Source organism: Hyalella azteca, unplaced genomic scaffold (genome assembly GCF_000764305.2).
Source record: "Hyalella azteca isolate HAZT.00-mixed unplaced genomic scaffold, Hazt_2.0.2 contig8774, whole genome shotgun sequence".
Classification (NCBI taxonomy): domain Eukaryota; kingdom Metazoa; phylum Arthropoda; class Malacostraca; order Amphipoda; family Hyalellidae; genus Hyalella; species Hyalella azteca.
The window spans coordinates 60,663-178,647 of NW_025938859.1; the positions used below are offsets into that span (position 1 = coordinate 60,663).

At 37.7% G+C, this 117,985-nt stretch overlaps 1 protein-coding gene across 2 annotated transcripts; it reads left to right on the forward strand.

Moving 5' to 3' along the window:
- Positions 1–10,470: 10,470 nt before the first annotated feature.
- On the forward strand, positions 10,471–112,712 carry LOC108676710 (band 7 protein AGAP004871). Of its 2 annotated transcripts, none has more exons than XM_047881755.1 (9): positions 10,471–10,689; positions 93,301–93,407; positions 94,833–94,905; positions 96,996–97,078; positions 100,597–100,800; positions 103,635–103,690; positions 110,266–110,344; positions 110,749–110,850; positions 111,328–112,712. In XM_047881755.1, exons 1-9 carry the CDS (start codon positions 10,506–10,508, stop codon positions 111,430–111,432), a joined length of 993 nt encoding a protein of 330 aa, XP_047737711.1. In that variant the 5' UTR covers positions 10,471–10,505; the 3' UTR covers positions 111,433–112,712. The 2 variants fall into 2 exon arrangements, with proteins under 2 accessions (XP_047737711.1, XP_047737710.1); XM_047881754.1 differs by lacking the exon at positions 103,635–103,690 and adding an exon at positions 105,424–105,479.
- The last annotated feature ends 5,273 nt before the right edge of the window (positions 112,713–117,985 follow it).

The following is a 117,985-nucleotide window of genomic DNA, read 5'->3' on the forward strand; positions in this document are numbered from 1 at the left end:
ATGTCGGAAAAATAAATCGAATTTTAATCAAGCGTTTCTACATCACAGCAATTATCGATTAAAATTTCAATAATTTGAATAATATTGAACGAAAGAATTGATTTAAACTGAGATATAAACTAAAATTAACAATATAAGATATGGTAGCGTAAAAAACTATTCGTTTTTTATTTATTCGTTCGGTAGCCTAAAAAACTATTCTCACAGAGATGAGAACAAAAGCGTTTTTTAGAAAAGATTTCCATTTGAAAATATCCAAGGAAAACAAAAAAAAACTTTCAGTATACTGGATCATGCAGCTAATATTTTATTAATGCTTTTGTGCGCTGGTATTTCGTTGTGTTCTGCTCACAAACATATTTATGGTCTTACCATGGTCTCCTTCTTTGTCCGACCTTCATGAATATTTTTATGCGTTTTCATGCAGTTCTCTGGATGTTATATGGTCCCGTTGATTTCATGCTCGCATTGTATGCTGGATATTTGAGGATACTTTTTTAATTATGAGGCAATTCGCTCAAGTGGGTCATTCCTTCGAATACCTTAACTTGAAACATTTGTTTCAATATTTATTTTTCAAATTTATTTTTGGAAACAGAAATCTGCAATCGTTAACTTTTCTCGATTGTGAAGTAAATAAATCTAACGGTCACTTTCAGACTTCTGTTTTGTTAAAATTTACTTTCATTGGTTTCGGCGCAAGTTTGTTCTGGCGTTCTGTTTATTGCGTATAATATTGAACGGAATTAAATAATTCACTGAAATTAGCTTTAAATTTCTTGCCATGAATTCTGAATTTGAATTTGTACATTTCTGTGGATGGTTTTCTGTCGAATCTTGTGTTTATTCAAATGAAGAAGTTAATTTCTAGGTGATATTCTGAAGTGGTTCATGAGATTCAAAATTGGTTGCAAAATAATTTGCAACACTTGACCTTACTTTAGCTCCTTTTTTGAAATTACGTTGAAGAATTTAACGTATTAATCATGAAACATTTTTAGAATGTTACTTGAATGTCTTGAGATCAATAATTTTAAAGTCGCTTTTCACTTCAGGTAGATAGCTGTTATTCTTTCCCATTGTTAACGTTCCATTGTAAACCCAGAGGTTAGAGTTCAGAGTACCAAGATTGGAGCAGAAAGGTGCGGATTCGATCCCAACTTTGTGCGACAGTTTCTGGTCAATACCGGCGAGGAGGCCGGGCGGATAATTAAATAAGCAAAGAAAATTTGAAGCAGTGAAAATTTGAAGCGAGTTCAAGCCCGCAACAAGCTGCGGATGTTTGGCAATGTTAAGAATAGGGGACAGGCCTACGGCCTAATAAACGCTGAAACCGCTATATTATTATTAGATATGTATATTATAGATGAGATCCTCTATGCTTTATGATTACAGTTGTGCGCACGATGCAGCGACGCACTTCGGGAAGACGTCGCGTTATTTCTATATCAGATTGACACCGGAGAAGAAATTATCGTTCTAAAATCTCGTTACCAAACTCATTAAGTTCTTTAAACCACCCAGAACGTACGGCGTACCTGTGTCCGGAAGAGATTAAAAAAAATTTGTTTCTAGCAATGGTAAGTCAGGTTTTAGGAATTTAGAATCTTGGCATATTATGGAACGAAAACTTTGTCTGAACAAAGATAGGAAAGGTCTGAACATATTTAGTTGCTTGTTTGATAATAAATGTAATATTCGAGTTTGTAATGATTTTATAGTTGGTCTCCACAATTTTTTAATGAATATTGTGAATTCAAGCCATTCTATATTGTTTAAAATCATTGGTTAATCATCGACTTGAGCTATCAACTCACACAATTAAGTTACTTACACCAGCAATTATTCACATTAATATATTTTTCGTGATTCTTACCTGGTGGTTAATTATACGGAAATCCATTCTTTTCAGATTCTGCGATTTTTCTTAATTCGTAAAGCACCTATCGTAAGGCATAGCCTTACAATTTATAAAGCACCTGTCGTAAGCCCTAGCCTTACACTTTGTCTGGTGTGTCCATGTGAGGCTGAATGAGCGATTAGGCTGTACTGTGCTACTCTCGGGTACAAATGCATTTAGTTAGGTATCGTGTCATTTAATTTATGTTATATAGATTATTTTATTATTATCTTCTGGTATTGTTCATTTTAGGTATATTTATTGGTATTATTTCTTAATCTTTAATGGCTGAGCGATGTCCCTCTCTCCAAATCCTCTTGTTACGTTTAGGATTTCAAGCTGCTGGCATGACTAGCCTTATTATGAATAGGTGTAAATGCTAATTGAATTATAACTGAACCAGAAATCATTACATTCTCAGCACCTTAAAAAAATCTGTATCTGTATTGTTTTTGTGTATGGATCTGTATTGACTTCTTTATATTGCCATGAATGCAGTAGCCTGACATGCAGCGCGAATTACGTTCACGCAATCAGATGATAACCTCTCAAGTGATGTTTTCNGCCTTATACTTCGTACCCATGCTAGCTCTTTACGCCGTATGCTTCCTACCCGGTAGATGATAGGAAGATTATAATAGGGGATATGCGTAAATTGCTTCATTTACTTTAAATATTCTTTGTTTTCGTTCCTTGGAAAGTGCGAGAAAATTTGAAAACATTCATGTTGGCGCTGCGACTTCGTTTTCTGTCACAGAATCAACAGCGGACCTCAGAAAATGGTTGCTTAGCTACCGTAGACCAGCGTAGATTTTCTTTCTCATATACATCAAGAGATTTTCAATAAACTTTTTTTTCTTTGCAGGTACGCGTATGTTGTCTTCCTGAGTGAATGTATCGATGGGCAAGAACTGAGGTGCGTAAACTAATTCTTGATCGGCATCAACTCTACGGATTTGACTACTAGTATTTAATTTACTTTTTCTATGCTAATTTGTATTCGTAATTGAAATTATTTGTTGTTTGATACTAATTGGAATGTGATTGATTTTACATCCACGGAAGAATAATTATTATTCTAGTCTCATAACAAGAAGCTTATGTTTACCTTGTCGATAGAACTGTTATAATTTTGTACCGTACGTAAATTGATCAATTTTTATTACTAAACGTCTGAATTTGTAAACTTGGTTACGTGTTGTTCCTTGTTTGAGCATTAACAGGTAAGTATGATACACATCGCCTGATTATTCCTTTAAATCCTGCCGGTATTTGCTTGCTGTTCGCCATGCTTTTGATATGCAAATTTTTGGTTTGAGCCAGAAAATTTTGACCATGCGTCAGGACGCCGGGTTAGGTTTATAGCTTAAATTTGTCGCGCATACATTTTTATAAACAATAAATATGATGAGGTTCAACACACGTTCATTTTTCTTTTTGTTTTATTGCGTCTATTATTTTTATCAATGCATAATTCTTGTCCCTAAATCGAGAATTATTTATTCATTCACCGTCATTCGTTTCGACATAAAAGAGTGAAAAATTACCGGTATACATCCAGCCATCTCTCTTAATATTATTCTTGCCTATATAATGGAATGGTAAATTACTTTAATACATACTTGTTGATTGAAGTTGGAGCTGAAGCATTCAATGAAAGACTAGACTTGACCAGCCATTTCTGCAAGCGTTTGAGCTCTCTGAGCACAAAAAGGATTAAATGGGCATTTTAGTTCGCTAAACGTCTTGATTATTTCAACGTGAAAACGATTAAATGAGCATATTCGTTCGCTAAAAGGCTTGATCACTTCAGCGTTGGATGCAAGCTTTAGATTGATGGGTCCCAGCCCTAGGCTCAAGCTGCCCGGCCTTACCCTGGCCCGGCAATTGCACGAGGTTGATTCGAGCGCTGGCATCTAGACGCCGAAATGCCGTATTTTTTCGAGGAATCGACTGGAGGATGCAGGGAGGAACGCCCGCCATTTCAAGAATGGCGTCCAGTCTGCTGGTTGGCAATTAGGGAACCCGCACTTCACTTGGCTATTTCCAATTAGGCTCAACTGCTGAACCTGAGCACCAAGCCCCGGGCTTGAGATATTCAGTGCTACGTGCAATCTAGTTAGAGCGCTCAAACTAAATACTGGAGATAATTATTATGTATTACGGCGTATAGTCTAGACATATATAGGCCGTTTAGAGATCCAGGCTCTCATTGCAGGTCAACATTGCCGACCTCACTTGTACTGGCTGTTATGTGCTCGTTCCCAGAAAAAGTTCAATTCTCAGCTTAATGTCTTTGCCTTTTATCGTTTTATTCATACGTTATTTTCGAATCCATGGGAAATTTTAAATTTATCAATAATCTTTCGTACTTATAGCCAAGGAATTTTTTATAGGGAAAATACAGATTGCTTTCTTCGTCAAGATGGTTCAAATGAAATCATTTTAAACCACGAAACAATCGTGGATCAGCGTGTCTCGTCCTGTTTTGTATTTAGGTCGTTCGAATATATTAGAAAAATAAAGTACCGCATTGCTTATTCATCCTAATCAATAAGATACTAAGTTGCAGCTTAGTTGCATTCCGCAATAAATTCTGTAGCCTAATTCTGTGTACTTAAGGAGTTTTTAGTTATTTACTTTTGTATTGCCACATGTAAACTTTTGTTATGCGTTCTAATTATGGGATTATTTAATATTTTAATTCGTTACGATGGGTTTTCATTTAAAATTGATCTAAAATTTTAGCTCTACATTACACGTGTGGTAGAAATCTTTCTATGCTCAGAAGTAATTTAGTTGACATTGATTGTTCTCAATACCAAATGTATCAATAAAATCCTCCGTAGGACAAACATTATCGCGCATCGTCGGATGCCCTCAGCGTCCTCTCGCCCCTACTGTGATGCCCTCACTCCTGCTGACCAACAAAGGTCGCTGTCAGTGTCCCTCGGGCTGCGGCTGAGTGAGCATGTGCGTGTCTCCGCCAATGTTTAGTCCGATTTGAAATTTTTTCGCTTCTAGCTTGATGGCGTGGAAGTGTAGACCAAAAAATCTGATGATGAACTGGCTTCCTCTTTTGGGTTTCCCTGCCGAACTCGTGAGGACTGAATGTTTTTAGTGGGGCTGTCGCATATTTGAAATAGTATAGCATTATGTGATGTTTAAGATGTTTTTACATATTACTTCATCGTTGCGGTTTGTAATTATTTACATAGAAATAACGTGAATGTGCTCATGTTAAACATTGTTGGTAAAAGAATGAACTCAATTTATATGAGGTTATGGTAAGTTCCCAATATCAGGAACCCAATTTATATCAGGTTATGGCAAGCTCGTTAAACTCGAGCATCATTGATTTTCTCTAAAACTCTTAGTTAAATTCATGGAATTTTGTACTTTATACTTTTTTTGTATCATTGTATTTACCTATTCCACTACCGGTATTATATTTGTTTGTATCAATTTTTTTCCAAATAATTTTTGTGCCCATTTTTGGAACAGGGAAGTTTTAAGTTAGTTGAGTTTTTGAAATAATGGATTCGCCAACACCCACAACACCGAAAACAAAAGTTCCATTTAACTAACTTATCAATAACGAAGAATTCAATATTAATGAGGTCCCTCATGATGAAAAAAGTTCATTGGCTTGTTGCCGACATATGGGAATTTAAACGATGAACTTAGTAATAAAACCGTCCACTGATATGTAGTAAAATGATAGACTCTTGCCGCTAACATGTGGGCCATAATATGTTGTTATATACGAGACAATAATTTGTTATATATGAGACTATAAGAGGAGGATTGTGTGGCTAAATACCGCCTTTGTTATCGTGATGAGCAGCACGACGGCCTTAGCGATATAAAGTTGCGGGCGATGCTTCATTGCGGCGCGGTGATGAGGGCTGGCTGGTGATGAGGGCTGCTGGCTGGTGATGAGGGCCGCTGGCTGGTGATGAGGGCTGCTGGCTGGTGATGAGGGCTGCTGGCTGGTGATGAGGGCTGCTGCTGGCTGGTGATGAGGGCTGCTGGCTGGTCAACACAATCCCACATCGCCGCTGCCTTATAATACATCCCCCGAGGAAAAAAAATCCTTGAAAATTATTTCTCAGTGTAAATCATGAAAAAAATTTATTAGTCCTGAAAGCAATTATATTTTCCTACTTTTCGTTGTATCAAGCATGCTGAAGTTTCTCATTATATTTTACTTGAAAAAAATTGAAGTAATTCAACTGAAATGTGAAGGTCAGTGAAACTGAAGGTCAGTGAAAATTCAACTGACCAAATAATTGCCAAAATTTTTCGACTGCCTGAAGATTTTAAGATCGATCCATATCATTATCTATTAAACCCCGCAGTTTAAACGATTCTTCATTCATGTAATTTAATTTCAATAATGCTAGAATAAATTTGTACTATTTATTAAACAATAATTATTAAAACGCAATCCTGCAAAATTTATCAAGACGGTCTTTGCTGTAAATAGCGAAATCGTTTCCGCGATCTATGCTTATAACTTCTACTGTTATCTTTGTTATCTCGCTTAGTGAAGTTCGCAGGAAATGGTGAACGTTTTATGTTCGAGTTTCGTTCTCGTTCTTTGCTTAATTTTCAGCCAATTAGTTTAGTTCTAAGGTACTGTCTTGTTGCACGAGGAGGATTAGCTGAAACAAAATGTTTAGGATTAGTATTCGTATGAAACAGTTCTCTTTAACGTTAAATTATTCAATGCTATATTTTCTCTCCACCGCGTGTTATTTGTCATTCAAACAATTATACTCATTTTATGCCGATAAATTAATTCAGCAAAAAATTTTTTCATATTTAGGTCACTAAAATTTAATTTTTGCATCATCTCAGACAAAATCCACATCATGTCTCATGACGACGTCATTATGATGCAGCTGCATGGAGCGCTGTTATGGTGCCTGATGCAGCTGCATGAGGCGCTGTTATGGTGCCTGATGCAGCTGCATGAGGCGCTGTTATGGCGCCTGATGCTATTACCGTAAGGAGCAGAAACGTAGGTATCGCAACTGCTTATTTTTGACCCATCATTTTGCCCTCATAGGTCGTCTTAAAGAAGTTGCCTAATCAAATCACAACAAAAGCCTCTTAATTTTATTCAATAATGTTTTTGTATTTTGCCGTCTCTGAGGATTCGACTTGTAACATCGTGATATCAAATGACGTGTTCCTGACCTAAAATGCAGAGTCATTGCACATATTCGGCCACACTGACTTCAAATTTGCGCTCAACAGAGCAGCAGCGTTTACGTGAGATTTCACTTTCCTTTGGTCGCTTAATTAGCTCTTTGCGGACCAGGCCTATAAAATCAGCACACATCCTGAACCGTTTGCTGCTTTTGAGTTGTTGTAGCAAAGCCGAGCCGCGCGTGCCAGTTGTGTGGCGACAAACGATGCCATTCGAGCACCGCTCGGACGCCCCCAGTCCTGTCTCGTCGACTCGAGCTGCAGTTTTGTCTTCGTGGGACATACGAGAAAAAAATATCCGCCGAATGCTATGCGGGTGCCAAAGAAACGAGCTATTTGAATCTCTGGACAGAGTTCAAAGCACGTTCGAATGATGGGAATTTCTCTTGAAAAATTACTGCTTCTACTGTTGGTCGTTACAAGGTCCAGTTTGCATTTTGATGACTAGTGAGGCTAGTGAATTAGGTAATATCATATTAACACTATTTCGCAAAAAGTTATAAGTTTCAGTTAATGAGCACTCGCGTTTTGAACCGCTATATTAGCTTTGAGCTCAAGATTGCAAACGATCTTTCAGTGGCTCGGGAAATAAATTGGTACGTAAAAAAATAGATGATTCAATAACATTGAAACCATTATATTTATTTAAAAACTAAAGAATGAAGCATATTTTAAGACAATTTTATTACTGCGCCTGAAAGTTAGTTGCGTTGAAGTCAGTGTGAACTTCAAAGAATGTTTGAACTTCGCTGCAATTCAATCTGACAGCCTAAAATTTAAATTGCCACATAGGAAGAGTGATGTTCCGTGTCGCGGTGAGACCATTGGGCGAGAGAACTTGTGCTCTGCACTCGGCAGTGGTTTTTTGGCTCTGCTTTGAAAAAAAAAACAGATTCTTGTTTCTTGACGGCCTAAATTTGTTGTGCTTGTCAGACATCCGAGAAAACTCGCTTCATCTTAGCAGACTGTTTACAGGGAAGAAACGACCATTTAGTTTGATGTCCAAAAAACGCTGAAGTGTGGTGAATTCAAGTTGAGTCAACCTCTCATTCAAAACAAATTATTGCAAAAGTGTTACTAGATTCTTTAATAATTAATTCGCTGAATAATTCTCATCTTTAGATATTTCTTTACATGTAAGTGTTCGAGACCGCAACAAACTGTGAATGTTCTGCAATGTTGAGAATCGGCAACAGGCCTATAGTCTAATTTCTCTAAATTATGCTGTAATAGCTCTTACTATTAGACTTGACGTGAGTCGATCTTTGTTATCCATGGTCCTCCTTAACGAGTCATTGATCGTCGTCGTTGCTCGTTCTCGCGCAATTCCTGACCGTCAATAAACAATCCCTTTCTATCGTTTCCGCGAAGAAAATGTATCGTTGGCTTACTAAAATATTGACAAACCCAAATGAGAGCGAGCCATCGCATTGCAGTCCACATCTCTGATCTATTTGCCTCAGTTCTCTGATTCTAGATTTGTTTGACTATAATCCAAGTGCGGCTGTAATAAATTCTCTGCAATAGAGCGGCGCTCGTGGGAGAGCGTGTCAGAATCTGTTGGACGATGATGATGGATGGACCCATCAATAACTCCGTTTTGCTTCATCGCTCTTGATTTATGACCGAAATACTTCGATTAGTACAGGTTTTATTTTCTGGTTCTGAGTAGCGGCAATATTCTGTCTGTTAGTTCTCACTATGATTACGCACTTTAAATCGTTTCGCCCGGAATGCAGTTCCGCATTGTTGGATTGAAAGATAGTTTCTCAATCGTTTTAGTTGGCGCCGACTGAAGACTAAGAGAAAGTTGTCGGCTCCGTAATGCAGTGAAAGTTTGACTAAAGTAGCACGCACGAGCGTGTCGATTTACTCCCTGCTTGGCCTATACTTTCGGCTTACGGTCAATTTTCAAATAAAGATGGAGCAAGAGTGTCGACGGCTTCTACAGCTAAGATTTTCGTCTTTTACCTGACCTGCCACCAAGAGCTTCACGTCAAGTCAATCTTTCCAAACGATTTTTTATTATTGAAGAAATATAAGGCTATCGTCTAACTCCCTAGGATTTCTAGGACAAAATATTTTGCCTGAACCAAATTTGTTCGACTTGATGTATGGTTTTTGGACGGGCCGCACCATTAGTTTCAATACTTGTGGCCAATATTTTCGAACCCAGGACTAGAGCCCAAAAGCTTCCTAAGCTCTGCACCGTTTGCCAGGCAATGGAAGACTCTCCCTGTCTTGCAGATTCTAACACTTCCCTATCTACAGAAATTTTCTTCTGAAATCATATATGCTAAGCTAATTCCTTAACTCTAGCAAGCATGATTCGGAACCAATTACCCTAGAACTACCGTGAAATGTGTACGGTTGCAGCTGTTTGCGATTCGAAAAATCATCAGTGTATGGCTTGAAACGATGAATGTTTGTTAGAATTGAATTAACCGAATAGGTTCTAGCATACTTACGAAACGTACGAAAAATGAAACGAAAAAAGTACTAAATGAAAGTAGAGGACAATAGAAAAATTTCGAACGATGGGAACAATTTCCCACATGTGATTGTTAATGTTAAGGAGTTGATGCTTCATTTCCAGTTTAACTTCTTCTAATTTTTATTTTTTCACGTAAAGGTGTCACAATTATTTTTTCCGTATTTTTTGTTAACATTAGATTTAAGAAGGGTCGATTTGCTGCTCTAGAATCTCCCTCAAAACAGTTACTTAACTTTATATCGGGGCTAAAATATGCTTGTATTTTTCAGTGATGTGTTTCCTGCTGCTTCATGTGCTTATCAAATTGTATGTAAATAGCTATTGATTTCTGAAGCCTTCGTTGTTTTTTTTCCATGTATTGAGAGTGCTTCCTGTTAGAAATTCCTTCCATCCACATTAATAAGCTCTCGAGATAATTTAAAAAAATCCATTTAGTCTCCCTTGATTGCTGGGGACATAAACTTCTATGAAGTTGAATCTTAATGGGATATTAAAAATTATATGTAATACAGATTTGGTATGGAATCCTCTTTGGAGTCGACTTTAAATCAGACATTGTGAAGTTTGGATTACGGAGGACCGTTTGTGTACGTGCTATTTGGTGGAGCCAAAATTTGTTTATTATGGAAAAATTAGGCGCTTTGTCGCGTGAATGAAGATTCAATGGGAGCACAATATCAAGCTTGTGCTTACTGCAAGGCATTTATGAAAATTTTGCTGTCGAAGTGCAGCATTTTTTTCTGAAAGGAAGTTAGGATCAAGTAGTTCGGGTTGGCGGTCAAACTGGTTAAACAGGGCGGTGGAGGTGGTGGTGGAAGAGGTGGAGGTGGTAGGGAAGGTGGTAGTGGTGGTGGTGGTAGTGCATGCGAAGGAACTGCGCCTGAAAAAGTAGTGATGGAAACGGCAAACAACCGTCGCAATGCCCGCGGCCCTCCACCAGAGAAGCGCGGCAGCGGCATGATGCCCACGATCACAGATATCGAGGACCCGAGCGCCCTGTACTCCCTGGACTCGTGTCAGAAAATTGTCCAAGAAGTCGGAGTGCCTCCCCGACGAGCCTGGCAAGGCGGCTACCAACGTGAGTATAAAAATTGGTATTATTCTAGAAAGTTTAAATTTATATCATTTCATTGATATTGTATACAATTAGCGCAAAAGTTTGTGACAATGTCGAGTGTAATATTTACGATCAAGCTTATTATGAACGGAAATGAGAAAAACTTTGAAAACTTGTCGGGCTGTTGAAATGATGATGTTGTGTATTGGTCAAGTGTGGAACCTAGGATTAGGCTAGAATTTGTGTCAGCTTCTAAACGTGAGTTTCAATTCAAATCGACGCTTTGGCCACCGAGATGGAAGATATAGTCTTTATTATCTTTGGTTGATTTGACTATGCTCCAGATTTGGTAAAAATATTGAGTTTTCTTAATAGACATATGGGTTAGATGTTGTAAAATTTCTCAGTAACGTTATCACAGGTTTACAGCAAAAACTGACTTGAACTCGGTCGTTCACAATGGAGGGGGAGGGGGGTCTGGGTCAGACGCTGGGGGGTCTTTCATTCTTGAATGATACTTGAACGCCTGCAAATTCACGAGCATTTTATGACTTGACTTATGGGTGTTTCAAAGTTTTAACTGCACTACTCACTGCTTAGTCAGCATGTTTGTGCCATTAAATTTTGTTATAATGACATAACACCGATGCTAAGGAGGGCAGAATCTTGTTAAGCAAAGTTTTTCTTCACCAGAATCTTAGAAAAATTTTCTCAGAGAGATTAAATTTGTGATACAGTGCCCTAAGGATCAGTGAGGTGCGAAGTGAAACTATCGGAAAAAATTAGGATAAATTCTCAATGTCCACTCGTGACTCTGCTTACTTGGATGATGGCGGTGTTGACTCTAAGTGTTGAATTACATGTTGCATCTGCGTGGTCTGTTTCTCATTAGCTTGAGAGTAACGCTAGGTATTTGGTGATTGTATATGGTCGAAATCCTGCTAGGAAAGTGAGACTGNGTCCTTGCCCTGTAATTAAAATTGTCCTGCACTATGATTTGTTCGTTACATTTACACAATATGGCCTATAAGTGTTTGTTGGCGGAAAAATATGTACTCGCAACTGCTTTTTTCCAATCAAAAATTTCTTCGTTGTTCCTGTCAGCTGTTGTCTGGCAGTAAATTGTCGGTGTGCAGTAAATTGTCGGTGTATTGTTTCGAATGATGTTTGAACTTTTGAATTAAGTTAAATTCAAGTAATTTCTAACCCATTATTCTTTGAGCTGACATTTTTTGCTCGAGTTGCCTGGCGCGAGCTGCCGCGGCCGTTCCCTATTATATGCTGTCACGACCACTTCCTTGGTACCCGACGAACAGGAACCATTCAAAAGACGGCCTTAGGCTCACTTTATTCCTTCTTATGCCACTCAAGCAGCTCAAGTTATGCCCAGCCTTTTAGTCTCTTGCATGATTTCAAGAACATTCAATTTGAATTCTGAATGAATAATTTATTCTCAGCTCTGGTGTAAATGAAGAGACTTTTTTCTGTGGCGTGTCAAAAAATCGGAATTAACGTTATACAATAAGATATTTGAGTCAAGATTCGGTAATCTTTCGTATCAGAGCTCGTTTGAGAGCTGCCGATCGAGTGTGTATTGTTTTTAATTTTATTTTACGGTGTCTGTATTGCACTCTGTATGCTACAAGAGTGAAGCTTCTGGATCTGTTAATTCACTGTTTTAGGATCTTGTGTGTTATGGAGTCGAAGCGGATCCGAGAACTCGAGTTGAAAACTTTCGGTTTGGCTAAAGTTTGATGTCAATTCTTGAAGAGTTGTGCGCTGCCGCAGATGAAGGAATGAAGCCAAGAATTTAAGAAATTCTATCTTTTCAAACTCTCAAGTCATTTCTTCTGTGCAAATGTTGATGGAACCCTTTTGTCGATTGATGGTGGAGTTCACGTCAAGTTTTGCACTACAATTCTATTATTTAAAAAAAAGGGGTTTTTCAATGCGTCTTAGACACTTCGATTTAATTTTATTTATACTCTAATGGCATGTCAGTAAAGGCAAGTTGTGGTTTGCGTTTACTGCGCTAAAAGTGAATTTCCTTCAGTGAGATCCTTATTTCTAACTTTTTTATTACACATTTTATTTGCGGGCTTGTGTGAAATGACGCATGTGATGGAGCGCTTTCCCAAAGAAAGGATCAGAGCTGCGAAACCAGTGACAGCTAGCTTTTAAATAGCTAGTTTCACTTCTTGGCAAGCGAATAATTTCTCGCAGACCAGCCGTCTTCTGATGAATTGTCGACCATTATCGAAGTGAATAGGGCGGTGTAATTTGCCGAGTTACAGGCATAAAACTAGTCTAAAAGTTGCATGTATGTTAATAACTTATCAGGTCAGTACTCGCTCTAGTACAATTTTGTTTGTATGGTATACTATTGAAATGAAATGATTAGCATTAAGCAATGTCCGAGCGTTTCATTAGAACCATCAGCAAAACTCTTGGTGAATTTACTGAGTTACTCGTATGTAATAATGACAATAACACGTGCTAGATTCATTTTGCAGGGATTCGTTGCTACTTAAGTTTGTTCCTTAGAGTTTTTACTGCTATTTAAATCTAATTTGCGATATATAGTCTCGAGTTCTTCTTTCGTAAGTTGAACCATATTTTTTTGTGGATAGTATTCTCTGTCATTTTTACTAACCCTTAATTATTCGCCGAAATAATGTAGAAAATTATCACCTCCGTAAGTTGAATGAGCCTCGTCCCGTCATGATCGCTCCTAACAAAAGCACGTGAGCATTAAGTTAGTTAACGATAACTTAATTATAAATAAAAATACGGGATATAAACCCAATTATTATTGCACCTGCATGCCGGCGCTGTGTTCATGTTTTCCATGATAAGTTCTTCTAGCAGCGCTTCGTACCGCCAGACGCTCGGCGCGGCGTCCGCGTGTTGCCACACAACAGCGAAATCTCTCGCAGAATATTGGACTGTCAGACGGAAAATTCGATTTCCTCGTCATTGCTCCGCTAGATGGCGCTACTTGGGCCCCGTCGCTTCGCTTGTGCAGGCGAATAACTTGTAACGAACGAATGCACGGTTTTATATGTCAGCAATATTTCATGATTTGAGATTAAAATTATTTTATTGTGCATATGTATTTTAATCTTGATTTTTTATAAGCGTGAAAAGTGGACTAATCTACCGTACAAGAACTGTGAATTTTACAGAGTTCTATTAATTACTACAGTATTGCAAGCTAACATACCTCAACCATTCCACATACCTCAACCATGCTCCACACCTCAACCATCCCTCTAACCCCAACCCTGCCACACACCTCAACCATGTTCATAATTTTAAGCATGCCCCAGGCACTTCACACCGTAGACCGCAGTTCTGTCCTCCGCAGAGTTCCCAGGCTGTCGATGGTTGTTAGCCAAGCTGTCGTAAATCTCGGCACGATATTTAGCAGAAATTCCTCTAGTTTTTTCACTCGAAGATATGGTAGTTTGTTCCTGAAGAAGCGCACAGCGCTGCTGACGCTGATACGCCTACTTTGCTTGCGGGCTTACTAATGGGCGTTTGGTATATATAGTTGTCGGCTTGAATGTATAACTCCAAAATTATACAAATTTTGATGTTGATTTGCATCTATGCTTACGTTATTCACTGAGTTATTCAGTTATCTTGAACTATGATATGTATAGGAAAAATGTTACAATTGTAAATGTCGATTCCACGGTTGGTTTTCCTGCCTTTGAGCTGGCAGTGCTTTATTAATTTGCCTGCGCAAAATATTGTTTTCCGACCGCATCTAATGGAAGGATCTCTGTCGATTTTTTTGCAATTAATATCACTGTAGCCTGCGTAATCTGCATTGACTTTTAATCCAGAAGCGTCACAAAATTTACGATTTCCCCTGAGGCCGCGAACTTTGCAGCTTTGATCCATGAAATTGTTTTCTTTTATTTTTTTATGCTCATTTCGATTTATCCAATGAGTTTGGTGACACTTGAATTGCTTAGATGATTTTTACTGCGCTAATCCTTTTTAGTGTGTCAGCGATTGCTGTAGTGCGCCAGTCTGCTTTTGAGAGCATATATAAATTCCCTCCTTTTTCCCCTGAAAATTTCTGCTTCTCAAAGCGCCAGCTCACTAATGGCAGAGCGTTTCAAACACCGCTGGTTCGTTCGTCGACATGACAGATCTTAGATTATTTATGAATAAATCATTTATTCGAACAAGAAATTTTAAGAAATTATAAAGGAATTGTAAATTTTATTGTGCGCAGAATTATCAAATTTAGGTTTAAGTTTTATTTTAAAGGATTTAGGTGCAGTACAATTATTACTTTATATCGGAAATTTAAGAACGACAATTAGCCTCATCAAAATTTCACTTACATAAATCTAAAACTGTCAACCGATGGAAATTCATTTGCATACGTATGTTTATTATCGTGCGTGCATTGTGATATTTATTAATTCGGAACAAACTAAAGTTTTCACTTTTCCTGCTTAAATTAATCAATTAATTCATTCATGTGACGTTTCAACTTAGTTTCAAGCCAAGATCTTCCTCACGATCGTTTATTTTAGTACAAAATATGTCCATGGGAACGAAGATTAATTCATGCAAATCGTATGTACAAATTTTGAGGCACGCTTCAACCAACGCTATTCTCCGTCGGTTATAAATTACTTTTCCTATCATTGAATTTCTTAAAGAATCTGCATCACTAATGAGGCCAGGCACAATTAAAAGAAATGACGAATCAGTTTCTGATTAATTATTAAAGTCGTGTCATCCCCCCTTTCGGCGGTAGATCTGCTGCTCGCTTTTGGCAGAAAATTTCAACTGATCCATAGGCAAATTACCACTTTCTCTATGTTAATTACATCTAATGAACTCAAATCTTTAAACTTACCTTGAACTCCGCCAATTCAGCAGAATTTTTATTTTTACGAGTGTAGAGGTTGTGTGGTATGAGAATATATTTTTACTGTGAATCTCTTTTAAATTATAAATTTTAAATTTATTGTACACTTTTCAATCTTTTAAATTGTTACCTTTCATTGCAAATGATTGAACAGAATTTGTATATCATGCCATTGTTATGTTAAAGTAATTGTTAAGAAATTCAATAGTAAAATTTAACTGCCATATTATCATGACACAGAATTAGAACCATCCTCAGACCACTTAAGTCTATGCAAAATGTGGAGAATGAAAACAAGAATGTTTTTACGAGATGTTTATTTTTCCACTAAAGAAAAACGGTTTGTGGGATCGAGGGTGCGTTCTTTTGTGAGACTCTGCCCCTGCGCTGCAAAGCGTATGTTATGGTTGGTAATTTGAATTGTCACATTGTTGATAAATGTGATATAGTAGTTTGAGATTGAATAGTGTAAGGTCTACGTTATTTTTATGATGGTAGCACACATTTATCACAAATAAAGTATTTCACGAACTTTCTAATCCGTATTTTCTTCTTCCGAGTGGCTTGAAATAATTTCATTACCAAGTTGCATTAGATAATAGCCATAATAAGTTGTTTCCTTTGCCTTCCGGCACTTGAAATCATCAGGCTGCTTCAGAATTGTACCGTGCCGATTTAATTGTGCGGCCTTTACGTAAAAGGTGTCTCAAGATTCTTGGATTTTAATTTTCTTATTTGTATGGAAAAATTGTAAATTCTACAGAAACCGATTGGTGGATAAATTGATTGTAAAGTTTATTATAATTTCTTCTTACTTAGTACGACACAAGCTTGTCTTATGGATGAGGTTAATTGTAGGAGTAATGCGAATTATATTGTTTGAAATATATATCAAAAAGTTTCGATCACATTCCGATCAAAATTATGTTCGTGAAATTACCATATTAAATATTTTGACAAGCGCTTGCCATTGAAATTATTTGAAAAGCTGCGATGCTCTATCCGTTCATAGAACTAGATTTGCATTTATCGTGATTCATCAAACTGATTTATAACCACATTCAATGAAATTTATTTGAATAACTCTACATATTTTATATTTTACCGCCGAATATGACTAATTATTAATTTATTCTCATTCAACTTCTCCCTGAAGTTTGGCGCTAGAGGTTCTGGTGCCAGTAGAGTGTTTCAGCCGAGCTATGGAAGCGCAGGCATTATACTTGCTTCAAAAATCGAGATTGCCAAGAAAAACGAATTTTTTGTGTCATTTCCCCATGGGCGTGATGAATGCGAGCTTTCTGCCGCACTTCCCGCTAAATTGCCCGTCGTATTTCTAAGGACCTTACGAGCTGGGAACGTGAACCCCTCTAGAAATTATGCACACATTTTAATTTACTTTCGTTAAGGTGGATTTCATGTCGTGGTTTCTGCATTTTATTGCCTGCATAAATGTGCAGTATTTCGGGCTCGGATATTGTCTCCGCTTCAATTAGATATATTTGAAGAGGAAAAGGTCAAATGAACTTTTATATTCCCTTAACTCAAATATTATTCTCACTCGGGAAAAACATCCCCTCGGGATACTTCATTCTGGTTTAAAGGGAGTAGACATCGGGAGTAATTTAAATGACTGACATTCTATACAACTCGCTTCAATTACGCTTTTTATATCTGAGGAGTGGATTGCTGGATAACGATTCGATAAATTTCTCCCAATTCACGATTTGAATTGGTCTATAAGTAGACTTTGTTCATCAAGTGGGTCTATAAGTAGATATTGTTCATCAAGTGGGTCAATAAGTAGATATTGTTCATCAAGTGGGTCTATAAGTAGACTCTGTTCATCAAGTGGGTCTATAAGTAGATATTGTTCATCAAGTGGGTCTATAAGTAGATATTGTTCATCAAGAGGGTCTATAAGTAGACATTGTTCATCAAGTGGGTCTATAAGTAGACATTGTTCATCAAGTGGGTCTATAAGTAGACAATGCTTTAATAATGATAATGGGTATTTTTTAGGTGCTCTATAAGGTCGCCATTCTTCTTCGTACTCAAGGCATACATACACAAGGCAATTCTTCATACTGAAGCCATACATACACAAGGCAATTCTTCATACTGAAGCCATACATACACAAGGCAATTCTTCATACTGAAGCCATACATACACAAGGCGATTCTTTATACTGAAGCACAGTGTAGAAGTGGAACAGAAACCCCCTCAGCAGCGCCCGCCAGGCCGCAGATTGCATTGTCCTGCCTCAGTGATTGAATCTTGCGCCTCCGCCTCCACACTGAGACCGGACAAAATGTCTGCGTCGTAAAATTGTCTTGCAGATTTTACTGCACTTTACGAGATATGAGCGTATTTTCACCGAATCATTCATTTTTTAGCTTGTTCTGTATATATTCGAGCATCAAATGTTACAGATTCTTGCGTTATTAAACGTTGTAGGAGTAGACTAAATTTTTACTATGATCATAATATTCCATCTATTTTGACGTTTATGCGTATAACTGAACTAAGTAAAGTATCTTTTTAGTTTTTATTATCATGTTATTAATTCGTTAAATTTTTTTAATTACTTTATAAACAAACACCGACAATTCATGCCTATCATTTTCGAAGTTTTTAAGGCGAGAAACCATTTGTGCGCGCGGTAAATTAAATATTGCCTTATTTTGTGGCTACGCGGTGTCGCCGTCTGAGGGTCGTTCCTCAGTTAGACACTCCAAGGACTGTGGCCTCGATCGTTCCTGCTTCTGAGATGTTCATTGTTGTAGGCTGAGTACACATACATTGCTGATTGTGCTTATAATTAAATACTTGAATTTTTCTCATGCGCGACCAGTTCTTCTTTACAGTGCACAGTGTGCCCTTTACTTGTGTGCGTCGTGCACTGGACAATTTCTATTTACTATCTAGAGTGTCCTATTTCTTATGTGCTTCAATCCCAGGACAATTTCATCCTCATTACAGTGTACAGTGTACCCTTCCCTTCGTACATCGATCGCAGTACCACTTCCTCCCACTGTGTAGAGTGCCCTATTTCTTATGTGCTTCAATCATAGGACAATTTCATCCTCATTACAGTGTACAGTGTACCATTGCCTTCGCACATCGATCGCAGTACCACTTCCTCCCACTGTGTAGAGTGCCCTATTTCTTATGTGCATCGAGCACAGCACTGTCTCCTTCACTCCGGCGTGAGAGGGGAGGGGGAAATTTTTTCTCTCTGTAGATGACATAAAAAGTTTTCTTTTATGCTTCGGATTCCAGGGGCGCGATCGGAAGACCTGGGGACCTGAAAGTCAATCTATCGGAACCGCGGAACGTCGCGCCTCATCTACTGAGCCTCCTCGGCCGGGGCTGCCTCTGCCATTTGTATATTTCTCTATTTCCTCACTTCCAGCAGGCGCCTTCTATTGATTTAGCAATTTAGGGATAGTATTTTCAGCTCGCATCGAAATATGTTGTTGATGATTATTGTTCGAATGTTATTACTGTGTTTATATCTCAATCGTTGACAAAGGTATCGAATCTTTTAAACACGCTCATTAATATATAAATATATATTTCGATGTCGCACTATTTAGAGGACACTGCTCCTCAATATCCTCAGAATTCATTTAAATGCAGAAGAATGTTGACGAGCCTGTGATTTAGAACTGCTTGATAAAGCAGTGCTACCGTCTGAGGCTTTTTTGATGTCATCGCCCAATGCGCATAAGACATTGATTTTATTAACCAGTCATGTGATGTTTTCGTGCTTCCGAGTTGCCGGATTCAAAGCACAGGCCCAAAAACTGACGCTCAATCAGCCTCACAAAAGACGCCTCAATTGAAGGAGTCAATCTCAGACTCGGAAGCTTGTCCCATAGATACTTGCTGGCTCAGCCCTCGTCCTTTAGCGCGCCGTCCAACCTCGTCGTCACTTGACTTCCCGGATGCGCCTCCCGACGATTGGATTCATTTATTTTTGCGAGCTGAAAATCTTGTTTATTTCTGTGCGTAGTCGCTATTTTTTCACATATCGACGTTCCGTCTCTAAAATTTTGAGATTTTATTTATTAGGACTTTTTGATTGCGATCAATGTATCGTGTGTTTTTCTATATTATACGAGTTCTTTGAACTTTTTGGAGGGCACCAACAAGAATTTTGTTTATAGTTCTTGAGGGAGAAAAATAAACTGTACCACATATTCCGGGTTTAACGGTGAAAGTTCTGTACTCTCAAGAAATTCATACCCTTTTTTTAGTGTTGCTTGCTTCAATTGAGTGTTATTTGTCGAGGTTTTTTTTGAAGGCACTCGTATAATAATGTTGGAAAAGAGGTCAATTATCCGTGTCATAAGTTTATGAATGTTTAAATTTTTATCAAGTTTTCAGCAAACATTTGGAAATATATTTTAATGTACTTTTTATACCTAATTTGAAATAAAAATTTTGCACTTTCCTCTGAGTGTAGCTCAACTATTTATTTTGAAAGAGAAGAGACTTCATTGTAGAGAATTTCTTTCAATTTATTAATAAACTTGTATTACTTATAGATTTATAAAACTTATTATAAATCTAATAATCTTAGACTTATTAACCCATTATTTATAGTCATTTTCTCAGTAAAGAGGGAATTTCTCATTCAGAATCGGCCAAATGACAGACAAAGAAGGGGCAAGTAGCTCGTCTTGTCCCGTCTCATGGAGTGGGGATCCATGCAGTCCAGTCAAGATCGAAGAGAAGCAGCGAGGCTTCGATGGTCTCTGCCTCCGTGATTGAGTTTGCCCAAGTCGCTTCCCATGGCCAATCTGTTGACCAATCAAGTGCGGCTCTCGAAAATCTTCATTTTATTTTGACAACGAAGTCGTCTCGGAGGAGAGCAATAAACGCTCTGGGAGCGACGATGAAGGCTTGGAAAACTCGGCCCTTCATTGCTATTCTACTCAAGTGGCTCTAGTGTGCGGTGCTTGCTTGCTCTGGGACGAGCCTCGGCGACTACAAAGTGTCCTCAGTTATGACCGGGGCTGTAGTGCGGACCCGTGATATAAGCAAGATAGTGAAACAGAAAATTGAGAGGAAGGGCTGAGCAGAGGGCAAAATACGAACTAAAATAGAACGGGATTAATGAAAACTAGGTAAGTAGCTCTCATGAAAAGCCATTAATAATAAAAAGTGATGACGTCCTTTACTGGAAGGAATTTCCTTTAATTGGGAGGATCCTTAGTGTCAGATGAGTTCGAGAGTAGGAGAAAATATGCAAAACTGAAGATGAAAATTCCAGATGTAAGTGAAGAAGTTTACTCAGAAATGGGTTATTTTCTTAATTTTTTTGTCTTAAATCCATTACTCTGACTCACCGTCTTCTGTCAAGGGCATCCGAGCGGACGAGCGGCGATCGCGCGTTCGTCGTATTTTTTTTCGGAAGGGGGCGGGTGAACGTCCGTGTCTACTGTGTAGTGATTGATAGCAGACTCGCTACCGAGAGAGAAACAAATATTCTGCCTTCGCTAGTGTACAAAGATTGCTCCATCATAATTCCTGACGGAGGAAAAATAAATTGGTTATTCTGTAAAGCGTATTCTTCCAAGACTCTTCATTGGGATTCCTTTTATGCCTTATTTTTCCGGATTGATTATGAGCGTTCAAGTCAGATCATTTCAGAGTTTTTTTTTGCCTTGAGCTATCGTGTTGATGGGGGAACCATTGTGCCAAATTTTCCTAAATTTCACTTTTAATGAATATTTTTAACAATACACGATATTCTGTGACCGTGATATATAAGGCGTGCAGAGCGAGAGATCAAATTTAATTGGTGCCAACCTAGTTTGCTCTCCGTATTCATGTGCTTTCATTAAACGGATGATGAATTATTGGCAAAGTTCAAATTTGTGTGCAAATTTTGGAAACTTTGCAAGATCCTTACACAGTTACCGTTAGTTTTTAGGTATGCAGGAACTACCTCGATGACAGCGGCGAGGCACTTCAGAAAATTAACAAACTCTGTGGTCTCAAGACGGCCATTTTTACCTATTAAAATGAGAGCTGCATTTTTCCTTCTTTGTTCATGCTTCGGCCTCATCTGGCCCTCAGGTTAGGCTCAAAAATGAGCGCCGTAGGTGCAGCCGGCACTTCCCTCGGAAGTTTAATCAGTAGGTTTTTCTTAGACTCACCGTCTCCTGAAGCGTTTCTTATTTGGATAAGCCGCGTGCAAAAATTCCTTCTCAATGCACAGGCCGCAATCCATTGTAGTATTCTTTCTGGTCTAAAATTTCCTGATTCCCTCCTTTCAATTTATATCATATCAATAATATTGTTAATGGTCACGATTTACCCTAATACCACACGGGTACCATTTACGAGAACTTAAATTATTCAGTTTTGTGACAGTGGAGGAACGTGAATGGAGTTCAAGCTATTTCCGCGCTAATTAAATCTTGTCATCATAGTAGGCCATGCAGGAGAATGTTGAAAAAATTGCACGTTTTAATACTGCATTCTGCTCAATTCAAAATTTAGCAACAATTATTGTTGATCATTGCTGCGTTAATTGTACATTGATACCATTCATAAGAACCATCGTGCATCGTGACCAGTTTCGGACGAGAAAAAGATTGTACGGAAGATAATGAAGATGATGACACTATCTCACAGAGCACAACATCCGAGATGAAGTCCAATAACTCGGCGCGAACAGTACAAATGATATTGCAGCCATAACACCTGGCAAAGCAGATGATGCGATAGGAAATGGCTGGAGCCCGCGGCGAAAAACAATCACACGAATCATAATTCCTGAGAACGCTGTGAATTGGTTCGCGTTAATGGACAATATTACTGACCTGGTGGAATTGTCTTGTTCAAACTTGAGGTGCGTTACTCGAATCGTCCGTCTTTACCATTGACAAATAATTAAAAATAATTCTAAACAAATTAAATAAAGTCCTATCTGATCTTTTATCTTTTTCCTGAAGAAATATATAAGCTGATGGCTGTGAATTGCTCGATGGCCTTCTTGATCCCGCGTTGACGTGGGAAATGAACAACACCGCACACCTCTTTGGTCCCGCTGGGCCCTAACGTGTTTGCCTGACCAACGATTGACCTGCGACTGCGTTTCTTGTTTTTTTTAGAGATAAATTATTTCCTGAGTCATTAACTCATTTTATTCATTCATCTGCTTAGTTTTTATGATAAATAATATTTTTCAAATACATTTTTTTATGTTCAATTTTGTCTACGTAAATCTGACATGCGTTCATTTGTATTTTCCTTTTCTTTACGCGAATACATACTAGGTAATTCATCTGTAATTACTCATTTACTCATCGTTGTAATAATTTTGTCCGTTAAGCAACATCGAGGCATGCTGAATATGTGCCCAGAAGTTTTCTCATAGAAAGTTCTCCATGCTGGTGATTTTCGGCCATTTCAAGCTGACTTATTCATCACTTGGCTAATTTGGGGCGGGCAACTTTGATGCAAAACAGTCCGTACGCTTTTCCGATGCATGACCTAGCTTCGCATGCGTTTTACTTCTTGTTTTCTGTTTAAACGAATGTTTTAAGAATTTAATGAAATTGGAACGTCGATAGATGAAGCCATGTTGTAAATGTTACGCGTAAATCTGAATTTGTAATTATTTTTACTTTTTTAATTGAGTAGTCAAGTAATTCTGTTTCATAGATTAAGGTGTCCGTATTTTCAATTCCACTAATGATACCGTTGACAAAATCCCTATTGTGTTTACTACCTTATATTTTCGAACAGTATTAAACGTAACCGTCCAAAAATATCGTCAATTTTGAACAATCAAGGTGGATTTTTCGGAGCCCACTCGGCATTTGTAGAATAAATTCTGGCCAGTCACATTTTTCACGCGCGTCTAAAAATTGCCGTTTGTTTTCGTCTGCTTGTCAACTTCAGGCGCAGCGAAACTTTAAATTCTCTTCATATTTTTTAACTCGTCAGCGCCCTGAGTGATGAGTGTTTCTGTCTTTAGCTATTATTGCAGAGAAACTTTTTGCGTTGGGTTTCGTACTTGCAAGACGGCGTTCAAATGAGGACGGCGTGTGTGTGTGTGTGTGTTGGATCGTGTGGATTGATTGTAACACTTGGTAAGTTTGTTGTGTCGTGCTCATTGTTGGTTTGAGGTGTTATTATGGTTTGCTATTGTGTTAACGTATGTCCTCTGAATATACTTCATTATTTATTATCGTTTCTTATTTAACTTGGAAAATTCCTCTAGTTTAGTAATCGCAAGTTCGGGCATTACATTGATACCGTTGCTGGTGGAAATTTGTGTTGTGATAGCTTCCTTTAGTAATTGAAAATGTGGAAGGGTTTTCTCATGGCAAATGTTGAAAACAAGCCACCTTCAAAAATATTTGAACTGGCTATAGCTATCAGAAATATCGAGTTTAAATAATCAAAACAACGGCAAATTCAAATGTTTCAATTTAGCTTCCGCAAGGAAGTTCAATTTTGAGGCTTGATTGGGACGTGTTTTTTTAAGGGTTGGTATCTTCAACGCAGCTGGACCATGAGTGAAAAATTTCAATATTTCACTTCAATTGAGTGAAACAGAGTAAGTTAAATACAATAAGACATCTTATAAAGAGCAGCGGGAAATTAATAACGAAATTCTGTATTATAAAGCATGAAATACGTTTATTGTACCGACGTTAGCGAAGTTTGTATTGTAGTAGAAAGGATTTTTGGGGTCCTATAGCGAAAGATTTGGTCCTAAACGCTACTTTATCTCAAGGCACTGATTTCTTATTGGAACGATGCCCTGTTACATCGTAATAAATTAATCTGATTGCTTCTCACAGAAAGTATTCTCGTTTTTTTAATATTTCAATCCTTTGGTTACATCAGAGGTGTGTTGGATTAAGCGTTTTTTTTAGCCTTATTTGGTATTTTACCACGCATTTTCTTTGTTCCGTGAAAATTTTTTACCATCTCTTTTAAGGAACTTTAATTGTGACAAATTTAAAAAAATTTCCCTCATATTAATTAATTATAATGAGAGAAGCCGTCGCCTTATCCCAGCTTTTCCAAGGACTCCATTCATCTACAGCGAAAATTTAATGAGTGGCTTTTGTGCGCTAAGTTGAGTTGAGCTGCGTCTGAATAAATCGACTTCCTTGAGGGTTAATCAAGATGACCTCATGACTCTTAGTTTAAATGAGAAGCCGGCACTTAAGGGACTTGAGCTATGTTTGTATTTTTTATTGAGTTATGTTCCCTGTCGAGTTTGACTTCTTTGAATTATTTTATAATGAATCTGTTTTCAAGGGTGGTTTCTTTGGAGCATTTCACTTATCGAGGTGACCATGCGTGTGTTGTTCTATGTGCCACTAATTACATTGTTTTCGTGAGCTTTAGTGCCGTGGTTGCCTGTTAGACGACAGCGCTCCCAAATTAGTACGCTGTTTACTACTGTTCTCGAAGTTGTTTCAAGAAATGTTTACGGCTCTTAATTGAGTTGGTTGCGGAGTGTTTTTAAAAAGAGTTTTTGTGTTGTTTTAATCTCGAGTGTTATTGAAACTCAATCTATTCTTGACTGCAATTTACTAACGTTTTCTCTGGTGTTTTTTAGCTCGTGCTGAACATCTCAAACTTGCTCACGACAATGTAAGTAAATAATTTTTTATAATGACGATCGCGTAAAATTGTTTATCGCGTTGTGTTAAAGATATTAAACACCATTTTAATTATTTTATGCTTCTACTTTCAAATTATATTGATGCGGTAGGGTTTACCAGGCCAAGTGTTCGTGTTCAGATTCAAGGTTACAGTTTATTACATACTAAAGTGAAAACAGCGTCTTGAGAATTGCGTTCTCTCAAATGTTTGAGATCCTCAATCGCCGGGACTATTTTCGCTGGACTGGGATGTACCAGGCTCATGGGCTCGCAGAGGGAGAAATGAATTACGTCGTGTTAGTTGGACATAAGGACGTTTCTGGTGCGTGGAACAGCGTGGAAAAGAGGGTGTGTGGTGTTTGTTGAGCGTATCTTGTGAATGAAATGGTGATTTAATGAATGATTCGTGTTAATTGGCCACAGGATCGAAAAGCTATTTACTGATAAAGTTTGTAAAAAAGTATGTACTAATAAAGAAAGATAATGTCCAGGCCAGTGTTGAGATGAATGAAGTTGAAGTCGCAGTCAAATTTTCTAACAGGTGATGTATGATAAACTCTGCTCACATCAATAAACAGTTGCTCAACTCATGAAAATTTTTGATCATTACTAATTTTCAAGGAATGTATGCGCGTGGTGAGCAATGTGTTGAATGTTGGACATGAAAACTGTTTCTAATTTTAGTGCTTATCATGAATTTCTAAAAAGATTCAGTGCAACCTTCTTGTGGTAGTCTCAGACTACAGTTCTAATAATCAACTTTCACATTAAAATAACAAGTAATAAACGTTCACTAGGTCGTGTTCAAATCTAGCTTGTAAATACTCGCGTACATCGTTCGATCTATCCTATGGGAAGGCTGTCTTCCTTGGTAAATGAATACAAATATCAACATTGATGACCTGCCACTTGTCTGTCTGCGTTAATCCTATTTTATGCCGCTTATACAGTGGGAACCCTCTGCTGTTGTGGCCGTATTAATCGTCTGGAACCGTATTAATCGTCAAGAGAAATGAAATGGCACCTGATATACCTTGTTAACGTGAATATTAGTGCCACTTCTAGCTATGAAATGGTGCACCCACACTCTATTTCTGAGACCACTTCTTGTGAATGGTGGGTATTCTTGATCCTAAAACTTGGATCAGGCTTTTAATAAGAGACAATTATTCTTATCAATGGTCTAAGACCAGATGCTCGGCACACCCTCGATTGACCAGACTCAATGGTGTATTTCTTTATGGCTGTTATAAAGGTTTTATTTAAAGGCATAAAGCTGTTGAGACGAGGTAGTGTGAGAGAGGATAAGGAGGCTTGCTGCCAGTGTCGTTAATCTCATTTATGGCTTTGTGGCCTCGGGGACCAATAATAATGGCACCTTTATAGTGCCCATTGCGTGGTAATATAAAGAAGTGCTTCCACAGCACCTACTGCAGAGCACCTGTCATTCTGCTGCTGCTTGTCACTGTACGTCCCGTGCTGGAGCTGCCGTCACTAGGCCCGTCCGCTCTACGTCCCGTGCTGGAGCTGTCAGGTGGACTTTATCAGGTGGACTTTTTCAACCCTGATCCAAGTGTAAGGGACGTCTAAACCATTAATTTATTGAATAAATATTTAATGTTCGTAAAATAATTCTAATCGAGAACTGATTTTTGCTGAAGAGTGTTTCGAATAAAAGCAATGCAATAATAATAAACAAAAATAATAGTAACCCGTTGCGCTTGCTGGGCCAAACAAAATCACTTCATTCATTTTGGAGTCGTGGGTTTTTAAAAGCTATTGTACCTCTATGTTCAAAGAAAAGTGAATCTCAAAAGTGATAAAAATTTTCCTTCGAGTATCGATAGAAACTTAATTTTCTACGATCTACATTCATCTTCCTAGTTTCAATTGTGATGGTTATAACTGATATTCAGCGAACAAACTAACCGTTCAAATAATCCGGAGCTCCACGCGACACAAGACCAAATTATCCGCAGGTAGAGCTTCGTCTTTATAAAATCCAGTGAGCCGAGCGCCCGGCCAACGTTGGCTGGGTTGTTCTTGTTCAGATCGCATTGTTCTTGCCCGGGAACACTACTTGGTTTTGCTCTGTGGTAATTTCGTGTTTTTTTTTCTGTGACGGAAATATATAAAAGATATAACAAGCCCAAAATTTTCACTTTTTCTTATATTTTCAATGTTTCTAATGTTTTTGATATGACCCAGCACTACCTCTCAGAGTAGAATAAATTTCCTATTTCAATACTTTTCATCTTGCCTGGAACGTACGCCACCGTGATTTGTAATGCGCAAATTTACTGTATTTTTTGTGATAGAAGAAATTTTATTGCATCGACATTTAATTTATCACATATAAATTCGATTGAAAATATTTTGTTTAATGTGCGTTAGTGCTGGTTTGAATTGCGACTAAAATATTTAATTTATTTACCGTTTATTTATGCTATAAGTTTAATGAGGTTGGTGCTAATATTTGCTGTAATTAGCAGTTTGGTTTCCTCTGATGTTGACGTTCTAATCAGTAATGAAATATGATAACATGTTGAGATTGAAAGCTCCAAACATTATTATTAAAATTTAAATTAATCTAAATATGCCGAAAGTCATGAATTTGTTTGCGCTAATAGAAGTGTTCCTGAACCATGATAAACATTAACAAGTTTTGCCGGTGCTGATATCGGAAGCAACAATCATTTATTTTACTCGCACTTCTCTAATTTTTCCGCGAATTCCAGCATGGAATGTTTATCTATTATATTGTGAAGTCGCTGAAGCGTAAAATTGTCTGCGTGAGTCACGCCTTATTTGCATAACTTAATGGAATATACTCGGCTTCCACTATTCTGCACGCTCATATTTTTTTCCCCCGCTCTTTAATTTAAATGGAACAATTGCCTTCCAAGATAAGAAAAAAACATTTATGAGTCATTTTGTCGATATTTTTTCTAAGTGGAAGCTTTGATTGTGGATCTTGAAAATGAAAGACAACAGACAACGGTCTTCCATGATTTTAACTCAAAGCTGTCGGCTTTTCAGTTCAAAATATTCGAAGTTGAATTAGATTTCTCTGTAAAATCATCATTAAAAAAGGCGCATTTTTCGCTTGATGTTTCTCATCAATGCCTGATATAACGAAGAAAAATTTTAAATTCTAACTTTTTGCATCCATGTTAATCAAGTGATTGATTAAACTCTTGTACACAATAGAACTTACTAAAATCCTGTTGCGTATTTTTGACGAATCTCGTCCTAAGCGATTCTCTTCTAATTTATATCTTGCGCAAACAAGACAAACTTTATAACATCTGTGTATGTTGGTGAGTCATGCGCTAAAGTTGCATAGTTCACCTGACGACTGACCATAATCATACCAATTTATTCATTATTTGATGTTGAAGATAATAAAAATTAGATGCATATGGTGATAATAGAAAAAGAAATGGGACAAAAAAATAAATTCAGCCTACCATAGACAACCTTGGACACGGAGGCTGTCACTTGCGATTCGCTACAATATACCGATGAGGTTGAGGCCTTAAAGAACCGCTAATCGGTAATCGATTTGTGTAAATTTTGCTAAATTAATTCAATTTTGATTAATTAGTAAAATTAATTAACATTCGTAATTTAAAACCATTGTCAAATTTACGCTAGAAATCACTTTTTTCTACGTGTGAAGAAACTTTGGTTGTGCGAGGTTTTATTGTAAAATAAATTTTAGCGTATGCACAAATGAAGAAAAACAAGGGAAGATAGAAAAGGAAATTCAAAAATACATGAATCATATTTGTAGCGCATTTTCTCATTAATGGAAAAAAATGCACTATTGTGCTCGCCATGTCCGTCTGTCTGTCTGTCTGTCCGTCCGTCCGTCTAGCTGTCCGTGACCGCAAGTTTTCGTCGACGAGAAAATGCGCTCTCTGTCACTCACTGCAGTGAGTACTGAGTTATATTTTTTTGATTCGCCTTAGTAAAATATTTTAACTGAAATACAAAAGACCAAGAGAATGAAAGCAAACAGAGATAAGTAGCTGCCGAAAAATTATTTCCTACTTTTGAGTCCACATGAAAAACGTGGTCATTAAAAATTTTTTTTATACATTTTATTTATGTTTTTCCAAGTGCAACCAACCGATTCTGATATAACTTATTTATATTTATACAATTACTGCTTGGTTTATAACTGTCTCTCCCCATGCGCCAGTATCACGGTTACTGGTCATGTCTTCAGCGTGGCTGCCGCCATGGCATGTGTGGCGTTTGTTTTTGTGTTGTTTCTTTATTTGTTCTGTCTTTATTTTAATATTTAATTTTTTACACTCTGTATGTGACTTTCGTTCCAAATCAAATGAATCATTGCGGCACAAAACTGGAAGCGAAGGCCAAATTTTACTCTTTTCAATGAGCGGTCACAGCACCTCGGAGGGAAGTTTTCAAAAAGATTTTCGTCTTTAACAAAAGCAGAGCTATTAGGCAATGGAACGGGAGTCGAAACACCGTTAAAATATTTAACAGGCGTTTAAAGGTAACGGCGACGCTGCCGCTCTAGACAGTTAGAGCTGTACAGGGATATTTCAGTTGGAGAATTTGTAAATGAAAACGTATTAGGTTTTCTGGCAATATCGTAATGTAGCACAATAATTGTTAAAGCATGGCGTACCATAGAACCTGCTACTAAATGACTTTGCATACGACTGATCATGGGAAATTATGCGTGCGAATAACGTTCCAGGGGCCATACTTTCAAAATTCGCTAAGTGAACGTAAGTAGTTACGCTCTATTTTCTTGTCTATTATTGGTGGATTTTGCTTGAAATACCGTCAATGATTGGCTGATAAACTTACGATCTCTTAACTTTTTTATTTTTTTGAAAGTATGGCCCAGATGTCTGCACCACTTTACAAATTTCGGAACCGTAAAGTGACGACTCACGCTTGCGATAGCTTAAAACGCAAACGTCAACGTAATATGCCAACAGATCGGTTGAACAAACGTTATCATCTAAAAGAATATGAGACGTCGACCTAAACAAATGCTGTTTGCAAATGTAAGATTAACTTCTTGTATAAGTGGAAATCTGCCAGCGACCTCTGGCAAAAGTGTTGATCCGCAAGCGTGAAATGAACCTCACGAAAAAAGTGGACTTGAGTGAGAAATAAATTTAGCTAACGCAATATTGGATATATGCAGGCGTAAGACGAACAAGATCCTGCCAAAGTAGGGTGAAAGTGGAAATAAGAGAGTGCATGGGGATCAAACGGACATACCAGACTGCCTCTGGTCTTTCCGACCAAGTTGAAGTTGAAGGAAATTAGAGTTGAGGTTAAAGTTCAGTGGGTTGGCCGAGCAGCAAATCAGGCATTAGGTGCGTGGGGCACTACTTGGCACAGATGCCGGATTTTCTTGCTCCTTATGTACTCTTTCAGCATAAAAAGCTGGCTTGTGTCAGCGTCTTCCAACGTCTACGGTTATGTTGCTTTACGCAAAGTCATCTCACGGTCGTTTCTTGGCATGGTATTGCACTTAAAACTACCATATTTCAGTTACAACGCTGGCATACCAATATACTAATTACTTATATCTAGATACGTGACTAAGATATACAGATACATAATCGAAATATGTGGCGGGCATCTCGCCGCTGTGGTGTCCTAAAGTCACCTAAAACACGGCCTCTGAATAAAGTGACCTAAAACCCGGCCTAAGGTCTCAAGACGCCGAGGTCAGGCTTGTCTAGATCAACAGGATTTTCTTATTACATTAACCGCCGCCTCGCCCTCACACTTTCACTATACGACAGCTTTGTTACTTGAAACCTCAAAATTTAATTCCGAATTGAATTTTAAATTTAATCTATCCATTAAACATATATTTTGAATTTTCTAAGCATTACAAAATAAGAGTGCCGTAACTGATCTGCATTATCCGCGCTATAAGATGAACATCGAAAGTGATACGATAATTCTAATGAAACGGAGTTTGAAATAAATAGATTAAATAGAAACCAAGTGTATTGGCAGATTCAACGATGGCTGTGGAATAGGGTTTAATCCCTGAACTTGACGTATAGTTTGTAGAGGCATGCAATTGACGCTTCTCTTAGTATTTTTACTGATTCTTAGATAGATCTATGTCCATAATTTTGCTTACTTTATTAGGGCATGATTTAATTTTGAGCTTCTTGCCTATGCCACTACGGACAGAGCCATACTTTCACTATTATAGTAAAGGTAGTATGAGTTGTAATGGGAACGAAATGTATAGCGGTTGCCTTACGCGACATCATTTCATAATCTTCGAAATGTGAGGACCTCATAGATGGGAGATGACATGATGACATAGATGATAGACCATCATGAGATCACAGATCTCATCATGAAGAATATTGTTGCGTCGATATTCCCTTGCTCATCCATCCTGAATTTCAACGAACTTAATATGACAGAAAACTGATAGTAATTATTTTGAAATTAAAAAAATAATTTATCGCTCGCTTGAAACTGGCGACGAAGTTTTGGCTCTTCTATCTACCAGCCACAACAAATAGCTCGCCGAACGGAAAAGCCCATTTACTGTGATGCGGAAATTAAGCAGCGTGGATTATGTCATTAGAATTAACAACGCAGAAAAGAAGTTTCACGTATATATGCTGAAGTAATTTTACAGAAGGGAAAAACGGAAAGATAACGCGGAAGAAATTTCTCATGTCGTGAGCCAGTTGCAGTATAGGAGTCACAGATGAACATGAGCTTTGTATTAACGCCATCCCACAAAAAACGCGATCGAGGGCATTTCCTCTAACAGCATAGAGGATGCTTCAGTGGAGAGCCGTGGACGATAAATGGATTTAAGTACCAGATTGTGGTTGATGATGTTGAACCTATCTCACGCCTGCCCTACATAGTTCCTTTTCATATGAAGGACCAAGTCAAGGATGAGCTGGAGAAATGGCTCGGACTCGGCATCATCCGCAAGTCAACCAACGCGTGGGCATCATCGATGGTAGTCGTGAGAAACTCTAATGGTACGATGCGCTTAATGTTAGCGGATTAATTCTCGTGATTAATTTCAGGAGGTTGAATCCGCATGTAAAAGTAGACAATTACTCTATGCCAGATATAGATTCTATAATAGAAAAACTTTAGAAAGCAAAATTCATGTTGAAATTATACCTTACTACAGCCTACTTCCAGATAAGTCTTGATGAAATTCTGAGCAATTCACTTCTTTCGTAAGAGAGTTCGGTCAGTATGAATTCAATAATTGTGTTCCATTCGGAATACGTTTTGCTAGGGGTTTGTGCAATAGGATATTGAAATAAATTTTAGGAGAGCATATCTCATTTGCTAAAAGCATTGTGGACGATTTAGTAATATTTAGTGACGATTTTGACACCATGTGACTCATGTGCAGACTATTTCGAACAGATTGCGGGAGGAAGGAATAACTTTGAACCTTTGAACAGAAGAAATGTACTTACGGCGATGCTAGTGTGAAATTTTTAAGTTTCATAGTAGGCCAGGGTGAAGTAATATCCGATCCTGAAAAGATCCTGAAAGAGGCCATTCGAAACGTTCCAAAGGCCGCTACCAAGTAGGGCTTGCGCTCACTTTTTGGATTGCTAAACTAATATAGAAAATTTGTTCATCACCTACCTGAACATGTTGAATGTTTAACCGATATGCTAAGGAAGGGACAAAACAATGTATTGTTTTGGAACAATGTATTGTTTTGACTCCAATCCAGAGTCAATCTTTCAGAGAAGCGGTGGAAGTAATTGCCGCAGACGTGTCACTGATCATTCATCGATCGTCCTGATAAGCAATTTATACTTCAGACGGACGCCAGCAACCAAGGCATTGCAGCAGATCTTGGACAGGAAATAAACGGTTGCTTCCGCCCAGTAGCATTTATTAGTAGGAAGGTCAATAAAGCGGAGCTTATAACTATTCTGTAATAGAATTGGAATGCTTGGCAATTAAATGGAGCGTTAATTAATTACTTCTATAAGTATCTCTATGGCAAGAGCTTCATAATCAGAACTGAGCACGCTCCTTTGCAGTGGTTGCGACAGAACAAAGACAAAAATTCGCGTTGTCAAGGTGGTTACTTAGTTTACAAGGATACAATTTTGTTATCGAATGTATATCAAAGAAAGCGCTAATTTTCTAGCGGATTTGTTCTCAATAAATCATCAGTAATGTAAGTTTCTTATTATCTCTGTCGTGTTTGTTTTGAGATTGTTGTTCTATTCTCATGCGTATTTTGTCTTTGTGTGAGGTTATGTGAGGAATTGTTACGAAAAAATAGCGGGTATAACGACATTACAGTAGCAACTGTATTGCGGATCTGACCTTACTTTTAACTACTTATGACATGCATTAGGTTGTTGATTCTAAGCTCCCATCCTCGTCGGATGTCTCCCTCTGATCTATATCTTACGTGTACATACGGATTACTGCTTCTTTAATAAAGTACTTCATGACAACGCGTGATCTTTAACTTGTAGATATGTTATAGCTAACGTGGAGAATCAACCGGAAAGTATTTCAATAGTGGCCAGTATGAGGATGGCGCTGTAATGCTTTTTGCTTGATTCTCCGTCAGTTATAACATATTCTCCGTCAGTTCTAACATATCTATAACTTAAAGATCACACGCTATCATAAAGTACTTTATTAAAGAAGCAGTAATCCATATGCACACGTGAAGTATAGATCAGAGGAAGACATCCGACGAGGATGGGAGCTCAGAATCAACAACCTAATGCATGTAATGTCTAGTTCCTAGCAAGCTCATGTCCGCAATACATTTGCTGCCCTAATGTCGGGATACCCAATATGTTGTCCTAACAAATTCCTTGCATTCGTGTACACCTCAATCTAGCCTCAAATTATTTGCCGAGCATTTAATTTTTTGCTCACATTTAGCTCATCAGCGGCAAAAATCGTCCATTTTGAACAACATCTCTGTTAGCTTTCCGGTATTTTAAGTTCATATATTAAAAAAAGGCGATTTTTATTAATTAATGCCACATTATTCTACCTAACGTAGGAATTAAATAAATTATTTATATTTACTTTTATATAAAACTTTGTTTACTCCGTCGTTTACAAAACATTATGTTTATGTGGAATTCGTCTCTGCATGATCTACGTTCCAATTAAGTACATTCCGCTCTTTCTTGGTTTTGGTAACTTTTCGGGAGTCAACGCGAGAGGGAAGCAGCTTCCTGTGGACATTTGCAATTTATAATAATATTATTGTCTTTGAAAATCGGACTCCAACACACACCGGTGTAATAATTTCGTATGCATGCACAACATATTGGAGTGAGAGAATGCGGTTATTCTTCTATTTGGTTATTGTTACGTATCGCCTGTCTCGTGCTGCCCTCTAAACATTCAGTATTGCGTTCCTGTTCGCTATTGTGTATTGTTGGCTAGCAATATCCCTACTCGCGTGTTGGTGGATTTTCCGTTTTAACGCCCTGGCTTGCCTGGATCGATTTTCAGATATTGCCGGGATTTTAAAATTTGGTAATAAAGTAATCTTCCTATTAGTAGTGCTTCATTGACCGCACAAATATGCAACAGGAACGAAGCTACACTGAAAACAAATTATCCTGTATTGTTAATTATAATGCTTCCTGAACATTAGAAGTTAAAGTCTTCAGAATTTATTGTTCTTCAAGCTTTTACAAGTATGACGTGTGAATAAATATTGTTCAAACTTGCTCACCGTATCGACCAGAACCAAACAGCCACGGTCTATTAACACTAAACTCATTGAATAAACAAAAATATAGGCTGCATGAGATTCGATCAAGAAAAACTTACAAATAAAACACGAATTTTCAAAACGCATTAGTTGAAATTTCCTGGTCTCTTGGTTGAAAAGTCCTCTAATATTGGAATAGTTTGTTAATATATACGTTTGTGCTAAATATAGGACATGTAAAGGAATAAATTAGTTTGTTCAACCACTGTGATATTTAATTTAAATATCACGTTCTCCTGCAACTAGCAATAAAAGATAAGTATCGATGTAATCATTTAAGTGAACATTTGCCTAGAATTGAATAAACGATAAAATATTATAACGATATTCCCAAGCTCCAGTAATTTTAATTAAGGTACAAAACAAACTTAATGCCGAAAAACTCCGAGCACAGTTGGGCTCTGGAACGGTTATGCTTGTAATAATGACGGCAACTTTAGAACATTGTTCAACACTTTGAAATGGGAAATGTAAAAATACGAGTAATTTTTCCAAAATCACTTATTTATTAACGTTATTAACTTAATCTCAACGTTTTACTAAACGGTTCATCAACTCATGATTTCTTAGATTATTTCGTATGTTATTTAACGCTTAATTTTACCTCATATTATTATTTATTTTAACGCTCATTTAATTATGAAGAACTATCGTTGTCGCAAGGATTGCGCGACTCGACTCGGTTCGCTTCTTTCCATCGACTCCTGTATCCTACCGTTCTCCTGTACGGTAAATTTCCACCATGGTTTTCATTGGAACTTTTGTCGCTATTAGATTCCTGCTGAGCCATAAATTCAGGGCGTGTCTCATGGCCGAGAATTCCATTCAGGCGCAAACGGCGGCGCTCATTGCGTATTTTGCCGGTGATTTGTGCTCTAATATTCCTGGCTTTAGCTGCTGTTCATAAGGCGACCGATCTCAACAGAGTGGCATGCGAGGAAAGTTACACGCGACGCTCGTGTAGTTGCAGCAACGCAACAGCGACACTCTTACAAAATGCTCGTGCAGGGAATAGAAAGGCTTTTGCCGGTGTTTATTTAATGGTATCAACTTGATGTTATTCGTGCTGAGGGACGAGTGGTGTTGTTCCGCAATTAACGAAACGGTCTTGGGTCTCTTATAACTTTGTCCGATCTCTGTTTAACGCATCGATGATGTGCTCGATGCAAGGATTAATTGTGCATAATTTCTCCAATTATTGTTTCACTGATCTGTAATGAGCTGTACAGAAGGATTTCGTTTTTAGTCAACTAAAAATATTTTCATTTCAATGAAAATATTTATCTCTTCAGTTCAGCAATGAAAACTAAAAACTAGAGCACTTCGGCTGTTGTGCCGCATAGGATTGGTTTCATTGTAATTACATTTATCATCACTTATTGAGATTGATTCAATCCCGATGAGAAAACTATGGCTGAATTAAGCGGTTTGCTCTCAGATTGGATATCGAGATACCGTAACTGATAATTAATCCGGTTCAATCATTTTGATTGATTCCTGAGCTTTCGTCAACTTTTTAATTTGTTTTCAACATTAGTGTAAGTGGACGAGTTAAAATCTAATCCTAATGATATTCTATTATGTTTATAAATCAGTAATTTTATACAAGTTATATTGAAGGCCAGTGATGGATTTTATTATTACTTTTTTGTCCTTTTTAAAAAAGAATGTTGGACAATAATTTGGGACGACGTTGGTAGATTTTGTTATCTTAACAAAGTTTCGAATATACCCATGCACATTAATTTTTAAGTTCGGAGACTCGTCGAATAATGATATTTTGATTAACATAAGTACAAAAGACAAGCACAAACATAAGTACGTGAGTAAAATACGAAAATAGGATACTACTCTAAAATTGAAACCCGGAATCACTCAAAAACGATTTCAAAGTGTGAAAAATAGAGTAATATTGAGATATATATAGCTGGAGTCCTATCTTTAATGATAAGGGTTTCAGCTATCACCAGACGGCTGGTGCATTATTACAGGACAAAGCGAGTGATATGCTCTCATTGTGGGCCTCTTTAACCCTCTACCGCCGTATGTCACTCTTTAGGAACATAACTTCCAACATAAATTATCCATAAGATATTGAGTGGAGCAACCTGAGGACGTTTGAAAGCACCAGAGAACATTTTAAAGTTGTCGTACGTGGCGGCAACCATGCATCAATGCAAGGCATTTTGCGTTTTGCGCTCACTATAACCTACCCTTTTGGGAAGTAGGCTTGTGACAATATTGCTCCGGTTACTCGAGTCTGGCGTTAGAGGGTAAGGGTGGTCCCTTAGTCAAGACTGAAGGTTGCAGGTGACTCTGCAGCTTAGTTAATGTTGTAGTTTTCATCCCGATGTAGTCCATATTAAGAAGAAGTCAACAGCCTCCTTTATTACAGGAAAATTCATATACTAAATTGAATCTATAAATAAAAATTTCATAAACTATTTAATTGGACATAGCCATGGTTAATGTATCATTTTCCAGAGGGTCAAGTTTTAAGAGAATTTAAATCTTAAGTGAAATAAAGCAATTCTAGGCATATCTTCACGCAATAATACTCGTTTGGCTTTGAGCTATGAAATTGAGGCAATTAACTCAGCTCTCTGATCTGAATTAGAAATTGAGTGGACTATTCTGATAAAAAGTTAGATACTCTACGTAAAACTTTTGTGCGGTCATCGTCTTTTGTTAATTTTTGTTCGATTATTTTGTGTGTTTTGTTTGCATGAGACTCACAGAATATGATACAAAGCCAATAAATATATGTTTTTGGCAAAATGATTGTTACTTACTTTTTATGGATTAGTAACGGAAAATAGGACCAAAATTCAGTGGCCCTATTTGGGTTGAATGAATCTCACGAAGTTTGATGTATTGCGCTCATAACATGGCTGTTAATTGCGCTCAGTTAGCGCCCTGACATGATGGTCAGGCTCGTTGCTGCGCCACATTTGTTAAATATGTCGCCACCGCTGGAATGTGTCGCGTCCTGCTTTTGAAAAATTAGTTACTAAGCTAAAAATTCTTGTACAATTTTTTTTATTGTTTTGCCACATTTGCTATTTTTTGTTATATATTTTTTCTAGGCTAGTAAATTTAGCAGGCAATTTGTATCCACAAAATTTTTTTTTATTTACCCGATTTAAATTTTTTGTGTGCATGCAAATTCTTCGCGGTTTTCCGTGCCTAGATATGCACGTAGATTCATGTGTTTAGAATTTTCTTCTATGTCGATCATTTCTGGCGAATTTCACTCTCAACAGGTAATACTGCGAATATTTGCGTACTGGCAAATATTAGGAAATTGGTGCTGTTTGTTGACAAACAGAAAAATTAGACTTGATGAAACTTCATATGCTACCTTACATCTGGCACCGATGATTCAAAGGCTTGGTATTTGGCCTAGTGTTGGGAAATACTTGAACATGTGATTCTCATATCTATCTGCTCTCAGTGAATATCAACTATTAACTATTGCCAGTATATTCCTGTTCGAGTTGCACGTAAGCGAACTGTGAAGCATAGACCGCTCCAAATAGATAAGATTTATATTCAAACGAGGCCCCCAAACGGACGCTTGATCAGTTCTCATTTCGGTTTCATGTGAAATGCTTTCCAGTGCGGACGATAATACTAGAAAAAGCTCGCTGCGGCTCATCACATCAGTCGAGCTTGTGTCGTTTGAAGCCGGCGCTGAACGAAGTCATTTTCGCTGATGCGCCGATGCGACGCGCGCTTTGAAGGAACTTGCCTCAAAAGCCCATACGTGTGTCTTTGATGCAGTAACCCATGCCTGCTTTTCTTAGCCTAAAACATCCATTTTTATTACTGTCAAACGTGTGTCGTGGTATTCTGGAATGCGTGTTTCAAATTCATTCTCGTTACTCATATATTAATTGATCAATGATTCCTTTGGAATTGACGCAAAGCTTTTGAAAGTTGAAGAAGGCAACGACGCGGTCTAAGTTATGTCACAGGTTGTAAATTAACTACAAACTATGATATTGAGCTCTTGTTCTATTAAGCTCTACCTGAGGATCGGGTTACGTTGACTAAGGTAGTGAGGGATAAGTAAGACACATAAGTCCAGATAACGTATCTTGTATACGGGGTGGTAATACAGAGTTGCGATACAGAGTTATGAGCTACGGCATCGACCGTAAGGTCGGAGACTCAAACTACACGCTACATCGCGGAGTGCTTATCAGCTACTGGGGGGCTTTGCTTAAGAGCGTCTACGCTCTCGTAGCGTCTACGCAAAGAGCGTAGACGCTCTTTGCTAAGAGCGTCTACGCTCTCGTAGACGCTCTTGGCTCTGCATGTTGTACTGGATTCAGAGAACGCAAAAAAATGCGTGGACGCTTCAAATTACTCTGCGTCAGTTGTAGGCTTGAAAGTCTTGACGTTGCAGGTTAACTAAGACGCGCCAGACAAAACATGAATACTCTCATAGTTTTCGGCTGCAGAAATTAGTAGATGAAGGTCTTTTTGGTCTCTTCTTCAGACGTTTAAATGAGTTAAACATTGCAGAAACAATCCGTTGAAAGGCTTGGTCGCACGAAAATCACTATGCGACAGTGTTGCTTTAATCACAAACACTTAAAAGTCTTTCACTTCACCACCGTATTTAAAGTCTCACAATTATAGTCAAGCAGTCGAGTTTCACTTTTTAAGAAAACACGATTGTTATCACTTAGTTCGGGCGCCAATTTGTCCGAAGACTCTATACGTGATGTGACCGGAGAGAAACTATCTCAATATACGGGGTGGTATTATGCGAGAGTTATAACAGATATAAGCGAGTGACGGCCGGTTAGGCTGGAGCGACTCAAGCTACACGCTACATCGCGGAGTGCTCATCAGCTACTGGGGGGCTTTGCTTAAGGTTGCTAGCCCTTTTATAACGTTCGCTTCCGCCCACTACTGAGGTCTTGATCGCGTGATCCATCACGTGTCTATCAGGTGTTGACTCGTGGACTCAATAGCTAACTAGGTCTGTTGGTAAACACATTAGGACTTGTTTCCGCGACCTACTCTCGGACAGTTATCTTCGTACATTTTCTATTAATACGGTTAATTATCTTTTAAATTTCGAGATAAAATATTACTTTGTTTCATCGACAAATCGTTTATGAAACTGATTTATCTGGTTAAAATAAGAGCAAGCTCACTGTTGTTCAGTTAAAGGATGATTTTCTGCAGGCGCTTTAGCTGCAGTGATTTTCACCGCGCACTGTAGCTGCTAGGATTTTCAGTAGCCGCTGTAGCTGCTATAATTTTCTGCAGGCGCTGTAGCTGCTATAATTTTCTGCAGGCGCTGTAGCTGCTATAATTTTCAGTAGCTGCTATGATTTTCAGCAGGCGCTGTAGCTGCTATGATTTTCATTAGCCGCTGTAGCTGCTATGATTTTCATCAGGCGCTGTAGCTTCTTTGATTTTCAGTTGCCTCTGTAGCTGCTATTATTTTCAGTAGCCACTGTAGTTGCTATAATTTCCAGCAGGCGCTGTAGCTGCTATGATTTTCGGCAGGCGCTGTAGTTGCTATGATTTTCATCAGGCAGAAAATCGACGAAAGAGACAAAATTTGCGATGCCATTGCGTCATCATTTCGCGCGGAGTGACGCTTCTCTTGACGCCATGCAGGCGATATGAGGCTTACACTCAGGCAGCTGCTCCAACGACCCATCACTGCAAGAGGCAACTATTAATCATATTTATTGGCATTTAAAGGCGTACGCTGGTCTGGCATCAGTTACTGCCATGCATTGCTCTCGAGTTCTTGTCGCATGAAGATTATTGCGCCCGGTAAATTGACCATCACCGACGACATTCCGAACCACACATTCGCTTCGTAAACGAGAACGTGTCCTAGTTGCGGTTTCCAAAGTTCTTCAATTGTGACCATTCCTTGATCATAATTTGTAAAGGCATTGCAGCAGATCTTGGACAGGAAATTAACGGTTGCTTCCGCCCAGTAGCATTTATTAGTAGGAAGGTCAATAAAGTGTAGCTGGAGGTCAATAAAGTGGAGGGATGCTTGAAAATAAGAGGAGAGTTAATTAATTACTTCTATAAGTACAGGGTCGTCAATATTTACCGTTACAACTTTGAGTGGTTAGACCTATGAAATGAAACACAATTGTGAATGTTTGAAAATGTATTTATGTAGGCAGAGGTTCAGAGATACAATTCCCACAATTTCATTCAATATGTCCACCATCTGCATCAATAACGAGTTGTAGACGCTTAGAGAAAGCCTTACACGAGTCACGAATGACACTCTGCGGAATTTTGGCCCATTCCTTCAGCAGTTTGACCTCTAGGGCGTCCAAACTGCTATGGTGAACGGTCGAGACCTTGCTCTCAAGGTATACCAGATCCCAAAATCCAGAGGATTCAGATCGGGTGACGATGGGGCCATTCATCTTTGGTAATGAAGTGGGGAACATTATCGGACAGCTACTCCTGAGTCGATTTGGCCTCATGGGATGGTGCAGAGTCATGCTGGAACGACCAGGGGCGTTTTTTGAAGTGCTTTCGTGCCCAGGGCAACAATGCACCAACAAGGATGGCATCTCTATAGTTTTTCTGATTCAATTTCACCCCTTTGTCAACAAAAAAGAGAGGACTCCTTGAGGACTCTGTTTACGGCTGCCCAGACCATCACTGAGGTCGGGCATTGCTTCCTAGTCACCACACGGGATCCTTCGTCCCATTCTTCGACCAAATTCGTTCATTTTGGGAGTTGAAGTGGTGTTCAACATTGAATATCTTCTCATCACTGAAAACGAGGTTTGGCAGCGTGCCATCGTGAATGCGGGAAAGAAGAATCTTGGATCTTTGGAGGCGTTTGTCAACAACTTGAGCAGACAGTTGGTGTTTTTTTTTACAAGCTTGAATGGGGACAACTTTAGGTCCTTCCGGAGAACAGTCGACATGGTTCCATACGACACATTTGACTGTTTTGCGAGTGTATTGATTTTGAAAAAACAACGTAACGCTAAATATTGTTGACTCTGTATTTCTATGGCAAGAGCTTCATAATCAGAACTGAGCACGCTCCTTTGCAGTGGTTGCGACAGAACAAAGACAAAAATTCGCGTTTGTCAAGGTGGTTACTTTGTTTGCAAGGATACGATTTTTTTATCGAATATATCAAAGGAATCGAGCATTTTCTAGCTGATTTGTTCTCAATAAATAATCTCAATAAGTACTGAGTCTCAATTTGTTCTCAATAAGTAATGTACATTTCTTATTATCTGTGTCGTGTTTGTTTTGAGATTGTTGTTCTATATGTTCATGCGTATTTTGTCTTTGTGTGGGGTTATGTAAGGAATTTGTTACGACAAAATAGCGGGAATCCCTACATTAGGGCAGCAACTGTATTGCGGACATGAGTTTACTAGGAACTAGTTATTAAACGCACTAGGTTGTTGATTCTGAGCTCCCATCCTCTTCGGATGTCTCTTTCTGATCTATACCTTACGTGTACATATGGATTACTGCTTCTTTAATGAGGTACTTCATGACAGCGCGTGATCTTTAACTTGTAGATTTGTTATAGCTGACGTGGGGAATCAACCGTGAATTATTACAATGGTGCCCAGTATGAGGATGGTGCCATTGTAATCCTTTTTGCTTGATTCTCCGTAGTTATAACATATCTATAACTTAAAGATCACACGCTATCATAAAGTACTTTATTAAAGAAGCAGTAATCCATATGCACAGGTAAGGTATAGATCAGAGGGAGACATCCGACGAGGATGGGAGCTCAGAATCAACAACCTAGTGCGTTTGATATCTAGTTCCTAGTAAGCTCATGTCCGCAATACAGTTGCTGCCGTAATGTCGGGATACCCAATATGTTGTCCTAACAAATTCCTTGCATTCGTGTACGCCGCAATCTAGCCTTATTTAAATTATTTGCCGAGCATTTAGCTCGTCAGCGGCAAAAATCGTCCATTTTGAACAACATCTCTGTTAGCTTTCCGGTATATTAAGTTCATATATTAAAAAAATTGCAATTTTTATTAATTAATTCCTCATTTTTCTACCAAACGTAGAAATTAAATAAATTATTTATATTTATATATATATAAAACTTNATTCCTGGCTTTAGCTGCTGTTCATAAGGCGACCGATCTCAACAGAGTGGCACGCGAGGAAAGTTACACGCGACGCTCGTGTAGTTGCAGCAACACAACAGCGACACTCATACAAAATGCTCGTGCAGGGAATAGAAAGGCTTTTGCCGGTGTTTATTTAATGGTATCAACTTGATGTTATTCTTGCTAAGGGACGAGTGGTGTTGTTCCGCAATTAACGAAACGGTCTTGGGTCTCTTATAACTTTGTCCGATCTCTGTTTAACGCATCCGTGATGTGCTCGATGGAAGGATTAATTGTGCATAATTTCTTCAATTATTGTTTAACTGATCCATAATGAGCTGCACAGAAAGATTTCGTTTTTAGTCAAGTAAAAATATTTTCATTGCAATGAAAATATTTATCTCCTCAGTTCAGCAATGAATACTGACAACTGGAGCACTTCAGCTGTTGTGCCGCAGAGGATTGGTTTCATTGTAATTACATTTATCATCACTTATTGAGATTGATTCAATCCCGATGAGAAGACCGGGACTGAATTAAGCGGTTAGCTCTCAGATTGAATATCTAGATAACTTATAATCCTGTTCAATCATTTTGATGGATTTCTGAGCTCCCATGTCATTTTAATTCATTTTTAGCGCAGTTTCTCATTTATGGGAAAATGCACTATTGTGCTCGCCATGTCCGTCCGTCCGTCCGTTTGTCTGTCTGTCCGTCTGTCTGTCCGTCTGTTTTCGTCGACGAGACCTCAAGTTTTCGTCGACGAGAAAATGCGCTCTCTGTCACTCACTGCAGTGAGTACTGAACTAAATTTTTAACTTTAGTGTAAGTAGACGAGTTAATATCTAATCCTAATGATAATATATTATATTTATAAATCAGTAATTATATAGGTACAAGTTTTATTGAAAGCCAGTAATGGATTTTATTATTACTTTTTTGTCCTTTGTAAAAAATATGTTGGACAGTAATTTGCGTTGACGTTGGTAGATTTTGTTATCTTAACAAATATTCGAATTTACCAACATTAATTTTTAAGTTAGGAGACTCTTCGAATAATGATATTTTGATTGACATAAGTACAAAAAACAAGTACAAACATAAGGACGTAATATATTACTCAAAAATTGAATCCCGAAAATCACTCCAAAAACGATTTCAAAGTTATGAAAAATCCTGTTTTGAGATAGATAGCTGGAGTTTATATCTTTATCTTTAATGAAAAGGGTTTCAGCTATCACCAGATGGCTGGTGCATTATTACAGGACTAAGCGAGCGGTACGGTCTCGTTATGGGCCGCCTTAACCCTCTACCGCCGTATGTCACTCTCCGGGAACATAACTTTCAACTTAAATTTAATTATTGAACTTAAATTTGAACTATTGAGTGTAGCAATCTGAGGACGTTTGCTCGCAACAGAGAACATTTCAAAGTTGTCGTACGTGGCGGCAACCATCAGTGCAAGTCACAAACTCGGTTAATTGCATTAGGCAAAAATATTTTTTAGAGATATATTGTTTAAGTTTTCTTTAACAGCGCAGCTTTTTACGCGTCTTCACAATTCCGAACTTATAATTGAGGCTTGATTTGTCCATTTAAACAAATTAATTGCATTGGTATCATACATTTCAATGTCGGATAAATGATTGTTGAACCTATTTTCTTGTTTTATAGAGTGCCTAATGTAGTGTGAAATTTCTTTTTAAATAAATGAGTGAATCTTTAAGTTTCTATTTGAATCATTTATTTCTCAATTTTCAAGTTCTACTACGAGTCATGCATGTATGGGATGCCACTAATCTCTTTTTATTATTAATTTAAATTCAGAGCTGACCTCCATCATTGATTAAGGGGACCGGCTACCCCTATATTTTCAAATATGACGTTTTCCGGTTTTTGTGCTCATCTTAAAGCTTACTTTCTGACGCATAGAACGGTACCAGAATCATCTATCTACGTCGAAAAATGATTTCGTGACAGCTCCCTGAAAGGGGGCGGTTTTGAGGGCCCTTCAGTAAAGTCTATGGGATTGATTCGAAGGCTGGACACACTAAAAAGGAATATCTGACGTAAAGCGGCCAATTATGGCATTATCCAGTGCTTATACTCATCTTAAAGCTTACTTTCTGACGCGTCGAACGGTACCAGAACCATCTTTCTAGCTGCATTTTGACGTACACGACGCGCCGTGGAACGGGGGGCGGTATTGGCCTGCCTTCACAATTACTAAGGGCGTAATTCGAGAGCAGAACTACAAATACCGCCTGCTGCCGCCAAAGCAGTCAGTGCCCATCATGACAGCGAGGTGAGAGGTATGCAGCCAGTCGCTCTATGCCTCCCTGACTTGGTTTGAGGCTTAGTTACGGTATCTAGGCTAGGTTACGACTCATTGCGGTTTCCAAAGTTCTTCAATTGTGACCATTCCTTGATCATAATTTGTTATTATTCGAAATCATGCCTAATTATCGCTTTATGCAAACTATTAGCTCGAAAAATGGTAAAATTTTTGTTAAATATGCGAATAATCGTCAACACGCATTTGGTAGTGGGCCACACCTGTTCTTTATTAGCAATTCTATTGGAAAGTTAATTGATAATAACAACTAGCAGCTACAAATGATGTGCCAGTTAACTTACCCTGTTGCAAAACTGGTTCATAGTATGCAATTTCGAGATTAGTTCATCAGTCTTCAGAGTTTCATTATCTCGCAAGATGAAGACTAATTTGCATGTCACCCTAAGCAACCGTATAAGCTTGACTTACATCTCTCCATTTCTCCTCCCGTCTTGTTTATTTAGCGACTTTATGCTACCGACTAGACAATGCAGCGGGGGCTAGCATTTCACAGGGCCTAAATTTGTTTATGTTTCCGTCAAATACATTCAAATAGTACGAATCAATTCGTTTCTTCCCACCGATCATTTCAATAGTAGCAGCTTTGAATGTTCTTCCGTAGCGTGCAAATCTTAAACGTTTCCCCAAATAGTCATGATGTTGCTAGAACTAAGAGAACTTGAGGACTATACAAAGGATGTTTGAGGTACATTTGTATATTGCGAGGATCGGACATTCGAGCCGACGACTGTCCTGGAGAAGTCATCGCTTGATACGATAAGTCAATTAATCCATTTGAGGCGCCACTGCCTCCTTTGAAGGCGGACGAGCGTCCTGGTTCTCCTCCAAGCTGGACAGCTTTCGATGCTTGCACAGGCTCGCATGTCGCTCTTGTGCACTGTATATATAGTGACCTATTAATATACTTGTTAACCTGGGGCTAAACTGAACATACTTCTACTATGAACGGTTGCAAATCTACCAGATTGTGCCAAATTTAAAATTTTTCTATGCTATTCCGTGTGATTGCAGGTAATATACGTTTGTTTTATGACACTGAAGACATGAAAATTGACAATATTCGATAATATTTAACAAATTATTTGTTTCTCACTGTATAAACAACCTCAATGCATGAACACTAATTTTTATCAAAACCAATAGCAATGGAAACTAATGATTAATGATTTTATCTTGTTGATGTTATGGAGCCCTTCAGCCCGCTTGTTGTGTGCTGAAATTTATTGTGAATAGGAAATTTACTTAATTAAGAACAGTTTATTGAGTGTCGACGCCTTCGTAGCATACTTACCGTGCTCCCCTGTCGCTTGGTACGAGTCAGGCGCCCGTGCGTGTGCGGGATGAGAGACATTAGTTATGTTTTTTTTCCACCGGTGTGCTGCTGGATAGAAAAATCTTCGTGATTTGCGAGCAATGCTGCTTGTTTCGCCTCATCTATGATTTATGACGCGTGCCTGGGGTCTGTAACGACGAAAAAGAAATGAAAACAATTAGAACATACGTCCATTTCTTGTGTAGATCACGAAGAATATCATTCAATAGCTGCTGTAAGGTCTATTATCATTCGCTTTGGAAAAGGAAACCCATAACCCAACTCCATTCGTTTGTAATTAAACCTCAAATTTATGCACCTCATGTCTTGCAAGTATCACGGAGGAGCGTTGCCACATGCGCGCTGTTAAGTTTGAAAAATGCTTAAAAAAGTCTTTATGTTTGCCGTTTAAATTAACACTGCAGAATTTCAACGAATAACCCGGTTTTTATTGTGAGAATAGCTGAGTATTTTAGCTGAAAATTTTAGAAAACTATTGAGGCGAGATAGTGGAGTTTTGCGCAGAGGACTGGACTGGAGCGATGTGCTCTTCAACAAAAATCATGTTGTTTGGAATAAAAAAGTAGAAGTGAAGGTAATTTTCTATTTTGAAGTAGAGTTACATTGCCGTTTATTTTATTTTATTTATTTTCGAAAAAAGGCCCAAACTTACAGCCTTCTAGAACTAGCCGTGAAATTTTACCTTAAAGCTACAGTTCTTTAAAATCTAACCTTAAAAAATGTAGGCTCAAAATATTCAATCTTAGAAGTAGGTATTTAGTTTCTGGATTCAGTGTGAATATCCTTTTAATGTGAAGATTTACCATGAAATGGATATGTTAATTTTCCGGATTGCACAAGATTATATCCTGTTCCCATAACTTGATTTTGTTTAGCGAGTGAAAAAAAAAATCGTTTAAATTTACGATTGTTTTGATCCTACATCCTCGAAGTTACGGAAACACAGAATTAGTGCCGCTATTCATCAATTTAACAACTCCATTGGTTCCTGCGAACTACGCTGCATATAAGATGCTAATATCACCCGTTATGAAGCTAACTCGACTACTCCCTGTGATAACGCCGGCCTCCCAGCATCACGACACGTCTCAACCCGCGACAACGCCTGCCTAATCAGCCGCCTCGCCGCTCAGCCGGCCGCGCATCGGCCATCACTCAGTCCAATTTAAAGCCACTCCTCTGACACAATTAATGGCTGCAAATTTCATTGATAGCGAGAGTTCCTGACCTCGATTGCCCTCAACTTCGTAATGGGCTGAGGCTACTCCTGCACTCCATCTCTGTCTTTGTTTCATCTCATTCACTTGAACCTGAACGTCACTGATATAAGACTTCTCATAAGATAGCCACACAAACACAGATGGCCGCCTCTATTCCGGCTGTAATTTTCCCTTGTTTCGTGCTCTGTCGTCTTCAGGCCAGCTCTTCCTCCTCTCCTCCAGTGACCTGGATTTTGTCCCCCTCACCCCTCCAAAAATTGAAGTTCTTGCTCATCCTTACATTGATTGCAGACGCGATTTGCGGAATGACATCCGCTCGCTCATTAGAGCCAACAGTCTGCGGTGTCGTTCTTCGTTTCATACTCAGGGTTTATACTTGAACCGCGCTCAAATTCACGAGATTTTTAAGTACAGTGCATTCTTCTCTCAAAATTTGAGGTTCGCAGACATATTTTTTTTCATAGTTAGATTTTGTTGCTTATGCATAATTACTAAATAATAAGTATGTTATCCCAACAACTCGAAACAATGATTAATTCTATCTATACTTAATTAATTCTATCAACATTTCTTTATTTCTCCAACGAAAATGTCAGTTTTATCTATCTTCGCAAATTATATTAGAACTTGGCGTCACCCACATGACATTAAATTGTACATATACATCAAGAGATCTGCTGCATAGCTCCTGTCTAGAACGCTGCTCACCGATGTATAGGCAAGAGATGATGGTAGCGCTCGGCGATAACGCGTCCGCTTGATGAAGACTTACTCGCTGGAACGAGCCTCACGCTGCGAGCTAAACGCACTCCCACAGGCTTGTAGGAGGCCATCAAGGATCTCTCCTTAAGCTTCCTGGTATTATCTTGTACCAATTTTGAGGGTTTAAGCTTCATTTAGCTAGCGGGGAATTTTCCCTTATCAGAATTAACTGTGAAGGGAATGAAGCGTTATGGCCTCCAGGCAAGCAAGCGACTCAGATTTTGGCCTTGAGTGGACGTAATTTGTTAATTATTTTATTGATTTAAAGGAAAATATGGAGCCTGTTCTAGAAACCGTGGATGTTATCCGCAAGGTTACCATGGAGAGCTACGTCATCGATTTGAGAGAGAATAATTGTTTTTACACTCTTCGTTCATTGTTTGTTTATTGTATTTCCTGTGAGGGTAGAGCATAAAAATTTATTAAGATTTGTTATTTATTAAGTTCGTATATTAGTATGCATATATTCATATCATAATTAGTGTAATAACAAATTTACCTTGTATTAGATTCATTAAAGTAACGCCCCTAAATTTGTTTCTAACTGTGAGCTACACATTTCCTGGAATCCCTTGTACATAATAAGTAATTCACAAACGACGGTTCATTATAAGCATTGCAGTGGAGATGCTGAACTTGACCTCTGGAATGGCGTGTGAGGAGTGAAGCGCATAAATGCAAATTGTAACCAGAGCTATGACGAGCCAGGAGGACCTACAGCGTTCACACACACGGCCGTCATCTGCGCTGGAACTGCTCTGTGAAATTACTGGATGTTGCTGCCTCGCAGCTGAGGCCCTCTAGCAGCTGCTTTCTTACTGCTGACTTCTTGCCGCACTCCTTGCAATGCTATTCTCTCTGCATCTGCGTCAAAATTGTGATAGAATTTAATGCTGCTGCTCTCTTACAGCTGACTATATGCTGCCAACAATAACGTATTACAAGAAAGAAAATTCCGGCTAACAGTATACGCAGAAATTTGGTTAAAATTTTCGGTCCTGGACGTGATTTCTTTCAGTCAAAAATTCTGCATGTTGCTGTCTCAATTTATTTCAGTGGCCGTGATAAAATATGTATTTTTTTGATTGCTTGGTTATGTTAGATTGTTGGGGGTTTGTTTCCTGTTTTTCATATGGCTTTCATTAAATGTACAAATGCTTTGTGTACATTGCTCACTGATTTCGTTAAAAGGGGGACCATAAATAGCCATATCTGATTTTTTTAATCGTGCAACGATTAATGTATGCTTTTGGAAAAGATTTTCCATATCTATGATGTCAGTCTATCTCACTATACTCTTCATAAGTTTTTTTTCCTTTCAATAACTATTTTAGCTTTCACGTCATTGCTCAATGGATATTTTGCAATAACATTTTCTACGTTTTTAAATGGTATCAGGAGTTTTTGAAGAATTGAGAAAGGTTTTCATTTGTTTTACTCAATTAGTAATCATACCTATAGTTAAATTTCAACCCCAACACAAGAAATTGATTTATACGTTGTTTTAATACATTTCTTGCACTTGTCAGTTATTTATATGTGCGTTTATGAGCGCTTCAAATCTTATAAATTGAATGAAGCGACAAGCGAGGGAAATGAGTCACCCCGCTTGCCATGGCTGTACCAGTGATATTATTAATTGTACTCAGAACATCCTTATTTTTAGTGCATTTTCTCATTTATGGAAAAAGGCACTATTGTGCTCGCCATGTCCGTCTGTCCGTCCGTTTGTCTGTCTGTCCGTGACTTCGCGTTTTCGTCGACGAGAAAATGCGCTCTCTGTCACTTACTGCAGTGAGTACTTAGTTATATTTTTTAGCGCTTGCTGCGAGAGTTCACATCAAGCTCAAATAATGGGCACCTACATTAGTGGACTTTGTTCTCCGAGTGAAACTTCCGTGAACCTTGAGTTCATAGTTGACGACGCATTTTTTTGTGTCAAAATAAGATAGAATTCATAGAACGCTAGAATATTTAGTAGTTATGCTATTAAGACATAATACTTACCGTAAATATTATATTACTATACTATACTTAAGAGATGGTCTTGGTTTAATTATTTGTTCCAAAAATATGTTATATTATTTCAGGATCTTAATGATTGTTTAAATTTTCCTGTATAAATTACAGCGCCAAATGAGATAGAAATTTTAGAAAGTATACAACATTCTTCCGTTTCAAATTTAACAATTTACGATTCTCCTCCTTGAATTTCGGTAATTTTATCTCATAATAATTCTGAGTTGAGAACGTCAAAATTAGTTCTCATTTCTTAATAACATTTTCTGGGCATTTCTCAATTGGTCATTTTAAAGTAATTAAAAAACGGACAGCCTCACAAACTCGGTTAATTGCATTAGGCAAAAATATTTTTTAGAGATATATTGTTTAAGTTTTCTTTAACAGCGCAGCTTTTTACGCGTCTTCACAATTATCTCGATGTTGTAGGATGATATTAGTAGGAGGAGATGGATTTTCTAAAGTACCCCTTTTTAGCCGTTTTCTATGAATTTCACGTTTTCTATCACTTTTTCGAAAAATTCATATGAGCAAAATGTTATTGTTTTTACATTTTACGTATGTATGCGAAGTTTCATGATGATCGTATAATGATGAGCGGAAAATTACGACAATTTCGTATGTCAATCAGGTTTATTCAGTTGGTTTATTCAATGATTGTGAGCGCCATTTCTCTAATTGCATTAGCCACTCTTTATTAATCAGCGTGATCATTGCTCTACCCAGTTCGTATCCTTTATTTTTTGTTTCATTTTTCCATAAATTATATTATATTAACATCTGAGTCAAACTAAAACTTCCATACTGGAAGACGTTTCAACCTGCGACTAAGTTTATTTAATAGTTTTGGTGCAAAATTCATTTCGTTCCTGGTGACAATGGGGAGAAATTATATATATGTTGACTTTTTGTAGTATGAAAGATTTCTTAAATGTATGCAAATTTTCTTGATATTGTCAATGTGTTTTGTATTACTTTATATCAATTAATTACGTATATAATTTCTGAATTAATAATTCAGAGAACGATTTTTGGAATCGTATGAATATTGTCGCTAATTCTGCCTTTAGAGAACGATTTATTAGTGCCATATTTTGCCGTATAATAGTCCCACAAGATATAGGATAGTCCTAACGATGGTCCGAACATCATAATTATAAAGGATGGTCCTAATGTAGGAGAGGCCTGGTCTTAGGTGGGATGTGGTGCGTGTGTAGGAGAGAGGCTTTATGGTTGGTGGGATGTGGTGCGTGTGTGGGGGAGAGGCCTAATGTTGGTGGGGATGTGGTGCGTGTGTGGGGGAGAGGCCTAATGTTGGTGGGGATGTGGTGCGTGTGTGGAGGAGAGGCCTAATGTTGGTGGGGATGTGGTGCGTGTGTGGGGGAGAGGCTTTATGGTTGGTGGGATGTGGTGCGTGTGTGGGATGGAGCCCCAAAGTTTGTGGGATGTGGTGCGTGCATTATGTGCACTTTGTAAGGATATCCTTAAGCTCAGGGTTGTGCAAGTGCTAATTGTGAGGTGCTAAAGCATCAAGCTAGGGTTGTGCAAGTGCTAATTGTGAGGTGCTAAAGAATCAAGCTCGGGTTGTGCAAGTGCTAATTGTGAGATGCTAAAGCATCAAGCTAGGGTTGTGCCAGAATTAATTGTGAGATTCTGAAGCAATTTGTTAGGTAGATGTTGTTAGGAGACTTCTCTTCTGCCACGCCGATTTTTGTATTATATATTCATATAAACATGATGGACTGTTCAAATGACTGCACAACAAGCATCTCGACCAAATTATTATTTTAATTATACTTACATTTTTGCTCCCTAAAACGTNTTGAAATGCAGAATATGTGTTAAAATTATTGTGAGCTTGTTCCTTGAAACCATATAAAATTTGAAGAAATAAATCGTAAAATCTCATTTGCAAGACTTCATAAATTCTCATGAATATATCTGAGACGGTGATTCTATTCTTAATGCTTTTTTCGGACCCATTTCTTTTTTAATCTCAGTATGATTCATAAAGTTTACGTCCTCTCTAGGCTAAATTAATGCGTCGCTAAAACGCAGGATATTCTTTTCTGTTGAAGGTTGGCATTTTTTTATTCAGTATTTTTGAGTTTTGTCGTATTTATTATGAAGTAATGGTTCAGCAGTTCATCTCAAGAGCGCTGATTCGCTCGTAAATTTGTTGTCCGAGTTCCAGACGCGTCCTTCATCAAGTCGTGCATAATTACAGGGAATCAAGAAATTCTGTAAGACGTGAAGACGTTTGAGCTCGGCTTTGCTGGAGAGTCCGTGGCAAGATGGTAGTGCTTATTATTAACGTAAATATACTTCTTTTAGTTAAAGTGGTTTAACTAGGATTAGGGAAAGTTGAATAATTAGAAAAAAAAATAGAAAATTTAACTGCAAAGAAAGGCACCGAAAAGCAATTAGTAGTCATGTTCATCCTCTTTACTTTCAAAATTAATTGGAACATAATGTTGAAAGAAGTGATTCGAAAACGACTAAGCTAACCGTGGACTCGAATTACCAGTGCTCACATCAATCATTATTTTTTCTCTTCAAGTTCCGTAATATTATATTTGATTCATTTACTCTGATTTTTTTTTGGGGGGGGGGACTTTTGAAAAGTGTGAAGACACTATTCTGTTTTATTATCCTTGATCGGAATTGAATATACCTTTGATTTTTACCCATTGTAAATTCTAAGACCACTATTTTTTGCAACTTTTATTATGCAATCCACAGAAAAAAGCTGCATCTCCAACTAATGCCCACCACGGAAGCCTCCTGCAACTCTTCTATATCCAGGGTAGCAGAAAATTGAGCTGTGACTCGTTCCGTAATGAGCGCTGCGGCGTCGAGATTACGCACGGCAGGAACACGGCAGGGGCAGGGCCGGGGCACGGCAGGGACACGGCTGGGACACGGCCGGGGCACGGCAGGGACATGGCAGGTGCACGGCAGGGGCACGGCCGGCACTGATGAGCTGCTGCTCTCTGCCTTCACGACCCTCGAGACCTCAGCGAGACTCAGGCTCGAGTTATTAAGGCCTATTAGCCTCTAATTATTCAGCCGTACTAATATGAGGGTCGGCTCAGGCTTTCGTTTTTTTCCAACTGCCAAGTTAAGATTGTTTAATTCAGTTGCTGGCGTAAGCTGATAATGCCCGTGTTCGTTTTCATACCAGTAAAATTTTTTATCATATATATTTTTTAATTAATGTTAGATAAGTTGTTAGGGACCGCCTTTATATATAATAATTTCATCTATAACTAGGTTACGTGTTTTGTCATTTTAGTTTTTGAGTTAACTATTACGTGACCTCGTGTAGACCCGCCTTGTATATTGTCATTGCTATGTTATCCACCACAGAGGTTAGTACTTGCATTGTTTTTCGTGTTCATCTTCAGTGTTAATATAGTGGTGGCCTTTCTCTTTCTCAATATTGTGTATTGTTATTTATATTAGTTTCATTATTTATGTGTGCGATATTTATTTGTTAGGTTGCGTTAATTCAAGTCCTTAATTTGTATTTATTTGTGTTCTTTTCAGCGGGGCTCCGAACTTAGGACATTCTTAAGAGTTGAAAGGCAAGGGCTAGAAAGATACACGGTTTATATTTTTGCAATTTGTTTTCTTGTATTTATCGTTATTTTGTTATTATAGTTCTTAACTTATCAGTTTTTATTCATCCGTTTTATCAGTTTTTATTCATCCGATCATTGGCCAAGTGTTCGGGATCAGAGAATGCCAATATATTGATTAATCCCCAACAAAGTTGTGAATACTTGTGTTAATACTATTTTTTAATTAATGGTAGATCGGTTGTGAATACTTGTGTTAATACTATTTTTTAAGTAATGGTAGATCGGTTGTGAATACTTTTGTTCTCATTCAGATTCTTCTTTTGTGCGCTCTGCGTTGATCAACAGGTTATTCTAAATGATGGGCCTAATCTAATGAATTCGTATTTATTGAATGTTCCTCTTTACATTAGTACTATAAAATTTATTCGTTTTGAATTTATACCTCAATTAATACGTGTTTAAGGAACTGGATCATTCATTCAGAATAACCCTGTATTTTTATAAACACAAAATGTTAATAATACAAAAAATGCTCTGTGGGATGATTGTTACAATAAACTACAGCAATTATCTGCTGTCGTGAGTTGGATTGAATGCATCATTTTGGCTTGAATGCGTTCAGCTCGAATTGGTTTGAAAAAAGTTCATTTTTCAATCCATACTCCCAATGAAATTAAATTTCATTTTAGAATATACCGCCATCTTTTTTTCAAGCATCGTGGTGCCAAAATACACAATTATTCGTGGACGATATTTTTTCACGATTCATCGTAACTGGAATTTCACGAATACTTGATATTAATCCAGCATTAATGATTGCGCTGCACAATGTCTCTTGTATAATTATTTTCTCATGACTCGTTTCATTTACATTATTTTCTTCGGATATAATCCTTCAACTGAGTTTTTATTGAAACGTACAATTGTATGCTAAATTGTTTAGCTACGGTATATATACAATTGCAGCGTAGACTGCAACGATATTTGATATTAGTTTCTCATTCATATTCCCACGAAAGGAAATAGAATGGTTTTGCTCGTGATGTCGAGAACCTAATGCCATTGTGTTTTAGCTGTCACCCTGGGTTTCGTCGATTGCTTCGTCTCTGTGAAACGCTGCTGCTTTATTAGTACTGACGTGCTATTGAACGAGGCAATGGGAATCCTGGCTGCGTTGGGAGACGAGGGACAAAGAAATTTCCGACGTGTTGTAATATGAGAAAATTAAACTTGCGAATGATTGTTCGCAGTGAACAATTTCGGGGAAAGTTCTTGATGGGTTTCAAAGTAAAATGTTGTATAGGAATGTATACATGTCGTGCCGAAATCGCGGAATTGCCTATATATGTCGTGCAGAATTGTTCACATGGAATAATTTCGGAGAAAGTTGTTGATGGGTTTCAAAATGAAATGTTATATAGGAATGTATATATGTCGTGCCGAAATTGCAGAATTGCCGATTCTATGGAATCGGCAGCAAGTTTGCTTAATCTGCAGAAACAGCATTTCTATTCTATAGGGATCTGGGGTTAGGTCAGTCAGCCAAAAAAAATTTTTTTAATTTTAAATAAAAAGGAACTTGACCGAACTTGAACTAACCTTTTCTAACTCTAACTGTCAATTTACTGTAACTCTAACTCTAACGTCCGCTTTGCTGCGTCAGCAACGAAATGATGACTACATATTTGGCAAACTGGCTGCCGATTCCATAGAATCGGCAATTCTGCGATTTGAGCACGACATATTTGTTTTTTAAAGATCTACATCAGTATCAGGATAGTAAGTATTAAAGACCATTTTTCCTAAGAAAAACACATAATTTTTCTTCAGAAAACAATGGATAATGGCCACAGTAAAAATCACAGTGGCTGTATATAGAGCGATGCATTTTGTGGACGCAGAGTAGCGGCGAGCGCGTCCGGCCATAATGAAAATGTGGTTCGTCCTGCACAGATTTTAATTGCAACGGCGGGCCAGCCTTTTGCCATGCCTAGGCTAATGTTTTGCTCTTGAATTATTTGCATTAAATGTGGGCTCGAGTTTTGATTGATTTTTGTTGTTTAGAGTTTTTCTGTTAATTACGGTTCCCGCATCGACATTTTTATACCACCATCAGCGTTTGCTGTATGTTTTGATCGAGGGTTTCAAAAAATGATATAGCACTATAATAGCAGTTATGTCATCACTATTTGTTGTATATTATTGCACTATTGATAAAAAACTTTCTCTAGCTCTTGAAACCTAATTTAACTTTCTAACTATTTAGCTGTTTTGCCAGTAGAGTATTTTGTCTGCACTTTAATTTAACAAACAACAAAACTACCTGGGATGTCCAGCAATTGTCGGGGCTAATGTCCGGCAGATTTGTGTACAGTTTATTGGTTAAGTGATTGAATAAATCGTGAGTAGATGGGAGAAAAATTTAAAAAATCAAATATTTTCTCCTACTGTGATAGACTAATGCTTCAGTTACTTCTATTGTTGATAATTTCGTTAGACACTTCGCTTCTAATATATCATATATTTGTTTTATATATGTTTTTAATAACTTAAGTCCTTTTCTTTAGGCCGATTCACAATTACGTCAAATTTGGCTCTTTCCGAGTGACCTTAATTAGTGGCGTGTTGTAATACCTCTAACATATGGGCAGTGAGCGGTTAACAGCAGGTTAGGGTAACAACAAAAAAGATAAATGGACATACTTATTTGAAAGCTCGGAAGGTGGAGACAGACCCGTTTAAGTCACCCGTTATGATGATGCCTCCCTGGAGCGACGATAGCAAGACCTACAGTTGACCAAACCCTTGTACATTTATATCACCGTTTCGCTAAGAAGAGCGCTGTTATAAAGCCATCAGATGGCTGATGCATGTACAGGACGTTATTCGTTGCGTGGTACAGCTTCCTGGTGGTATTCCTGCAGCACCGACGAGGACTAACTTAGATTTGTATCCGATCGTTAAATCTGCTAGTCCTTTATCTTTTCTGGCGTCACGGGTCTCGTTGTACGGTCGGCTTGTGGGATCATACCCGCGTTCGATGAATCGATCTCGATCTTTGATGTTTTTTTTCGTGCTCGATGTAACGTTCTCGGCCTTTGATGGATTGTACTTTTGTCCGATGAATCTTTCTTGTTATTTAATGGATTTTATTCGTGTTCCCTAAAACATTGTCTTAATCTTTGATGGATGTTACTCGCGTTTGTTGAATCTTCCTTAGTCTTTTTAGTTTAATGAATAGGACGCAGCTCGCAGAATAAGCTCCTCACTGATCGTCACACTGCCTCATACTCGACCAACTATCTTCTATACCGTACACCTCCAAGTTCGAAACCCCGAACCCTTGTCTTTTAAATCCTTCGTTCCTGGACCCCCGTCTTATACAGTATATCCTCCTTGCGAGCACCGCCGGCAGTCGTCAGCTCTCGCTATCTCCATTCATATAACCTAAAATGAAATTGGAACGAATTACTTACTTTCTTCTAACAAATGTTGTAATATTTTGGTTTAACAAGGAAATGATTTCCACACGCAGCCCCGTATTGTATTTTTTACTTCAGCTTATTCGACATACACATAGCAAAGTCCTACTTTTATACTTAACTCGAGTTATTTTGTATTTTTGTAAGTCGAGTATTGTGCTGAAATTCAAGTTCATTGTCGGTACGTTCAAAGAGCCTGGAATTTGGCAGCGGAGCGGAAGGAGGCGCAAGACCGGATAAGTTCACCGAGTAAGTAAGCTCTTCAAAGCCAGGACAACTCGCGCCGATCTCTTTGTGTTCGATGGGCTTGATAAAACTCTCGACAAGACTTGGTTTGTTTGCCCTATGGCAATAAATTTCTTCTAAATTCTTCTCTGACGCACGGTCAAAGTATGGCTGAGTTATGGGCTACGCAATTTATCGTCTTCTGCATCATGGCTTTGCTTTGACTGCAAAATAGCGACCTTTACATGCACGGCAATGCGTTCAAAACCGCAATAAAGTTACTGTAAAGAAATCCCTATGTTCAACTAAGTTAAAAATGTTCTTTTTCTGGTTTTGACGTACTTTTAATATCAATGTCGAAAAATTCTTTTCATGATATTTAAACTTGAGCTAATTCGATAACAATACACCCTCAGTAGGAAGAAACTTATCGGTGCATTGCTCGCGGAATAACCGCGCCATATACACTAATCTTCATGATCTACGTATTTTTTCTCGTCTATACACAAATGACTATCACGAGTTGTTTTTGCACAGATCCACCGCCGACGTTGTGATGAGATAAGTGCTCGTCGATATGGTTATTTCCCGGCAGGCGCGTGAGTGTTCTCGTCCAGACGCTGGGCCCGCCATCAGGGCTGCTTTTATGCTTCTCTTGAGCTACCAGTGAAGCTCCCTGCAGGCAGCGCCCTCAAAAAGATTTCTTTATTATTTTATTTATTACTAACAACCCGTAAAATGTAATTTAATATGGTATAATATAATAAAATAACATATAATATAATATAAAATAATATAATATAATATAATATAATATAATATAATATAATATAAATGAATATAATATAATATAATATAATATAATGTAATGTAATATAATATAATNCCAGGTCCAGGTGAGCGGACAACGGAAAGACGCCGGTCTCATGGTGAAGATGGGTGATCGGAACCATTTTGAGGCAGCCGGTGGCTAGTCTCGGGGCTAGACTTTTTAAGGCTAGGTATTGCAGTTCGTGAGGCGACAGGGTACCAGATGGGGGCCGCGTAGTTGAGGATTGGGCGCGTGATAGTTCGGTAGGTGGCAATTATGTCCTCCTTGGAGAAGCCCCAGTTGCTACCAGCAAGGGCCTTTAAGATGCGAAGAGAACCGTCGCTTATTTGGCAACGGCTCTTGCATGAGGGGAGAATATGAAGTGCGTATCCCAGGTGACGCCTAGCCTAGGATTTTGGGGGTTTTATCCAGGGGGATGATGCCCAGGGATCCAGGGGTGCCAACCTATCCAGGGATAGGTTGGAGATAGGGCGGTATGAGGAACCCTGGTTTCCAGGTTTGCCCGGTTTGAGGATTGGAATATTGAATTTTTCCAAATGGATGGGATAGAGGCCATGGAGATGGAGATTTTAAATAAACGGGTAAAGAACTGGAGGCCACCTTCTTTCTTATCGCCTTGGTTGCAAGGCCTGCTGAAGAACAGCATGGGGGCGAGTGTGGGCTGACTTCCTGGTGAACAGCTCCCATGAAGTTGCAACCAAATCTGTAAGCAAACGATATGTGTGAGAACGATTTAACTCATCATAAGAAGTTAGCATTTTAGTTGGTTATGATGGTGCCAACTTATGGTTTTCTAGTTTGTCGTAACGTTTAAAGTTGTGAAGCAAAACAACTTAACCACCAATAGTCACCTCCTACCATCGAATACGTTTGTGCTATGCATCTACAGCTGGGATAATTTAAATTTTTTTGCGACCATAGCACTATGTGTTTAACGTAAGCAGTTGCACGAAATATTATCAATCCACTATGTGTTCTCCAGCATTGGACTCGGAGTTCAATCAAGTCGTTACTCCAAATATTTCCTGTCTATTTTTATAATAAATGCAATAGGATATTGAATACATATTATGTAGAACCGGCCCTTAAAAGAACTTGTGATTTGCTTGTTTGTAATTAATTGAGTTAGATCTATTCCATTTTATTCCTGAGCTTCAAAGGAATCATTAATTGATTAGAATTGAAAATGGCATTTTGCTTCCCTTTTATTTTCAAATGACGGAGCGACAAAGGGTTTTTGGGGCGCCGCTTGCGATGCAGCAATAATATATTTCACTAGATGAAAGTCTGATCGCATGCCTACACACACGCACAAGTGTTTCCATCACACGCACAAGTGTTTCCATCACGCGCGTGATGGCGCCAAGTCAGCATTCGTGTGGCGGTATTGGATGTCGTTGGTGCTACATTTGACGGAATAAATTTCTTGGCAGCAATGCTTACGCTCTGCTTTTTTATGGAAGCTACAGCGGCAGTTGGTGGCTGCTGTTACAGCGCTTGTGCCTGGCAAGTCCACGAGGGTCACAGCATTTTTGGTCTTATACGGCGCCAAGAATTGTTTTTAAGAGCCGCAATAGCGCAGTGACTTTAACACAAGTAAGGGAAATTATCGGCGACTGTACCGTAGACTCGAATTATTTTATGAGATCTGTTGGGATGGCTTGGCTTGGGCATTAATTGAAAACAAAAGGAAGTTAAACAATGGGCCTAACTGGAATTTCATTTGAATAAAATTATACTTACATGCAATTGAATTGAGTACAAACCTTATTGACCTGTAGGCGTTGAATAGAAAAGTAGAAGTTGTCAGGTAGCGTTGAATTGGATTCTTTTGTTTCAACGTATCGATTGAGATTATTTTCATAGATAAATTAATCGAGAATAAAAAAATTTGCGTATAAAGATTCAGATAAAAATTCAATGGCAAATTCTGCATTAAAATTTTGTGTAATTCCGGTAATAATTTATTTTATGCAACCGAATACCAATCTTAAATTTGTTCTATTGATGAAGTAGAAACTAGGATGTGATTTTTAAAAGAACAGAATTGCAATATTTGCTTATCTCAGTATAAGATCAAGTTCTAATGGATCTGACTGAACGTTTTCTACGTAGTTCACGGCCGACACTGCAGCGAAGTTAACTGGAATTGGATGTCCTTGTACAGGAGTGAGAGCATCGAAGGCGCCTCGCCAAGTTTATTGAAGTGCTTTAGAAGCAAAGTTCTTGATGCTTTCTAAGCCCCTGAGTGCTGAGAAGAAATTATTTTTGTTTCTAGATAAAACTGATTGTTATAATGACAGTTGCGTGGTACAAAGATTCTAGTTGTGGTTTTCAACAATATTCGAGCTACGTCACGCGAATTTTTTTTTAAATCGTGATGAAAACTTGGGTGCAAAACCTGGTAGAAAAAAAGTGGCTTGCATTCAAGTGACGAATGATGTTGTGAGGCTTATTAATGCATGTCATTCATGAGGTTCATTAATGTTTAGCGTTAGATTAATTTGCGGCTAATCGCTTTATCCAAAAATTTTCGTAGTGGAAGAGTTCCATGAAAATTTGGCAGGAAAGTTTAGAATCTTTAATTAATCTTTGACTAAAAATGTATGCAGGAATTAGGGTACAAGAATAAATTGTTTTTTGAGGTTTTAGGGAAAATATTATCGGTCAAAGTTCACTTTTAATGCAAAAAATTTGATCAGAACTCGCTGCAGGGAGTGACAGAGAGCGCATTTTCTCGTGCATAAATCAGTTTGAACACATGAAATCGACGAAAACGCGAAGACACGGACGGACGGATGGACGGACATGACGAGCACAATAGCGCTTTTTTTCTATAAATGAGAAAATGCGCTAAAAACGCTAAACCGCGTTAGTTAAAATGTTATAAATTGAGTATAAATTAAAAATTTAGTCTAGTCATAATTTAGTATAGTCATAAATTGAGTTTAGTCATAATTGAGTATAATTTTCAAACACCTCGAGCATTTCGAGAGCCTTGGCTTTCCTATTATCGACTGAATTTATCTATTCTTCTTACGAAACTTTTTCTTATATCAATTCTTAAACAAAGTTTTTATAACTTCCATATTGTATCTGAGATGCTGCTGATCTTCTGTCCGATAAATTATCCAAAGCTACTTAATACGCGGCGATGTGTCTTCAGTCGAGCAAGTTTCGAAAGACCGGAGCTATTTGTCTTGCCGAAGATCTCAAACTGCCATTGCCACCCCTTCATATAGGCTGATGGCACTTCTCGCGAACGCTTATGCAAGATTTGAAAGGCCTCGATTTTCGCCCTGACCAGGACGGTGTTTTATGCTGCTTTTATTTCGCTACCTCTATTTTTCTCTCTGTACTATACCTTCTTCATGCTACCTCTATTTTCACCTTAAATGTTTTTTTCGTATCATTGGCTGGTCTTCTTGCAGAAATAAACATTCCTCAGACTGAAAATGAATAAAGGTTTTGTAACATGTTTGTTCAGATTTTTTTAACTGTAATATTCGTAGTAATATTCGTAGTAATATTCGTAGAGGGTTTCCTTTCCCCAACACAAATAAAAAAAATTTAAAGCATGCCATCAGTCAGTGTCTCCACTTTGGTGCTTAGCTCTGATGAATCACCTACTCAGTGTTCGCTTCTACGTGCTTGACTACAATGAATCATTTAAGGCTATAATGAATCAGAATCATCTTCACAATACGCGCTTGTTCTATGCAATAAAACGGCAGGTGGCCGTTTTACGCGCATTACGATTTACATGTTTTTAAACATCCTGCTATTGATAGGTTACACAGCGTCACTCCGGTCGAAACTAATAGGCGGCATGGGGACAATTAGGCAGGGGTTTCGGTTTCGAGAATTTTGGATTAATTTGGTAATTAATTAATTTGGATTAATTAACTGTCGGTGAATTAATGAATGCAGAAACGACTGGACACAAACAACTGGAAGTATTACAGCCACTGCGCAGGTAGAAACTAAACACATTTCTCGATTTTGGTGGAGAAACAGCCTCATTTACCACGGTTATTGGCTGATTAATTAACTAATTTCGAAGGGACCAAACACAGACACCTTTATATTGTTACAGACACTGCGCCGGTATAAAATAAACATAAATCTCGAGTTTGGTGGATATGCTACTGAATTTATGACGTTTACCGTTCATTTAGCCAATTCAGAAATTAATATTCCCACGTACATGAAATTATCACAGCCATTACAACGGTGTGGCATGAACACATTTCTCGAGTTCGGTAAAGATTCAAGTTTATGTGTGACGGTTATCTTTTAATTAGCCGCTTCAGGAAACAACTAATTTACATGCCTTAATTATTGCTTCTACTGCTCTGGTGTAAAATGAATAGTTATAGATTAATTTTATAATTCAGGAACGACCAAGCGTTAACACCTGAAATGTTTACAGCCACTGCTTCGGTGTAAAGTAAATATATTTCTCGAGGTTGGTGGAGACCCAACTTCAAAATTCAGAAACGGCTAAAGGCATGTACCACAAATAATTATAGCCATTGCAGTTTTAATTATAGTTATAATAGCAGTTATCATTTAAATAACGAATTCGAAAACCACTGACTACGAATACCTGAAATTATTGCAGCTGCACTGCAATTATTATTTCAGTAAAATGAACATAGTTTTTAAGTTTGATGGAAATCCATCTCCCATTTGTGACAGTTATCATTTCAATCAGATATCCAGAGACGACTAAACACGCATACCTGAAATATTACAGCCACTGCACAGGTGTGAAATTAATATCTCGTGAATGATTCCAACTTCATTTACGGTATTTATTGGTTAATGTTTTAATTAGTAAACGTCTGAAGCCCACACGCCTGAAATCAAGCCACGGCATTCGGCATTGCCATTCTATGTTCAAGAAATGCAATTTTTGTGCTCTGTTGTTTTTGAGTTTTTTCGTGACTACAAATAATCTTGAAACTTTACGTTACCGTTTATGGTGAAATGAAGTTTTCTTCGAGGATAGCCCTATGCCTTCAAGTTCGATGTTTATTTGTGTGAGGCTGCGTTATCATGCCTCTGATGATCAAAAATGTCTATCGCCAATTTCATTTTGCATAACTTTACTCCTTATAACGCTCCAGAATTTAACACATTGACTACGAAGTGGTACATATGCGTACCACGAAAAGTATTTCTCCAGCACGTAGTGGTGCATAATGCAGGGTTGCCAGATGGCCTAAAAAACTGCCAAGTCCGCGAACAAAAAAGACCTATAACTAAATATATATATCAGTATAATTGTAGGTTGCGGTGCAAAAATTCCAGTTATTTCTTTAGTTGTAGTTTTTAAATTTAATTAGGAAGTACCCCTATCATAAATTTTAGCCAGGCAACGCAATTGAAAAAAAAAACTAAATTGCGAAATTTGTCCGGTAAAAGACCGTCTGGAAACCCTGTTTCATAATAGTACAAAAAAAATGAAATAACTGTACTACATGAAGCAATCGGAGTCAGCGTGTTTAATAAGAGCATCGGAAAAGTCCTAAAGTTTACTTTCTGCAATTTTTAACGACGCGGAAATGGCAAATTAGCCTCTAAATTTTAAGCGAAATTATCATCCTTAATATTTAAGCTAAATAGTCTCCCTTCGCATGTAAGCCCTAAATATTTAGTCCGTAATGACCGCATGTAATAAATTCAGCAGCTGCTTTATGCGACTTCAACATAAAAAATTTCGAACACTTCCATTAGCAAATGCTTCTGTGAATTGGCCATGCCTAATTCTAGCGGCATACACAACTCTCCTTATATCTATGTCCGAGCTGGTATAGGAGTCAATAATTTGGTTTTTGTCCTGTTGTGCGCAGCAGTTGATGAGCTACTTTCTGTTTGGGTATCTGCCTTATTGGGATTCTTTCTCAGCACTTTGGCAACCCGTAAAATTAAACGGCGTGGCAGGCCTGAAAGAGCAACGTGCACTTTTAAGTTGCATGAAATTTACTTCTGTGGAAAAAACAATAAATTCACGAAATTTATTTGCGATGAATTAAATTTTTTATTTAGCTATCATCTGTTTGATCTATTGCAGCTGGCCAAATTTCTCCAACCCAAAACCTCTAGTAAATCTTGACTCTAAAAGTGTCCAACTATTATACTACCATCACATATTTTTCTCGTGCCACTTCATCACTCTGGTGCACGAATTTTTGTATTTCAATGTTCGCCTGACAATTCTGTCGTAATTATTATATAACTACCTATACACCATTTGACACAGGCGCCTATACACCATTTGACACAGGCACCTATAAACCATTTGGCACGGGCGCCTATACACCAGTTGACACAGGCACCTATACACCATTTGACACAGGCGCCTGTAACATTACTGGACAAAGGCGCAGGCGCCTATTCATTATTGAAAAAAGACGTTCTGATTTTAGTCGTACTGATACGTTCATATTTTAGTGTATTATGCAGGACTGCGAAAGTTCTCAGTTAATGAACGTTTATATATGAATAAAGCAACTCAGTTACAACTCTAGTTTTACACATGACGCCAAACTTATTTGTGACTCTCTGCATCGACAAAAAAGTCAACTGAGGTGATAAAATCCATTCCTAATTGTCGCAATACTTACTGAATTATCGTTGATGAGTCGTCCTTGGGCTCGGTTTGGCTGCCAGAAAAAAAAGCTCAGCGTCGGCGAAGATTTTTCTTTATAATGTTTCTTGGGATTAAAAGGAGCCCAAAAGTTGCTGAGAGAAGGTTAGTGTTGGTGCCGAATCTCGGCGATAGATCACATGGACGTGAAGAAGTTTTGAGAAACTCATTCAAAGTTGATATCGCTCATTATAGGAGCTGCACACTCCTGACCTCGTTGAGCAATTAATCTTCCGTTTTTTATTTGGTTTTTGGGAATTTTCATTTTAAAAAATTGCTAACGGTTTCTTAAAGCGGCCGATGGTTTTTCAAACATGACGTTGACTTTAAACTTATTCTGTTGAAGAGATCCGATAATCTTAAAATAATTGCTATTAATTTTTCATTATTTTATTAAACAGAAAAATGGTGCGGCTAATAATGATAAAACTGCGGCTCCAATTCCCCGAATGAAAGCTTTTTATGACCAAATAATTGTAAAATATAACCCTAACTCGCCCAGAAGAGTAACTTAATTCACCACAATAATAGCTAAGAACAACGTGTTTAATTCTTGCCCAGCCAAAAATCTACGGCCTGAAGCGCCTTGCCTCATTAGGCGGCGCGCCCATCAAGGACAGGGAGAAGGGAGCCTCTTTATTTACTGGCTCCTCATGTTAATTTCATTACCAAGTGCCTAGCCTCGGACTCCGGTAAAACCAACATTTAAAGCAACAAATCATGAGTTAAATATTGTTTAATTTCTGCGGAATGTTTTGGTAATTGTCGGGCTATTTCTTGTTGCTGCTTGATGGTATATACTACAATTTGCTGCAGGCTTTGTGAAAATTATTGTACTGCATTATCGTATTACTGCAGACACGAATCTAAATAGAAATTCTTATTGATAATTCTGCACAAAGTCTTCATTTGTCAGACAATTCGATGTCAGGAGCAAGTTAATCAAATTAAAAGCTTCTTAAAAAATTCAAAATTTTTTGTAAAGATTCTGACATTAGCTTGGAATTGGATTTATTTCGAGGTTTTGGCTTGGTGCAATCGGGGTTAACCATGGAACTTTTTTCTTCTCGTGTTTTTGCTCGATATTTTCTCAAGATATTTTTGTATCTTATACCAGTTGGGCTTCCAGCTCATGTTTTTTTCCTGGTAAATTTTTTCTTTATTTCAAATGTATCGTTCTTTATAATAATAACTGTTTGTCCCTTAACCATCTGATTACAAAAAGTTATCACTCCAACTTACCAAAAAATTTTTAGTTTCTCACAACACAGCACGAGTCTACCGAAAACATAAGAAAGTTGGTTCATAGAATTTTTTTCCTTTAGTCACAACTTTTTTAATTAGGAAAATTTCCGCACGATTTTTCTTCTAAATCTTGCCCAAGGCACGTGTTGGCAACCGCTAAAAAATGGAGCAACTTCAGTGATAATTTCCTTGGAATTATAACGTCTTAAGTGGCTCAGGAGTCTTTAAGTCTGATTTATTATGGTCCAAATGGTGGCTTACGTTGTTCGATTGCGGGACGCCTTACTGTATTATTATCGGTCCCGCAGGACAACGTCCTCTCCAACTTTTGTGCTCGTCAATTTCTCGACTTTATTCGATGGTCTTAAGAAGTCCTGCAAGTCCTTGAGATTTATGATGGACCCTCGAATTTGTCATTGACTGCGGCAGAATTTAATCCACAAAGTAAACTCTCTGCAGGTCTGAAAAAAACTCCAAATTTGTTATTCTTTCTGCGTGAAATATGCGTGAAGCTGATATTGAAAAGTAGAGAAGTTACCCTACGTAACTTGTAAACTTTCTTTTCATCTGAAGTATTGACAGCTAACTTTAACGAGTACGAATTTTCATTGTTCCTCATTCCAGTAATTAATTTTTGACTGTTGAAACTCTGGTGGACTTAAAAATAAGCAATTCGATGCATATTTTGTGAAGTCTCACTTCTTAATAATTAAATAATTAATAATTAAATTACAAAATTAAATTAAAATTAATTATTAATAAATAATTAATAAATGAATAAATAAATAAATAATTAATTAAATAATTTTTAAACTTGAAACAATGAGTTATTTTTCTCATGTGAATGGATTACAACTTTGTTTCGCGTAAGTCTGGTGACGCAGGGACTCAATAAAACAGTTTTTTTAATGGCAGCCTGTGTCTGTCGCAGTTCTTCTGTATTTATGACGAACGATATTCTTATAATAGTTTAGACAATGCTCCTTTGAAACACATGTGTTGATGTCTGAAACTTTCTATCATACTTTCGAGTAGAACCTTGTGACTGAAATAAACTTGACAGCACTGGAACTACGATTTGTTGTGTAGCTGGCCTGGCATGCGGAGGTCCTACGGAGAAAATCTAACAACATTTATTCTTATTTTAGCGTTAATCTCGAGTTGTTTGTGACCGCGTGAGCCGCTGGCATCGAAAGCATCCATTCGTTTGCAGCCAAACAAAGCCCATGTGTTAGAGTATCTCAGACCGCGAGTATCTAGGATATGGTAACATGGGGCGGGCGCAGGTTGTTTGTGGTCGGCGTTACGGACGAGGGCCGGTCTTTGTGCGGCCTCGACGTGAAGCTGTTTACGGCCACACGGCCGTCGTCTGTGGCTTTTAACGACTGCATAACAAGCCTGCGCTTGTGTCTGGTCTGGCATCCGACGACTATACAATCTGCGAATTATTGAGACGCTTGCAATGTGGTATGAGTTATGGAGGGTGTAGCATGAGTCTCGAGGAGCTTCGTATTGGACTTACGGGCTTCGCTTCCTGCTTTTGCGGTAAGTTTTAAATCCACGAGGGTAGTAAGTGGATTTGGGATTGGGCTTTGTGTTGGCTATACGCTCTCTAAAGACGGCATTTGCCACCGTACGGAGTTTGGTCGGGCAAAGGCCACTAAGCGCCTGCTTGAATGACTGGGAAAACGAGTTTGAAATTCTCATATTCATAGTGTGAGAAAAGTAGGAATTATAATACGGAGGAGTGAGGAAAAGACTGAAGATGAAAATTCGTTTGTAAATGACATTTGTTGATTTGATTTAGAAGATATTGTAAACGTGTTTTCACAATTTGTAACGAAAGTCAGTAAGAAGTTTTATGTAAAATGCGAGTTTGAACTGGTCTATCATATTAATGGCATATAATAGTTTTCTTTCATAGATCGCGGCCACGCCGGTCTAATTGCTGGCAACAAATTTATATTAATTTTCGTGGGTTGATCTTTTATCAGGTTTAGAGTTCTTTTTCACATCGCATATCACGAAACGGCTGTTCATTTCTGTTTTCTTCCTGAGAACATCTCGTTGTATATGTGTGTTGCATTTTTAAATATTTTTTTCATGAAAAATCGACTGCTGATGTGCATCGGATAAAATGTTTTGTTCTATAGCACCCTGACGCTGATGCCTCGCTGACGTCACTCAAACCAAATTCGCAATCCGGTTTAGCGGACGGCGTCGCTCCCGACCCGCGCTTAGCCGTGACAATCGCTTTAGCAGGACGCGATCTCGGCTCCGCCTCCAAAATGCTGGATAAATTCATATTTTTTCTGGGATTGATTGTAAGATCAGCTTGGAAAACGTGCTAACAATCACAAACAATCGCATCTTGAATGATTTTGTATTGGGAAGGCGTCCGTCCATGTTTTTTCCTATTTCAGGCAGCCTGAAAATAGATTGGTTGTAACGAGATTCACGATTCTCGAATTGGCACGGTCCGATATTAAAGAAAACGAACAGCCATGTATGCTTTTTTTGTTGGTACTTTAATTAACCATGAAAGAAATTCCGCGAGTTGAAATTCCATGTGAATAAGCTCATTTTGGATACCTAGAGGAAGCTCGAAAAACAATGTATAACAAACATGATACCAGTTTGAATATTTTTCTAAAAATGTATCAGTTCAGAATAACTATGGATGTTTTTTTTATGAAATTCAGATTCACAAAATTCAATCCCGTGCTATCCAATCCTGGGAACATCGTCTCTTGATGACCCTAGAAGCAATTGCAGCGGTCGAGGTTGCCGAGATCGCGAGGCGCTGATGGCATCGTCTGGAAAGCCCAGCCAAGTCTGCATGTATTTGACCTGCGCGCTCAAAATCATTGAGCATCTCAGGGTGCTCAGTGGCGCTATTTTGGGCTTATGGCCATACCTTTCCGAGGTATTTGTATCGCATGTATATGAATTATTTGGAATCGTGGGCATGGTATTTTTAGAGATAATTCTGAAAAAGAATATCAACAATGCCACTGTAAATTATAAAGAAATTTAGAAGTCGCGGTTCAAATTCACTGACAATACTGGAGAAATTATTTTAGTAACACATTGATTCAATAGATACATACTTTTTTTGAATTTACAAAACATCGAAGATTGTTTTGCTTTGGATTCGTGCAGAAAGACGCTGCTCAGGCATGGTTCTTTAATCAGCGTATGAAATATTCAAGTCGTCACGTATGAGGCTAATTTGATACGAAATGTCCATTTTTTCTGGAAAATGCATCGATTTATCCTCACAAATGAGTGATACTCAACGAAATTCATCAATTTACTTTAATTTTTGTCGTTAATCGACGTAGCCTAATGAATTAGTTTCGAGAACTTGATTTTGCCTTTAATTACTGCCAATATATCCCCCCTGAAATTTTTGCTAGGAAATATTTTTGAGCTTTAGGCTTTTAGAGATGGCTTAGAGAAGGTCTGGGGCTCGCTGGTCGTTTGGTAGGTCATTAAAGGATCTAAGCCCTCCTTGCAATGGAATTGTTGCCGAGGTTACGGCGTCTGCCTTGCCTTCCTAGACCTTCGATGCTCGCCATAAATGCCTTGATTTTGCTTACTTGTTTCCTAAGCGATCGGATCCTTTTCTTCTGAGTCCTAACAATGGTTATTAGCCGAGACCCTCTCAATAGTTCTCGTGCTAAAAATGTTGCGACCCATTGTAGACCTGCAGAGGCTATTTTGGCAACAGCACCCACCATTGTCAGGTTCTTGGTAAAGGCTCATGAGGCCAAAAATTTTTAGCAGTTGTGTATAAATCTAATTTCTTTTCATGATGGGAAATTTTAAAAGTATGTCACGCAGCGATCTTGAATTCATTTAACTGTGATTACTGTATACACCGTCTGCAGACTGGTGGATTTATTACGGGGCTAAACATGGATTACTCTAGAGTACACAGTCCTGTCATCTGTGATAATGATATCACAGCTTTCCCGATACCCTCTTTATTTTAATCGACGCTTGCCTTGGAGTTTTGTCGTATTTTTAAGTGAGAAATTGTCAAAGTTGCTACCTTAGGCAAATTTAATGGCAGTGGATTTACTGCAAAATCAAGACTTTATGAGCTTATAGGCAGGCCGCCTCCAATAAAACGTTTCCGTATCGACGAGCTTCGGACCAGACGCAAGAGCGGAGACTAAAATAAACTCTTGCCAATTAATGGCATATCGATGGCCTCAGGACTCCGTCTGTAATGACACGGTTAAAAATTCGTTTAACTGGAGAGCATACCGGTATTTATTATTGTTTATTCATTTTCAGGTAATGCAAAATACAAGTAGTGGCTTTTGTAGATTTTGTTGTTTACGGTTTTCAAGTTTTCAACACATTGCGGTAAATTTGTAACCCACCATTTGATTGACGAGTTCTTTTTTTACGCGAGATATTAAAGCATTGCATTAAGTAGTGCTTAATATTTCTCAGCTCAATATTATTCAGGCAGTGTTCCGTTTTTCCCTTGACTAATAGATTGTTTATGAGTAAAAATTATGATGCCGCCCTCAAAACGCTGAACAAATAATCATTATTATTGTTATTAGAGAATGTGATCATGCAAGTACATTTATTCGGGAGTAGCTGCATATTAATTAGGAGCGGGTTTAACCTCGGCCATATTCGCTTGGTGGTTGCTGCTATCAGCGTCTATCCTGTAATTGTCCTTAAATGTTGTTATTAAGCAAATTATCAACTTATATAACCATGTCTCATTGTTGCCGGATTTGTAACTTTCGCCCAAGTTGCGGTATGAGTGCACGCAACGTACGTAAGGTGTTACTACAAACTCTTGTGTAATTAAATATTTTTTTGTGCCCTCTGTAATTTTTGAAATTCGTTTGATTTCAGCCTTGTGACGCGTAAACAGTGGAGGAAGCAAGATCTTAAATGTTAATGAAGCTAGACAGCCGCTACAATAAATATATAATTTACTTGTTGTTTCAGGATAAGTTATGATTTTTTTAATTTTATTAATTCCGTTATATTTCTTATTACGATGTGAGCAGTTCTTGTTGAATGATACGCCACCTTTACGTTTGACGTCAGCAAGGCAGTACTGGTCCATCGTTGATATATAAATAATAAAATGATATTAACAGCCCTTCAGGAGCTGTTAGATTCTATATTTAATTCTGTCTATCACTTAGCTTTCGTTGCTGAAAATTTCTCCTAAGAAGTCATTAGAAAGTCTTTAAAATTGTATAACAAGTTTTGACGATAAATTATATTCAATTGAAATTTATACTTCATTCGTCAGAGCGTGCCTCTAGTAAATGATTTAATAATTTTACGTAAATTTGATTGCGTTTCACTTCATAATGCAATTTTTACTCGCTTATAAGTGTTTTTAATTCTTTTTGTATAATCTAGTAATTCTAGTTGTTAGAACAATAGGAGAAATCACATTTTTTTTAAATTTTGATTGAAAATTTTTTCTCGCTATGAGGCATCTCAATTTAATCTTCTTATTTACTTCTATAATGTGCTGTAAATTACGTCTGATAATATAAAATTTCAGGGAATACACCTTCAATATTTATTCATCCCGCGAAACAATCTAGTGTATTCCATCCATTATTCTTGACATGAATACATATCACTCGAGAATGATTGGGCTTTTCCGTTGAACTTCTTTGTTTTTCTTTACAATTAATTTTACAGAACGTCTATGTATTTCCAAAATTTGATTGACCAAGTTAAAATGGCGAATTCATTCGAAATTCTGTAATTTCAGAAAAAACGTTATAAAAAAGGATCGTTATCTAAACAAATCGCCGAAAATCTTGTTAACTAAAACGACAAGTTCGTAAAAATTTCTCTACAACACGTCAAAAATTACGACACACTCGTAAAGAAATGACCGCACAGTCGTTGTCATACGATTCCGCAACGCGTTAACAAATGATCGTTCAAATTGGCCACGAATGTGCAGACAAAAATTTCCAAATGACAACGCTAAACGAACGCTATTAAGCATTACGACTCGACATTTGGTTCTCACTTTATCGACGCCACGCAAACATCGTCAGACTAAGAGCCGTCGCCAAACTGAAGAAGGAAAAACGCGCCAAAGTTTGTCTTGTGGAAGCTTTGGGATTTTGTTTAGTCTCCTTTGGAAGATTTCTTAGCCGTGGACTTGGAAAAGAGGCCCCTCCTGGAGTGAGGGTACATGGATGCCATGCTTCTGACAAGAAGATTAATTTGGGGCCTTGATATGCGACGTGTGGCATGTGATGTGGTCCGTGCGTGCTTGGTACAGCCTTTTGTTCGTCTGCTACTGGAATTTCATCATGAGTTGCTCTAAGAATTTGTAAGAACACTACCAGTTTCTCGCAGCAATAATTCCAACAAGGACATGAGGATTGATAAGTTAGAAACAGCGGAATTGAAGGTTTGATGAGAACATGATATATTGTCGTAGATTCCTTTTAACATATTGACAATATCCATTTCACGGGGTCTTCGGACAGTGTATTTGCTCGTCTGAAGTCCTAAGGAATTCGCATTCCCAAGCGCATTGTTCCTGAGCACCTTAACTAAGCGCTCGCAGTCTCGGACAGCAGTCCAGTTGTTGGGTTACGTTGTAATGTAGGTAGGATTCCTTGAAATCCTTGTTTCCTTGAATTCGCTGTATCCCATAGTAGGATTCCTATAGAGCTCCCTGTCTTTGTATGCCCGATTGGTGGCTGAGGTTGATTGTCCGAGTGTCTTCGTTCTAGTTGCTGTTCACCAATATCTTCATCGTTCATAGACTTCTGAAAACCTAACGCTACTAACATTTAAAATTACGTCTGCGTAACCATCGTAGCTTTGTGGCCATTTGAGTTTTTCTGCTCTTTGTGCGTGACGAGGTTATAATGATTTAGGAAATTTGTGATGTTGAGACCTTTTCCATCAGGCAAATAACGTTGCAAGTTCATTTAACTAACGTTAGTTAAACAAGGAAATGTTTAATTCAACGCCAGGTGTCTGATGGTTGACCAAAATTTACTGCCATTATATACTTCTGGCATTCCTGATTACTTAATTAAATAATAAATTGTCAGCATATTAAAAGAGCCTCAAAATTGAAATTTACGCAGGCATTGTAATTGTAACAGTAGTTGCTTTTTTAAAAGCGACATTATTGAAGTTGAAGCTTATATAGGTTATAGTTGACTGACGTGCAAACTATATTTTGTTAATGCAGCAGCAAATAACTCTTTATATTATGTGAAAAATTACTAGAATCAGTAAGTACCTATTACCTATGAAGGTGATAAAGCATGGAAAAATCACTCTCGATAAGAAGTGGCTTTGCGAAACGCTTTTTTAACATTAAAATCACGAATATTTTGTTACCATCATTGTTAGAACTTGTGCATGTCCAACATCATTTTATTGCATCGATTCTCAATTTGGCTCCAGCAACCCAAATGTTAAATATTATATCTATAAAGACACGTTTTATAGGTAGAATCAATACCAGAAACAGTGAGTATTCCCACAACTAACGTGCCAGACACACTGTAACGAGAGCTACGGTATTACATTATTTTTTTAGTCTTATTTTCGTCTCGATTTACTATAGTTTGTCGTAACTTACATTTATCCCAATTTACATTTAAACTGCATTCATTCATTTAATTTTGTACCTACATTCACGCTGTGCCATACATGGAGGGCAATTTAATGTGGGCAGAAATATAATTGTAATCCAGTATCCCAAAGAATATTCATTACGGGCACTTTTCTCCGGTGTTTATCGCTCTCAAGTTTAGACTTTGCCAAGGAAGCTTTGCAAAGCTGCCGGCACTGTCATTGCCCTCGGTTTTATTGCCTCTATAAATCTATGCTCCTGCAAAACATTCTTACTTTTCCTCTATTAAGTCGCGATCAAGGCAATGAGCGCCGACAATGTTGGCAGGATTTGAAGCCTCTTGGAACTCTAGCAGCGAGATCCCAGAGCTCAATCTGACTTGGAGGCTTTAAAGTCTCGACTTTTTTCCTTGCCTGAGAAATCGTGCACAACGGAATTCTGCACTTGGAAACAATTGATGTGGGAAACGGGAAACTTGTTCTACTCTAAACATTTTAACGGACTAAGCTTATCATGATAAGCGTGAAATTTAAAATATCGATTTTTACCTACACAGTTAAGCCAGTTGGAAATTAAAAAATGCGCGCACCAAAATATCGGAGGGTCCTAAACTGCTGGAAATCGTACAAAAGTAGCTCAAGAATCAATTAACTCGGCACGTAAGGAGGTTCATATTTTCTGATATTTTAACTACTTTATATCGAAATTACTTTGATTTAAAAATATATCCATTTACCACATTTACTAACAGTTTATGAAATTTCCTGCAATATTGCAGTTACTGAAATATATTTACAGCTCTAATTCATATTCAAGTTGAACAAGAACCATTTCAAACGCACCAGAAACCGAGTTACTTTGCATAGTGATAAAGTTTGGATTTGGGTTGCGGGAGCCAAATTGAGAATCGATGCAATAAAATGATGCTGGACATGCACAAGTTCCAACAATGATGGTAACAAGATGTTCGTGATTTTAATGTTAGAAAAGCGTTTCGCAAAGTCACTTCTTATCGAGAGTGATTTTTTCTCTGCTTTATCACCCTTCATCGGTGGAAGTTGTGAAGTACCGTATTTAGTTATCAGAAGCAAATTAGAATTATTTCAGGGATTTGAATTGACTAATAACTTGACTTTGTAAAGACATGATCGTTCTATCTATATTGAAACGTACAAATTTTTCATGACTGCTCGCACTTTAACGGATATTCATGTGCGGTAAATGTTTATATTGAATTGTTCTTCTTGTTTTTTTTAACAAATTGTCAATGCACAAACCTTACCTTTTCAATTAGGTTGGATTGGTAATATTAATTCCAAATTTCCTCAATTGCTGCTTGGCTTCAGGTTTTTATTTTTTCCATTCCTGTCAACACGGAGCCAGCTCATTCCTTCTCATCTTTCACACATTATTATCAAGGAAGGTTGAATGAATGTTGAATAATTCAGTTCTATTTCATGCTTTTTGAGTTTGTTACATAATATTCCCAGACATAAGGTGAAAGTATATTAATAATTTATTGAAATATAATATCAAGGTATATTATAAGAAATTATATCATTATAACCGGGTAGATGTGACTTTAATGTGCACTACAACGTAGCCATGCCTTGAACGCATATTAATGTCGGCGCTGTGCATAATAAGGCAGTCATGTCTGATGCCGTTCTCTTTCGTTGCAACTAACTAACTCCAAGCATGGTTCAATGGGAGGAGAGAAGCGACATGGGGATTGAGATGAGAAATGTGATCAGAGTGAACGAACGAAATGTGCGAGGTAAATTACATATAATAGGCCAGCGTGGTTAGATGAGAAAAGTTAATTGTGGTGAGTAATGAAAAAGAGACTCATGCCTTCAGAAAATAACAAAAATCAGTTCAACAGTAGAGAGGAGTGAATAATCTAAATTATTGCGAGTCTCAAGGTGAATGATGAGCTAGGAGGAAAATGAGACCGAAGTGCTAAAAGGCAGAAAAGGACTCGTCAAGGGAGAGAATGAAAAGAAAGTGTAATGAGAGAAGAACAGAAATTAGGGCGTTGCGGGAATTCAAAGGACTGATGTGGCAGTATCGAGATTCGAGACAGGTGCGTTTTGATAGGAAACAGTTCACCAATAGTGAATTATCATCCGACTGGTGCGAAGTACCGAAAGTGGTGCGTTGGGAAATAAAAGCGGACGTATCATGAATTGTAATACTGGTAGAACTATCGCTTTATATATTGACGAGATCGTAACTCTGTCAGCCAATTGCTGACGGCTTTTCTAGCTAAACTCACGAATTAAAGACGAGAAATCGGCGCAATGGCCGCTACGTGTACCTAAGCGAGTTTTGATTGTACGACCGCTGGTGTGCGAAGCAGGTTTGTGATATTTATTTTGAAGCGATGCCAAGATGCGGTATAAAACATCAAGGTTTTAGTTAAGAATGAAGCAGCATTTCTGCAGCTTGCATCAAGCAGTTGGGAGCGCATACTGTATGACCCTAGTAAGTTAGCGTCATTTTTTATATTTAGTAATTTTTCGAAGTTTACTTCACTTTTACATCGATCTGTAACAGCTGTCACTAAATAAATGACATAAATGAATGAATAAATAAATAAATTTCTTTTCAGTTATATTAGAATCTCGGAGGCTAGGTTTTAAAATGTCCTCATCTTTAACTAAGGCCGAGCTACAAAAGGAAAGGTACGACAACAAAACACACCATCCCAAGACATAAAAAAGCCTTCAATTGATAGCGACGACTTTGGTATCATAGAAAATTGGAACGATACAGAAGCGGTAATAGCGTATTTAATTTAAAAATCAATATATATATATATGAATTATACCAGTGAAGAGCACCGGCGCAAGCAGCGAGCCATATAATTATACCAGTGAAGACCGCTTCCAACGAAAGAGGCCCGCTGAGTCAGCTATTTCAACAGTCAACAGGAAGCATTCAACAAGATTTTCCCATCGTCACTACTTAATTGGTCTGGTACTGCCTACGGTGCAGTCATATTTAACTTTTAACAAGATATATGATTTGTACATTACACTAACATGGTTAAAGAATATAGTTTTTGGTAGTCAAAGTAAATCACTGCTTAGAATTTAGAGCAAAGTATGATTATAGTTGAATGGCCGTTAATTAAATCAGTTGGCCCTTCAGAAGCAATCATAAGTAGCCAGGCATGAACATTTTATTTTTAATACTTTGTTTAATCTTCGTTTTGCTAAACTAAGAAACAGAAATGATTGGCCCGTCTCAGTGTTTTCACTCGCATTACATCAATCAATAGAAGTAAATTTTAGATTCTCAACTTGAGTTTTTAGCAATATTCGAATAAACGTTCTCCATGAACATTTTCAGAATGAAACTGCATTTTTTATTTGAAAATATGTCGGTTGATGTATCATGCAATATTTTTGCAATAATACAACCATATCAGAACCTGATGTAATAATTATGTTTAATTTGTATTTAACATCTTCAGAAATTGCCGTTAATTGCACTCAAGGTCTATTTGCATGTAATCCCTTGAAAATGCAGCGATTGAGAGCTGCTGATTGGAGCTGGGTATTCGTGAGCGCATAATTCTTTGCCTTCCTTTAATTGAGAGAGATCAGTTTTTGGCTGACTGAATGGGGCTTCGGACGGGAGGGCACTAAATGTTTTTTTTTTCTTCAAATAAATTAAAGGCATCTACTCGCAGAAAACTGTCCATTTGGCGAAACCAGAAACAAACGCTTAGAAATGAATAATAAATGCGAGCAGTTTTCGTGCGGATTTTGGCTTTACAAATCAGTTGTGCGTATAGTTATCATAAGAATTGTCGGCTACGAATGACGGTCAGTAGAGGAATGAAGGCGGCGGTCTATCAGAAATGTTTGCAGCAGTTGTAACTAGTAAGAAATTATTGCAATTTTGTTGCCTTGTACATCATTCGCGATTTATTACTATAGATACATGAGGTACGAGTGCTCCTATTTTTACGATTACTGTGTGTTCGCCAAATGAACTTCAGAATGTGAACTTGTCGCTTCAGCAGGGCTAGAAAAAATAGGCGATCCGAAAAACTGTGACTTCAGGTGTGATTCAGAATTTAAAAATGAATTTTTCGAATGAAAACTTTTTTCTCCGAAAGTCATAATTATATTAAGTATTAGCTAACTCGCCTGTTGATCCGTTATAAAATATATTGATTGATAATTCTTGATCGTTTTCTTCACTTATTTGGTGTTTTACCACTCTATTATATCGCCTTTTGTTTTAACGAATACCTCGATGCGACCTCGAATCGCGGCGTAGCGTGACCATACAACAATGTCTAAATGGCTGCGATCAAGTTAATGTTGGTGGCCACACTTTTTAGAAATGAAGTTGAAGAAACGTTTTACAGCCCGAAACACATTTCTGAAGTGGATGATGATACCCGACTCCACATATTGTTCGTCTTGTTCATGATAACCTCTTGGAAACCATTGAAACTACACAGCTACAAATTTATCTACAATGTGTACTTATTTGGTGACGAATCTCGAATCTCTTAACATTCGGTCGTCTTTAATGTTTCCACTAGTTAATTAGCACCCGTACGATCGAACACAGATGCGATCATGCTCTTTACCGATGTTCTATGACGTAAACAATGCTTACTATTGTTTCTTTTATCAATATTTTATTTGATTTATTTGAGAAAAATTACTTGATAAACGTATTCAAGCAGAATACAATTTTCAACAATTGAGCAGGGGTATTCTTTTTTCTAATTTAATTTTCACCTCTTGAAATTATTAGTTTTTCAGTGACCACATGTAGAAACAAAAATAATTAACCTACACAAATACTTAAGCCAATAACCTAATCAATAAACAATAATGATAATATTAGAAGCTTAAATGTGTAAGCTATGTCTGCTTGTGACGCGATGAAAGAACATTGCCTGGATGTTCCTGCTCATTGTTGATGCGGCGTTCAAGTGGAGGCGATAGCTCAACTTTTGCCATGTTTGGAATTTTCGAAGTTTGAGGTCGTTTGTAAGGGATGCGTCTCACTAAACTCCCTTCAGCCAAGGTGTGGACCACGCGTAGGGCCTGTAGTCCCCATCATGATCACGATACGAGGCCTGGGAGTTTTCAAGAGAATTCTCAAATATTAATTCCAATCTTTCAACCTGTGAAGTCATGAATTAATCGGAAATATTTCAATCCTACATCAGATAATTACTTTTGTAATTAGCAGCTTGTAAAATTTTATATCATCGGGATAAAAAATGATATTCCCGATATTCTGAGACTGGTTTCTACAAATATAGCGAATATATTATATTACAGGCGTTTTGATGCTGCGCCGCCCAATTGAAGCATATGCAACTGTTCTCTCACATGCGCGGGGTGAGATTTCCCTTGCAATAATTATTCGTGAAGCACCGATAGTTTATTGGTAGTGATTGGCGTATGGAGCTAGATGCGTATTGGATTGAAGCATCGAAGGCTCATCGATATGCCATCGATTGGCATTCCATACAATAAATCAAATAACGTGCTCCTGATAACATAACATCAAGATTGCTGTCGTAATATTTCGCACAACTGCCCTGAGCCCTAAATCGTCGCGGCTGCATAGATATGGGCAAGGAAAGACTCCCACGACCATTTAACGTTTGAATAACGGTAATTAAACGTTATTTCAACAAAATCAGCTTATAATTGACATTGTTTTGACGTCATTTGCATACGGCGTGGGTTCATCTCATGTCTCGAGGGAGACATAAGAGCGCATTGACTCATGTACGACATGAAGTTTTGACGTTTACAACTTGCAGGGCTTGAGGTTTTCGGGTCGTGACTCCTGCCTCGACCGTCATTGACGACTTGGCATCATGTGCGAGCAAGTGTTTAGGGTTAATATTCTAGCAACAATAATGCCCGACCTCAATTAAAGACTCCGTACAATCAGTTGAAAGTACTTTGCAGAAAAATTTGCATTATTAACGAAATTATTACAAACGGATTGCATAGGTATATAGTATCGGTACTTTCGGATCATAAAAGTAAACATGAAACAAATTATAGTAAAGGGATTGAAATTAGCCCAGATTTTTTTACTGATATTTTTGTATTCTGTCTATTGCACAATCCATATTTATTTCTGAAATTTCAGAATTTATTACCTGCTGCCTAATTTACTAATAGCTCCGGAAACACTCTTTCCATCGTCATGAGCAGCATTTGTAAGAATTTGGCTGAATAGCTTATGTTTAATGACCAGCCATGAAGAATAGCTCATATGACCAATCAGCGTCATAGATATGACCAACCACCGGCAGTTCCCTTGCCATAGGACAGAATTTTAGAAGTTTTATTTGAGAAGGTAACACTTAAAATTAACGATTTCGCTCTGAAGTTTGTGAAAAAGGTATGGTATGTAGTATCATTTTTCCTATAGGGTTTTAAGAGGCAGCAGTAATCTTCATGATAATTCAGTCCAATAACGATATTTTAGATTTTTCATTTGTGTTTAATCAAAACATTTTATTCTGAATTTTACTGTCAGTATCTCTTGCCAACAAAAAATTAGTCGACTTAAAAAATTACTTTCCACAAATTATACGGCATTAGTGCTTAATTTGATTCAGTATTTTTACTCCATTAGCATTCATTGCGGTTTAAAATTGCAATTCAAACTTCTCAACAAGTTCAATAACTTTCATTCAATAACGTCCATTAATAGCAAGGTTTTCTGCCGAATGGGTGCTGCTGGCAGCACGCCAAATGTAAGGCATGTTTGAGAGAAGGATTAAAACAAACGATACTGTTCATAAGTAGGTAGAACAACTTATATTTTTGTATATGCCTATAATCAACATTGCCCACTCATTGCTTGTTGATAATGGATTCATGAATATATATATTCGAAGTATTGCGGGTCTCTCACAATTGAAAGATACATCATTCAATCGGCATTCATAATTGCTTCACTCATTCATTGTTGATAACGTAATCGTGAATGATGCCGCAAGTGTTGTGGGCCTCACCCAAGTAAAATTTAAGCGAAATTGCTTCCCATGCAATTTCAATTGCTTCTCATGTTTTCACGTAAAACTGAAAAAATTATTGAACGATACCCAGATTCCATCAATTGAAGCAGCAAAAAGAGCTGCCAAAACAGGTTTCAAATCTCATGGCTCAATTATACACAGATGGACGTGATGTCAGGTATCACAGTTCACAGAAATATATCGACCTATGTTGATAGAGCGCATTTATGAAAAGAAACCCTATGACTTGCGTAGTTTTTTCAAACTGTGGTTTTTCCACAAACTTTTCGAAACCCCTTGTATATGAATCGTCTTTCACACATTGCGCAATCACATCTCTGTTCAAAAACTGAATTGAGTACATCTAGAAGGAAGGAAATTGATGGATTAACAAAACGAGCGTTTATCTGACTTTCTTTCTTATAGGGCCAGCTTATGAGGTCGTGGTTGTTCAGCACCAGCCGGCCGTACCGAGGGACATTAATTTAAAGACTGGATAATTATTACCCAACTTCCGGTACTGCTTTAATTGATTTCGGATATTGCTCGAGTGTGCCGCAGGCTGCCGCTAGATTACCGCCAGTGCCAATTAACGCTTTCTTATTAATGTAACTTACAGCTATATAGTATTGCTGTATGTTTCATTTGTTCGAAGTTTTCGTTCCATATTCATTGCTGTAAACAACTTATGTTATTTGAGACATTTTTCTAACATTACTTATTCAAGGCTAGAACTTTCATCCAAGCTTAATTATTTAGAAATAACTTAACTAGAACTTAATTTTTCATTTTATACCGAAACGAAACTGCGATTGCGAGACGATTCTATTAGTACAGCTCCGAGAACTGTAAAAAGTTAATTCTCGGCGAGATGTGAGCTCGTCGCTCAAGACACAAAAACTGTAGACGGAGTGAATGAGAATTAGTCGCCCTGAAGCTTGGTTGGATATGCACCCCTCGAAAAACAATCATACCAGAGAAGTCTGTTGTTTGACGACACAAAGCATGTCTATTGGAAAACGAATGATTGATGGTCATTGTTCTAGCCTGGAGGGTGCCACTAGTTTTTGTGTTGGGGGGACATGTCATGCTTGATCGAAAAAAAATTGATTAGTAAATCCAACTGATTTTTGACATTTCCAAAATATTATTTTGGCATTGCTAATATAAACATTTAATGAACTCAGATAATAGATACTAATAGGTTACGACAATAATTTCAGATGTACTTAATATACCGCGCAACAATCTATTTTAATTCCATAGCAGCAACGCTTCGTACCCAGCAGGCTGTCAGGTTGAGTCATTGTTGAAACAAAACTCACTACGTTGAAATAACGCTAAATATTAGTTTAGAATGTAAATTGAATCAACGTCATTTTTTCAACATCGTACATTTCGACGTTGTTGCAACGTTAGAATTGCATTATATCCTGACTTTGTGACTTTGAAATCGCATACGTATATATATTTGCGATTTTACCATCAGATGGCAACGCGATTTCAACGTTGAAACAACGTTCAAATGTACGAAGTTTAAAAAATGAAGTTGCGTCAATTTTCGTTCTAAACTATTATTCGACGTTATTTAAACGTCGCGAGTTCTGTTGTTTCGAGATCGATTCAACCTGCCATTACCTGCTGGGGCAAGCGCTGCTGCTGCCCCATAATAAAGTAACCTAAAAGTTGAATTAGCTATAGCCTTGCACAAATAGCCTTGCTATGGCCTTGCACAAATAGCCTTGCTATAGCCTTGCACAAATAGCCTTGCACAAATAGCCTTGCTATAGCCTTGCACAAATAGCCTTGCTATAGCCTTGCTCAAACTCTTGCACAAATCTCAACAGGAGGCAAGGTAGATGAGGCAGTTTGTGATCAAGTCTTGAGATCTCCCCAGTAATGAAATGCTTTTACCCTAAAAAACTATCTTGAAGTAATACATTTCCATATAGAAGCAGACATAGACAATGTAATCCTAAAACAACTTTTTACAACACTAAACATACGTACCTAAAGGTAGGTTGACAGTATGGGTTCTGGCACGTTATTGACTAGAACGAATAAGCGTCCGAATAAAGTCACGCGTTCCAAAATGAAGCATACTTAAAATACAAAAAATATTCTCTACTATTTGAGAAGAAATAGTTATATTACATTTTTTTCCTAAACCACGCAATGTTTAAAGGTTACAAAAATTAAACTCCGCTCGAGAAACTTGCTTCCCTGCCCAGCTAATATGATGCTGCATAACTCTGAGTACTTTTACTTACATAAGTTGCTGCTTACTTCGAGCTACTCAATTTTTTTGTATGACACCTAAGTATAACTTAGAGACGGTCACTCGTTAAACTGCCTTATACAATTAATGAATGGTACAATAAAAATAATTAACGGCCGCACCAGTGCAGTGGCTCTGCGCTCATCTCTCTCTGAAATGTATTTATTTCCTGCTTCTGAGTAATGGCTTCTCGAGACTTACCATAGCCGCCAAGGGTCATCGTTAACCATTAATGCACCACTTGCAATTTTTGTTTAGGTTTGCAGGCAGTTGGCAAGTGAATTAGGACAATTAGTAAAGCCTTCATTCAGAAATGATTATTCTGCTTAATTAACGATTTGAAGCCAACTCCATGCAGACCATGTCTCTACGATAACACTTCAGTTGGACTCTAGCACGGCTCATAATTATGAAACAGCCATAGTTTCAAATCGGCATTAGGTTTCTTTTCCAGCGGTCGTTACGATATACGGTATTTATAAATTGCATATAAGTGATAAATTTCAAATTTTGTTTAGATATTTACTCAGAATCTTCATTTTCTATCCAAAGGGAATCATAAGTCCGGAGTTGGGGAAAAAGCTACCCTACATATGGGATTTGATTTAGGGTTATCTTTAGATGAGATCGATTGATATGTGATGAAAAAGAATGTAGTCTCGGCTCCCAATGAATGCATGGCATGGAACTCCTTAATTAGCATTTACTGCAAATCAGTAGCACCAAAGAATGAGAAAGGAGATAAAAGAACGCTTCAGCTGCAAATATTTCTTCAATTACTCCGAACACAAAGTTTTCCTGCAAGAGCGACGAGCTGTCGACATCGACCTGACGGGGGCAGTCAATTATTACTCGCTTGCCTACTTCTTTACTTCGGAAACTTTGCAGATTCAAACTAAGTTCTCGAGTTTCAGGCGATAAAATTGTCGTGCTTCGTTTACTTCGAGTTCAAGTTTTGTAGATGGAAGAAACACTGAAGTTATGAATGTTCTTATACTCGAGTATTTTTCACAGTAATTTTTTATTGTAAATTATGCCTAGTATTAAGCTACTCCCACTGCCTGGCCAGGATTGATAATATTTGTGAAGCTCAATTCGTTAAATTAATGATAAAATCAAAAATAAGTCTCATAAAGTCTACAAATGTATTCATATGTTAAAAAAATTTATTGTAGTGTTGATTTTTTACTTTAGGAAATGAATTGAATTAAATCGCTTACTCTGTCTCTGAATACTCGTGAGCCTCATAGTAAAGAAAAAAATTATCATTGGCTCGATGAGAAATATTATAGTTACTCATACTAACCACAAAATACTTCATATTGAGTATAGACGTACAATTTATCTCTGGCTGTCCTGCAACACTTGTAAAGAAATATATGAAAGTGCAAGCAAAACGCAAGGCGACGTGTATCGAGATGTGCTGGCCCTGATGTGACACTTCATGCTTCGTTATAGTGGACAAGACAGAGTTGTACTGTACCAGCACATGGACGGGAGAGTTGTACTGTACCAGCACATGGACGGTAGAGTTGTACTGTACCAGCACATGGACGGGAGAGTTGTACTGTACCAGCACATGGACGGGAGAGTTGTACTGTACCAGCACATTCAATCGAGTAGTATAATAATTATTATAACACGTTATATACATTCTAGTGAAAAGCTCGGGTCTTTTTCTCAACGCAGGTTTTTGCTCTTTAAGGTAATTTTTTGCCTAAAAGTGTTCGTAAAAAGTTTGTTTGTGTTATCATATATTTCTCAAAATTTTTGGCTAGTAAATTTTGCTTTGAATAGTTTGTTATTTCATGTAATTTTCTTAGCTTATCCCTGACTTGAATTTCGTGGTGGGTTCAGGTTTACTGCTTAATTTTTTCCAACTTTAGTTGTGTGTCATTGACTAAAATTCCAACATTTAATTCTAACTTTCTCTAAACATACCAAAGAATTTTCTTTTTTTTTATAGGCTCTAGGACATTTCTTTCAAAATTCTACTTGAAAAATTACTTCGTATAATGCAAGATGCATGCATGGTCTTTGAATTGCCGAGATTGCGGCAGTTCCATCGTGAGTCGGTCGCCCGCCGGTGGTTTCCTAATTCCTATGAAGAGAAGACGGAAACACAAGCGCAGCGATGAGCCAACAAAAGTCTAATCTCTGGTGCGGCGTCTAGATTAAATTCTTCATTAGATCGTGTTAGTCCCCTCATTTTCCGCCAGTGTGAGATGGATGACATCTCAGGAAAGATGAAAGACCTCTGAGCCCTCGTCTTCCACATGGCATGCAACTCAATGAACGTGGAGCTGATTTTCGCTGCAGTCCAATGGTCTCTGGATATTATCTAACTTTGTGCCTTGCTTTAGTTTGAAGAGGTTTTTTCCTCTGTTAGAGTGCATGCAACGTCACAGTTTTAGCAAATGAAATTTGTTTGGCTGGTTTATCTGAACTTCGGCGAGCTGTCAGTCTATAAACTAGTTTTTTTATTCAAGTCTAGGACCTACAAAAAGAAATACTGTGAGATAAATGTAGGCCTAAATATTTAGTAAAATTTATTTTCGTTACAAACCAATTTCATGTATATATATACCATTTATTTGCATAGTAAAAAAAAATTAATTAAAAAATCTTTGACCGTACAACGAATCATCTTTGGGAACGCTGGTTCTTATTTGGTTTAGCAAATTTTCTTCGAAGTACGATTTTTATTGTTTTGCGTGATTGCGGTACTCAATTTTGGTTTGATTATAAGATTTACTATAGATAGTAGATCATCTAGCTCATATTTTGTATTTCATCTTTGTACGTTTCTCTTTGCAGTATTTTCTCTCGTTCGCAGTACCTCGCAAAAGTTATATTTATTCACTCAGCTCCCTCTTTTTTGACTTACGCAGACTTCATGCTATGGTTTTTAATGAACTGCTCTCTCTTTTTCTCTCTTTCTCTCTGCAGTGAAATTTTCAAAAAACCTTTTCCCAACTTCGGTAAAATTTGCCTGACGGCACCGAATCCCCGAAAGGCAGCTGGATTTTGTGCCTTTCCATGGCAGTTGCTCTCCGCGTACCAAAAAGTAGACAAACTTTTACGCTGCGAATTCATTCATGAGGAGCGCGCAGAACTTCCACTAACAAAGCAATGCGCAGTAATTTGTTAGGCCGTCAAAAGTCGTGTGGCTCCTGCTGGCTCACGATGCTGTGGTAGTAAAGAATAGTCACAGCTGTAGTTATCGGACCATGCTTCTAGGCGAGCTTGACAATAGTCAAAATAAATGGATAATCATTGTTGATTTTGGAGCGTATGAAAATTGAAGTTTGAGTACTCGAGTTAACAGCATTGCTATAGTCATTACCAAAATATGTAACAGGTTTATGAGTAATGTGCGGGCTCATTGAGAAAACGTATATTTCAACTGATAAGCAATGAACGAAGCAATGAAGTCAAGTTAAACAATGAACGACTAATATGACCTTGAAATTTTCTGAACACGCTTTAAAAGTTCACACACGACAGGCTTGAAAATCAGACTTAGAGGAAAGTTATAACTACTACGAAAAAATCGAATTTTCCTTTGTGACTTAAATCCACTAATAAAACAACGGCCTACTTTGCCATTGAGAACTATTACGTCAAGCAATGAGTCTCGACACGCATAATCCTGTTTGTAAATAGAGCTATCAACACCAAAACTCGATACTGAAATAAATTCTTTGAGATAATTACTAATATATTCTTGGAGATAGTTGATTGTGCGATAAAGTCTTTCGTACGAAAAAGTGTTATTGCCATTCCTGTATATACACGATTACGCCTTTTATGGTGCCTACCAAAAAGCCCAGCTACTTTTTCCGTCGATCATTATGTCCACACAGCAATTGATTTTTCACAATAAAAAGGTCGAGAAATTCGTTCGTCCAAAGTGCTCTGCTGACTCGGATTAAAAGCTGGAACGATTTTAATTTTAAAAATATCTATTACAGGTAAGCGACGCTCGCCGCGAAACAAAGAGCCATTTTGTCTCCGACAAATTTACGTTGAAGACTCGCAGCATAAATGGAAAATGCTTGACCGTGCGAGATATCGACAGGTATTATTACGTTAGGATAGCTCAGTCGCTCGTGGCCATCCAGATATTGCGCTCAGAGCCGCTGCCGGGCGAGAGCGACGAGCTGCTGCTACGACTCTGGCGAATGTGATATTCTGCAACAAGATATAACGGACCTGGTGAATGTGATATTCTGCAGCAAGATATAACGGACCTGGTGAATATGATATTCTCCAGTTCACTCAGTCTGGTGAACTCGCAATTAAATTGAAGGTTACTGGAAAAATAGTCTCGTGCTATAATTGGATGAAAAAATCATATAAAGTATATGTATGAAAGTTGAATTTTACGTGCTCAATAATGTCTATTGCATTTTACGTGCTCAAAAAATATAGGACGAGAATGCAATTCATTGTCAATAAGCAATTGGACCAGGCGGCGCTGTGCTACATTGAAATTGCCCTAAAGATCCAGAAAGCTTGTATTGATGCAACTAACAGGCAGTCAGTAATGAGATGTGGAATTAAACAAACATTTAGGAGTAGGCTAGTTTGATTTTGGTGGGTTTTATTAGAAATCATTCAGGAAAGTTACTCCAGAAACTATTCTAGATTAAAAAGTGGCGTGTTTTCAGTCTGAAATGAGTCGTTCATAGGATAGGTACTATTCTAATTATTAGTTGTTTATAAAAATATATAATAGTGTCGTGCAGTCCGTATTCAGCCCTTATGTGGTTCTGTACAATTTTAACAAAGGCAATTTTATCAAAATTCGGTAGTACGCAAACGAAATATTTATATAAGCTTGTTTGTCCAAGTTTCAATTTTCGGTCGAAATATGTAGTGCAGTAATCATTTTATCTTTTAAAACTTTTAAATAACGTCGCGTTACTGATGGCAACATTGGCAAAGCTGGTCAGTGTGATGCTAACAATTTCGAGGCATCTATGGCTTTCAATGTGAAGAAACTCGTTTACTGCGGCAAATTGGGACCTTTTATACCGGGAAATTAATTGGGTGCTTTTACCGCATTACGTGCAGCGGTCGTTAATGTTTTTGTGCTAGGGGAGCTTGTAGCTTCGGTTCGTCCCGGTTCTGAAATAACTTTTATAAAAGTTTTATAGAATTTGAACTAATGCATTTGCTCAAAATTTTTCCCGTTCAGCCTGCTCAGTAATTGTATATACGAATAAATTTTCGATTGTGTGAATTCAATTATTTGAAGCTCAAATTCGCCTATATTTCTTTACCTGTATTTCAAATTCTAGCAGACCTCATTATTTTACTCAAATATAATGTACCATTGCAAAGAAAACTCTACTGGAATTTTGCTACTAAAAATTTAATTATTTTGAACCTCATTCTCTCTTCAAAGTCGTGCATAGCTCTTTAGTCTGCTTGGTGTTTTTTATTTTAGATTTTTATTCTACGCGAGGCGTAGGCCTGTGTTTGCTCGGGCACAACATAGCACGATTTCTTTTCGCATTTTGAGGAGCAAAATTTGCTCCAAGAGGCAAATATTCTAACACCATTCTCTTCATGCTTTATCATGGAGATAGTATGTATGAGCTGATTGTGTGTAACAATCAGACCTGGTTCTGCATGGGAATGTATTACATTGCTTGTGTCTTGCAGTGTCGGGAATGATGATTGTCTGCTCTCATAAATTAACTTGAAACATTTTTGAAGAGAATTCCACTAATTTTCTTATACATTTTTAACTGTTTAAACATTTAAATTTGTACATTTCTACGAATAATGTAAAAACGTGACTGGCTATATGCGCACCCGGCTTCCAGTGATGCACACCGTCGTTGAATTAATTTCTGTCCATATAATAGATCAGGTTGCAAATTTCGAAGTTATTCTGCGACAAAAAAGTTTTATAAGCAATTGTTCTTCTCATAAATAGCCTTTAATAATTGTTAATTCGTACCATGCATCACAACTCATGCGACCATAATTGTACAACTCGTAGTTCATTAGATATCACAATCGCGTGTGCGATTGATACTGCAGGGAACAGTGCTGGAAAAGCTCTGTTTGATAGCCGCAAACGAAGCTACCGATCTTCGTTTGCACGAACACGCTTGGATCTCCTTTGATTTGGCCGACACTCGCTTGAATTACGTGAGATACGCGACACCCGTCGAGGTGCTGGCGAGACGGCCTTTGTTTCGAGCTGCTTCACTCGCGCAGACTGAGATTTGTTAACATTTGCGTCTATTTTTTCATGAACTCAATGATGAAATCCAAGCCTTTACTCGTTCCAGTATAGCTGCGACAGAAGTATAAATAATTTTAGAGCATTTTTAACATAAAAACAATGCAAATTTTTATATATACGATGCTGATTGCTCAATTTTTTATTGAGATGTCCGGAAATAACTCAAATTCATTAACTTATAATGTGCTCGACATTCAACTGCATTCAAAAGATTACCTCTATAGAGGCTGTGCTGTTACTGGCATTTCAACAACATTCAACCTAGAAGTGCTGGAGGCTGTCAGTTTGACCTTTTAACGGTATTCAACACAGCAGAGGCTGTGTGATATCTGAATATTTCACGCAGATAAAAATATTACACGTGTCTAATTAGAGCTACAGCTTCGCTCCGCTATATGTTTAATGCAAACAACGATAGACGAGGCCGAAGATCTGCGCTTAATATTTACCAGCTGTACAATTCACGAAAACCGTAAAAACGAATTCTGGCATATGTCGGCATTAAGTCGCTCTTGACATATCTTGGAATAGACTTGCTAGTAAATAAGTTTCTCAACTTTTTTCAACGATTTTTCTGTCAATGGCAAGAAATCATTATTAATAAAAAAATACTAAAAACCATGAGAAAAGCAGTGCAAATTGAAGAGATCGTATAATCAGATTTTGTTGTGCGGGATTGCGTGGTCTGAGGCCCCTGGTCGGATTACTGCTGGGCTGGTCAAGTCTCCTGGCAATTAAAATTGTGTTATGAAGCTCAGATGAGAGAATTTAATGATGGTTCCTGCGCTAGAGAGTCTAAACTAAATCATTTCTTAGGAACACTTGTTATGTTTAGATGAAAGGGCTGGTGAATTGAATTTTCTTGGCAGACAAATTGAATTGAATTGTTCATGACAGACAAATTGAAAGTAAAATCGCAGACTGTACTTGCCGAAATTTTCTTTCCAACAAACTTCGTTTCAACAGTGCCGCTCAAAATAAAAGTGGTCGAACCTCATAAACAAGCACCGTGATCAAGAATGGTGGGTGTCGATGGTTTGTGTTATATTTAAGTTCAAACGATGATTAAGAAGTTTAATCAACCAACGCTGGCGCCGTTGATCAGTGAATTACATATTTATTCCTCAGGAGCTATCTGACATAGATGTACATCGATTTATTGACGCATGCCTCGTTGACTTGAATACCAGCCTTGCCGCAGTGTAGGCTAGCACTCTACGACGAACGCGCGGATGTCGCGTCGCACCTTCTAACTTATATGCTAACTATGCCGCATAACGCCGTCCAATATAATTTTCAAACAAATTTCACGTTTGGCTTATGATTAAATTCTTATTTCTTAATTTCGTTTTGTTTGACGAAGCTCTCGTGTAACTTTTGCGCGAATTTATGCTATTGAGAGGAAATCTAATTCTTGATAATTATCGCTCTATGACATTGTATTTTCGAGTGTGAATTGTTAATGCACATCCTGGATATTGATTATATTCAGATTTTATTCTATTTTCTTAATACTGAAGACTGAAAGGGTGTGTGGTTTTCATAAATCAATCCTATTTTCCGCGTAAATGCGTCATTCTAAACGAAGCATCATAAAGCCAATTATTTTGCATTTGTAACTGTTTGCAATTTGATCATCTAATTGTATTCAATGTATTGTAATTTCATATACTTCACTAGAATTGTTTTCATTTAATGAGATGTAAATGAACGTAAATTGTATGCGAATAAAAACGTTTGAAGATTGAATTCCGCCTAGCTTGCTATTTGGTTTAGCCTCCCTATACAATCTAATTTTATTTTCGTGTTCACCAAAGTCATCTGATTTTAAGCATAAACTTTTATATTTGTGTAAGGATATTAATTGTGAACAATGTCACTCTCGACCATGCCGAGTGTCAAGCGAGGAAGTTGGGTGCAGTCTTTTGAACTGCAAGAAGCTCCCGACTGTGAGTCTAATTATTACGTGGCAATTTCCATATAAATTTGTGTGACGTTATAAAAGAATACACCTGCTAAAAATATTACATTCGAAATAATTAATACAATCGGCACAAGATTTTCTTGCACATAATTCTCCTGGATAATTCACGTAGAGCGCACCAACGAAAAAGTTCATGATAAATTCAATATTTTTTACTTGATATTGGATTTTTGGAAACTAATATCCGTTGAAGAATAATTATATAAACATGAAACACACCAATTGTGCCATGTCTTCCACCAAGTCAATCTCTGACGTGACGGTAGTCGAACTTTCTACTGAACCCGAAAAATTGACAACATTTTATACGAACATTTTATACGAAACAATATGTACGCAAAGTTGGCGAGAAATGCCATCGCATATATATGGGCAGCTTTTAAATACGAATCAATATATTCATACGGTTGGCGGGTACGGCCATAGCATACATATGGGCGGTATTTAAATACGAAACGGTATATACGTACATCCGATGGGCTAGAAAGGCCATAGTATATGAACAGATTTTATATACGTTTTCAACGGCTGTTAAATAGATACGTTTTCAACACAGTTTCTTTCAACTGCTCTGATCTGTTAATTTTGATCGATTAAATTTCACTTCATTATGGTATTTCACAGTAAAGAGTCAAATGGGACTAAATTTCAAAAACAAAACGATGATACACGGACAATATTCGATATTTTTATTACTTTTAAAGAACTAACCATTTCAATGTACATCATGCCAGAAAATACATCGCAAGACCCGGGAATTTGTTTAAGTTTGTATCCGTCATACGAGCTTGTGCATTTTTTTAGCGCGCATCCACTAATGGACAACGTTTCTTGTGCTCTGAGAGCCAACTCAAGCCAAACGCGTCTTGTAATTCCCGTTTTCAAGTTAAATTTTTTGGCCTCGGGCTCCATTATTTGCTGAGACTTCGTCATGTTCGTTCAATTTGTGGTGATGCTCTGTGTAGTGAAGCAGCAACCGATGCCTTGCTAGTTCTTTGGCTGCTATATAAGAGACCAGCATTAAGTTGTTGAAAAACTTCTTCGTGCGTCTTACTTAAGTCTAAAAATCAATTATAGATCCAAAATTTTCACGTGATGATGCTTTTCATATCATTTGAAATGATTTTCTGTCATCATGCAATTTCTTTATTTCAAGAAGTCTGTTAAAAACTTTTAACTTATCGAGCTATATTTCATACAACTTATGCACAATGTTTTTCTTGGATATATAGATTTTAATTTTTTTCACTCGACATGTGTAACTTTATAACAATGCAACGATAATTTAATTGGCTGATTTGTTGCAGCTGACGACAGCGACACAGGCATCGGAGCGTGTGGGTGGATACTGACGCTGCTGTCGTGGATCATCGTGCTCGCCACGATGCCATTTTCATTCTTCGTGTGCTTCAAGGTGAGCTTTACTGCAACATTTTACAATGTTGTGTTATTGATAAGTTAAAGTAATCTTTATTTTTTTATAGAAGAAAAGTGGTTACCCCGATGGCTCGAGGAAAAGCTCCAAATCTTGAATTATTACTCACATATCACCTCATTTTTTGAGATGACGGCAATGCTGAGCTCCTATAGGCCATTCATTCTTGATAACTTCTATGCTTCACCGCCGGAGTTGCTATCGATCATGTCAGGATGACGCTTGGTTTCTAAAGAAAACTGGTATGTCTGTTGGATTTAAAACTGCCCGTGAACTCCAATTATTTATTTCTATAAAAATTAGGTTCAAAGTTAAATATCAAGCGTTTGTTAAGTGTGGGAAATATTTCGAAGTAATGTCTGCTTATATATGGAAACGTTAAACGGGTTTCTCCTCGGACGAATTTGCTCCACTAACCCTTGCATCAAGTGCACTTTTTCAAGAAAAAACGTACGAAATAGCTCTAATTCTGATAACTCATCCGTATAAATTTCTTTCTGCCTATGCTTCTTCTATTTCTTCATAGTTTGTGTTCTCATGCTCGCTGCAGAGCCTATATTGGTTTCACTGCATGCCCATATTCCGAAGCTCAGATCGCCCTGGTGTGGACTTCATAACTCTTTACCACAGATTTTAGGGCTTCTAAACATCCTGCCTCCTGAAGGTGCATATCGTACACACTTATTAACTGGCTTCAGTTCAGGATTTTTTGGCCCACTCATCCTTGCAGTATGCAGTTTTGCCAAGCGCTGCCGGTAAAAACTGAAGAATAAGAGAGATCTTTCAGATATGAGAACGGACGTCGGGAAGAAATGGTCGTGTAAATTTTTGTTATATTTCTGCTGCTTCATATGTTAGTGCAGACGTGGTAGATGGTGCAGGAGATTCATCATTGCATCATAAGTCACTGCGTTATCGTGCAGATGGTGCAGGAGATTCATCAGTACATCATAAGTCACTGCGTTATCGTGCAGATGGTGCAGGAGATTCATGCATATCGTACACACTTATTAACTGGCTTCAGTTCAGGATTTTTTGGCCCACTCATCCTTGAAATATGCAGTCTTTGCCAAGCGCTGCCTTCAAAAACTGAGAATAAGAGAGCTCTTTCAGATATGAGAACAGACGTCGGGAAAAAATGGTCGTATATATTTTTGTTAAATTTCTGTTACTTCATATGTTAGTGCAGGCGTGGCAGATGGTGCAGGAGATTCATCATTGCATCATAACAGTCACTACGTTTTCGTGCAGATGGCGCAGGAGATTCACCAGTTCATCATAAGTCACTGCGTTAACGTGCAGGTGGTGCAAGAGATTCACCAGTACATCATAAGTCACTGCGTTATAGTGCAGATGGTGCAGGAGATTCATCATTACATCATAAGTCACTACGTTTTCGTGCAGGTGGTGCAGGAGTACGAAAGAGCTGTTATATTCCGGTTGGGAAGATTGCTGCACGGCGGCTCCAAAGGACCAGGTGATTTGTTAAAATTTTCTTCATTCATAATATGATTTTATATTTAACATCCTCAACGCGTTTTGGGTAAAGCACTATTTTTAAATGGCTCTGACGATGGTGATGCCTCGCTGATATCTCATCTCATTATATTTGTTAACTTGTTAAATATATTGGCTTCGTTTATCTTGCATTACTCCTGGCATTATTATTCAAAATGGAGGAACCGTAGAAAAATCTGTAAAAATCATAATATTGAAATGTTTCCGTAACTACAAAATGTATAGAAATAGTAAAGGTTTTTCGATTGTCTGTCATCTACATAAATTCATATTTATTGGGTCGCAGAGAATGAATAAAATTTTTAAACTTTGTTGTGCATTGGGCCGAGGTTCTCGAAGTTTGGCAGGAATGTCGACAGAAAATCTTGGAAAATATGTCAACTCACATTTTTTATGGTGATCAGGAAATTTTTCTCATTGTTTACAGCTTTCTAATCTCACCAAGTGCTTTGTTTCTAAATTTAAATCGAACTTTGCAGATTAAATCTAACTCTGCAACATATGAAGCATGATCAGTCACTTGTTAATAGCAACTTCTACACCTCAGTATTTCCTCAGGTTCATATCCCCACTTATTCATTGACTGAAACAAGCGATGTTTTGCTGTTCTTCAATGCCTCTCCTTGTTGAAAATAATACGAGTCACTAATCCCCGTGAGATTCTGACTGCAACGAATGTCTCCAGAGTCGGTGTGACAGTCAGGACGTCTGATTAATGTCGTCTCTTTATTTCTGTCGCATAGACCATTTCTCAGATTCATATTCTGCAATGTTCGGAATAATAGCCAAAGTTGAGGAATATTTTTTGTCATCTATGCTGAAGTTTTAGCTTGTCTTCAAGTTTATTCACTCAGAGAAAAAAGCCCCTGGATCGGAACTCGGTCATAGCCTATAATTTTCAAGTGTCTGGTAAAAGAGCCTCCAGCACATGTGATCAAATTTAGAGCTTCCAAGGCTTGTTTAGCTCTGTGCCAAAGTTTTACATACCAATTCGTACTAAATAAGGTCTCATGGTTCTGAAGAATTATATTTAAAAATACATATACATCCCGTTATGATTAAGTTTTCATTAAAAAATATTCGCTTTCAAAATGATTTATTTATGAACACTTTATCAATTTGAATTATTTGTATAAAAAGTATTTTGTTTTTACTGCCCTGTGTGCAGTTTTCAGCTTGCAAGAATGTCTCGCCACGTAAGACTGTCTCAAGCCTCTATCGAAATGGTGAGATGCAAATCGATGTTCATTAGGTTTTAACTGCTGCGATCAGTATATGCTTCCGCTTCGTTGCTGTTGCATTCCTTTCAAGCGGCTTAAAGTAACACATTTAGGCACATTTAGTAACATCAAATGTGCTCGAGTGACGCCAGCCCTTCACTGACCGAATTTTTTGTGTTATAATTTGTGCTGTACATCGCATCAATGGCTGTTTTCGAATGACTACTGGGATTTACGAGAAGTTATTATAGGTACATGGATCATGAATCCACAATACGAACAAAATTACCTTTAAATAAAATAAACTGGTTATTTTATTCCAATAACATGAAGCATTTAGCAGCTGGACCAGGCAATAACGAGACAGCCCCTCCTGCCAGCTGTACGACGTACAGCTCCAACATTCCCACTATTCCTGCTCCATGCAGCGACTTGAACGCGGAATGCGGAACTCGGCCGTGACGACCACCGCGGACGACCGCTGTCGTCCGGTGCTGACAGTTGCATGGCATGCAGACTATCACGTGTCTCATGCAGACCATCATGCGCGTGCTTCTCATGCAGACTATCACGTGTCTCATGCAGACCATCATGCGCGTGCTTCTCATGCAGACCATCATCTCGTACACGCGCGTCTCGTACACGCACGACTCGTACACGCGCGCCTCGTACACGCGCGTCTCGTACACGCGCGTCTCGTTCACGCGCGTCTTGTACTCGCGCGTCTCGTACACGCGCGCATAAGTTTAGAAGCGTTCACAATGTGCTGTAGAACTTTAATTAGATTCCCAGCCAAATAACCTAACTTAACTGTAGTCTATGCTTGCAGGGATCTTCTTCATATTGCCTTGTATTGAGACATACTCCAAAGTGGACCTCCGCACGAGCGTGTTCGACGTTCCTCCTCAAGAGGTAAGTTAAACAAGCTCGTTTATTGCAACACGTGTACAAACTAGCTGCCTTGCTTGTAGCTGCCGGTCTTAATTAATTCTTATTTTTCAGAGCTGATCAATTTTGCTTTGAACCTCACCCCACTCGCTCATGCTTGTGCCTTTTGTAGCTAGATATTTGTGTTGGGACTCTAATAAAGCGCAGCATAATTGCTTCTTATGAGTGCTCCACGTTTGCTACATCAAAGAACAACGGTCTTAGCTCCAATTAATAAGTGAAATTAGGCTGAGAAAAAGGCTGAAAATCTGTAATTACTTCCCGCATAACTGGAGACGTAAGTAATGGCAGCATCATGTTAAGTCTACAAATTTTAAATCTTATTTTAATTATAAATTGATAATAACAATTTTCTTCAAATAGAGGGACTGAATTTTATATTTCTTAGGCTGTTTCTTCGATGTATTTTGAACTGAAAATTTCTAGTAGGGAATAGCGGCTCGACGTGACGCTTTTGCTCATGCATTTTTAGAAAGATCCGAAGGGAAATTGTCGAAAGCAGATGATTTGGGACAAAAAAGTTTCGAATTCAGCCTGGACTGTGTTTGTGACAATTTTAGTACATGCAAATTCTTACGTTTTTCGCAATTTAGAATACCTCCGGCAAAAGCAAGAATGTTTGTAAGCATCACACTTGAAAGTTGTTAACATTACTTATGCAGCCCTTAAACTTTTGACGAATGCAACATTTTTTATGAATTTCCCATTTCTGGATGGCGGACTAATGCATCCATCAAAGAGTTCATTAAAAAGTATCAAGTTTATATTCATTGCCAATATCACCGCACTGATTTTTTCCCTCAATAACAAAATAATTTGAATGAAGGCTAGCAAGCACGGCCTATTATGGCTTATCGCTCACGGCCCACCCTTTAATACGGTTTATCGCTCACGGCCCTCCCTTTAATACGGCTTACAGCTCACGGCCTACCCTTTAATACGGCTTATAGCTCATGGCCTGCCCTTTAGTTCGGCCCGCTCACGGTCAACCATTTACTACGGCCTATCGCTCAGCATTCGAGAATTAAAGCCCAGGCGAAATTACCATACTTGAACGGCTTTTTGTGTGAACTTTTTTTCCTAATCGTTTCAATATGCTACAGGCTTTTCAAGATATATTTTCATATGATTGAGCTTATTTTCGCTAGTTTCGTTATATTTTGCGTCTGACGTTAACATTGATGGACGAATATTTGTGTTGAGGGCCGTTGTGTGCTCTTTGGTCGGTAAAGCTGGAGTTTGAACAGCTCTCCAAGCCTTCAAATCTCTTCTTTTGAAAGCACACTGTTAGGATTTAGGCAGATCTTTCTGCTGGCACATTGGATAGGCAACATTCACTTTGATTTGAAAGCCTTATGGTTGGTTCTCTTCAGAAAACATAGAACTTTAGATTTCTATGGCAACCTGGCAGATGATAATTTTATGATTTACTTACACTATTTGAAAATATTCCACTAGATTTTTGAGCGTGATTATTGAATTAAGAACATTATTTTATTCATTCGTTCTTTCAAAATAACCTTCCTATAAAACAATCACAAACTTTTCCATCAAACTCAATAACAATCGCATCATAAATTGAACGCGCCACCTCAAGAAGTGCGTTGATCCTGTCGCACGATAATCACGCCCCATGTATAATCTCAAGGCTATACGAGGTCATACACAGAACCACCATCATAAGGAAAGGATTAATCGTCGATATTTAATGCATCTACTTCTGAAGATGCGTGCTCTTCGAGAGCAGCCAGATCAGCTCTTGCAGCATAACACAGCAGTACACTAGATCAGGCCTTCACTTCCTATGTAAAAAATAATCTCCGACACTTTAGCGAGGGCAATGACTTGTCGCTCGAACAGTTTCACAGAAAACTTTATACGTTTTTTTTTCATTATAAAGAATCTAGTGTATTCTTTAATTCAATATGGCTTGCCCCAATGCGCGAGTTGCTCGAAATCATATCACTACGAGTATGTGTTAATGATTAAATCCATGTGTCATCAGTGTAAACTATCGATTCGAAATTGCGAATTTGTTTACGCTCGTTTTTTTAGGTCAAGTCAATCTCATTCATGAATTCTTACATCGTTATTGGAAGATCAATTGGTGTTCTTATAAAACAAAGTATCGTTTAACATTTGGTTTTTTCTATAGCAATTTCACGCTTTTTTTACCTGTTAACAATCATAGTTACTTTTGAAACTTTCGTGATTATGAAACTTCACAGAGATCTGAAGAGAAGGCATCTGAGGAGAGATGTTCACCTGCAAAACGTTCTTACTGTAAATGTGCATGTTGCAAAGGGGTTTTCTTTGAATATAAAATACTGTTATGTCCCATCCGGTAACGTCCCATCCGGCTTTATTTTCCGTAATAGATGCATGAAATTATTGTAATTTTTAATAGTTATAACAATGATGCTCGCCACTATGCTATACATTTGCATTATTAATTACTGATGGTTTCTCTTCTGCCAAATGGACATTTTTGAGTCCACTTTGCATTAGAGGAATTTCGATCTCGCATGAATGTTTGTGTTGCCATAAGTACAAATGTGGCCTCGTTGTTTTGATTCATTCCGTTTGTTGTTAATATGCACGTCCATATACATGGACAAATATCAAAAGTTTCATTGGTTTATCCTATGTTTGATATAGTCATTGCAGTGTTGAATAGACTAAGGTTCTCGCAGGCAGATTTGTCGTGAACGAGTGTATGGCCTGTCGCGCAGCTGCGACCTCAGCCAGCAATGCAGCTGCTCTCTCCTTTGTTTGCTCGTGCCTTGCAATTTGCTGAGACTAATGCACGTTTAATGCCTGGCTTCTCTGTTGCGTCGTGCCAAGCTTGTATGCCTGCACGTCACTTGCTATTGGAAGCGATCGACAACTCCCGATGTAGAAACAAATCTCGGTTTACTCATGAGGATAACGCATTAGCTTGTAACGTAACGCTTACCCGTATTGAGTTTTTGCCTACCGTCTAGCTAAAATCACTCGGTTTACTCAAGGGAATAACGCATTAGCTTGTACCGTATAGAGTTTTTGTCTACCGTCTCGCTAAAATCATTATTTGGATTATTTTGCAGTTATTGGGATACTTTATCCTCCTAGCCACGATCATATATGTTTTATGGGATAATTGTGTCTCGCTGTGATTTATAAACGCTGTTATCGCTTTGAAAGTCTACGGTTTTGACAACCAGCATTCAAGTATCTCCAGCTGTTTCCATGTAATGAACATTTTTAAATTCCCTTGAAGCGACGAATTTCTCTTATTGAACGTGATTATTAATTCTGAAATATTTTCCGAATTTCCATTAATATTTGTAGTATTGGAAACAATGCATTTTAAATAATCGTTTATTCGTGATATATTGTCTTTTGTCATTTGTCATTTATTTCATGGATTAGTTAAAAACTCTTTGACATTCCCTAATTAGTTTTGTAATTTGTATTAATATAATATATTCATTTAATTGCAGGTCCTGACCAAAGACTCAGTGACGGTGAGCGTGGACGCCGTTGTTTATTACCGCGTTAACAACGCGACGGTTAGCGTGGCTAACGTTGAGAACGCTCACCACTCGACGCGGCTGCTGGCACAGACAACGCTCAGGAACATGCTCGGCACCAAGGCCTTGCATGAGATCCTTGGCGACAGAGAGTCTATCTCCAACGACATGCAGGTTCGTCACAAAACTTGTGATACTTCAAAACATGCAATACATCCTAAATTATTTCATAACACAGAATTATGTTTTCAGAGAATAAATTTCATATATTTGCTAAAAAACAATTGCTCAGACTTGAATCTTTTACGTCAATTCCACCGTTATATGAACCCTGTTTGAATCATTTTGAAGTTTCGCGTATTCATGCGTTTCTTCTATTTAATTAGCGTCATCGAATTTGACTTATGCTGCCCTATTAACAATAAAACTTCCCTCCTTTTATCGAGCTATGAGTTTACTCAGTCTCTATGGAAATATCTGTTTGATTAGCTATATTTTAACAATGCCTCTTAGCGATGAATTTCTTTTGCTTGAATTTTGCTCGATGTAGGGAATCTTGGTCGTGATAATTATGCATTTATTTTGGTGATGTAAGACACGTCATGATGTTCTATGCCCAGAAATAGGGCTTTTATCACATTCGTTTTTGTTTTTAATGTATCATCTTGGGGAAATTATCTTGCAATTATAATTAGTATCCAAAGCTAGTTTTGCGCGGAGTTACAGACTAATCACCGCTCTACGACTGAACTTTTTTAATGAGCCAAGTTTGTGCTCGTTCAGGGAGTTCGTTTAGTTTCACTTAGACTTGCTCGAAGACTTGCTACGAGCCTTTCATGTTCTCATATTAATTGCATAGAACAGAGAAACAATTTTAATGGTGAAAATTTTTATCTTTGAAATCCTTTTCTTGTAAACGAGAGTTAGAAAATATCTAGCATCGCAACCACAATAATATTCCTCCTGTTAAAATGATAACGTCCGAAGAAGCGTTAAACTTTTTCACTATACATTCAATTGTCAATTAAATGTAGTCACCGTGTGAAAAAAAACACGTTTTGTAACGCTCAATTTTTTTACTATTATTCGTTATTACTGATTATGCTGTCACTCCGGCTAATATAACGTTCGCTAGATAACCCTGATACGGTTTCATTATACGGCATGCAGTAGAAAATATTGATTTAATACGCAAAATATTTTATCATGACAGTAACTTCAGTGACGTCGGCCTTGTCCAAGTAATTCTAATGTCTGAAATGTGACAAGCTTCGTCCAAGTAATTCTAATGTGACAAGCTTCTAATGTCTGAAAGCGAAATTGGGCACCACAATTAATTTAACCGCATTATGATATGATTATAGATGAACTCGCAACTATCTAGCTACATGCCATGCTAAATTAATTCTTATCCTACTTAATTTGACCTTTCACAAAAATTCCACCATGTAACTTGCTTCCTTTTTAAATTCTTTCGAACCTCTACACAGGCACCTCGAGATAAATTCGTGCGCGTATAAATATGTTAGCGTCACGTTACCTTGACGAGCGTCGCTATGTACTGCGTGCGCAAGCGCGTGTTGGAGCCATGCATCACAGCGGCTCTAGCGCGAGGACCTAAGACCTCCATCAATTGCAGTCCCGGCTAATGGCCTCATGCGTTACCGTTTCTTCAGATCTAATGTTAGGGCAGACTGCGATAACTTGCTATCCTGCCATACGCGTCGAGCGCGTCCTAATGTTGGGGCAGACTGCGATAACTTGCTATCCTGCCATACGCGTCGAGCGCGTCCTGCTGCTAAACGAATGCGTTCCTTCGCCCGTTGATCTCCTCACATTACAAGTCAATGGCAAATATTCGTGGCAGCTGCTCGAATAATATCGAAATGCGGGACGGATGGGAACAAACGATCCTCATAAATACTAATTAAGAGGAATACGAATTAAAGTTTTGTCGAGTTCAATTAACGGAAAACATACAAATAGAATTGTTTACGTTGTTTGTGGACAAATAGAATGTGTTGGCCATTGATAAGATATTTTAATGTATTTCATGTAATTTATGTAACCAAGATCCTTGACATTTTTCCTTATTATATTTCTTTTCAGCTTATGTAAACTATGCAGTGATTTATTGAAACGGATGCAATAACATAAATCTTTTTTGGGGGCCTTGAAGAATTATCAGATGGTTACAGTACATGTTAGTTCTAATAATTATTGAATAGCCATCATTAGAGATGATGTTTATCAACTTTTGAAGTGGCTCTTGTATTTTTAACGAATCTTTGGGCAATTTTGAGTTACACGTAAACTTTCAAATCATTTTCAACTAACGTGTAACTCTTAATATGCCAAATTCTTAATTTTTACCGAAATTATTTCACTGGCGATCAACATTGATCATCTATTCAGAAATGTCAGCAATTGTTGAACCATGTTTGTTTGATGCCTTTTTCAATTACTCTAGATTTTTATAGTCGTTACCTTGTTATTACTGTCATTTTCACCAACGATTTGTGTTCTTTGCAATACAATTAAAATTTACTGCTTGTATAGTATTTAAACAGTCTATACAGCAGTAAATATTACGATAAGGGAATGAGAAGATTTTGCAAGCGTAGACTGTGATGTTGCGACCAAGCGACCACATAAGTAGCTGATCAAGAGGTGAACGTCTAAAAAAGCTCCCATAAAATATCAAACTCTGTGTCACGAGTTTAATTTTATTCGTGCATTGAATCATTCAAACTGGTTGACAAAATGAGCGAATAATAGTTAATAATTTACGTGCCATCAATTTCGATTAATTCACGTCAAATTGCTGTCAATGATCCAAGTTATGTGTTTCTTATGATGAATTTAATCTAATGCCGATTGACTAGATTGTTAAATAAATTATACGGTAAAATGTAAATAAATTATACGGTAAAAAATCGCACCTGCGTGTCGTGAGACGAGCCATTGGCCACCTTGTGCATTTAGTGAAGAGCTGAGCTGTTTTACAGAATATCCTGGACGAGCCTACGGACCATTGGGGCATCAAGGTTGAGAGAGTCGAGCTGTGAGTATCATTTCCCAGCTGACAAACGAGCTCTGCCTTGTGTGTAGCAGCTCGTATTTACAAATTGTACTCACATCCTCTTCAGGTGAACAACTTACATGTCAGCTGTGCCTTACACCCGCTCTGTTGCTCACTCTTACATTCTAGCTAAGTCTCTGAAACACATAAATCAGATGAACCATTGCCACTAATCAGCTACGTATATCTCTGTTCTTTTATCCTATACTTACACAATCAACAGCTGTTCCTCAGACCCGCTCCCACAAAAACGTACACTTAATAGCTGTGCCTAGTACAAAACTGCTAGGTACTCCCACAAAACTTATTAGCTTCACTTCACGCATATCTACCTTGCTAGCTTTTTCAGTTCATCCCTCAAGCGATAGAGTTAGTATAATTATAAGTCGACTCAAATTACGTCATAGTATTTTGCAAGCCTTTCGGTGCTTTGTTTAGAGAAACTTCAAACTTATTTGTTTTTACATATCGTCTGTTTTCAACTTATTCAAATCCTCGCACACACCACCTTGTGTGTTTCCTCAAGTTTTCATCCTTTAACTGTCAACGTTTCAAAATGTTTTATTATGAACGTTCATGACACAACTGTTAACTGCGTTACCACTCGCATTGGTCTTCATTTCTACACATTTTGCTTTGTAACTCGAATAGATGAGTAACTCCCAACACTTTTACTAATGCCACGGATGATACGTCTTGACATATTAATCTTCTCTTGTATTTTATGTAAAAATTTATGAGAATAGCTTTTCCGGCTTATTTATCTGTGGCAGGTTTTTATCATAACCAGGCACTGCGATCAATAATATAATTTTCTGTAACGTTGACCACGCCTATGTTCCATGATGGAAGACTCCATTTATTGAGAGCAATTTTACCAACACACTTGCCAAAGTTTTGTTACAAGTTATGCATTACTCTCATGTTTTCCTTTCGACCCTCTTCTCTCAGCTGCTCGTCCCTTTTTTAATGGCTTTCGCTAATTTATACAATTTTTCAAGTATCTACTTTTCGATAGTTGTTAATTTTTCTCTACAACAGTTCCACCTTGAACGTTCTGAATGTTTGACGTTCCTGTCTTTAGTTTGATTATCCATCCGTAAGACCCGGTGTTATCTTAACAGTTCGCGTATTTCGTATATTGTCGTACTATTCAAGTGTCGGTGTTCGCCTCAAACGCTTTATTGGAATTAAGGAGTCGATGCGGCCACGAAAGCCACAAGACGCTCAAAAGATTTCTGTAAAGCAGGATTGTCACTACCAGTATTGACACTTGATGATCTTGAAATTCTGACTACTCTGGCAAATAATTCTTGGTCACTGCACTTCTCTGTTAACGAAACCCACAGCCACATACCACGGTCAACATCAACGAAACAACCACGAATTTATATGAAACACCAACCTAACCTTAACATTTCTTAACACATCGATATAGTGCTGTAGGCTCAATCTTTGGGCCCAGAGCTCATCCATCGCTCATAAAATTCACCTTCAACATTCACAGTTCCTGACGTTTGTTTTGTGTCCACTAATTATATCTTTTGACTGCTCGCTTGTCCCAAGGGAAGCAGCGCTAACCCCATTTAACTGGACGGCTATGGGCACTTCTTGAGCTCTTGTATTGCGTGGCACCGCACCACGTTACCACTTGTACGAAATTTGATTGTTCGAAAGCGAAGATTAATTGACACTCGTTAAATGTCGGTCCACAGGAAGTCTTAGACGATGCAACCGAAAATTGGGGTATTAAGGTCGAGCGGGTCGAAATGTGAGTACTGATGATGCCTTTGCCTGGCGATTGCGGACTCTGATCTCCTGAAGCACCTAACCTTAAATAGTTAGGTGCATTGCTTAGCACTTTACCGTAAATATGCACGCTATTTCAGACGCGTTTCCACAGAATGTCTAAGGCATTCCTCGTCCAAATCCGGATTTTTTCCTGCGGAATCAGAACGAAACGTTTTCAAAGTTATAGTTTCTGATTAGATTTATTTTTCAACAATTATTTTGTGCCATTGTTTTTTATTACTTGCAACAGGGATCTTGATAGTTTCTTGTTGTCATGTGTCTGGTCAATTGAAAGCTAAACCAATTGAACCATATTTGCAACATCCCCGGTAATTGTTAATAACGTTATCTCAATTTGTCATTTTACTGTATAAACGGCCAGTGACTGATGAAAATTTGTGTATTATCCAATCTTTTCTCCTATTCTTTATAATAAATCATATTTTGAAGCCAGGAGGTCAGACGCCGTTTCGCTTCGAGTCCATGGATGTGCAGCAGAATGTGAATGTTGACCCAAAGCTTGTCTTCTTCTCTTTTTTTTTTTCTGTTCAGCCCCTGTTGATAGCCTCTCTGTAATAGGCATCGTGAGATTCCTTAAAAAATAATCCCTTTGTTTAAATTTACCGTACATGTTGGGAAGCACTGTCACGCATTCCTTTATATATAATATTATTTACTTTGATTTGCAGTTGCACAAGTAAACAATTCCATAGAGCCCTTAAAGGAGTATTTTTATGCCATGGCTGTCGCCCTGCCTGTAAATAGTTCGAATGTCCCTTGAAACTTCGTTGAAGTTCCGCAATAAAGAAGTTCGCTCTTCATAAATACCATAACGTCAACCCTGCTAAAAACTTGAGGAACTCTACGTGACCAGAATACTATGCACTCTGGCACTCGTCTATTGTGTCTCTGCTGAACCATGTCTAGGTGTGTGTTGAATATATAGTGCGTTGTACATCAGAGGTTGTTGAGTGAAGTACAGACGTGTTGGGTCATACGATGTGTGTCTTACAAATTGTTCTGTATGCTCATGGTAATGTGATGGCAGATTACGACGTTGTACTCGTATTTTAAAGCTGCATTAAGGCCTACATATTTTATTCAAAAAGACCCCCTGAATTTTTTTTTAATTACCCTCTGTGGGTTTTGAGCATTATTATCATTTTCATTACGATGGCACTGTGAAGTATGAACTGAATATTCCTTAGTAGGAAAATATCTGTGCGCAATTGTCAGTCATAACTAAGTAAATAATAGTAATAATCAAATGGTAATTCATTCATTTTCACGCATCTAGTGTTGGGTTAACTAATATGAGCGTATTATTCTCCTAGGTGTCAATCTCTGGAACAAACAAATTGTAAAACGCAACTTATTTGCAAAGAAATTACCTTCAGACGAGGCTACATTAAACAGTGTTTAAACAGTGTCTAGAAATGTCATAGTATGGCCGATATAATTGTAAGTTTGTTTTCAAATGAGTTACTAGAACGAAATATATTGATAAACCATGTTTTCTATATTTGCGATGTGACGGTTGTGAACGCATGGTGAATTGTGGAATGTATGTGGTGTAGCTTCATCACTTATTATAAAGCGTTTAGCAATGAGCAACTCACTTATTTTACCGCTTTGTGGTTGAGTATGATTATAAGTATTGTTTGGGAGTGAGTGAATGGACTGACAGCTGTAAATAACTTCCGTGTCAATGCAATGTCAAATCGCCTGCCCAGAAAATTTTTTAGAATTGGTACTTGAGTCCAAAAATTTTATTCACTTTGTTTTTTTTTTATTGAAGAACCGATTGCAGATTTTTGTCATGTTCCCTTATTTTGTCCTGAACATGCATGGTATCAAATTTTTGGCATGCTTTTTATTAAAAACTTTGATAAAATGGCTTCTAAAACATTTTTAAATAAATGCGAATAAAATTTAACCCGCAAACACTAGAACCTTTTGCACAAAAAAAATCATGTAATGATTGAAACATTTATTTATCAACAAAAATTATTCCGAATGTTGTTGTATCTTCAAATAGTCGCGTCAAAACTTTTCGCTGAAGTACAGGCGACAAATTTCATTGTAGCTGAAGTGTAATCTTGAAGCGACTGGATCAGATGATAAGAGATATATTCAAATTTAAGCATAAGGATCATATGACGTTTCTTTCTTTTCAAATCGTTCATCCATTAACACAAATTTTTTAAACATGAACTGTTTCAGATTGATTCCAAACACCAAACAAGAACAAAACTCGTCTATTACACATTTAGAGAATTTTCTTGCCAGTTGAATCCTATTTATAAATATATAAATCCTTCGCGGAGAATTTCACTGAATAATATACCATATTTATAAATGATAATTTATAAACTTTAATTCAAATAATATAGATTTTATTATTGCTACTTAACTTTCGTCATATGAGTAATTTAAGTATTTTTATCAAGCAAATATATGTTTTATAAATCGGCTTTTGCTGGCAGTATAATCCTTTACTAAACAACACACAAAACACGACTAAAATATCTAAAATAGTATTAAGGCACATGCTTGGTACTTTTAATTATATCTTACTGCGTTTTCAAACTTTGTCTTTCGTCTGAAATAAATTCTCAATAATTTCACAAATGACTTAAATGATTTGTTTCTTAAATTATTTAGTAATCTTTGTATCTTTTAGTTTGGTCGCGATGTTGTGCCTTTAATGCATTTGAAATATATCTAACATCAAAATTATTTCATTGGTGGAAGGTAAGGTGTGAAAAACTATCGAGCTTTGCATTTAAATTTCACAATCTTATCGGAGACAAGAAATTAATCCAGAGATTACTTGGTGAAGAACGTGTGAACAAAAGGTTCTATTATTAGCTATAAAATATTTCTTAAAAATATAGGATTAGTCTTATGGATTAAACTGTCAGTGTTGTGTGTCCCAGCTCCATGTACTCTATTATAGTGCATATTAACCAAGACTGACTCACGCGTTACATTGAGACTGCGACTCCTGAACAATTTTCAATACTTCGAACGGTCATCGTAGTTTTGCTAACTCTAACGAGTAAAGTGAAAAATTTGAAATTTTAAACAAGTTTAGTTCTGACTGACCGGTCGACAGCTGTGAACCAGGACTCGCCGCTCGATGTGACAGTGCTGACGTAAACTATGATATATATTGCCCGTGAATAAGACAGCACAGTTTAGTTGAGATATTCTCTGTAGAGAGCACTCATAAAAATTATGCGGGAAGGTCAATCTCTTCACATGCCCTAATTATGAAAGTAAATGAAATACTTGTTTTCAACTTGATAGAAAATTTGTTTCCTCTCCTTTTCCAATTATAAATCCCTTAACAGCAGGATTGAAGTGAAATTTCCTTGGAAGTCTTAAATTGCAATTCATATTAGGGTAATTTTTTCAGATAACTCTATTTTTTTATTTCAATCTTTAATTTTAATATATTTCTCATTCATTTAAAAAAATTCATTCATCGGTCTAATTTCGGCGCAAATAATATACAGTTTATTCATCGGACTAATTTGTAAGCAAATATTAATCAGTCAAACCCTAAATAACGGGTGCGCGCACGAAATTTCTAGCAGTGTAATCCCCCTCCATTATTTTTGCAGTTTCCCCTCAAATTGAATAGGAACGAGGGTTGTACTTAATGCCCGGAAATTATTATTATTAATTATTGCTGTCCTCCACACTCCACTTCCTGGACGTAGTGGAATATTGAAGAATTGATAAGACCAAAGGAGCATCGAGATATAATAAATAACTTTTTAAAAATTTTATTCGGGGTTATCAGCCAATATTAGCGGCAATAGAAATTATAATTTGGTTTTTCCTTTGGAAAGACCATTTTTGGGAATATTGTTGTTTATTTTACGGTTGAATTATTCCAGTTGCTTGTGATATTCGTGAAAATATTCTCATCTTATGTCATGCAAAACATAATAAATCATTAGATAATTCTACATCAAAACAAAAGGGCAAATTTGATATTCCGAATGCAGTACGAATAACTTGAACCCACATCCCATCAACTCATTAGCTTGATTGGATTGACTTGCAATTGAAAGGTGTGTGAAGAGACATTGACCTTCTCACTGCATCCAGCCAGCGCACCTATAGTGTTAATATGAATGCAGTGTACAGCGTCACTAACGTTAAATCTTAATTCATATTAACTATTAAATTCCCATACGCCTGCAGTTCAACGTCGCTTACGTTATCAAACTTGTACATACATGTCCAGCATTGAGTTCCTCGTTGTTTTCGTGTAATTTTAAACTCAATTATCTCGTGAAGAAAATAGAAATAGATGAAAAAGGTAATCGAGGTTTGGACCATAAATGAAACATCGAAATATATAATTAAATATTTTGAGTGTGTTATGAAAATTAGGTTTAATTTTTATCCGTATTTATAATGCCAAAATTATTGTTGACCTCCAACCTTGTTCCTTAGGCGCGACGTGGTCTCTCGAACCGCTTGTTGTCGCGTAGTTAATAAGAGCTACTTGACGTGTACTAACGTTACTTGACTTGTACTAACGTTAAGACGTGCACTAACGCTACTTGACGTGTACTAACGTTAAGACGTGCACTAACGCTACTTGACGTGTACTAACGCTACTTGACGTGTACTAACGTTAAAACGTGAACTTGACGTGTACTAACGCTACTTGACGTGTACTAACCCTACTTGACGTGTACTAACGCTACTTGACGTGCACTAACGTCATGTTGTGCGCGTTGCAGCAAAGACGTGCGGCTGCCCGTGCAGTTGCAGAGAGCCATGGCCGCTGAAGCCGAGGCTGCGAGAGAGGCCCGAGCCAAGGTCAGCTTTATTTATAATATTTGTATTTATTCAAGGGTTGGACGATCGGTGGTGAGCACCGATCGTTTATTGACCATCAATTTACAATTATTTTTTGTTCGACACGGATTTTATTGGAAGCTTTGAACGATATTCCATGAATGCTAAGTTGAGCTTGAGTGTCTGGGCCAAACAGTTGACATTAGTTCCAATCGATGGTCAGTTATAATTTTTATAATAAAGTTCAATAATAATTTTCCATAATTACGTTTTATAATTAAGTTCCTAAGTTTCTAAAGTTCATTGCGCGATATGTAATCACTTTGCTTGAAAGAATTTTGCTTCAAGAGTATAAAAATAATTTAAGAAGTACATAGCTAGTTTAGAGCAGTCGTTATTATACGTGTGCCTCTCTCATGTTACAGGTGATAGCTGCTGAGGGCGAGCAGAAGGCATCCAGGTCTCTCAAAGACGCCGCAGACGTCCTCAGCCTGCAGCCCTCGGCCATACAGCTGCGCTATCTGCAGGTATATCACATACAGCTGCGCTATACTCTGTTCATTGTATTGCCTATGAGACACTGTGACAAGCAACGTATTGTTATGCGTTCAACAGTAAAGGTATGAAGGTATATGTGGACAATGGTCATTGTATTGCCTACGAGACACTGTGACAAGCAACGTATTGTAATGCATCCAACAGTAAAGGTATGAAAGTATATGTGGACAATGGTCATTGTATTGCCTACGAGACACTGTGACAAGCAACGTATTGTAATGCGTTCAACAGTAAAGGTATGAAAGTATATGTGGACAATGGTCATTGTATTGCCTACGAGACGCTGTGACAAGCAGCATATTGTAATGCGTTCAACAGGAAAGGTATGAAAGTATATGTGGACAATGGTCATTGTATTGCCTACGAGACGCTGTGACAAGCAACGTATTGTAATGCGTTCAACATTGAAGGTATATGTGAAACTTAGAGCACTGTAATTTTTTCAGACTCTCAGCACGATCTCCGCTGAGAAGAACTCGACCATCATCTTCCCTCTGCCAATCGATATCATCCAACACTTCCTTCAGGACTTCGACACTGATGGGAACTGAGATACAGGAATGCATCAATGAAGATCAGGGATTGGTTGATACTACTACGAAAACGAAAGATACAGAAAAACCTGTATGAAACAAATAATGGAAAGAGAATTTAAATTCTGTTCACTTTTAAAGCTATTTTATGGCTATTTTTAATCACTGTATAATTTGTAAAAAATTATATTTAATCAATTTATTATATACCCAATGTGCCGCTTTGAAAATTGATGCATTATTCGTCAGTCTGCTGAAATTTGTATAAGGTACCACGACAAGATTACTGGAATTAAGGTCAATGATATTACATTCACACGTTTGATATTACCCTAACAACCAACGTAAATCTTGAAGCCAAAACCGAGTTACCTTGTCAACCACACCTCATTCCTCCACTCGAAACCATTACTTCTTTTCAAAACCGTCCCCATTCAAGATAATGTTGGCCGGTAGCTACCGGGAAAATAGTAACCTCTCCACACTTTAACAAAACTCGCATCAACAGAATGAACCTTGACGCTAAACGATTATATATATTGATCGCGTCCCGACTTGAATTACATGACTTGCACTACCTATTCACAACCGCCTGGGTTGAAATGATCTGACGACACTTGGACCTTCACTACTAAATGTGGCTGCATGTCACTTATATCACGACAATTTCCATGCCACTTGTAGCAGACGGATTCTTACAACCGAGAAAATTTGCAACTTTACATGTCTGAATGTTTTTCACCGCACTGAAATTTTGACATCACTCGTTGCGGCTAGCGCTAAACACTGAAAATAATAGACGAATGGTTGGTTAAAAGTACTGGTCCGTGTCAATTGAAGCCATTTTTATGCAGCATATGATTTAAATGATAAAGAAATGTAACTGCCGATGCAACTAACCTAATGAGTGGCATGCTGTCCTCTACCTACGCCTGCCCTCCCCTTCTGTGTACAGATTTATAATCCTGTTGAATTCTGGAAAAATTGTACATTCTTAACAGCAATTTGTCTGCTGCATATAAAAGCGAGATATAAACCATGAGCTTGCGTTATAAGGGTGTACAGATAACATGCTGCTTCTAAGGTTGCTGCCAGATGTTTATAAATGAAATTAGTAACCGTTTAGTCATAAGTCATAGCGTTATCAACGGAAAGACAGCTATTTTATACGCTCACTGTTGTCCATACGAAGAGTAGTCGTTGTTATTGTATTTAATGGAGATTTTAGCGCTGCGTCACAGATCATCTTTTTAAGAAGAGTATGTATATTTATTAACTAATGCTATTAGTTTCATAACTTACGCAATTCATATTAACAGATACATTTAACTAGAAACGTCGATTATAATAATGGATTCATTTCACAGCCTTACGTCGCTTGCAACCGCTTAGAGTTTTAAGAGTTTTCAGTGCGCGTACTGTAAACTTTTTGCCACTTGTTCCAAGATTATTCTCCATGCGATGGTAGATTGAATTTCACCGCGTACAGTTTACAGTGATGAGGGTGATTAAGCTGTTCTGAATCAGAGTGAGAATTCTTTGTGTTCCTTAGCCACAATTCACCTTCTAACGTCGAAGGTCTGTTTGATCTTTGGCATGAAAGCGTTGAACTAAGAACATCTGACAGCGAGCTGTTGATTTAAAAATGTTTGATCGCTAGACTTTGTCTGCACTGCCAACTGCCATTAGTAGATTGAAATATCAAGCTTTCACTTCAAATCTTATGCGAAAAATCCTTGAATTATTAACCATAGTAGGGAAATATGCCGCTGCGCCGTATTTTTTATACTGAGCCACTTTTTTCCCTTATTTATTGTTCATGGATCAGGCATGAGATTGCGTGAGTCATTAAATGACGATCACCCATGTGTTCTTTATCGTTATAGGTGTTGGTAAGCGAATGATACCGGAATTCTATTCCATAAAATAACTCCTCCGATAATGTTTATTGTGGGTGTAAGCTATTTCCAAACCCATGCGATGTGTCATTCCGCTTGTAATGATAAAAATATCCTACCCATTACGTTATTAAACACAATTAAATGCGGTTTTCTAGTTTTGAATGCGAAGAATTTATCACCAGATTACTTGTTCTTCACTTATATCATACGAAAACGTTCCAAACTCGTTTTTATTATATGATTGCTAAACTTAAGTCAGTTTATAGTTCATCTATATAAATAGCACCTGCTGCAATATTCGGATCTTATAGGGGACGAATTTAAGATATTAAAGGAGTCGCGTTTAGGATATAACGGGAGTTGAATTTAGAATTTCATAGGAGTCTTATTTAGGATCGTATGGAAGTCTAATTCAGGGACTCTTGGGATTAGAATTTAGGATCCTATGGGAGTCTAATTCAGGATCTTATGGGAGTCGAATTTAGGATCCTATAAGGAGTCGAGGCTAGGATCTTATGTGAGCAGAGTTAAAGATATTTTCAAGGGCTTTTTATCTCAAATTCCTTTTTATTTTGTCCTAAGAGATGAAAGTTTTGCGCATTTCTTGGCAAATGATACGTTATAGTGAAAAACGTTCATGAAATACACGATATAATGATAACATTTTGCATTATATAAAATTTTCTGGCGTATTTCCATTAAATATGTTTCTGTATTTGTGTTAAATTTGTATACGATCAATTTTAATTTGACCGTTCTTCTGTCTTCAGAAAAATTGAGTTTAACTGGTGAATTAACTAGAAGCGACTTTTCGTTTTTTTATACTGCATGGTTTCGCTGACTTCGTTCAATAATTATTGTCTCTTAGTGTCAGTGTATTTCGTTATCAATTTTAAGTGATAGAATTTATTCAGGAATGTCCTCCACGAAATAAGAAATTAACATTAAAGTTCAATAAACTATCCACCTCCTTGCATCGAGTCACAAGTCTCGTGCCTGAGATGAATTTGAAGTGCATATCAGATTTAGCCCTCGGGTTTTCGCTGAGAAAATTTTTGTGTCAAATATTGGATGGATTTGCCTGTTAGAATGTACTGAATATTCTTTCTATCCATATAAACTGATATTTTCAGCCTTAAAAATATATATTTATGTAGTTGACATATGCATTCATCGGCTTCGTTCTAGTTGTAGGGCACTACTGAGGCACTAATCCATATAATGCAATGATTAAAGCAACCAATGCAATATTTTGCCCGTAATAAAAACTGTTCGATATATACAAACGCTAAGCAGCACCTCGCTACAGATGGCTTTATTGCAAGGGTCTCTCCGGTTATTTTTTACAGCCCGACCAACGAATAAATGCTATTGACGGTCAAATGAGTTTTATTTGCCACTGAGCGTGAATTAATTATTTGACATCTAATTTTACTTGTAATCCAGTCGGTTTACTTCTAGATTTATTTTGCTCTAAGGCACGGAACCGTATTGTTTAATGTCTACGCTGTTATCGGCGAATATCGAGTTAATATAGGATTTACCGGCGATATCAGTAAATTATTATAGTCACGCCTGATACGAAAAAAGTTTTCTCTCAGTTGTTTAGAGAATTTGAGGGAAGGACAGGGACTTCTTTAGAAACATCATGGCCTATAGTCTGGAGAAATTTTTCGCTAGCCGCCAGTTAAAACAACTTTCAAGTAAAAAAGAAAATACATTATTTCCGAGTTTACCAGAACGTAGCAACCGTTAAAAATATAACAAGCAATAGAGTAAAAATTACTTACCTTGAACACGAGTTGAGTATTCGAGACCGGTAAATAGTTATAAAAATTCTGGTGGAAATCGGTAATGGATAAAGATTACGATTATGGCAAATTTTCGGTCATTTTGGGCGAATGTCAAATTATTTACATTCATTACTAATGCATGTTAATGGATAGAATACTTGGTGGGAACTTGTGTAGTAAAGTTTCACGTATCAGGTGGAGGGTGAATCATTAGGCATCACGAGAATAAAAAGACAAATCCAAAAACAACATTTCTTCTCGCTTCGAGTCACCGACATGTGGAACAGCCTCCCTGATAGCATCGTTGACGCTCCGCGTATGAACGCCTTCAAGCACAGACTAGACGAAGCTATGCAGGAGCATATGATCAGTCTTAAAATGCCTAGCAAATTACGGACCTGCAATAAGTCCAGCAGCTATCTCAAACAATCGTCAGTTATGAAATGATCGGGTTCAAAAGATCGTCTGCCTTGTGATTCAAGTCCCGAAAAATACAAAAATCGGCAGCAGCCATGGGCTATTTTCTTCAGTGCCGAAACGTCTATTCAATTCTATTTACGCATGAAAATAGATGTAGGCTAATGTGGGGATAAAAATCATTAATGAACACAATTATTTTTTAGAGAGCATAGTCATCGCGAACCGACCGCTACTGAAGCTTGACCATCCCGATAAATTAATACTACATTTTAAACCTCTACCGCCTGACATGAGTAACGGGAGCAATATTGTCACAAGCCTACTTCCCAAAAAGGATAGGTTCTAGTGAACGCAATATGAGTAATTGACTTGCATTTATGGTTGCCGCCACGTACGACAACTTTAAAATGTTCTCTGTTGCGTACAAACGTCCTTAGGTTGCTACACTCGATGGCTTACGTATAAATTAAGTTGAAAGTTGTGTTCCCGGAGAGTTACATACGGCGGTAGAGGGTTGAAACGTCAGATATGAATATATTAAACTTGAAAATAAATAGGATGTGCACTCAGTTCCAGTGATGACGGCCATCTGCCGCTGAGTTTGGCATCATGGCAAACACGCACATGAAAATCCCCAAAATAAAAATTTATTTAGTGTACAGCTTCAGATTCGTCTGAAATGAGATTCCCACGATGAACCGATATGTTTCTGTTTCGTAGATAAACTTGAATTCTAGTTTCAGAATCTCTTGACGACCACAGCTAGTCCCATTCCCTAGCGTTGGTGCTACTAATTAGCACTGTCAAGCTAGTGACCTGGGTTTTAGTGTAAACTATACAGCCCTATATACAGTGTACATATATATACAGTGCACATATATATACAGTGTACATATATTTATAGTTACATTACATTGCAATGTGCACCTGCGTACCATGTACATCGGTTCTTGAGCCACCAAGACCAAGACAATCACGACAATCGAACATAGCTCCTAGTCCTGGACTACCAAACACCCGGGGAACTAAGAACATGGGCAAGTAAGCACTACAAGCACTACAACACTACAGGCGAATACTTTTTCAACGGCCTAATCAGTAGCAGCATCCAGGATTGTTTAGCAGATATTTCATGTATTATGCGCAACTGTTAGTTCGAATACTCTTCTACATGTCTGGTTAACCAAAATTTCATAGATAATTTCCTCAGTATTAGCATCAAAATCTTGCGTGATTGAAACATGTGACAATACGTATTGTGGGAACTTCTAATGGAAGGAAAACGCGTTTGCTGCCATTGAGCGTTTTTGCGAGTAACAAAGAGAACATAACAATAGTATTTGCGCCGCCTTCTAGCCAAAATTCAAAGGAACGAAAACAATTTAGAGCAGAGTTGAGCAAACTTCATTTTGTGAAAAGGCACAAAATAATAATTTCAAATACGAACCAAAACCGGTAATAATTTTAGAAAATTATCAGAAAGTTATAATTATTCCAACGGAAAAAACGCAAACTCATTTTTACATAGGATGATAGATATATCGATGGATGAACTGACTTTATCTGCCAACTATAGAGTACAAATAATGTACAAATTAGAATAATAAAAAGGAGTGACTGATCGAAATATTTGATTATGTTCATGAACTGTGAAACCAGAAAAAAGTAACAAATTCAAATGAAAAATTCAAATCCAAGTAGAATATGAATGTTTACGAGCGTACGGGTCATACGTGGCAGGTTAATTGTGTGTTTTGCATAACATTGAATATTTATAATACCTGAGTTGGATGCGGACTGTTTTGAGGCTTCGATATTGATAGAAAAAAACTAGAGCGAAGTCGAAACAAGTTTTATGAGGAACAAATTAATTAAATGAAGATTTTTTTGCGAATTAGATTCATTTTATTCAGCTAACGAAAATTCTGCGTTATAGAAGTCATGCATTCGTTGAGCTCTTCGTCCGCCGTTAACCGTCATTCACTCCAGCATCCGCGGTGACAGCTGAAAAGGAGTGTTGAATGAGGAAGTATCAGTACTTTTTTATTCAGTTTTAGAGATTAAGAATCCCATTCAGATTTCAGACACTCTGAGTCTCAGACATTCAGACTCAGTGCGTCGAGAGACTCCGTTGAGTGTGGGTGTGGGTGATTCTCTCTCAGCTGGCCAGCATGCCTGGCTCTGTGCTTGTGGTAATTCAACCCATGGTGTGGAATGCGGGCACTGCGCAGGGTGGTAGACGCGGTGTTCCTACTTTCTTCTCGTCCTGAAGTTCTAGAAAACTTAATTTTGTATATGCTATAGAGGAAAGTTTTGGTGCCTTGAAAAAGGAAATTATAGTTCAACATAACGAATCGTCAACCCTCCGTATATGTGTGGGTTCGGTATAAACGTTTATAACGTAAAATAATGCGTCGATTTGTCCCTTTTGCAGTTGAAATGATCCAAAGGCCTACA

Bases quoted from the DNA above. Each gene is read 5' to 3' on its own strand.
- LOC108676710 (XM_047881755.1), top strand. From the start codon at position 10,506: ATGGAAACGGCAAACAACCGTCGCAATGCCCGCGGCCCTCCACCAGAG. The intron at 103,691-110,265 runs GTGAGTATCATT...TGCGCGTTGCAG, and splicing joins AAGGTTGAGAGAGTCGAGCT to CAAAGACGTGCGGCTGCCCG. The intron at 110,851-111,327 runs GTATATCACATA...TAATTTTTTCAG, and splicing joins TACAGCTGCGCTATCTGCAG to ACTCTCAGCACGATCTCCGC.